Raw genomic sequence first — 144,179 nt, forward strand, 5'->3', positions numbered from 1 at the left:
AAGCTTATTTTGAACTTAAAAAAAGAATGAACAAACAATAAAGCTATTCTATGAATTCCAGAAAAAGGCCATTGGTTGTCCCATAGGATTATGTACAGCTATCACAACATAAACATGAGCAAGCCGCGGAGCACTTTCGATAATTTCCAAATCTTCTCTTACATTTGCTTTTGAAGATTGTATAATGAACGTAATGGGCTTGATTCTTAAACTCCACTTTGTAGTACATTTTTGTAGCACTACAAAATGTACTCGAAAATGTCATTCACAACTTGCGTGTGGAGTTTTATGACTGCACTTCCTACACTTATGTGTGCGGAGTTCTCCACTCTGAAAATAAGTCTATGGATGCAGAGCATAAGTATAGGAAATATGGAGTTATAAAACTGCACATAGAACCAGATTTACTAAGGGCTAGAGCAGCCCTTAATTCAACGCAACACAAGTCCTTATCTGGGATTTGTTGAGCCAAGCAAAGCCATCTTGCATGCATCTGCGTGTTTTAGAAAATCCAATGTAACGTAAGGCAGTACATTTTGCTGCCTTGCGTTACCTTGCTGCAGGGAGGCATTCCATGGGTGGAGTTTAGGCGTTCACATGCATCCACCTATGTATTTTTTGTTACTTTATCACTATCTGGAATTCATTTTGTATCATTCATGTAGTACTCTGGTGTCAATTCTTTGTAAAGCTTATATAACTGACTAACTCAGTCTTTTTATTTTCATTTAGTTGCCTACGATGGATAATCATTCTGAATAATCCTACTGTTTGGAGCTTACCTGGGAGGATATTGGACCTCGCTTGTAAAGTTGTGATGCCTTCCCTGGTATTGCTTCATCTATATTCCGGTAAGACAACTATGGAGTGGAGTGAACTACTAGTTAACCTAATAAGTAAGTAGCTAACTGCTATTATTGGTTATCTAAGTTGTTATAGACAATATAAGTCATGGCAGCATCCCCCCTAATGGTAAAGATAGTTAGAGAGGTATAACTCTATAGCTAAGCAGTACACTCTCCCTTAAAAGCACATAAACAGGCTGCGTAAAAACCGAAGACGGCAGTGCAAGGTATAAGTAAAGCAAACTACTTCAGGCATAAATTTTGATAAAATATAGTTTCCCCTTCATTTTTTACAAAGGAATCCACCCTCTCCACCCACACCACATGCCCACCCCTCTCCCCAAATAAACTGACCCAAGCCCCAATGTCCCAAAATCTGAAATGTCCAAAGTAACCAGGTACCATTGTGGGAAGCTTGCTCTCGGTGGTGTACAACTGCTGCAGAATGTGATGTAGAAATGGCCTGCTAGTGTCAGTGTGACAGGGTGGCAGCAGTTGATGTCAATTGGCGGCGGTGCATGAAATTAATTGGCTGAGGGGAACCAGCTGCATTGGGGCCTAGATGGGAGGCATTTGTTGTCACCACTTCCTCTTCCAGGACGCTCAGCCTCTGGTATTCTTGCTGGATACTCTCCTGCCTCTGACGCCAAAGATGGGCTGCTGGGTCCTACAGGTGAACCAGCAGGAGCAGCTATATTGGGAAAAACAAAAAGAAAACAACTATTTGTAAATAATGTTCTGTGCAAACAATAATTTTAAATTACTGGATGGCACAGTAGCAGTACATTGCTTGTTCCCTAGGGACATTGGAATGTGATGTGATTATGATTAGTAACAAGGCCAATTTTGTTTTACCCACACATGCGGGTCATAAAAAGCACTGACTTTGTGGCAGAATAGTATTAAGGCACACAAATACTGAATTTGAAAAACAGTGATTAGATTTTTTTTCTTCTAAAGGCTTTCTGATATATATATATATATATATATATATATATATATATATATATATATATATATATATATATATATATATATATATATATATATATATATATATATATATATATAACCACCACTTTGAGTGGAAAATTAAATGACCTCTCATTAATTTGTATGGCATTATGCACAATGGAGTATAAGTTGTGTGTTGTGCTAAAATAATGGAGCCATGCTCATTGCCAGCCAGCACGTCGGGAATTGTGCTACTATTTGCAGCTGGGGCAGCTGTAGTTGACAACTATCTATTTTTAATTCCAGTGGCTCTGCTCTCCTCCAAATGCATTTCTCTTTCCACCCTCACACCTCATGTATGAAATGCAGATATTATTCTGTCTGCAATAAAGATACATGGGGGAAATGATGGAGTACACAATAGGGAAAGGAATGGGCTATGTTGATTGTATTTGGAACGTTCTTCACAGTGTATCCCATACGTTAAACTTGACATAAAATCATGCACTTATTTCCACTTTACTCACTGGCCTCACACATCACCACATATTATTTCCAACAAATTAATTTGCTGGGCAGTAAGTAAGGAAAGAAAACATGGCTTACACTACTGAAGGGAAGGGGAGAGGTATAAAGTGGGTAGGATAGAGCTTTTTGCTTTAGAACAGAGGGGCCACATAAGTGATCATCATTTCATCATCTTTGGTTTATTCAGTCACTGCTCTAGTTGATGGAAGTCGAAAGGGAAACATCTGAACAGATGTAAAATAAATCTGTTATGGGAAACCATGAAATATATTCTGGAATCACTTCCCTTCACTTGGTTATAAAATCAAATGAGCCACATGCCAAGAATGGATTTTCCAATTTTTTGGTTGGCTAGCACAGAAGAACTTAGGAAGAAATAAAGGAGCAACGTACTAATAAGTTGTTTAATAGGTGAAGTGTAACAACCCACTTTGTATAAATGAATGAGACAGCAAACAACATGGGGGTGGCCCATCACAATAGCCAGTGTCTCATAAACTCAACTACTAGAGTCTGAGCAGGAAAAAGAAAGCCTTCTCAACAAACATAAATGGAGAATATTATTTATAACATTAGCTTACTTGGGCACCCGTTCCCAGTATGGTAGTTTCTGGTCCAGGGAGGACCTGGCTTGGCAGTTCGGGCTGGGCTGTTCGCATGGGGAGCAGAGTCAAGACTAATTTGCTTATGGCTGGTTCCAACTGGGGTGACATGGTGAGCAAAATAATGATGGATTAAACCCAGATCTGTAACTGGGGTGAGATTTTTAAAAGTTCAACACTCCGTCCATCATTGTTTTTGTGTTGTTGCTACGTGCACCATAATTGGCTAAGGATATGCCCAGACATGGGTCCCTGTTTCGCTGTGCCTCTGGACTCAAGCAAGACTGGTTGATGAGGGGTGATACCCCAAAAATGGTCCAAAGGATGCTTGTTTCTGGTCCAGGGAAGACCTGGCTTGGCAGTCCGAGCTGCACTGGTCCCATAGGGAGTAGGGTCAAGACAGATTTGCACATGGCTGGGTCCAAACTGGGGTGACGTGGGATGCAAAATAAAGATGGGTTAAACCTAAATCTGTGACTAGGTGTGAGTATTTGAAAGGTTTCAACACTTTGTCTATCATTTTATTTTGTGGTGTTGCCTCCGTCCTTGAGCTAGAGATTGTTTCTTGTTGGCTGCAGGATCACAAACAGAAACATGTTTTTATAGTCAGTGTTAATGTGGTTGAAAGTTGGTAGGTGTCATGTGTGTGTGATGTGGATGAGGCATATATGCCTTGCATTTCCTTGCCTGCAGTGGTCTCCTGCATGTAAGTCTGCATCTCCTTAGAGAGATTTCCGCCCCATTGGCAGAGGCACTGCCAAATATATGGATGTAAAATACAGTCTTATAGTTATTACTACAGTTGTAAATAACTTTGTAGCAGACTCTACTTCCTGAACTGTGGGGGTGGATACATGTAAGTCTACACCTAGGATTAATTTCCGCTCAGAAATTGTGAATAACAAAAAATAGTGATGGAGCAAGGTTTGTACATAAAGAAACTTGCTTGAATTAAACCCTCTCGAAATAACATGTAATAATGTAACCAACCTGCTTTGTTTACTAATAATTGCATTACACAACATTTACTTTATCTAGGGGAAGCTATTAAATCTGTTTTACTAACCAGTAACCCAAGTGACTAAAGATGGCTGATGAAAACGCGGGAACTCTTCTGCGCATGCTTCAACTGCATCTACGTAGTATGACGTTCTTTGCTTTTGATATGAATTCTTTGCAGCTGCGCACTAGTATTAAAGATGGCTGCTTTGATCCTCACATGCTAATGCATATGGCTATGCTTAAACAAAACTTTGCATGTCATGCTAATCTGTTAATGCAATAGTAAAAATAAAAATATGGGATTAGAATAGGAATAAGTGGTATACAGCGCATTCATTTATTTCCGTATTCTAACATGTTCTTCTTTGACTTTATTATTAGTTCGTATTTGGGCCTGGAGGGTGACTGAAATCTCCATCTTGAATGAGTGAACACATCTGCCTGGGACACTGTCAAACTTCGAGCGGTGACATTGAAGCACTGCCAAATCCCAGCGCCTGAGAACTTCACCTCTTGACCTGGAGAGGGGAAGAAGGAATGGACAATTTTGAATACATTGTTGATGAATAAATATGAAATAAGGGTGTGAATAAAGCATGGGAAAGTAAAATTAAGGGTGGGAACATAGAACAATTAAACTAAAGAAAATAACTTCACATTAGTATGGTGTGATGACCTCTCCCCATCCCATTGACCAATCGAATGAAGGGAATACACAAATATTGAAACATTGTAGGGAGGTACATACACTGAGAATAGTATAACTAAGGATCACTCAGTCAGTTAGATTGTCCAACTTGTCTCAGACCTGTCAGTGACCCAAAACTGCAAAAGAAGACGACCGATGACACAAAGATCAGAGGGCTGGTCGAGCACTCTGAAAGAAGAATCGGGAGATTGCTGAAGAAGAATCGATCCATCCAGAAGGGGAAATCGATGAGAGTAGTACCAGAAAGGGGTGTTACACTGCTGTTGCACTTAGAGGAGGTTACCTGTCCTATCCTGCACCTGTCCTGATCTGTTAGCTCCTGTATAGCCAGGATCCCTCATTTACCAGCCCTTGGCCAGGGGTTGGTCCTCGCATCATTCTAGGTAAATATAAATCTGTGTGGTATGTCCTTGTAATGTGTCCCTTTTGCACCTTTCCCAGGTACCGTCATGAGATTTTACTAAGTTTACGTCTTCATTTAAATCATAATTTCCTCTACAAAAAGTTTGGTGTTTGACATGAATTGGTATTTGACTCACAAAATGATTGCATAGATAAACGCTTTAAAAACTCTCCCGAGTCTTTGGTCATTCAAAGAATTGAAGGTGTAGGTCATATAAATACCTATTATGCTAACAACCTGATGTATCGGCCAGAGGAAATAAAGTGCTAAAGAATAAAGGTATTGGTAAGAAATGGTGTATAGGTATAAGTCATTATAAGGTAAAAATAATTCCAGATCGGCAAAGGATGTTTATCAGCTTATTTGAATGTGTGTTTATGGGCCCAGGTGAGAATGATGTTTTAGAAATAACCCTAGCTGGTAACCCAGCGCAATCAGTATTAATCTTACTCCTGGGTGGAATAGTCCATTTACACATGAATAAATCTAGGTATGTAAATTACTCTTGTGAGTTTGGCTGATAATGTCAGGTACAAACACTCTTTGTGCATGATTTAGCATTCAACACTGGATCTCAATAAATCCGTATCTGTTTCTGTGAAGAATGTCACCGTAGAACCATTTTGACTAGCATTAAATAAAGCTACATCTGACACAAATTGTGCAAAAGTCTAAATTTTCCTGAAGATGTCCGAGAGCGAATTACTTCCACGAACTCATGTGAAGACTGCAAGAAAAACAGAGACATTTGCAACTTTGTACTCTTCTAATTTCTGCTTCCTGCATAGAGCATGCATGGCCCCCTGGGGGAATGTCACTGTGCGCATCAAAAATGTATTCCCATGACCGACACATACTTTCCTGAGTTGACATGAAATACTTCAGACAAGCTGGTATGAAATGGAATTGACATATTATGGCAGTCAGAAAGGTTAATAACACAATGAAAAAAGCATATCGAGTAATAATGCAATAGTTTGTCAGAGGAATCTGTAGCTCTCCAGCTCTCAGCAAGTGATAGATCAAGAGAGAAATGCTGTACAACATGGAAAAAACAAGCTATGCCCTGCAGTTCAGTTGAAACAGCCGAATCCAGGCTGCAGGAGCTCGGCTGCATTAAGCGTTGCCATAGTGGAAAAAATAATGCCTTTCCAGGCCTCCCACAGAAATCAATCGAATACACAATAAGTGCGTCGAAGTGGAATTATTTTTCCCTCCTCTAGTTTGTCATGATTGAGTTTAAAGGCGTTTCTTTCAAGTGCCGAACGATTTCATCAGCTCTTTGCCTTTTGCAAACATGTTAGATGAATTTTGTTAATTTCATATGGGAGGCATTTTCCAATAGCAAAATATGTTTTAGAATGCTAGCAGCTTTTCTAATGATTTTTATGTGGCAAAACTGTGGATTAGAAATATCAAAAATTATTGAATCCCACTGAGGCCTTCATGGGGCGCGGTCCGTTTTTGGGTGCGATAAATTCGACATCTTCTAACGCCTGCTAGAAGATTTGGGGAATACTATGAAGGTTTTTGCTTACCACAACAAAGTCGGCATGTTCCAATAATTCCCAGGCATTTTTCCACCAGTGCTGAAATTTATGAGTGGGGCTTAAACATGTTGACCTGTCTGATGCAAATAATTATTAGTGACAACGGTCCCTTTCAAAAGCGATACATATACATAACCACAGAACTACAATCAGTATTGGGTCTATTAATATCCAAAATGACGGTATTGCAATTTATTCAGAAGACAAAATAAAACATGAAAATAACACATTAACATAAAGTGAGCAGGAAGTGGCGGGGTTTCTGGAAATCAACAGATTTCCTTACCTCAGGCATGTAACTTAAAAGTGACTTTAGGTGAGATAAAGAATAACAATAGATAAAAATAGAAAGAACATCTTGTATTCCGCAAAAATCATAATTAACGGTTAGAATTAAGATGTGGTTGTCGGCGACGTTTCGAACCCCCAACAACGGTTATGCCTGAGAAGTTGCTTATGGTATAGGTAGTGGCGCAAGTGAGAGGAACAGTGTACCATCCAGGGTTACGAGCATGGTCTGCAATATCCAGGAAGAATGCGGAAGGGTGTCGTAAAGGAGAACGCAATGCCGACTGTTAAGGCTACAGTTCAGGTCGATAGCTTGTTCTCCTTCATGACCCCATTTTGCATGTACAATCAGTAGAACTGAGGCCCTCCCCATCATTGGAGAATTCTTTGGTAAGGGTGTGGTAAAATCGATTACCTATGCATAATTTATAATCAATAATCAATAAGAATAACTCAGAGGAATGAGAGGCAAAATCCGGGATATTGAGGTTAACTCAAAAGGGTTTTATTCCTGTTAAAGGAATTGGGTTATTGGCTCGAGCCAAGGTGGCATACCATTCCGTCACCACACAGGTTCGGGAAGGGGCAGACAGACAACATATTATTTACAGAAGTACATATATATAGTCAATGCATTACATTAAGCGAATAGGCAGTAGGCGTAACAGCTGGAAAAAGGAGATAAAACATGAATACGTCATAAAAAGGCGTTATAATAGGCGTGCATAAAGGCGTGTACTAGAGACGTCATTTATCATGAGGTCACAAATGGGTGGAGACATAGGAGAATCTTGTAATGTCAGCAGAAATTCATGACACAGATGCGCGCGCAGCAGATTGACGTGAGTCTGACGTGTAACTGGAGGGTGAAGGGGACTTGACACTTAGCACTACAAGTGTAGACATAAGTCTGGGATGTCAGATCAACCTAATCCCAAATCGTATCTGATACCGTATGTTTAAAGAACTGTAGTGTCTGGAAGGGAAAAGGTCTCTCGGGCAGAGACTACTCTATACTGTCTGCGTGTATATGCGTCTACGTGTCGGCATGCGGGGTGAGGGGGCATGGGCCTACCATGGCAACGGAGTCTATGAGTTACTTGCACGGAGACAGAAAGACCGGGCCCATGCTCCTGCAGCTGGGAGGATGTTTACTTGAGCTACGAGACAGGAATGTATTTTCGAGGAGTGGAGCAGATAATTCGAAGGTTGAATACAGTCTTGTCAGGCAGAAGGCTGGGCTGGAGCCGCGCAAGGAGTAAGGCAGGGGTGACTGGTACAGAGGCAGCCTGGGTTGAGGCCCTTAGAGTCGGGAAGCAGGAAAAAAGGTTTAATGGCAGAATCAGGGCCTACTTTCGCCAGAGCTGAAAAACGTGTAAAGTGTACCACAAAAAGACGGTGGCACGGCATATATAGGAACTGAATATTCAATCCGTTCATGGCGGATCTGAAAGAGGACATGTTAAAGATGGACGCAAATGTATTTGCGTCTTCATAGCTGACACAGGAGGGAAATCACATGCACTGCAAGCTAGTACATGGAGACGGTGGGGTTCACGCTGGGGAACACTACTCGATCAAAAATTATATTTCCTCATTCCCTCCTTGTTCCCCACGGACCCTTCATGATACATCGATTCTCATCAATTGATCAATCTGTTCACTTAACATCAATTGCTCTTCTTGCTTTTCGCGTTTTGAATGGGAACTTGGATGTGGAATACATGAAGTGGCACACAGGCCGCAAATCGCCGGTCCACATTGGAGACACAGGCAACAACTGAGTACTATGAGTAGGCCAATACCCAGGAGGGATAGGATCTTCCACCCCCAGGCTGATAGCGTTGTCCAGAACCAACCGGACCAAGTCCAGGTACCTGGAGTCTGATGTATTAAACTTGCAATTTTATGGAGACGTGTAATAGCTTTGTACACGGTTGGCGCGTTATTTGGGATGAAAACACAGCAGCTTGACCCGATGACCTTACAGGCTCCACCCCTATCTGCCAAAATGACGTCAATAACGAGACGATTTTGAAGAACAACAACCCGCATAGCGGACTGCTCCTCCGTCAAATTACCTAGGGCTGAAGTGGTCTCAAGCACCACTGCTTCGAGAGTTCTGGTTAATCTACGGATCAGTTTACTATTAGAAACAGTACCTAGGTAGGGGAAGAAACCTTTGTTGAAATCTGTATATTGTTCCCATGTGGTTTCAGTATAATCGACAAGTGGGAGATCTCTTCGGAGTCTATGCTTAATCAGATTGGTGTTTCTATGGTAGTCAGGAGGGGCTAGGAAAACAGGTGGCAGAAGGAATGCAATGTAACAGGTACCATCCCAATCTAGAGGCAAACGAACATATGCGGTATGGCCGCAAACAAAATAGGAATGACGTAAAGCCCTAAATGTGGATCTACCATAATCACTGAAATCGACCACAGTAGTACATTTACTATGACCTAAGTGTATGGAACCATTCTTGCGAACACATAATTCACCAGTAACTGGCAATACTGCCATAGCAGGTAGGACAGGAGCAGCTTCAGATTCGACAGATAAAATCATGAATGTAACTGTGTAATTATCTAATCCATATACTTCATTTTCTAGATCAGTTCCAGTACCAACGGGGAGTCCCTCCTTGTCAGGGTAACATACTTTAAGCAAGGCTAAGTTCAGGTTTCCCCAAACCCAGTTACCTTCGTAAATAGCAGCATCAGAAACTAGGGCATTGAGCATTTTAAACCATGCACCACATGTACCATTGTGAGTGAACGGGTACGGAAAAAGGGGAAGAACTCCCTTGTTTTCTTGGTAGGGAGGGAGTCGACCACATATCCAACAGTTTGTAGCATTGGTAGTCTGATGGGAGTGATGTAACATACTAATGAAAGTGTTGTTGCGCAGCGCAAGTCTATAGGATAACTCGTGAGGAGGTAATTCACTAAAAGAATGTTCGTCAGTAACATTATAAGCAGATTGTGCACGCTTGAATATAGGATAATAAATGTGTAACAAAACACTAGCAGTAATAACCAGCAAACTTAAGAAAAACATGATAAGTAGTGTCACTATACAGCGACTGCGAAGTGATTTACAATATGCATTCTTTTTATGTTGTCTTTGTCTATCTCTCTCTCTGTCTGGATCTAGGGGATACATGTCAGAAACTAATTTAACCGATTCACCTAGGGGAGGACTTAAACAATTAAACTGTCTGACTTGCTAGATCGTAACTTAGTTCTGTATTCTTCAGAAGCGGATTTCTCAACCAAAGGGAGTTTTGAGTCTGAGTCAGTTGGTGTAGGAGGGCAGGGCTTAGAGACTAAGTCCGAAGGAAGTCCGTGGAATTTTTTAATGTGGCTGGAATGCAGCCATCCCTTCCTGCCCTCAATCTTTACAGCTGTCCTCGTCGTAAGCAGAACCAATTTCGGGGCTTGCCAGCGGGGCTCCAATGGACTTCTCCGATCAAAGTTGCGGGTGAACACGTAGTCACCCGGGACCACCTCGTGGGGCTTCACTTCCGTGTTGTCGGGAAAGGCTGCAGCTACCTGTGAACGACAAGATTGTAGTGCAGACATCAAGGAGGCAAGGTAATCTGTCAGCATAAGACAATCAACATCAGTTATTTTCCGTGGTATAGGCGTCCCCCACATATTCGGTGGTCTACCAAAAACCACTTCGTACGGGGATAGCCCAGATCGGGAATGGACCACCATCCTCATATAGAAGAGGGCGACCGGCAAGGCAACTATCCAGTCCACACCCTTCTCTCTACAGATCTTGGAAAGTCGGATTTTTAATGTCTGATTATGACGCTCCACGAGACCTGCTGCCTCGGGATGCCGGACACAATGGAACTTCCACTGATAACCTAACAGAAGTGTAATGTGTTTCACAAGTTCGGATGAGAATGGCTGGCCATTATCTGAGTACACGATACGGGGCAAACCATACAGTGGGAAGTATTCACGTACCAGCTGCTTGGCAGTGGTCGGAGCAGTGTAGTCAGGAACTGGGTATGCTTCAATCCATCGGGAAAGAGCACATACGACTACGAGGACATACTTGAATCCTCGGCAGCGTTCCATCTGGATATAATCCATCTGGAGTATTTCAAAAGGGTGATCGGGAGGCTGAAATCCACCTTGTTCTACGGGAATGCTTTTACCTGGATTGAACTGACCACAAATTATGCAAGTACGCACTTTCTGCTTGGCTGCTGCCCGTAAGTTTTTATTGGACCATATGTGTTGAATACTGTCTAGCATTGCCTTCTCTCCTAGGTGCGCGGGACTATGTATTGTGTTAATGATGACTTGTACCATAGAGTCGGGGAGAAACCATGTAGATTTTCCCTTCGTCATCCAACCCTGGTCTGTTTGGATCCCTCCTAGTTTAGTCCATTCCTTAATTTCATCTGGTGTTGCATGTGACTGTATGTCGATCACATCATGTGCGGGATCCCTGACTGTCATGCAGTGCGATGGTAACACTAATTGTGTCTGATCAGTTACATGTGTCCGGTTCTGAGCAGTTTGCTTTGCTGTACGGTCTGCCAGGTCGTTACCCTGGGAGATGATATCAGTAACCTTTGTATGTGCCTTACACTTCATGATAGAGATTGCAGTGGGTAGATGTATTGCATCTAACAGGGCTTGAATGAGGGGACCGTGTTGGATGTTGGTCCCATGAGAAGTCAAGTAACCTCTCTCTCGCCAGAGGACTCCAAAGTCGTGAACGACTCCGAATGCATAACGCGAATCAGTATATATGTTGACTCTCTTATTTCGGGCTTGAATACATGCTTGTGTCAGAGCAATAAGCTCTGCGGCTTGGGCTGACAAAGTGTCAATACAATTGGTTTCAATAACTTCAGTGTCTGTCGTGACAGCGTAGGCCGCCACTAATTCACCTGTCTTTGTTCTCATACATGAACCATCCACATACAGTGTCAGGTCTGGATCTGGCAACGGAACATCTGTCAAGTCTTGTCTGGGTTTTGTTGTGATAGTAATTACTTCAATACAATCATGTGCCAATGGATCTACTCCATTTACTGGCAATAACGTGGCAGGATTCAATGTGCTGCAGCGTCTGATCTCGATATGTGGTTGGAACAATGTCAATTCGTAACCTGTCAATCTTGCTAGGGTCAGGTGTTGGGTCTGAGTTCGATTTAAAAGGACTTCTACAGAATGCGGAACCTGTACTGTCAATGGATGTCCTAACACAATAGCATCACTCTGTCTAATTGCCAAAGCTGTTGCTGCAACTGATTTCAAACACGCCGGGAGGGCCTGGGCTACTGGGTCTAATGTGCTAGAAAAGTAAGCACAAGGCTTGTGTGAACCTGCTTGTTCCTGAGTGAGGACTGACAAGGCAGTACCCTCACGTTCTGTGACAAAAAGTGTAAAAGGCTTACTGTAACATGGTGTTGCTAAAACAGGAGCTTGACATAAGGCTTTCTTCAAGTCTTCAAAAGCTTGTGTATGTTCCTGAGTCCAAGGGAGGACAGTCGAAGTCGCTGCCTCCTGCGTCGTTAACTGAATGAGTGGTTTCACTAGAAATGCATATTGGGGAATCCATTGTCTGCAGTATGAAGTTAGGCCTATGAAAGCCCGTACTTCCTTTTGTGTTCTGGGTGGTGACATGTTTACAATTAACTGAATGCGATCAGGTGTGAGCTGTCTCCCCACTTTGGACAGCAAGTGACCCAGGTACACAACTTGCTGAACACAGAATTGTAGCTTCGAAGGAGACACCTTGTGTCCCTTGTCGGCCAGGAAGTTCAAAACAGTCAGTGATGCATTTTCACATTCGGGTTCGCTTCGAGCGGTGATCAGCAGATCATCGACATACTGAAGCAGGGCAGTATGAACTGGCATGTGGATACAGTCGAGTTGCTTTTTCAATGCTTGACTATAGATGCTGGGGCTTTCTGTGAATCCTTGAGGTGCACGGGCAAATTTGAAAGATCGTCCATTTAAACTGAATCCGAACAAATATTGGCTCTCCGGATCAATAGGGACACTGAAGAAGGCGTTCTTGAGGTCTATTACAGTGAAGAACGTCGCCTCTGAATCAATAGCAGTCAGTAATGAAGAGATATCTGGGATCACAGGGTACTGTGGTACAATACATTTATTCAATTCGCGCAGATCAATAATTAATCGATAAACAGGTGGAGAATTTGGGTCAGTACGTTTAAGAACAGGAATGATAGGAGAATTACACACATTAGAGTCAGTTTCCACAACCACTCCTTGTGCAATGAGCTCGTCAATGATTCTCGGTAAAGCCACTACAGCATCTGGGGGTAACTTGTATTGTCGAATTCGTGGTAATACCACTCCTGCCTTGAGTGTGACTCGATATGGGGTAATGTGCATGCAACCTACATCAGTGGGGCCCTGTGCCCACAAGTGTGCAGGGACGTTCTGTAATCGGGGATCCATATCTCTCAATACATAATGGCCTTTGAAATCTCGCAGAAACAATCGTACTCCCTCCGGAGAACAGCATATAATAGCTCCTAGAGCCTTCAGTGTCTTTATACCTAACAGGTTTTCTGGACATGATTTCGTGAGCAACAAATCTGTAGTCCGTGTCAGAGGACCTACTGCAAGAGGGAGGGGTTGTGATACTTCATTAATAATGGGTTTTCCTGAAAACCCAAGGGACACATTCTGTGAGCCTGAGAGGGGTGCCCCTGGTACTTCGTTGTGGCTTATCGTGGTTCTGCTTGCCCCTGTGTCAATGAGAAACTTTCTGTCTTTCCCTAATACTTGACTATGTACATAAGGACCATTTTGATCTACAGGAACTTCAATAAGAGGCAAGCGGAATTCCCTCTCCAGGCTGTTTCATGTGTATCGCTGGTAATCAGGGTAATCGTTCTGCGCATACTGGTACATCTGCTGTGTTGTGTTTTGTGTTGCGGTAATGGGCTGTTGTTGGGGTATCGCTACGGTCTGTGTAGATGCTGGTATGGGTGCAATATGTTGTATATTCTGGGGTACTTGTTGTGAGGTCTGATCTTGTCTAGGAGGACGTGGTCTTTCTTTAGTTTTACCCGTGGCGATATTGTGTTTCAGAACTGCACAATCATTTATATAATGACCTGGCTGTTTGCAATAATTACATACACCCTTGACAGGAATTGTTGAATTACTGGGATGGGTAGCACCTTTTTTCTGACCGTCGGCAGGAACCGACTGAGCAACTAACATTTTCATTTTGGTATCTTTCATACGTCTTTGTTCATGTTCTTGTTCTTCTCTAAGTCTATTCTGGTGGTACTGTAACATTTGTAACATTTGTGAAGGAGTATTAGCTTGCCAAGTACTTTCTACTTTCAGTACTCTATTCTTAACCTGGGGCAAAGAATTCTCGACTAATTTCGTTACAAAAAGATGCGGATATGACTCGCTACTTGCTTTCAGACCGCTATTTATACCAAAACATTTCTCAAATCGTGTATAAAAATCACTAGTGTCTTCATCAGGTTTCTGTTTGCATGCTGAAATAGCACCCCAATCTTCCTTTTTCGTACTCAATAAACGTGGCAACACTTGTACTAATAAACCTGGTAACGCTTTAACTTTGTCTCCAAGCCCTAGGCCTGGCACTCGGGTATCTTCTTCATTTTGTAATCCAGCCCAATCAATCTTTGCGTCTCCCACCTCCCACTCTTTTTCCTTGAGTTTCTCGTATATGCCTGGAGGTAGTAATACTTTCAGTATTTTCATAAGGTCGGGATAAGTGTAATCACCCATTAATAACATATCCTTTATTTCGCGGTGAAATCCTGCAGGGTCTTTATCATGACTGGGTACTAGTTTCTTCATTTCCAACAATTCAATTTTAGTTACAGGTGTATACACGAATACACGTCTAAGCGTGTGGTCTGCGTTCTGTACGGGGTGCACTTCTCGCAACGGATTCTGTCTATCCATATAATACATGGTTTTTCGTTCCATAACGGGTGCAGACTTCATCTGTGGACATAAGAAGGTACTATACTTGTGGCGGTGTTCTAGAATTACTTTAATTAGATCAGTACTTAGACCTTTCCATCTGTTCGTGACCAGTTCTATTAATATGTCAGGCAGAGGACCTGGATCAGAACGTTGGCTTTTATACAATAAGAGCAGATGTTGTATCATGTACATACCAGCTAAACGCTGATCACTCGGTGTCAAGTTCAAGAACGTGTGTGCTAACGCATCATCACCATATTTCTCAGAGCTGTCAGCCCATTGCACGGCTGACCTGGCTAATTCTTGTTCATCCATAGAATCGAGTACATGGTACCCCATTCGCTCTTGAAGTATTCTGTCAGTGGCTTGGAATAAGTGTTCGGGTGTTCTAGGATTACACATGGCTTCCTGATATATCCTTTTACTTTCTGGGCGCACTGGGCGCATCGAATTATTAAACGGTCTTCCTTTACCTACGTAAGCTATCATTTCCCTGACCGGCAACTGTTCGTGTTCTGGTGTCTCAGCTTCCTCCTCTGCCTCCTCCTCTCTGGATTCATGTTTGTCGGAATCTACTTCCGGTACGGGCTGTCTTCTCTCGTGCATCTTATTAATTGCAGTTCTTATTCTCCGGTACATATTATCTATACAGGCCTCTTTGTCATGCTGTCCATCTGTTATATTCTGACCCCATCTGTGGAGTGCTTTTACATCTTCCGGGTTCATACCCGGCCTATCCACTTCTCTAATGAAGCAGTTTATGAGAAACCGCAATATCTTGGCTTTAGTATCCACTTTCTGATAGGTCATGGCCTCCTTAATACTGTCAGGCCCTACTCCTGTCTGAACAAACTTATATATTCTATCTAGGTGTTCTGTCATTCCAGGTAATGTCATTAGGAAGTTCGTGACTCGCCGTAAACGTATTGATGCGAGTAACATTCTCTCGTCATTCTTTCTACCGGGTACAGGATCATATCTGCAGTCTGCAAGACGATCTCCAAGAATTGTAATGTCTGTTCTAGGTGTACGCTGTTGCGCTATTTCTCTAAAGCTCATGCGATGGGCGGCTGGCGGGGTCTGGAAACCTATCGCTCCTCCGGACGCACCTCTTGAGGCGCCGGCCCCGAAGGGGTTAGTCGGGTTCGTATCAAGGGAAGTAGGTAGAGTAAGAGGTGGAAGGAGTGCTGGAAGACCAGGAGGAATCGGGGGAGTAGCTTGTCGGGGAGGAAGAGCAAAATTGTCCTGACCATCAGGCGCAGGCACTTGTGGCAATGCGGAATTAACATATGCGGGGGCTACATCGTCTAGATAGGAAGAAAGGAAAACGTCCTTTGCTGTCTTCTGGTGTGTTTTAGTCGGGAGCAATGGGGGTGGTAGGTCCTTCGGTACTTCCGGAGAGGCCTTTGGCAAGCCCTTTGACAGGATGGGGAACATGCCATTCATAAGTGTATTTCGCTGTCTGTCTACTTGTTCTAATTTTACTCTGATACCTTCCTCGACTAATGCGTTTTCCTGGGTCTTGTCAGACTCCTCCTTACTCTTTTCTTCTAGTCTGTGTGCTTTTTCTGTACGCCTATGCGATTCTTTACGCCATAACTCGATGGCATCCTTCTGTGACTGTCTGGCTTTCTTTTTCCACAATGCTTCTTCTACTCTCATGATGCAATCTGCATCCCATGTCCCAGCAGCGGGCCATCTCTGATTCTCCGACAGTTCTTTAGTGTAATCCACCCATAAGTCAAGAAACAAAACGGCATCTAGGCCGTGCTTATGGTACATAAAGTACCCTGGAGTGTCCCTAGGTGGAACGGGAACAGCTTCTTCTAGAAACCCTTTACGGGTTTTTATTTGTCTTAGTTTGGAAAACAACGGCATTTCTGAAATCTGGCTACTTGGTTCTTACTTAGATATGAACATGAACACACTACACATAAAACACGTATAAGCACAATAATGAAGATCGGACATTCACTCATACCACGACATTTGAATGACACATTAAAACATATCAAGAACGAACCACATTAATTAATTACAATGAAAACCTACCAACCACGTGAAACAGGATGTACCGCTAAACAGTACAGATACACCTTACAGATGCAAACTAGATATACTGCTAAACAGTATAGATACACTGCTAAACAGTGCAGACCAGGCTCGTGTACCCGAACCTGTCTTGACCGGCACAAACTAATGCGCACGTCAGGATGCGTCCCTAGCAACGGTACTCACCAGGAAGCACGGAAACAGAAGGCCTCGGAAACCCTGGACTGGACTGGGCTCGGACTGGATTCGGACTCGACTCGCGACGTAGATACTTCGGAACTTCGGAATCTGGTGGGCCTCCGTATACCTCGGATCTTGCTCTCTCAGCTGGGCTCAGGTCGGGATCCTCCGCACTCCTCACCGCCTCGTCTGGGTGTCGATCGCAGCCTCAGTCACCTCCGTTGGCCTGAGGGAGATACAGGAAATCCTGCGGGTACGCGTAGTTGTCCGTCCGGCTGTGGCAGGGGGCTAGGCCTGCAACGCACCTCCGGCGCGTGGGGTGGGGGAGGGGTCCCTATTCGGGCGCCAAAACTGTGGTAAAATCGATTACCTATGCATAATTTATAATCAATAATCAATAAGAATAACTCAGAGGAATGAGAGGCAAAATCCGGGATATTGAGGTTAACTCAAAAGGGTTTTATTCCTGTTAAAGGAATTGGGTTATTGGCTCGAGCCAAGGTGGCATACCATTCTGTCACCACACAGGTTCGGGAAGGGGCAGACAGACAACATATTATTTACAGAAGTACATATATATAGTCAATGCATTACATTAAGCGAATAGGCAGTAGGCGTAACAGCTGGAAAAAGGAGATAAAACATGAATACGTCATAAAAAGGCGTTATAATAGGCGTGCATAAAGGCGTGTACTAGAGACGTCATTTATTATGAGGTCACAAATGGGTGGAGACATAGGAGAATCTTGTAATGTCAGCAGAAATTCATGACACAGATGCGCGCGCAGCAGATTGACGTGAGTCTGACGTGTAACTGGAGGGTGAAGGGGACTTGACACTTAGCACTACAAGTGTAGACATAAGTCTGGGATGTCAGATCAACCTAATCCCAAATCGTATCTGATACCGTATGTTTAAAGAACTGTAGTGTCTGGAAGGGAAAAGGTCTCTCGGGCAGAGACTACTCTATACTGTCTGCGTGTATATGCGTCTACGTGTCGGCATGCGGGGTGAGGGGGCATGGGCCTACCATGGCAACGGAGTCTATGAGTTACTTGCACGGAGACAGAAAGACCGGGCCCATGCTCCTGCAGCTGGGAGGATGTTTACTTGAGCTACGAGACAGGAATGTATTTTCGAGGAGTGGAGCAGATAATTCGAAGGTTGAATACAGTCTTGTCAGGCAGAAGGCTGGGCTGGAGCCGCGCAAGGAGTAAGGCAGGGGTGACTGGTACAGAGGCAGCCTGGGTTGAGGCCCTTAGAGTCGGGAAGCAGGAAAAAAGGTTTAATGGCAGAATCAGGGCCTACTTTCGCCAGAGCTGAAAAACGTGTAAAGTGTACCACAAAAAGACGGTGGCACGGCATATATAGGAACTGAATATTCAATCCGTTCATGGCGGATCTGAAAGAGGACATGTTAAAGATGGACGCAAATGTATTTGCGTCTTCATAGCTGACACAGGAGGGAAATCACATGCACTGCAAGCTAGTACATGGAGACGGTGGGGTTCACGCTGGGGAACACTACTCGATCAAAAATTATATTTCCTCAAGGGTGGGATGACTGATAATGCATCAGGACAGCCAAGGGGGTATGTGAGGTCCTCCGGTACAATTTTACAACATTTCCAGGTTCCTGAGTTTGCCGACACTAGGGACATAATTGTGTCCATGGCGTCAAGGGATTGTCCTTGATTAGGAACACAGAGGCACCATTGCAGTCAATATTTGAAGGCTGATGGACAACAATAGCCAATGACTGATGAAAAGGGCTCTTCTAAAGTCCCTTTCTGCATATATCAAGGTTGTGTGATGATAAGAGGTCCCCCAAGGCAGCTAAAGCTGTCAGTAAGTGATATCTAAGTAGCATGCCTATAAATGCATCCTGAAATCTGAAACAGAACCCAGGATTGTGTTGGTTTGGGTTATTTCAAGATGTTTACATGTTAATTTCTTCTTCAATAGCCTACTAGGGGCCTGATTACAAGTTTCTAGAAATATTTCTACCTATATGTGAACTGCTGTTTGACATAACTGACTAACTCAGTCTTTTTATTTCCATTTAGTTGCCTACGATAGATAATCGTTCTGAATAATCCTACAGTTTGGAGAACACCTAGGAGGATATGGGACCTCGCTTGTGAAGTTGTTCAGAAAGATTAGGTTGAAGGTACTTAACACATACGATAAATATTGGATGCGTTTAATAACTTAACCTTCGTTACATTTCAACAGGTCAAACATGCTGAAATTGAACAGGAGCAAAATACGATATTTACTTATTATGTGGATTTTGGTGCTTTGAACAACAACATCTGCTTTTTATTCCCCAAGAACTCGTATTTATCACAGGAAATTAATAACACATCCTGTGGTATCTGTAGTGTTTACTACATTCAAATAAGATACAGAAACAAGTACGGTAGAAGATGTGGGTTTATTCAACCTCAGCCACTAACTGACACAAATCCGATCCCAGCCTCACAGCAGAATTCTACAAGAGAATGCAATGAAGAGATTCTAACCCCTTAAAGAAACAAGCATGTAAAGAAAAGATGAGGGCACATAATATCACATATCTTCCTTCCTAACAAAAAAACAAAAGTAAATATAATAGAACAGGAAATAAAACATTTTAAACATAACAATGGTAAGTATCATAGAACAGGAAATAAAACAGTTTAAACATAATCCTTCATATAGATAGGAGCTCTACGTGTTCTTTGACTCCTCTTACATGTAGATAACGAGGTTGCACCATCGGAGAAGTTGTTACACGGAATGTACAAATTTCTTCCAGTAATATTAGGATCCTCACCAATATTTTGACAAGAATTTTTAGAATGAATCACCACAATACGACTCTTATTCCATATCCTCCCATCTTGTGTTTTGATTGCATTTCTAAAACCCTTTGTAACAAGTCGGACATTGGTATATTTGGACCAGGGTTTACATCCAACAGGAGTTTTAATTTTTACCAAATCACCCACTTTGACCATCTGATATTTAACACATTTTCTATTATCAAAATATACTTTTCTTGAAATTTGCTTATCTATCTCTCTGTCCCTCCATTCACCTATATCATTATCCACCAAACCCTTATTTATTTTCATCCAACCCGGACACCATAGGGTATTGGGAACCCTCCCTTTAAACAGTTCAAAAGGAGACCTCCCAGTAGATGAATGAGGAGCAAAGCGATAGGCATTAATTCTGTCCTGAAGAGTTATCTTCCAGTTCAACCCAGAGGATCTAGCCAATTGTATTGACTCCTTAAGAGTCTTGTTGACTCTTTCCACAGCACCATTAGTTTCAGGGTGATACAAAGAACACCTTTTATGTGTAATGCCACATTTTTTTAAAAAGAGTAAGCTATTAGGAAAACTCTCCTTTCTAAAAATACTCTCCAAAAACTTGATGACTGAATCAGACGTAATGTCCCTAACCGCACTCACTTCTATCCATCTTGAATATAAGTCAATAAGCACAATCAGGTACGGAGTATCTAAAACACCAGAGAGGGGTCCCACAATGTCGATAGCCAACTCATCCCAAGGGTGACTAGGCAAGGCTCTACTAACCATTGGCAGCTGTTTTGTCTTTAATATTTTGTCACTCACACAGTATTCCACACATTATCTGACCAACATTTCAATCTCCAAATCCATTCCTGGCCACCAAAATTGCGTACGCAGAATCTCCTTGGTTTTTACAATACCCAAGTGACCACAATGGGCATGTGATAATAATTTTCCTCCAATGCCAAGAGGAGGCACCAATTTTGTTCCTCGTGTTAATAGACCATCAGTAATAGAAAGTTCACCAGAGACTAAAGACCACGGCTTATCTAAACAAGCATTATTCTTCAAACAAGACATAAGTATACAAATTTCTTCATCTTTCTCCAATTCTTTCATCCATTCACTTTCGTCCACGGCACCCTCAGTGACTTCACACATATTGATGTACTCATCTATTTCATTCATGTCCTCTGCAACGAAATTGTCAGTGTCAACTAATTTCGATAAACAATCAGCAGACTTATTTGCTACACCAGGAATGTACTGTACCTCAAAATCAAATCCCTGTAAAGATATAATCCACCTCCTGATCCTTGAAAAATGGCCTCTAAACCTTTTTTTAAGAAAAACTCCCTTAAAGGCTTATGATATGAAAGTATACACACTTTAGAACCCCAAATCAAATTTTTACATTTCCTCAAAGCCCAAAAAATAGCAAGAAACTACTTCTCTATCACAGAGTAGTTCAATTCCGATCCTCAAGGACATCTTGATGAACAACAAATGAGAGAATCATTACCATTTTTCCTTTGAACTAGAAGAGCACCAAGACCTTTGTCACTTGCATCAGTAAATAAGTACGTGGGAAGACCAGGAACAAAGGCATGAAGTGAGGGAGCCTTTTTTAACTCATTTTTGATGTTATCAAACTCATTCTTGCACACAGAAGTCCAATCAAAAACTATATTCTTTGCAGTTAACCTCCTCAAATTGTGTGTTTTATCTGCAAAATTAACAATGAACTTCCCATAAAATTCCACCATGCCAAGAAAAGAGAGTAACTCCTCCTTGTTAAGTGGCTCCTTGACTTTGTCAATTGAATCAACCAATTCTCTCTTGGGAAAAACACCTTCGCTAGTAATGCGATGTCCTAGATAATTAACCTCTTCCACACCAAATTTACATTTGTCCTTTTTTAGTGACATTCCAGCCTCATCTAAATGCTTAAGAACAGCGCATACACACCTATTATGTTCCTGAATATTGTTACCATAAATTAACAAGTCATTCTGGTAACATTTAACACCATTTAAACCCTTCAGAATATTAGACATAATACGCTGAAAGACTGAGGCCGCAGAGATGAGGCCGAATGGCATTCTCTTCAACTTGAAAGTGCCAATAGGTGTAATAAAAGCAGTTGAATTTTGAGAAGACTCATCTAATTCCACTTGATGGTACGTGGAAGCTACATCCAGGGTAGTGAAAAATCTAGCCCCTTCTAAAGTCCCAACCATCTCGTCTATATTTGGCAGAGGAAATCTATCCACCACTACTTCCTTGTTTAGAGATCTTAAATCAATGCGTATGCAAATTTCACCTGAGGGTTTCTTAGCAATTACCACAGGAGTCAACCACTCAGTAGCCTCTACTGGCTCAATTGTGTTGTTCTTGACAAGCTTTTCTATTTCCTTTTGTACCTTCACTTGTTCTGCTAGAGGAATCCTCCTCACTTTCGCCACAACAGGAACAGCATCGACTTTTAATCTAATATGATGTTTGTATCCCCGTAAACACCCTAGACTCTCTTTGAATACATTTGGAAATTGTTCTGAGAAAGTATTAGACATCTCATCACCCTTTTTGTTTTGTATAGACTCTTTTACCTTTTGAATCTGTACTTGAGGTGAGGCATTAGGATCAAGTTTTACTCCAAGTTCACGCTGATGCATCCAACCCAGCCATGAATCACCTTTTTTAGTCACATAAACTTTCCCAACAGTTACACGGCTACCCAATTCAATTTCAGCCATGAAGTAGCCGATCATTGTAATAGGTTTATCAGCATATCCTAACGGAGAAACGTTACATTTCAACAAGTTCACTTTCGTATTAAACATTAAATTGAACACATTTTCATCAATCATAGTTATTTGAGAACAAGAGTCGAATTTAAAATTTATCATACAATTCTCTACACGAACTGGGGGAGAAGGATGCTTCAAAGTTTTACAATTAATTTCAAAACTAACAGTTTTTACTTGAGGTTGTGACCATTTTTTTGTTAAAACATCACCTTATATGTTTTTGTTCTACAAAATTTAGCAAAATGTCCTTGTTTCCACATGAATTGCACAAGACTTTTAGTGAAGGACAATTCGGAGAATTAGCTAAATGGCTAAATTGTCCATACCTAAAACAAGAAAATCTGTTACTTTGACCTGCAAAAGAAACATTTGTCATAGGATTTTGTTTCTCTTGTGCACTCCCACTCTGTTTCTTGACTTGATATACAACCTCTTCTACTTTTGCTTCTTCCTTCACGTCAGTAATATTTGATTTGTCTTTCTCTTTTTTTAATTCATCAACACATTTTGTCATATGTTCGACTTGTTTAGCAAAGACTAACACTTCTTTCAGGGGAGGTTCATCCTTCAACCAAAGTTCTTTTCTAATGTTATCATGCGCACATCTCAAAACAAATTGATCTCAAATTCTTTCATCCAAAGTTTGACCAAAATTGCATGAGGACGCTAGTTTCCTGAGAGATGACACATATTCCTCGACAGTTTCATCCTTTTTTTGTTCTCTTAATCCAAAGTGATATCTTTCCATAATAGTACTAAGTCTTGGCAAATAGTGTCGATCAAGTTGAAGAATAGCAATTTCATATTCACTAAGATTCCTTTGTTCTGCTGCAGATAGATCAGGCAAATGTTCTAATACATCTTGTCCCTCTCCACCAAGACAATGTAAGAGTAGAGAATGCTTCCTTTCTGCGCTTAAATTCGTTCCACACACTCTTGCGTAGTTAGCAAATATTTTTTTCCATTTCTTCCATTTCACATTAGGTTCTCCTGGGCTTGTAAGAAAAAATGCTGGTTGTGTAACATTGTGCATTTTTAATAACTTCATAAAAGATTTAACTGTATAATGAGTAAATAGTATTCTCCCTTTTTTAATTCTGTTACCTTTTCTTGTTTAAAAAAAATACATAGAGAATATTCATAGGCTTTATTTTTTAAAGTAAATATACATAGACTTTATTTCTTAAAGTAAATAGCCTCAGTGTTAAAGAAAATAAGGCTTTATTTGATGGCTTTGTTGCTTTCAAGCAATAAGATTCCATGTCACAATGTTGAAGAATCTTGACATGGGCCAGTGAACCTTCACTTTAAGAACAATTGAATACGTAATAATGAGAAGAGCTCTTGAGATCTTATTCGTAAAGACTAATTGACAGAGGACGCATGAAATGCACTTCCTAGATCTTGGCACGCAGACGTACTCGATCTTGACATGCAGAAGCAACTTCCTTGATCTTGACACGCAGACGTACTCCATCCTGACACGCAGCGGCTAAGCGATCTTGACACGCAGACGCTAAGACAAAGACGATGTTCACTTAGACCAGGGGTCTTCAATCTGTGGGGCACGACCCCCAGGGGGGTCGGGGAGTTCTGGGAAGGGGGTCGCAGATTGTCAGTTTGCCTTAGATGGCGTGGGGCTGATTGAGGGTGCTCACGGCTGAGGCCTAATTCACACCGAGGGGTGAAAAACAACAAAGCCTCATTAACAAGTAAAAGGTCTTTTAAAGACGTGTGAAGTACCGGGGAGCGGCTTTGTGTGTGTCCCTGAAGGTGTTTAAGCCCGAGGAGGGGAAGGGATGGGGGGCAGGGGAGGGTGGCTGAGGGAGCCCTTTGAGTTCGATGGACATTGCGCACCTGGAGCTGTGGGTCCTGCCTCTAAAGCTTAAAGCACGAACCCTCATACCTGGCGCCTGTGCAGGAGAAATGTGCCTTAGAGTCTGTTCTTCAGGTGAGATGTTGTTACAGCCTGTCCGCCCCCAGCAGAGAGGCACAGAGATGCCCTCCCATGAGAGAGGAAGAAGACGCAGAGAGATACTGACCCCCCTCCGCTCCCCCCCCCATGAGAGAGGCACAGAAAAGGTGGGTGGATGAATGGATGAAAGGGTGGATGGATGTATGGATGCATAACAGGTTGCATGGATTATGATGGATGGATGTGTGAAAAGGTGGGTGGATGAATGATGGGTGAATGGATGGATGAAAGGATGGATGGATGAAGGATGAATGTATGGATGTAAGGATGAAAGGGTGGTTGGATGAAGGATGGATGGATAGATATGTGAAAAGGTGGGTGGATGAATGATGAGAGGATGAATGGATGGATGGATGAAAGGGTGGATAGATGATGGATGGATGATGGATGGATGGATGGAAGGAAGGATGAAAAGATAGATGGGTGAAGGATGGATGTATGGAAGGATAAAAGGTTGCATGGATGGATGGATGTGTGGAAAAAGTGGGTGGATGAATGATGGGTGAATGGATGGATGAAAGGGTGGATAGATGAAGGATGTATGTATGGATGGAAGGAAGGATGAAACGGTAGATGGATGAAGGATGGATGTATGGATGGATAAAAGGTTGCATGGATGAATGATGGATTGATGGATGTGTGAAAAGGGGGTGGATGAATGATGGGTGAATGGATGGATGAAAGTGTGGATAGATGAAGGATGCATGTATGGATGGAAGGAAGGATGAAATGGTAGATGGATGAAGGATGGATGTATGGATGGAAGGGTGGATGGGTAAACGATGGATGTAAGGATGAAAGGGGGGCTGGATGAAGGATGGATGCAGTTATGGATGGAAGGATGAAAGGGTGGATGGATGGATGGAAGGATGAAAGGGTGGATGAATGAAGGATGGATGGATGTGTGAAAGTGTGGGTGGATGAATGATGGATGAATGTGATGAGATCTAACAGGCGCATTTATGGTTGTCGATAGTTGTTGATGATGAGGAGTACCAGTTTCTAGAAACTTTTGTTGCAAGGGGGTCCTTAAGCCTAAAAAGGTTTTACAAGGGGGTCTCGGCATCAAAAAGTTTGAAGACCTCTGACTTAGACTGTGACATGCAGCGTTCATCAAATCAAGAGCGGGCATACGTATTAATACGTCATCAGAGTAGTACGTCTCGAGCGCATTTCAAATAGAGTTATTTTAAAATTAATGCTTTACTTAGGAAATCACACAATCCTTGTAATTTTAACTAAACCTCCCACCGTTGTCCTCACCAAGTACAATCAGTAAATGAAGAAAGGATCACATTTAATCCGCCGCTGGGAAGTCATCGCTTCTCTTCTTGAATTAAACAGCCTCAGGAGGAGAGGTGCAGGTTAGTTATTTCTGTGTTGAGGTTGTCGTTTCTTCAATCGTTGCCAAAGAAATGTAGTGCTTACTACATTCAAATAAGATACAGAAACAAGTACGGTAGAAGATGTGGGTTTATTCAACCTCAGCCACTAACTGACACAAATCCGGTCCCAGCCTCACAGCAGAATTCTACAAGAGAATACAATGAAGAGATTCTAACCCCTTAAAGAAACAAGCATGTAAAGAAAAGATGAGGGCACATATTATCACAGTATCTTTATTTATTGGGGGCTATAAACAATGCCTTAACTCATAATCAGGACCTAAGCAAAGTTCTTGTGTAATACTGTATGGTCCCAATTCACAACCATAAACCCAGATATTTGCAACACATGTGTGAGAGGCAGATTTTTGCATTCAATAATGACAAAGGCAAATCTCCAATTCACATCCAGAGTAAATAATTGTGCTACACTGCATTGACTAGCTAGCCCAACATTTGTCTATTAAATATGCTAAAACTAGGTGATCCTCACCACCTGCATGTAAACGGTTTGCCGCAGCACTCTGTAAAGTAAAGACGTTTTGTACAATGACAATATACAAGCACATTCCAGAACACCAATTGACAGAAGTGAACAAAGTTCCACAAGATGATTAAATCTTGGAGTCTTTAATGAAGATTACAGCCAGCCGACACGTGTTTCATCGCCTTCGCGATTCCTCAGGGCTAGACGGCCGTGTCAACATCCGAAGGTCGCTTAGCTGGTGATAATTCCGACCCAGCCGGGACTTCCCCTAGTAGCACTGGTGTGAGTGCATCCAGAAGCGGTGAAAGTCCTTATATATATATTTAAAAGGGATATGCGTTTAGGTCGGGCTCGGAAATCACTCGGTGTCTTTCACCAAACTATCGAAACTTCTGTGGTCAGAGAGCGTGCAGTATCAATTCTTTTGTCAGAAAACCTGGTGCGGTTCCAAATATATTTCGTATCAAGCCGTGTGCGGCGTTTCCACGAAGCGACAAGCGAGTGCAGCTCTTCCGGGCCCGGTTCCATACACGGAACCGGGCCCGGAAGAGCTGCACTCGCTTGTCGCTTCGTGGAAACGCCGCACACGGCTTGATACGAAATATATTTGGAACCGCACCAGGTTTTCTGACAAAAGAATTGATACTGCACGCTCTCTGACCACAGAAGTTTCGATAGTTTGGTGAAAGACACCGAGTGATTTCCGAGCCCGACCTAAACGCATATCCCTTTTAAATATATATATAAGGACTTTCACCGCTTCTGGACGCACTCACACCAGTGCTACTAGGGGAAGTCCCGGCTGGGTCGGAATTATCACCAGCTAAGCGACCTTCGGATGTTGACACGGCCGTCTAGCCCTGAGGAATCGCGAAGGCGATGAAACACGTGTCGGCTGGCTGTAATCTTCATTAAAGACTCCAAGATTTAATCATCTTGTGGAACTTTGTTCACTTCTGTCAATTGGTGTTCTGGAATGTGCTTGTATATTGTCATTGTACAAAACGTCTTTACTTTACAGAGTGCTGCGGCAAACCGTTTATCTGACAGGAGTAGTTTCTTTACTCATAGGAGTGGTTTGGGTTTGTCCACTCGCCGTATAGCACCTAAGAAATTCTTGTTTTCTGAAACCTTATGCGTATGAACAGGCAGTGCACCCTCTTACTGATTCAAAAACCTTCGTCCTTCTAATCTCACCACCTGCATGGTCATTGTCCTGTCTTATTGCATTCATATTAATTAGGAGTAACAAATATTAAAGGTTTCATTGTAAAGAGTGTCTGAAATGTCTTTTTGTGGCCATCATGTTATTCTGTGAGATGTGAGGTCCTTTTGTGTTGACTGTGAAAGACATGTGTTGGTTAAGTGGTTTGATCTGCTTTGCATGTGCTGTAAGATGTGATTCTCAGTGCATAATGTTCTGCCTATGTGCCTTGAGGGATTATCTAAGGCATAATTTCTGCTTTTATTAAGCAGTCAGGTATATGAACAGTAGTTCTGCCACCTTAAACAATTTTTTATTTTCTTTTTGGGCCCCCCTATGGGTGGGACTCTCAACCAAATGATATATCAGCACAACACTGAAACAGGAAGACAATACATTTAAAAAAATATATAAATGTATTGAAAAATTCACGTAGTTAAGGAAGAAACTTGAGAAGACACAAATCTAACATACACAACAAACATAGGTGATTATCTACAATAGTGACATACAAAAGCGATAGATTGTGACTGTACATATCACAACACTACACAATTTGCCCAGAAAACAGGAACACACCAATTTTTCTTTACAATAGCGTTGTATTCCTAGCAACAGAACTTCTCCTTTATTATATGGGTCACGTTAGGCAACAATGCTAGCTCATTAACATCGACGTTTTGACCCCTAGTTACGTGCGTGTATCAGTGACATCACTGTGGGGTCTTCTTCAGGACAAAGAAACAGTTGTGTATGCTCTGTTCAAAAAAAGGGGAAATATGTATAATTTAGAAATCAATGTGTGCGTGAAAAATATTAAAAAGTTAAACCATGTGGATGAGCTCACCTTCTAAAGTGACTCAGGAAGCTCAAATGAATGGACAGCTTATTTTGTCAATGAGCCCGCCCGGGCTAACCAGGAATTACAATTGTACTGGAGGTGAATGGATCTTCCTCCTATTATAAATCATGTGGACCTATTAGTGATGGAGTACATGAATAGGTCCAGAAAGATGAAGATATTTGAGACCAGGATCCTTCCTGTAGCGCCAATTGTCATATAGATTCAATAAAGTTTTCAATATTCAAGAAGTACCAGGGGCTCACCTGCTCCCCGTAAATTTGTATCCAAGACATATTTCAATATAAAAACTGATATGTTAAAACCGCTATGTGACCAACCCACCACAGTGTGATTGATGTGGTAGTGAAGGATTAAAATCACTCACCTCTGGCGTAACACGCTCGGAGAGCGATAAAGGCTATTTGTGCCCTCAATGTAGAATTAATCTTTAATCCCCTACACATGGTCATTGCCTATGTCTGATTATACCCAACAGCTTCAAGGTTATTTCTGCATGAACATGAAAAGATAATAAAATGAATTTTTTTAAGTTAAACAGTCTAAATACGCAGAGTATTGCACCCAACCCGCTCCAGTATCTGTAAGCTAAAAAAACAAGATTTGGTAATAAAGACTTACCTTCGGCATATGCACTCGGAATCGATAGTGACAACACACTGCCTGCTGCTTCTTCACACAGAAATAGATTACTTGGCATTACAGGCATCCGCGTGCATGCAGGCATGTACAGAATGCGGAGCCGGTACTCGTTGCCAAGGAAACGGATCAAGGTTCTGTGCATTATTGGGTTAGCCCATTGAGATTATCAATTTATTAAGCAGTCAGAATCCATAATTGTAGCTGTTTTCCATTTCCATCCACTGCTTAGGCATCCTGTCCATTGTTCAATGATGTTGATCGGCTCTAAATATAAAGGATGAGTAGCCTCAGTACTAGACAGCATATGGAAATGGCAGACAGCCTGTCTACCGGCTGAAGACAGCTAAACCACTGAGAGTCGTTGCACTGTCTTAGTAGATGGTGGACTGTTCTCTTTGTACCCACAATATGATGCAGCTGGGCTGAAGAAAACTTAAGTGTGTGAGTGTATTTTGGTCAGTCTGAGACAGCTGGCCAAAACATATATGTACTTAGGGAGTTGAGTGCACATAGCACTCCTCCTCCCCCTCCTTAGCCTCAGACCCACCCCTCCCAACATCACCGCCTCCAGCCACCTCCAGCGGCGTGGCACTGATTCTCCTCCTCTTCCTGGGTGAAGTCCCAGCAGTCCATGGGGATGGACTACCATCCAATTCTTGTGCTGCAGAGCATCACAGGGATTGGTCTGAGCAGGCAGGAAAGACACCCTGCTCAGACCAGGGAGTCTGTGGGGTTTCTCCAGTACAGCTGCTCAATGCAGTTGGGCTGGAGAAAACCTAAGTGCGTATGTGTGTTTTGGTCGGCCTTAGATGGCCGGCCAAAACACATATGTGCACTTAGGCAGTGGAGTGCACATAGCACTCCTCCTCCCCCCTTAGCCCCGGCCGGCCCATCCAAACACTGCTGGTAGGAGCCAGCAAATATAAATTAAAATGATGCAATAACAATGTTTTAATTTACATTTACTGGCTCTGAGAGAGGCAGTCTGATGATGCTCCTCCGCCATTGAGGAGGAGCAGAAAATGAAGTAGGGTGAGGTTTGCAAATCTTGCTTGTACTTTGTGATTTTTCTCATACTTGTAGAACCCAGGGCACTCATCTCCCATGTGTTGAGAGTAAAGTTCAGTAATTTTGGCCAGGATGTCGTGTATAGTGTCCCAGTAAAGGATGAGGGAGAAGCAGGACCATAGAATGTTTTGGAGATTAGCTTCCACAGATTGAAATTTGGGGAAAGTGAGGAGTGCTTCAAGGAAGACTCAGTTCAGTCTGGGTGGTGTGAGATTGACCCTATGGAGAATTATGCGTTTGAAGGTTTTTGCATTGTGCGCTGCATTATATATTTTGTGGATACTCCAGGGCCAGACATCGCCACATTAATAGGCACCCACATTACTCTGTGGGAGCGGAACAGCGACCCTTTGAAAACAAATGACCTGATCAGGTTCTAAATGAAAGCACTTAAAAAGTTCAAAATATGAAAGGCTGATTCGTTTATGAGTCGCAACAAAGACCTGAATTTAGTACCAGTAAAAACGTGCCTTAATGTTCCTTATGATTGTGGTTCCTGGAGAGAGTGAGTTTAACGAAGTTTCAAAGTTCAAACTGGGGATGTTTACAAGTCAAGAAATGTCACCCAACATATACCTTTTATTTTATGACATCCAAGCAAGACCCTTACCCAGATTTGGCCAAAAGCTGAGGAATCTATTGCCACAATCAGACCAATAATATAATGTAGACTCCGGCAATGCATTTCCACTGCAATTCGGTGTGGTCTGGAGAACTCTGAATGCCCTTAAGCTTTCTTTGAACTGCGGACAAAGTTTTGAATAACAGAATGCATAGGCCAGAAGCATTCACTTGTAGCAAATATGAGTGAGGTCAAATCTAGTGCTGGTGGTTATAGAGTGAAGTTATCGGAGGACAGCATGTTACCAGTTCTTCAGTTTACTCAATGCGGAATGTAAGGAAGATTGCTTATGTGCAAGGCGCTAGACTTGGCAAGCCTAATAAATATTTAGTCAATGGTCTGTAACGGTGTAACTGTTTACAGCTCTGTATCAAAGAAAAGCAACATACATGGCACCTACTCACTCACTTCCCTTTCCCCTCATCCTACTTGACTACTACTCATATAGATATTCTCTTCTCAGTAACCTAAAAAAATGATGAGCAAATGCCCCTGAAAGTCCTACCCTATTCTCAGGTGCCTAAATATCTAAAAACCCTGAAACTACTAACAATAACTCACTCACTATCTCATTTTCAACTTTCGAAATTCACTGATATCTGACTTTCACCATTTTACACTCGACTTAAAACCCTTCTCCCTCACATCTACAATGTTGTCACACACCCACTAGATTCACCTTTCTAGCATTCCTATTCCCCGTGATGTAACTGGGGCACTTCATACAGCTGGCTACCACCATTCCCCGGACTATCCTCTTTACATATTCCAGGAGAGGCACAAGACTGTCTCCTATCACTTCTTTAAGGCCCAGCTATGGGATCTCTGCTATTCACCCTCTTCACCACTTTCCTCAGTGATGTTATCTTCTCTTTTGCTTTCACAGCTTATCTTTACTCAAATGGCAGTCAAATAATTTTCTTATTTTTCAGCTTACCACTTTCATCTAGTCAAAAGCCTCTGAATTTTTAACACCCATGATACCATGGATGACTCTCAGATCATTAGTGCTGACTTTCCCCCAAGCCGGAAAGCCTCAACTACACTCTCTTAGAAAACCGCAAGGGTCTTCTGTTTTCCATCTCAACTCAATTAAATGTCATTTTTATTATGATTTGGAGCTCCAAAGAGTTCCACATAAAAGTGTACACGAACGTCTCCAACGTACCTAACCATCTAGAGTTTAAATACCAAGATAAAATACTATCAAAGACCTAACAGATACGGATTTCTTTGGGCAGTACAACATTAATAGTAGCATACAAAATAACAAAAGAGCAGGTGTGCAAATATAAAACCAATTTCACAGATCCTTTAAAATGCAAAGCTAACTAGGTCATTGCATATCAAATTGTACCATTAAATACTCCAACAGCTTCAACTGTATAATGCAACAACCCAAGATTCTATTTATAATATGAAATACATTTTACCCAATGGAGACTATATGCAGAGTACATGCAGAGACCTAACAGTTACAGATTTCATTGTACAGTACAGAATACATAGCAAAATAGAAGAAGTCAAAAGTGCGTGAGTAAAATACCAATTTCACAAATCCCTTAAAAGATTTTACTTATAATATGAAATGGATTTTGCCCAAAAGGGGCTCTGTGCAAAATACATGGGGAAGCCTAACTGATACAGCGCGCAAGTATAATACCAATTTCAGATATCCTTTAAATACCACCTGTTGGACTTGGCCATTTTTGCAGGGTCATCCCTGAACTTTTTGCCTTCCTCCTGTATTTTGTCTGACCTGTTTTTGTTGGTTTCATGACTCTGGGCACTTTACCACTGCTGATCAGTGCTAAAGTGCATATGCTCTCTCTATGGTAAATTGATGAATGGATTAGTGACTCCATGATTGGCTAATTTGGTTCACTTGTCAGACCCTAGTACAGTGCACTGCGTGTGCCCAGGGCTTGTAAATCAAATGCTGCTGGTGGGTTTGTGGCACTGGTTGTGCCACCAGCAGAAACAGCCTGTAAAATGTGTCTCAGGTCTGCCATTGCAGAGTCTGTGTGCAGTCTGGTACTGCCATACTGACTGGGCAAGTGCACCTACATGCCAGTCCCTGAACCTTCCCTTTTCTGCATATTAGTCACCCCTATGGTAGGCCCAAGGGCAGTGTGCATTGTAGGTAAAATGTAGGACATGCCCTGATGTGTGCGTAATGTCCTGATAGTGAATTACAGCCATTTCCGTTTTTCATTATTGCAAGGCTACCTGTTCCTCAATGACCCGAATAGGCAGTTTGATTATAACATCTCATAATCCTAACTGACTCAGAGAACTAGGTAGAAATTCGAGTTTAGTATGCCTGAACTCAGAATGATAAAATACATATTTAGTGAAGTTGGTTTTAACATTCTATGTTTGAAAATATTACTTTTAGAAAGTAGGTATTTTCTTGCCTAACTATCCAAGCCTGCCTCTGCTAGGTTGTGAATTCCTTGTCTGGAGTTTCAGTGACAGGAGCTGGGGGATTCCAGGGGACAGGGTGAGTCAACACAGGGTTAAATAGAGCTGTCTGCATGTAGATGGGTGGAAGGAGTTGCACCAGGGACCTGAATAGGGCTGTGCCTGCCTTCCACAATGCTGGCCCCACCTCCTGTGGTGAATCTGATGTCCCTGGCCACATTGTCAAAGGAAAGAAGGATCCTTGTCAACAAAGTGCTCCAGGACTGCACAGAACTGGTTTGGACTGGGTACAGGACCCTCTGCCTTCAGAGGACAAAGGATTTGCTAGTATAAATATGGGGACCCAGAACTGTAGATAACTTTTAGGAAACAAGAAGAACCTTTGCTGAGGAGAGGAACCAGATAAACTGAGGAGAAGACTATCCCTAAGCAGAGTGTTGTTTGGGGGATTGGCCTGCAGTAGTTGCCTGATTGCGAAAGAAAGGAGAAAGGACTTTGTGCTACTTTCAAATCAACTTTTAAAAGATCTCCAAGGGCTTGAGATAGAGCTTGCCTCCTGCTGAAGTCTCAGAACTGCAGACTTCAACCAATCAGATCCCCTGCCTTCCCTTTCTGGGAATTGAAGGGCCTGCAGTTGAGCTGGGCCTTCTGCGAGACTGCGTGTCGCTGGGAGCTGGAAGCGCGCCTCAAGACAAAGAAGTGTGTCACCGCCGCAGCCGTTGTTGTCACATCACCAGAGAAGAGTGTCACCATTGCAGCAGACACCATCGCATCGTCGGAGAAGCGTGCCACCGCTGCCGCCATCGCATCATCCGAAGCACCTCGCATCACTGGAGAAGAGTGTTGCTGTCACAGCAGACGCCATTGCATCACCGGAGAAGCGTGTTGCAGGGCCTGTCGCAGCTCAGAAGAATCATTGAGTCGCCGCACGGCCGCCGGGTGTGCACGCATCATTGTCGCATCATGAAGAAGACGTCATTTTGTTTCATTGCACAGGATTTTCATCGCATCACGGCTCTGCTGGTCGCATCGCCACGGAAGCGCAGTAATAAACCGACGCATCACTTCCCCATGCGGAGAAGAACCGACATATCCCCTACGCAGCAGTAGGGACGCATCACCGTTCTTGCGTGTAAGGAACCGACTCATCACCTTCCCTGTAACACTTTGGTTGTAAAGCGTTACACATGTAAAGGTACATTGAACTCAAAGTGTCGCATTTTACATCTAAAGAGAACTTAGCTATTTCTACCATTTTTAAAGTACAGTATTGTGGATTTTTGCCTTTTGTGGTCTTGTGTTAAGTCTATATAAAAATACTTATTTTTATACTACAACTTGTGTGGTGTCCTTCTGTAGTGTTGTCACTGGGTTACTGTATGTGTTCATCAATGCTTTACACACTGCCTCTGAGTTAAACTTGTATGCTCGTGCCAAGCCACCAAGTGGGTGAGCAGGGGTTATTTATGATTGTAGCCCCTTACCCTGACTAGACGCCAGGATCCCTATTTGGTAAAAGGCACCTACCTCTGCCTCCCCAAATCTAACACCATCCTAACTAGGTCAGTGCAAATTGGATTATATTATTAGATACTCTAACAACTTCTCTAAAATATATTTAAGAATTGTTAAAAAAATATATATTTTTAAACACACTGGTTTGGAGGGGAGGGCCCAAGAGACAGTTTTGAGTCTCCTCAGCTGTAGTGATGTTATATTTTAGATACAGTGGTCTCAAAGAACGACGTTGTAGTGGTTGTAATAGGGGACTGACAAATAAAAAATGATTTAAATCCTGCACCCAGTTTCCACAGAGGTGACAAAGTCTGTCCTTCTTGGCTAATCCCTCCCACGCCCATGTCATAATTGGTATGGGAAACAAACTCAAACGTAGGCCCCCATTAGGTTGACGGGTCATCCCATCGGTAAAAGGGACCGCCATCCTTAAGGGCGGGGGTCCCGATGTATGCATTAGGATGCGCCCATCACAGTGGCGGGCGCATTCCTCATTTTTAACATTGTGGCGGGCGGTGCTCACTGCACCGCCCGCCACAATGTTAAAAATGTATGCATGCATTTGCATACACGAAGCGGCAGGCACCGCGCGGTGCCTGCTGCTTTATGTATGCAAACGCTGGGGGATACCACAGGTACCCCCCGTGTGCACCCCCCACCCCTCCTTCACTCTGGGGGCCCGCTGGGGGCCCCCAAAGTGAAGACCGCATGGCCGCCACGGAAAGGCATCTCTTTTGGCCCATACTAATATGGCTGGCGGTGTCTATTAGACACCGCCACCATATTAATCCTTGTCCGTCCAGGCCCCAAGGCGACCGGGGATGAAAAGCGGCGGTCGGTCTTTCCATCCTCCACGGTCCCCCTGCCAAACTAATATGTCGGGGAGAATTCAGTAGCGGATGTCGGGCAGATTGCCCCCACCAGGCTGGCGGTGGCTACCGCCAGCCTGGTGGGAGCATTCCGTAGCCAACAAGGTAGACTACTGCGAGAGTTTGACTCTAGGTAAGGATGGGACATCGGGATCACGCCACATATACTTGGGAGTTACAAGTATGTCCTATGGTCTGCATCACTAGCATATTTTGAGGAAACCTACGAAACAAATAAATAAAGTGGAAAGTTTGCCCTATGTGGGGATTTTTATTGTCAAAGTTAAATTATAATTGTAATTTGTAATTGTAATTGTTATAATTGTAACTTCCTTAAGCTCAACAGCGATAAGACGGAGGTGCTCGTCTTTGGCAATAAACCTGACCTATGGAGTTTGAGACATTGGCCATCAACTATGGGTGATTTACCCATTCCATCTGAACGTGCGAGAAATCTTGGGGTCATTATCGATAGGGAGCTATCGATGAAAGATCAGGCAAACAAGGTTGCAGCCACCTGTTTTACTATTCTTAGGTGGTTGCGTAAAATCTTTTGGATCCTGCCTTCTGACACCCAGAGATCCGTTGTAACGGCTCTGGTGACCTCCAGATTGGATTACAGTAATGTGCTCTATCTGGGGGCAACCAAGGAGGTTATGCGCCGTCTCCAATTAGTCCAGAATGCCGCTGCTCGGCTTCTGTGTGGATGTCGGAAATATGATCCAATTTCCGAACGTATAAAACAACTCCACTGGCTCAACCTTGATAAACGAGTGAAGTTCAAGACACTATGCTTTATGCATAAGATAAAGATTGAAGCTGCCCCCACCTATCTCCAGTCTCTTGTTAAACCCTATGTTCCTGCACGCTCTCTTCGTTCCTCCTCCCAACATCTTTCCTGTGTGCCAAAATTCAGGCTTACTAGAATGGGCGGTCGTTCTTTTTATGTATTAGGACCCAGACTTTGGAATTCTCTTCCTTTAGACCTTCGCATGGAGCACTGCCATCTTCGCTTCCGTAAAGCCGTTAAGACCTGGCTTTTTGCCCAATAATTTCTTCAGAAAGTTGTTAACCTTAGATTTGGTCTGTTATGCTTTAGTTCCCTCTGGATTTTATGCTATAATGTCAATTAGCGCCGGGAAACCCTCACGGGTAGCTGTTCGCGCTCTACAAGACTAATAAATAAATAAATAAATAAATAAATAAATAATATATGGGGTGCTACCTGAATCCGTAAAAAACTCAGCTTCTCATCAGCTTGGCTGTGCTTCTAATCTTAGACATCATGGCCATCTTCTCCACTCATTGGGGATCTTTATTTTCTTACTTTTCTAACAGTTTTTCAAACTTTGAATATGACTATAAAATACCGATTGGACTAACTTAAGGTCACCCCCTGTGGGTCCCATCTCCACAAGTCTTAAGGTACAATTATATATGCAGTATGTTATACAAACTAGGATAGAAAATGGGATCCATGTAACATCTTTTTCATTTCTTCATTATACTGTATTATGCTGGTGCATGCACTTATAAACCCCCCAGTCACTGTTGTGTGTAACAGACCCTTCAACACTTACCCTACTGGACATTGATCATTATCGGTGCCGGCACATCTCTCCTTATTGTGTGAGGTGATCCTCTTGTTATATATTTTCTTTTACTTCAAAAGTTTGAATCACATTTGTGTTCTACTTTAGGTTATGATATTCTGATCCACTAATTTGTCGCCGCCACTGATCCTTACCTATTTGACCACTTTGATGCCAGCTCAAACTGTACTAACTCGGTAAGCTTATATTACTTACTGAATATGTGATTTGCTGAGGTACTTACGCCCCAACTATGCCATCCATTCCTAGGGTTCTGTGTTTAAAGCCACTATATTGTGGATTTGCAATTTGTAAGTTATACTTACACGTTTAGACTAACCTCAGAACAAATAATCCTGGTAATGAAGTCTGCTTTTCTCCCCAAAAACTCATCCCCCTTCCCTAAAGTTTCTGATAATTCTTTCTTTATGAATGTGCACTTTATTGCAATTGGAACAACCCACTTTAGTCCTCTCTAGTTGTAAATCTTTGTAAATAAATTTGTATAAAGTTTTTCACAAATGCGCTACAACACTTTTTAATAATCCTATGCAGTTAGTGTAGCTGCTGTATTTTAAAATGTGTCACTTGTCTTTTGTAGATAGTAAGTCCTGTTAGTCTTTGTGTGTTTGGGCCAGTCGTATTTAGTCCATTGGATTATTTTGTCAGCATGTGTTATTTCAAATGTATATTTATGTATATATATGTTTGTAACTTTTACAGCCCTGACGAAGCTCCTAAAAGGCAAAAGGAACGAAACGCGTTGGCTGTGCCTATGTCCCATGAATACTGTTGAATAAAGAAGAAGATACCTCAATGCACTATTTCCACTGACTTTAATTGTGTGCACCTTCCATTTTTTGTTTTTTGTATCTTACTGCGAGAGTTTACTTGTGAGTAAATTCCTTTCAAAATGTTTACTTTATAGTAAAAAGCCTAGCTTTGCCATCTGAACGCTATTCAGTCTGCACAGAAATGTAGCCATACAATTGTATGGTAGACAAACATTGGCTGCCCAACAAAAGTGGCGTGAAGTAGAAAAATGCTCACAATAGCATTAAAGACCTTTCTCTTTTGTACTCCTCCAAACCTGTCTTCACTAGCCAAAAGCAACATCTCATTAAGCCCTTTTCTTTTCATCCTCCATTGCCTTGCTGTGCCCAGACCTTCAAATGCCCCTTCCTCACCGCCTTGACATTAAATGACACCTGAAACATCACCTACTTTAAGTTCATACTTGTGAACTCCACAACTGCCACTGATAACATGGATATGTATCACTGGGGGGCATATTTATGAGAGTTTTGCATCATGCTTGCACCATGCAATGTTGTACATGCATGACGCAAACCTCTAAGTCAGATTTAGGAAGTAACGTAGAGTCACTTTTTGTAGCTTTAAATGGCTTCATAAATCTAGAGTAATGGAAAGCAGCAAAAATCACTCTGTTGCATTGCTCTGCATAAGGGAGGGGTTCCATGAGGATTTACTTGCGGTGTTCTCATACAACTCCCATGGTTTTTAATGCATTTCCAGATTTACCTAACCTGATAACCCTGAGAATGTGCCAAAAAGATACATCTCTTCAGGAGAGACGTAAAAAGGAGAAACATTATTATTTCTCCTCATTAATTCCTACTTTTATATGTGCTGCATTCTGCAGCACACATAGATAGAGAAATATGCTTTGTACAGGAAGGCAACCCAGCCAAAAGTGAGCAGCTCAGGCAAAAGACAGGAATGTGCCATATGCCCTAAATATGACGCATTCCTGCCCTTTTCCTGTGACGCAGGGCAACGCAGCAAGGTGACTTGCTTTTTCCCTACCCTGCACCACAATGTTCATAAATACAACCAATAGTATATTGTACATGCTCAAATATACTTTTTTATATTGTACTACAGAATATTGACCCTCTTGATTATTAAGGTAAAAGAATATGGAGGACAGAATATTGAGGGACAAAATATTGAAAGGTAAATTCATATAGGGATGTATAGATTTTCTATTTGTAACTCCACATCTGCTCTCCTTGACAATATATGTACTGCGGAGGTATATATATGTGGAATTTGATTTATAAAATCTAGACTTACTTACCTATCCAATACGTTGTCCTTGATATTGCATCTCATCGATTTTCTGGGGTCACTATTTAGGCTCCCTGCCAATTCTTGCAATGGTTATATGTGTATGTTTTACTTAACATGTCACCCTCTTACTAATCAGATTCATCATACATTATTTGTGTTCCACTATTTCTCTTTACAGCAGTTATGTTTAAAGGGCTGCAAATTTAAATACATAAATGAAAATACATATAAGTACAACTAACCTTGATCAAGGTCTTTGCTTTCAGTTGTAGCTGCTATCGGGGTTAAAGTTCTTTAGAGGGTCAAAGGAAACAAGCAATTAAGAGTGTTATATTAGTGCCCACTAATCTGATGCCTTCCACATCTGAAATCAAAACTTATCAGTATACAATACCCCTTTATACTTCTAAATCAACACATCTAAAGGCAATGTTTGTGAACGCATGGTCAATTAGGAACGCTTTGTCAATTCCATTGAATACAATCATAACGGATACACAGCCTCTTCATTTTTTTCAAACAGTTTTCAGTGAGGTTCTTCCTGGTTTGTTACGTTAGTGTTTATTTCATTATCATTGCTGATGATATGAGTAATATAGAAATTATATAAAGACAAGTAGCAAAAGCATAAGCAGACAAGCAAGCTACTTTGGACAGAGCACTTTATTGGGGGCATTTTAAAATATACTTTTAGCTATTTAGTTTTTTATTTTACTGTACCTTATAGGCTACTGACTCACGCTCCCTCCCCGGTTTGCCACGGAAATTCTGGTGGTGTGGAGGGAGCTGGCAGGAGGAGGTGGGGGGATTTCCAGGGCATAGGTCAAACAGGCAGACACTTGGAGACTACTTGAGTCTCATGGCAGTCCGGACCAGGGGCAAGAACCCTTACCCGTTCCCTCAAAGATATCTTGAGATATTGCTCCTGCCAACTCCATCAACAGCGGATTCCTTGTAAAGATATATGCCCGCATTCCATTCGTTTAACAAACGGTTCCGCACCATGTAATTATTGTTCTTTTGGCTCCCGCAATGTTCCACGGGCACAGCTTAAAACGAAGACCCCTAGGGTTTACAAAATATTTCCCTACCTAAACACTCTTCTGAAATTAATATAATATATTTTAATTAATATATTTATTGATGGAGAACAACCCGATGTGCTATTTTTAACAGAAGCATGGCTCCACAAGGAATCTGATCCCAATCTGGTGCAAGCACTTCCTCCCAGTTGCCATATTCTGAGGAAAGATAGGGAACTGAGGAAAGGGGGAGGCATTGCCATCATTCTCAAGAACCACTTGAAGGGGCATTTTGAACATGACCTAATTCAAGATTGCGAAAGTAAGTTCTTCGCAATCTCTTTCTCTACTACACTTTCCCTATCAGGAATCCTCATCAATCACCCCCCAGGCCCCTTTGGGTAATTTCTTAAATCTCTTACAGATACAGCTGCTACGTTAGCAAGTACCTCGCCCAACATCAACCTATTAGGCGATTTTAACCTGCACTTAGAGGACCCGCTTAAATCTGAAGTCTTGGATCTTACCCAAGACTTATTGGCTATCCAACTGATTCAAAAAGTCACTAGTCTGATACATTGTAAAGGACATATTTTGGGCCCAATCTTCTCAAACAATGAAAAGCTCTCAGTAGGGAATCCCACCCCGGTGCCCTGGTCGGACTATTTTTTAATCCTGTTCCAATGGAACATCCCGCCACAGCCCACTAACGTCCAATCATCTAGTTGCTGGGAACGCTCTTGGGTGAAACCCTCATAAGAGTCGTGGACCACAGCCTTGATGAATACTAGACCTCTTTTGGATCCCAATCCTAACATAGCCACTGACAAATTCAACCATTGGATTGAATCATCTTTGAATGCCACTATACCGCTAAAATTAAACCAGAAAAGGCCTAAAGAGAAAAGGACACCTTGGTACTCACTCAAACTTCGGGAACTTAAACAAAATTGCAAAAGATTAGAAAGAGCTTGGAGGAAACAGTACAACACCTTACAAAAACTGAAATATAGAGAGGCCATCAAAATTTACCAAACAGAAATAAAGAGAGCACAAGCTCTGCTGCCAACGCTCCCAGGGAAATCTTTTGGATAGCTAAAAACCTTACGAAGTGCCCTTTGCCTGAGAAACCACTTGACTCTTCTCAATCTCGCTGTAATGAACTTGCAGAATTTTTTAACAAGAAAATTCTAGATATATACAATACCTTCCCCCTGGTCTTTTGTCCTGATAACACGGTCTCGGAAGCTGATATTCCACCTGGCAGCATACCACGACTGGAGGAACTCCCATCTAGGAATCAGGCCACCCTTTCTCAACTTTATGCCCAGGTCAAATCTGGCTCCCCTCTTGACCTTGTTCTTCTCCATATGTTATGTTATGTTAACATTGCTTATGTAGCACATGGCTGCCCCAGCAACAGAGCGTCCCAGAGCTTGCAGACAGACCAGCTGGTGGGGCACAACTGGGAAGACAGCGGAGTGAGATCATTTTATGGAAACCTGTGCAGGGCCTCCCTAAATGGAGGCGAACAGCCAGGTTTTAATCTATTTCCGAAAGAGCCAGTGGTCTTGTGTAGCGCGTGCCTCAAGGGGGATGAAATTCCATAGAGCTGGGGCCAGGGACCTGAAAGACCGGCCACCTGCTCTGCTCTTGCGCGCCCTAATGGTGCGGGCAAGGTGGAGGTCTGCAGAGCGTAAGGCACGTGTGGCAACATAGAAAGTACAGAGTCCTTGCAGTATTTGGGGGCCCTGGCATTGTAAGATATTGTGGGTTAGACAGAGGGTCTTAAATTGGATTCTTTGTTTCATGGGCAGCCAATGCAGACGGCGCAGAAGCTGTGAGGTGTGACAGTTTTTAGGTAGGGCAAAGAGAGTGCAGGCAGCTGCGTTTTGAGCCCTTTGAAGTCTTTTAGTGACCGTCTTATTGGTTCCCAGCAATAGTCCATTACAATAGTCCAGATGGGATAGAACCAAGGACTGGACTATTACTTGGCGGCTGGGTGGCTCAAGAAAGCCCAAGATGGGTTTGAGGCTGCGCAGGCGGCCAAAACAGGTACCAGCAACCTTTTTCGCATGTGACTCAAATGATAGGGAGTTGTCCATTAGGACCCCCAGATTCTTGACAACCTCCTTTGGTATAGGGGGGACCCATTGTCGGAGGCCACCACTGGAGGCTTCATAAGGTAGAGGAAACCATTCTCCCTGTCTCACTAGAAGTGTTGAATCTATATATTTCCACTTGTCAATTTCCTTTGTCATGGAAACATATCATGATAAGAGCTCTGCTAATAAAAACTAATCTTAACCCTGAGGTATGGGGTAACTATCACCCGGTCTTGCTTCTCCCCGGGATAAGCAAAATATTGGGGAAATATATTATTAAAATTCTCTTTGAGTTCTTAGAAACTCATGCCCTACGGCATACCTCTCAGACAGGATTCCGACCACATCATGGTATGGAAACCGCTCTCCTAGCAGTAGTTGAGGAATCAAGGAAAATACTCAACCAGAGAGGAGCAGTGGCCATCATCCTCCTTGACCTGAGCTCCGCATTTGACACTGTCAACTATACCATTCTTCTTGATAGACTTAGATTAGTTGGAGTCTCAGGTGACATCATGGCTTGGATTAAGTCCTTTTTACTTGATAGATCCTTTCAGGTATTTGAAGGTAATAACACTTATAAATGTGTGCCCCTTACTTGTGGAATTCCCCAGGGTTCTTCATTAAGCCCCACTCTGTTTAATGTCTATATGAAACCTGCTGAGTTAGTCTTGCCATATGGGATCCATATCATCACATATGCTGACGATGCACATCTAGTGGTAGCATTAAAACACCCAAAGAACCTTCCAGATAGCCTAGAAATCTTTCTGGAAACTGGCCAAATGGTTGGACCATTCGTGCCTCAAGCTCGATGGAGACAAGACCGAGCTATTGATCTTGGGCAATCACTCTATCTCCACATCTGGACTGGGCAGGCCCAATAGTGTTGGCCCTCCGCCAGCCCCTAAACCCAAGATCAAAAGCTTGGGAGTGTGGTTGGATAGATCTTTCAAATTCAACCACCAAGCAGTGAAGCTAGCAGCTACCTGCTTTAGTTTCATCAGACTGATTCGGAAAATTCTACCACTTCTTCTGCAGCCCGCTCTGAAATTTATGGTTCAGGTGCTGGTTCTCTCCCTCTTGGTCTATAGGAACTCCCTCTACCTGGGTGCCCTAAATCCACCACAAGGAAACTGCAAGTCGTGCAGAACTGTGCAGACAGGTTGCTACACAAAACTCCCAAAACTCACTCTGCCAAGCCTGCTCTTAAAAAACTGAACTGGCTGCCAATAAATGAACGCATATTATTTAAATCACTATATATAGCTCATAAGACCCTCTGGGGAAAGGTCCCAAAATCAATCACTCCCTCATCACCTTCTATTGCCCTTTAAGATGTCTCCATTCAACCAATCCGTATCTGGCATCTGTTCCCAAAATCAAGAGAGCCCGCTCTGGGGGCTGTTCTTTCTCTTACAACGCAGCCAGATTATGGAACCCCACTTCCCAGTCATCTCCAATCAACGGCCCACCATCTTTCCTTTTGAAAGCAACTGAAGACCTCGCTATTCCAGAATATGTCTTAGAGCCCCTAACTCTGTCTGCTTGCTGTCACTAGCGCTGGGATGCCTGTGGGTAGGTATGCGCTTAACAAATGTTAATTAATAATAATAATAAACTTAGTGCAGGAGGCTTAAACATCAACTATTCCCTGAAGTAGCTAGGTTCTGAAAAGGAGCATACAAGTAAATGTAATACCTTCATTAATTATGCAGAAGCATGTAGTTAAACATCTTTTTTTCCTTTTCTCCCCCAAATTATACAAAATGCCAGGGATCCTGAAAATACATGCAAAAAATGGAATGCAAGGAGTCTTGAGATTTCTTATTTTCAATTTTTCTTTATTTGTAGTCAAAATCTTAATTTATTGACAGATGTTGTGTCAATGCGCTGGTGATCACCATTGCGTGCGTTCAATAAAATCCTAAAAGGCTAATTGCCTTAGATCATTGCTAGCATGTTATCCACTCGGGTGTGTGAGGCCATCTGACTATCCATACGGATCATTGAATGGACACAACAGTGATCACCAGCGCATTGACACTACGTCTGGCAAGAAATTAAGCTTCTGGCTGATCATCAATACAATAATCTAAAAATGAATCGAAGGCATTAAATCCTTCAAAGTCTTTATCTAACAGACGCTACAGTGGTTATAATAGAGAACCATCTTGGTGAGCTTCAAAAAGATAATTCTGATCCTAATGAAATCCATGTTGGACGAAACGCGTTGGCTGGGCCGAAGCATTTGACTACAAATAAAAAATTATTGAAAAAAGAAATCTCAAGTCTCTGTGCACTCCATTTTTGCATGTATTTTACGGATCCCATTACATTTTGTATAATTTTTGGGAAAGAAAGGAAAAAAAAAGATGTTTAATTTCATGCCCGCTGCTCTTCCCTGCATGGGCCACACCTTCTCTGGTCCCCAGCCCTGTCCTAACTCTATACCAAGGTGGTAGCGAGCCGGTAAAACTTTCCACTACTGGACAGCATCCTCCTCTTCCTTCAACCACATGCAGCTCCTTCGTACTGCCGTCTTGTACCGGCACCCTCACAAACATTTCCTACCTGTTCTGAGCAGGTTCAAATACCAGTGAAAACCCCATGGAATTGGCAATTCCATGTACAATTAATCCCAATAAATATGGGTGTGTAACTTTATTCTCATTTCTGTTGGGTTTCTTTCATAATTGACACATATATATGTGTACAGAGACCAGGCGATAATGGAAATTTCAGCCGCTTTGAATCTGCACACATATTCCCCTAACTTGCAATTGGGACTTGATTGAGTATTTTCAAAGATTGTCAAAGTATCTAACACTTGTGCTAATACGAGCTAAGCAACAGACTTCTGACAAAAAAGACCTTACAGTCTCTGGGCACCATGAGAGATGTTCCCTTGCAGCAGCTTGGACCTCAAGCTGCTACAAAGGACCAATGGGAAAGATCTGAAAAGTTTTATAGTTAGGCTTATCAAAATGGGGTTACAGCTGGAGGCAGGAAATTGATAAGGACATTCAGAGAGTTCATCGGAACACCTATATGCTCAACTCCAACAGAAGCTAACCTAGGAGGATCTTGGTGAATTTTCTCCCTTACTCCTTGAAAGAGAGGGCTTTATTTAGAGCTCTAAAACTAAAAACAGTGAAGATGGAGGGACTCTCCTGTGAAATTAGGTTGGATGTTTCATACCTCACTTCCAGCAGGCATTGGAGCTGGCGAAGAGAATGGACCAATTGAAGGAATTAGGGGTCTCGGTGTAAATGAGATTTCCGGCTGTATTAAAAGTCATGAAGAACAACAAGATGCTTAATTTCAGAGGAGTGAGTAAAGTAGATGACTTTATAGCATCTTGTAAATAAGAGGAGAAATATATTTTTTTAAATGATGGTTGTTTCAAGAGTTAGGGCTATAGTTGGAGTTAAAGCACACTTGGTGGTTAACCCATAGGGTAACACCATTATTATTGGGGATAGGTTCTCCAGGGGGGAGGGAGGGGGGAATGGTCCCTGGGTGAAGGGGTAGTAGAGTGAAAAGAAATCAAAATTCCTCAGAGGCATCAAATGTACTTTTAGGGAAAGGCAGCAAGATAGGGGTATGGGAATGGGACGGAAGTTAGAATTGAAGATTCTGTCTTGGAATGTCAACAGGAGAGAACGAATTATACAATATATTAAGGATTGTACTGCTCAGGTCTGTATACTACAGGAGACGCATCTGACGGAGAAAGAGTGTAAAGAGGTTTTTGAGTCTAGAAGGTGGGTACAACAGTTGGTGTGTACTAAACAAACTTTTGTTACCAAAGGAGTGGCAATACTAGTAATAAAAGATCGAAAAGTTGCAATTATGAAAAGTATTTCAGATAGTAGAGGAAGATGGATTAGTGCAAAATTGAAATTCGGGTACCATATTTATACTTAGGTGGGATACTATGGGCCTAATCAGGATTATATAGTTCATACATACATCAGACAGCAACTAGTAGATCTTGATAATCGTGCGTGCAAGCCTTTTAATACCTGTCCCTTAGAAAAGGCTGGCTGTACTAGCTGCGCACATATGCTTAATCAGGGGATTGGTGATACAGTTAATGGACCTGCTAAAGCTCATAACCTGGGGAACTTAAGGACGGCATTACCGCCCGATGTTCATATGAGGGAAGACATAGGAGACACATCATGTTACATCCGGACCTCCAAGTTACATGGGAAACACAGGTCGACGCAAGCTGTAGCTCAGCAAGTGCGGTGCATGTTGATAAACATGCGATAATTGGGAAAGCACAAATATGAAATAGAGGACCTGATTCAAAATATGTTGCCAGATATTCTTTTCTTTACAGAAACCTGGACGCACCTTGCTTCAGGGCCAGATTGGAACATGGCATTACCTCAGGGGGTATTCACCTGTTACAACGCATTTTTTACTCCGCACTACCACTACAACGCGGGCATTACAACGCATACCGTTACAACGCATTGCGCTGGGGGGCGCTCTAGGATAAGAGGTAAGTTTAATTTACTATCCAACACCTTCCCTAGGGTCCACGGGGACTGGAGTTAGAATAGTAAATTATACTTACCACTATCCAGCACCCCAAAGCGCTATGCGTTGTAGCGGTATGCGTTGTAAATACCGCGTTGTAATGGTACGCGGAGTAAAAGTATGCGTTGTAACGACATACATCCCCTCAGGGATATGCGGTGAAGTTTCAGGACAGAGGGGTAAATAAAGGAGGGGGGTTAGCAATTGTATATTGAGACCTTTTTAAAGTATACATCAAGGCTGTAACTGATTCAACAGCAGAAGCAGTCAGTTTTTCTATAAAGGCGCACAACTTTTGGAAGCTCCAGGAAATTCTCATCTACCGTCCACCAGGACCTAGAGCTGCTTTTTCCCAAGCCATGATGACACATATGGAATCCTGTACAGATTCTGATTCTATGCTAATACTGGGTGATTTTAATTAGATAATAACACCGATACTGGTAGATTATTGGACAAAATGGCAGCCTTTGGTTTTGATCAACGGGTTATGGAGTCTACCCACTAGGCGGGCCATACACTGGATGGCATTTTCTCTAATAATGAGAACCTGACTGTGACTAAGGTGACTGACGTTCCCTGGACAGATCACAGAGCAGTGCAGTTTGAGCTTAAAGCTTGTCTGCACAGGCGTAATGTACAGAATGCCGTGGTGAAAACAAAATTCAGAGGTTGGAATAAGGTCCAATTAAATGATCTAGAATCAGCATTAGGGCAACCTCCGAGTGGGGTGGGTCAGACCAGTGATAGTGCAGTAGCAGATTTTAATCCATGGCAGCAGGTAGCTGCAGATACTGTTGCCCCCGAGAAAGTGGTAACAAGTAGGAGACTTAAGCCCTCGGCACCATGGTATAACTCCGAGCTGAAAGTCTTGAAAGCCAGTTGCAGAGGAGACCAACGACTCTGGAGGCAAAACTACAAAGAGGATAGCAAACGGGTATACAATCAGGCCCTTAAACAGTACAAAGAGGCTATCGCTAGAGTAAAACAACAGTTCTTTACGCAGAAGATTGAGAGTGCCAGCAATTCGGCTAAAGAGCTGTTTAAGGTGATCACTTCTCTATCGAAACCCCAGCATGAGGAAAGATTTCAGCCAAATCAAGAGATGTGTAATAATCTGGCCACTCATTTTCAAAGTAAAGTCTATTCTATCTAAAATGACCTCCAGAAGTCTTGTACAGGCCTGGATGAGGAATTACATACTGAGGTAGAACCAATCCAGTCCAGTCTAGTTAATTTCCCGGCTGTCACGAATGAGGAGATTCTGAATACACTGGATTCAATAAAATCAGGTGCACCTAGTGATCCAGTTCCCCCTAGAATTATGCATCTAGGGGCAAATAAAATTGCTAGCCAATTAACTCCTCTTATTAATAAGGTGATTGAGTCAGGGAAATATCCTACGACCTGGAAGAAAGCAACAATCAGTCCCATCTTGAAGAAACCCTCTCTGGATCCGTTGGAATATAAGAATTGTCGCCCCATAGTAGGCCTCCTAATGGCAGCCAAAGTGCTTGTAAAAACAATGAATAATACTCTTACAAAATACTTAGAAGTCAATGATCTGTTGGACCTGTCCCAACATGGTTTTAAGACATACCACTCCACATAAACTGCACTTACCGTAGCAGCGGATGAGATTCGGAAGACTGTCGACAGAGGGGGCAAGGCGATCCTTGTCCTGCTAGATCTGTCGGCAGCTTTCAACACGGTAAATCATTCAGTACTGGTCCAACGGTTACAAAACATTGGTATTGATGGCCTAGCTCTGTCCCTTCTGACATCATTCTTAGAAGATAGAGAACAGACCCTGGTTTAGGAGGGAATGCCATCAGATGGTTTCACTCTCCCCTGTGGTGTTCCGCAAGGCTCAGCACTCTCGCCAACACTTTTTAATATATATATCACACCGCTTGCAAGACTTGTTAGGAATCATGGATTTGCGATGGTGTCCTACGCGGATGATTCACAGTTAATCATCTTGGCGGCTAAACAACCCGAGGACAGAGCAGCCAGATTTAATGGATGCCTTTTGGATATCCTGTCCTGGATGAACCAAGCCTATCTAAAGATTAACACCGATAAGACGGAGGTCATGGAATTTGGGCCAGGAGAATCTTTGTGGAACTCCATGTGGTGGCCGATTAGTGCAGGAGAATGTCCTAATCCGGTTTCTAAGGTGAGAAATTTGGGGATCATTTTTGATACCCAGCTCAATTTTTCAGCGCAGGTAAATAGTCTCACATCGTCCTGTTTTTACCTTATAAAAAAATTGAGAAAAATCTTCCCTTTCATCGGCCAAGCTCTGCAAAAGATGGTGGTACTGAGTCTTTTGCTGTCTAAATTAGACTATTGCAACACAATGTTTCTGGGAATTGATAAAGCCCAGAGTAATAAACTACAGTCTCTGCAGAATGCAGCTGCAAGGCTGCTGGTCAATATTCCTAAAGGTAGCTCCACGTCAAAGGGAATCAGAGCTCTTCACTGGCTCCCTGTACAACAAAGAGCAGAATTCAAGGCTTTGTGCATTGTGCATAAAGCACTCTACGGTAGAGGAGCTAAGGACATGCAGAGACTTTTTAGGCCTTACACGCCAGTTAGGATGCTAAGATCTATCAATGCCTGTTTTTTGCAAGTAAATAAAATCCCGAGAGTAAGATGGGGTGGAAAAGCATTCTCTCACCAGGCAGCTCATTTATGGAATAAACTGCCATCTAATCTCCGATTGCAGTCTAATCATCAAACTTTCAGGAAGGCCGTAAAGACGCTGTTGTTTTCGCAGCTATAGTTCGACATTTGGACAGCATCCCCTCACTTACATTAGCGCCAAGACGCTGTTTGCATTTGTGTGCTTTATAAATATGAATCCTATCCTGTCCTATCCGATCCCCTACAAGACTTGTTGGTGGAGTTGATTTGCTTACCCGACCCAATAATTTGGGATGGGGACTTTAACGTAGAAATTGACAGAACTCTGGATAGGCCGATTAGTAGCAGAGCGATTGTTAATCATAAAATGAGAACACAAGTAAAATTAAAAATGGATCATTTGGGGTTTTGCGATATATGGAGATGGAGAATGGGAGGTAAGAGAGGTTATACATATTCAAACAGAAAGTTTCATCATCAGTCTAGGATAGACTATTTTTTGTTGGTTTCTGGTTTAAGGGAACAAGTAAAAAATATCGAGCATATAGGGATACATTTGTCAGACCATTCAGCGGTAGTGTTAGAAATGTTCCTTACTGAGGACAATCCCCCTACTAGGTGGACTTTGGATCATACATTATTGTTATATCAGGAGGCAGAGAGACGATTGAAAGAGGAGACAGTAGTTTTTTTCAAGGTTAATTGGGGTTCCGCCCCTACGGGTGTGTTATGGGACTCTTATAAAGCCTATTTAAGGGGGATTTTGATAAATTCTACGGCAGCTAAGAGAAAGGTCTTTTGAGAAGAAATTAGAGAGGTGGAGGAGAAGATAAGAGCAGCGGAAGAAGTCCTGGTTGGCAGTAATCAGAAAGAATCTTGGCAACTCGAATAGTTGGACCTGAGACTCAAACTAGCATCTATCCTCAAAAATAGGCTAAGGGAGAGATGGGAAATAAGTAAAGTAAGACATTTTGAGTAAGGGGAAAATTGTGGCAAGTTATTAGCCTGGCAAACCAAGATGGATCAGGTAAAGAACTCAATATAGGAAAGAAAGTGCCAGAGTACGGGGAGTATTCTAACGAATAGAGTAGAGGGGGGCTTTTATAGCTACATTGAAAAATTATACGTAGAAAGCCAAGTGACATCAGAAGAGCAAAGGGAAAGATGGTTGAGTCAGGGCTTGGTGGATGTTTTGGAGGAGGCAAAAATCTTGATTGTGAATTTGGAAATTCAGGAAGAGTAAGTGCAACGAGTTATGAAAAAGGGTAGACGGGGAAAGCACCTGGCCCAGAATTTATACCATTGGAAATATTTAGCGCATTGGCAGACATGCTGTCCCCGTTCTTAACCAAGTTATTCAATGAGATATTTATGGAAGGGGCACCCCAACCACAATCATGGGCAGAAGCCACAATTTCTTTATTCCTGCAACCTGGCAAGATTAGGAACAGCTGTGACTCATACAGGCCAGTGTCAGTTCTGAAAAGTGACTATAACATGTTTGCACATTTCTTTGCAGAGAGGCTAAATGGAGTTATGGAGGTTTTGGTGCATGAAGACCAGCAGGGGTTTATGCAGGGCAGGTCATTACACAAGCTTACTTTTTCCCTCATAGGGGAAATAGATTTATCTACATTAAATAAAGTTCATTTACCGGTGATTGCAATAAAAGCTACTAAGGCGTTTGATCAGGTAAACTGGGATTCAGTTTTGAAAGCTGCTAAGTTGGGGGACAGATTTTGTAGAGCAATAGCTGGATTTTATATGCCCCCAAAGGCAAAGATACCACTGAACGGGATATTAACTCCAGCTTTTATCATCATTAGAGGGACGAGACAGGGATGCCCTTTGTCCCCACAATTGTTTAATCTGTATATGGAGCCTTTTGCAAGGAAGCTGAGGGCAGATCAGAGGATTGTTCCATTTTAATGTGATGGTTGGGAAAAGAAACTGGCACTGTATGACAACAACCTGATGATATATATGGCAGACTTCCAAATACGATGGTGCAGGTGGTAAGAATGGCGGAGGTTTTATGGAAATGTTTCTGGGTACAAGATAAGTAGGGGAAGGATGAAGATCATGATTTGGAACTTGGATAGTGAGGGTGAGAGACCCACAACTGAGATGAGATATTTGGGAATAAGAGTTACTCAGGATATAAATAAAATGGTGAAAACACATTTTAATAGAATCAAAAAAGAAGTATGTGATTTGATGGCTGGTTTGGCACACCTACTCCTTACAATATTCGGGAGAGTGAACTTAGTAAAAAATTATTATTCTAGTGACGCTCACTTTTCTATTTAATGTTTTACCTCTGCCATTTAAGGAATTATGGCTAATGAAATTGCAGGGAAAGATTGGTTTATTTATATGGGCAGCAAAAGGCTCATGTATCTCGTGGAAGAAATTGCGGAGGCAGAGAGAAAAGGGGCTCTGGCTCTCCCTGATCTTCAATTTTATGCATGGGCCTTCCAACTTAAAAATGGCAGGATGCTCTTGGGCAAACCTTGGGGATCAGAATTTGGAAGACTAGTCTCCGAATTGCTCAAAGGAATAAAGGGAGGTGATGAAGGCTTTATGATGAAGTTTTCTGACCCAGAATACTTCAAAAAGGTTAAGTGAAAAATTCTTTAGGGCTTGGCGGAGACATGGGATAAGATAAGAAGGAAACTAAAGATGCTCTATTATAGTAATATGGCCTTAGTTTTGGATTCACCAGGGTCACCTGACTGGACGAAGGATAAACTGGCGGGAGCTCTAAGGAATTCGGGTATAGAAAAATAGCAAGATCTTTTAGAGGGAGAGCAATTGAGTTTCCTGGGAAAGTTTTCAATGTACAACAAGCTATAAAGTTTCACGATTAAAATGTATACAAATTCAGAGCTAGTTCCAGTCTTTGGGTAGTAGGGAAGGAGGTTCAAGTGACTTTGAAGAAGTTCGGATTTCTGATTAGCCAAAAAAGAAGGAGATATCACAATGGTATTGGCGAATGATTGAAGAAGCCGAGAGGGAGTTCACTTTGGCTCAAGAACTGTAGGGGAGATGCTTGCCTGAACCATCCCTGGAGAAATTATGGCAAGTATCTTTTTCTGTGCTATATCAAGTGATTAAACCTGCCTATTTAAGGAGGAACCATCTTTTCTCTATCTACAGGGTTCATTGGACGGCATTTAAGCTGTCAGAAATCAGACACAGAGGGGAAATGGCATGTCCAAAATGTGGACAGAGGATGGCAGATGATGTGCACATGTACTTGAGATGACCAAATATTCAGGTATTCTGGGGCGAGGTGAATAAGGCATTGACAGATATTTTGAAGATAAAACTCTAGGTAAGCCCTATACTTGCGTATAAGATAAAGATAAGCGTAAGTTAATACTTTATGAAGTGTTGCTGGCACGTATAGAAATATGCAAGAATTGGCCTAACCCAAATCCTCAGGTATATATTGAATGGAGAATATCTTTAGAATACTTTTTTAGGATGGATGCAGTCTCTTTAGAAAATAAAAGGTACGCCTTTTGGCTCCAAATGGTGGCATGGATGGAACAGAATAGATAGGGATTAGGAAGTGGATAGGAAGGGATAGTCCAATGATTAAGCCTAAACTAAACCTCAGTAATGCACATATTATTCCCATTTCTTTATCGTCCTGCCAGCTTTGGCTACCATTTTCTCAGTGGATTATTCAGTGGGAGTGTCGAATATAAGGGAAAATGCAGTGGCATGCAACTGCAAGGGTTACGGATAAAGGCATATCAGACCTTCCTGTCCCAGCACAAGGGAATGATTTTTATTTCGGATAGAAGTGCTGTGGATAGTGAATCTGAGGGTAATGAGGACAAAAAAAAATCAAAGGACCATCTTCAGTGATGCATCGTATAGTGCTGTAGCTAGATGGGACATAAGCATGCCAGCTTTTTTCTCTTCTGTTTGGAGACTTAAAAAAACTTCCCAGGGTTATTCGACCTCACGATCGCTACATAATGCAGAAAGAGTTAGTGATTGCAGTCTCTCGGTCAGTTTCCTTTAGGCCTGGCCAGAAAATTCGGTTCGGCTCGCGGAATTTGGGTAATTTTTCGTTCCGCAGAGACCCTAAAATTGGCCAAAATTCGCCGTTCTGCGACTTCTTGAAATTTTTTGCTTGTTTGCGTTCTCAAATGAGTGTTCTTGAGATATTTCCCCCTGAGCATGCAAACAGCGATTGCGAACAGTAAAAAAGCATTGTGAACAAGCAATTCTGCGTGTTTGGGGAATGTCTGCGAGTTCGTGGAGATTTTTACAGTTTCGCACAGATTTGAGTAGCACTTTTACGCAAATTTCTCCCCCACCCCTAGTTTCCTTTCACAGAAGGAAAAGTGACGAGCTATAAGTTTGGCAAAATTCTTACAATACGTTTCTAGCAGTGATATAGTTAGTAATGCTAAATTCATCCGAAATGTTATGTTATTTTATTACTGTATCAATGAATTGGAACTGGTAAGGTTTTGTGACAGCACCGAGACAACTTGCCCATTATTTTTTGACAGCATATTTGAATAACATTTACTTTCCGCTTCTAAAAGTGTAGCTGTTCTGTCAGAATCAATGTTAGCGAGTTAAATCATGCTCAAGAACAAAACGCTTGCACTACATTCACTCAGTACTGTACAAAGAAGTATAAGGACAATTCAGGAACATTATGTGAGATACAATATAAAAAGTCATAAATTGCACCAGAAGGGTTGCGGTGTGCTACACCCACTGAAAGAGAAGATACATTGTTCGCTGTAGCTCTTACAAACCAGAAGGTTTATTATTTCAGGAATATAATGGCTGGATTTCAAATCTTTTTTTCTGACCTAAACTCTGTGCAAAATGGTCAAGTATCACTTGATAATAAAATGTTCTGCTTATTTTTAATATGCTTTAGTATAAATATTTTTAATGCGGTCAGCTACATGCACTCTTTCCGTCTCAGTCTTTTAACATTAGGTTCAGACATGCTTTAACAAAAACGGCCTTTTTTTTCTTGGATTCAAGGGAGAACTGTTTCAGTGTCGAGTGGTGGTCAGAATGAGAACTGTTCTGTGGATTTAAGTTGTACAGACATTTTTGGAACTTTCCTTTAGAGTGTCAGGTTAGCTATAGTAGCTTTAGAATCCCGTGGACCACCCATGGCATCCCGTCTGGTCTGAGCTGTTCATTTCATCTGGGATCCACCAACAATTTTGTGGGCATAGCTTGCCTGGAATTGTTTTTCTCATAAATCGAAATAAGTGTTTATAGACATTTTTCTTCAATTGACAATATAGTTAAGACTTTGAGATTCATGACTGATGCAGCTCGTGTGTAGCCCAAAGTCAAATCAATATCTTAAGACAAAACAGAGCCAACCTGCTTTCTGGAATCTATTATCTTTCCTTTTTTCCTGAAAGCAAGGAGTGACGAAGTCTGGAAGGTTTAATCGGACACAACTGTGTGGGTTTGAGAAGAGATGAGAAAGAGGGTCTGAAAAATTAAGCATCTGAGTGCCATATATAAATAGAAGCAATGGGACACCACTTTATGTATAAAAATGTCATATAGTCATCCAGATGTTTTTACACTCATAGCAGCTAGAGCCGGATACTATTATTATTGAAAAATACCACCACAAAAGAGGAAAGGAGGATGAGCATGTGACGTCTGGCAATATATTGAGTATGATTTTTGTAAAGCCTATTCAAAACAGTGTTCCTGTTTGTAGGAAGCCACTTCTGTATCTAACATCATAGCATGACATTAGGCATCACAAGCATAAACACATTATGCAATAAATCTAACAGCATAAATACATTATACAATATCTGTAGGCATGAACACTTTAGGCATAATCAACCTAACTTTAACACATTATGCCTACCTCAACACATGACATGAAATAGTTTATGCCTAACCATAGGCATACACACATTGGGCATCCCATTAGCGCAGTGTGCCCTACCAATACTGACCCCCTGGCCCTCTGTCCAAAATGTCAGGGCTTGAATTGGGGCCTCTCAAATGGCCCTCATGCTGCCAACGCAGTGAAGACAATGTGCACAAGGCACTGGGGTGGGGGGTGAACCTCACCCCCTTCCTCCTTATCTCAAAAGAATTGGCCCCACGTTGCAGCTGCCCGCGCTTTCGCGGTGCAGCTGGGAAATATGCACAAGGACTGGCACTAACAGTGTCTTCAAAATCCCCACTCTGGGAATTAACAACAGTATTACCCCCTTGGTGCAGCTGCCCATGCTCTCATGGTGCGGCTGGAAGCAGCAGAAGGCAAACACTGGCAACACTGTGCCTAGGGAACCCCCGTTCACTGGGCTCCTCCCAGTGCCCTCAATCAGCACCTACAATGATCCTGACAGCCCCCACTCACCGGGGCTGCTGCACAAGGACTTGGAGTAGCGGGCGGTCACCCGCGAGGCTCCGGTCCTTCTTCTCCCTTCCCGACTCCGCTCTCTCGGAACTCCGGCAGACTTCTTGGCAAAACACGCAGGGCTCCCACCGGCTCACGCGAGACCTCCTCGGGCAGGCTTCAACTTCCTCTCGGCTCTTCTGTGGACACAGGGCTTCCCTTACTGATACATCACGTCAGGCACCATGTTGCCTGACTTCCTATTCTTGCGCCTTCTTCATCTAAATAGGCTGCAGCTCCATGCTGCGAAGCCCCCAGCACTCTCCCCGTCCTGGGAGAGATATTTTAGGGCACACAGGGTGCTCAGGTCCAAATGTTCCAGGGGGGCAAATGCTGGGCCCAGGCAGGCCAGCACACAGGGCTCTCCAGTAGGGAGGCAGTCCCTCGTGGTGGTTCCTCCTGGGGCCTAGCAGCAGCAAGTCGCCTGGAAGCACGAAAGCACAACATTTTCATGGGGACACAGCCCCAATATTTATACCAATATTCTCTTTGTCTGCCTTGGCACAGGGCTTGGGGGTACCAGCCTAAACTGGTTCTGGGGGGTTTTGGAGCACCTTGTTGACAAGGCTCCCCTTCCCCTTTGCCAGGTGGGGGCTCATCATCAGACACACCAGAGGAGGGCGGAGCCAGCATTCACATAGGCAGGCACATACCAATTCAGGGTCAGGGGAATACTCCTCCCACTACTCCAAATGCAAATGCCCTATTCAGCCTAGCGCTGACTCACCCTATCCCTCCTGGAGCCACACACATCTCAAAATCCCCTGTCACTCCAAAGCCAGACATGCAATCCACATAAGGAAGGCGGACACATAGCACACAGAAATGCCAACTTCTAAAAGTGGCATTTCTAAAATAGTTATAATGAATCTGAGCACACTATTGCGTAGCATTTATTATCACTATTCCAAATATACCAAACTTGACCACCTGCTCCTCTCATATCAGGAATTACCACTGAAACACTTATCAGGGAATCCCCAATGCAGTTCTATGGGAGGACAGCCTCACAGTAGTGAGAACCCAAAATGGCTGTTTGTCTTAAGGTACATGTCCCACTTTTTACTTACAATGCGCCCTGCCCTTAGGGCTAGCTAGGGCCTACCTTACTGGTGACTGACATGTAGTAAAGGGAGGGTCACAGACATGGCACACACTTTATGTGCCACGTCACAGTGGCAGTAACACTGCGCGCACAGGCACTGCAATGGCAGAGGCCTGGGATAGGTTTGAATGGCCACTTTGGTGGGTGGTGCAATCAGCGCTGCAAGCCCTCCAGTAGCATTTAATGTACCAGCCCTGGGTATATGAGATACCACTTTACAAGGGACTGACAGGTAAATTAAATATGCCAAAACAGGTGTAGACCAATCTTACAATGTTTTACCACAGAGAGCAAATGCACTTTACACTGGACAGAAAGTGCCCAGAGTCCTGAATCCACCAACACCGTGTCAGAAAAAAGGCTAGGAGACCAGCAAAAAGGTTAGGAATGACCCTGCAAAAGGGGCCAAGTCCAACATGCCCTTAAAGACTACATTTACGGGGGTTACTGAGATCAGGAGCAGTTGTCAAGGGCTACTATTCACTAAGGTGACTACACCCTTTGGGTTCCTCCTCTCTTTGGAGAGAGGGGCACACTCCTGTTCCTATTGAGCCTATTTCTCCAATTCAAGATGGAGAATTTAGAAAGAGAGGGTTTTACCTAGGGGTGACAGGCAGAGGTGGACACTCCTACTCTGCTTACTATTTTTCCCACCTGCCTTGCTGCCAAAAGTAGGGCCCAACAGGAGGGTGGTCATCTCCACTAGTTGGAGCTGCCTAAATTAGCACACCACATGGTGAAAGCTTTTGGGACTCTCTGCAAAGTGTTGCTGTTCCTGCCATAGGAAGGTGTGAAGCACCGCCACCCAGAGCAGGCTTTGCTCCTGACGCCTGAGAGCACAAAGGCTCTCACCCCATTAGATCAGAACCCTGTCAAGTGGAGCTGGCTGGTGGGGACCAGTCAGCCAATACACTGGATGTTTGTAGTTTTTCAGGGGGCAGATCTAAGATGCCATCTGAGTGCATTTTATAATAAATCCAACACTGGCATCAGAGGTTGGTTTATTATGCTGAGTAGTTTAGCACTAAACCTCACAGTTTTTTGTAAGCCATCATAGAGCTGTGGAGTTTGTAATGACAACTTCCCGCCCATGTACTCAAAATGGCTTCTCTACACTTACAATGCCTGTGAATGGCACAGACACTGTAGGCGTATATTACTCATTCAGCTATGCCTTAACCAGTGGTATGGTGCACCAAGCCTTAGGGCTGTAATGCCTGCTAGAGGGGTGACTTACCCACTCCACAGGCAGGGCTGGTGGGCATTGCATACAGAGATTTGTGTCATGATGACTTTTCAGTTTGGTCTGCACCAAAACATGCAGCCTGCAGTGGCAGTGTGTGGGTGTTAAGGTGAGAGGTCTCTGAGGCTGGCATAATACATGCTGCAGCCCTCAGAGACCTCCTCTGGTCACAAGGCCCTTGGTACTAGGGGTACTCTTTACACAGGAGTTACATGCTGCCCAGCGTTTTGCCAATTGAGGGAAAAAATGTACAGTTGTATGAATGAACACAGGAGCTGGGGTATGGTTAGCAGGGCCCAATCACAATCTTAGTCAAGTTGGCATCAGGTATCTGGCAAAAATTTAAAGGGTAACTACGCAAAAAGGGGCACTTTCCTACACAATTAGATCATCCCTCTTTGTCATTGGTTAAGGATTACTTAGCGACATACAGCACTAAGAATATGCAGGACAAATGCGCAAAACTGTTTTATTGTATTTATTCTACTTTTTGCTATTTGTTATCAATATAGTATAGTAGGATGAGGGCACTGAAATGAGTAGGATACCAAAAAGTCTCTACTTGATAATAGTATTGCCCTCTCATAAAACGAGTTGAATTTTAAAGTACTATTCTTTTATAAATTGATCTGTTTACCAATCATTGTAGTAGGTAATTGTTAATCGAACATTAAAGTCCAATTTATTAAGTTTTTAAGTATTTGGTACATGACCCCAGTTTTATGATGTACTTGTTCTGTTAGATGCTAGATATATATGAAGGAATGGGGTCCCCCTACCAAAATCGGCTTGGAAAAAGGGGTCATGGGCCAAACCCATGTGAGCATGGCCATCGGCAATTGGATTAAAGAAGGGGAATTGAATTTTCAATTTAAATCAATTTCTTTAATCGGATAAAAAACATATCCGTAAAAGCAAAAATCACATAGCAACAAATTAGAATATACAAGTTCATAACAGATTAGATGATAATATAAAAAAAATAAATTCAATAAAAACATTGTTCACAAGTGCGAGATATGTTAAAAGCGCATACAACTATTTTAAAAAAAGGAGCCAGCTAAAATCATTAGCGTCATAATGATGATATAAAAACCCAGTACAACAAAACATACTTTATAAGTGCACATCGTGTTGCAGGTGTGTACAGCAATTTTCAGGAAAGAACCCACTCAAAAAACGTATTTGTCACCTCCAGATTGAGCATGTTCCTATATGCAGCTTCTAAGTGGACAGGCAAAGTTTTTTTTAAACAATATTAAAAGCCATTTTGCATATTTAGGTAAAACTTACAAAAGAATAAAACATGTGAAAACGTTTGACCGCTCCGGCTATCACACGGGCATGGCAAGGAGTCTAGGTGGACATTGTACCCAAGGTGGAAACAGAGCAGAAAATGTACTGTGCCAGCCCTTAAACAGAAGAGGAGTCCCCTCTCCCAGCAGCATATAGGTTTTGTACGATAACTAGGCGGCAAATATGAGGTGTGCTCAATGGTCATGAAATTTGCAAAAGAGGGTTTCCTCGACTCTCTGTCAAGTCTTGCCTCTCAAATGGAATATTTATGTTCAAAAATCCTAGAAGGTCACAGGGACGTCATAGTTAATAAACAGCATTAAAAAATATAGAATTTCACTGCAAAAACCAAAGGTTGCAGGGACGTTACAGTCAGTAATTGGAATTTTAAAAAACCTTAGAAATTCACTAAAAAACAAAAGGTTACAGGGACGTTATAGTTGGGTTCAGATTTACGCACATAACACCACATAAATTCAGTAGTTATAGCTATACTTATTTAAGAAACTATAACTTTTGGCCTAAGATAACTATAACTTGTGCACTCATCATGCACTGCTAATTACCCCACATATTACATCAGTCAAGACATCTTCTATGGCATCATTGATAATATCACTGAAACGTTTGTTTAGGACCCCCCCTTTATCTCTGCCCCCGCTTGACATGTCACCCCAAAACTGTCCAGGAAGGGACTGAAGCGGATTAACTATTTTTTTAAATTTTCAGTGAGTCCTCAAACAGCACCAAGTTAGTAACAAACCTAGAAAATGCATTTCCTATGTTCAGGTGTCTCTAACTATATGTGTCTATCAGGGCCAAAAATCGCTAAAGAAAAGAAAAATTCATGGGCCCCTGCCCTCTTTGGAATATGAGCCTCAGAGGTGATCCTGAGGCTGGGGACGTGTGGCCCCATCCCAGAACCATTGTCCGGTTTTGGGAGCCCATCCTAGGGGCCACATTATCTTTATATGGGTATGATGGCATGAAGCCCCACTCTCTGAATCACTACTCGGTCCCAAAGAGCCCATCCCTCAGGGACCCCCTCCTTTAAAAAATATAATTCGGCCCCATGAGATGTGGTCCCTGGGGCCCTTTAGAGGGTCAGGGAGTGGGGTTCCCACGCACCCCAATAAATTAAAAATCAGCTTCTAGAATGCAATGTCCAGTGACTTTAAGTGGTCATAGAAGTTAGCCCCCGGGTCCCAGAGAATGTTGTCCCTGGGGAAAGAAAGGAAATTTACTGTAAAGAGTAAAAAACGCAAAAGTGGGTCTGGTTTGAATATTGTTGCCAGGGCTGCATTTGGTGACCATGCGCATACAGATGCTGGGAACACTGCACACTTGTAATTTTCAGTGACCTTTGAAACCCAGAAAGGTTTTGCGTTAGACTACATTCAGTTTGTAAACAATATAGGTTGGAATAAGTGCTACACAGCAAACTCTCTTTATCCTTGAGTTGCACTCTGAACTGATGGTTACCTCTAACCTGTAGCACATTAAATGGTTACTGGGATTTCATGATATCAGAACACAAATATTTAATCTTTTGTTTAGCAAACTGGTGCACGCTGGCAGTTTCAATCGCTGTTTGCTTCAATTGAAAAAATTGCACCAAAGGGCCTGGGAACTATAAAGCAACTAGGACCTTATTTACAATGATTTGGCGTAGAACAGCGCCACAAGTGTTTTTGCTGCACTGCCCTATACCAAATTGCCAAATTGAAAGGGCAGGAATGCACCGTATTTACGAGATACAGTGCATTTCTGTCCTTTCAGCCGCCCGGCACACAAAATGGTGCATAGCACTAATGCAGGTACGCTTGCAGCAAGGTGCAAGGGCGTCTGCATTGTTGGTAAGATTGTTTTTGTGCAGAATGCAGCACACATAGAAAGAGGAAAAAATGGGGATAATTAAACATAGTTTCCTCGTTACCCGTGCCCTGGGGAGGCACACAGTTTTGACGCATTCCCAGGTTCACAGATGCCTTGGGTGTTGGGTGGGAACACCTGCCTCAACATCGATGGAACGCCTTCCTGATGCAGTGTAAGGCAACGCAGCAACTTGCGCTGCATTATCTTACACCATTTGTACAAGGTCATGAAAAGTCACGCCAAGTGACTTTGGGTGGCCTCATAGATATGGGTCAGCACTCTGCACCTCTAGAGCTCATAGAAATCATGCATCGGCAGTGCAACAGGCTTGTGAATAAGCCCCCATACGTGTTGTGTACATATGTGAAGAGATCTCCCAACAGGCATATGTTGGCTGACACGTCTGGGGTTTTGCCTTTGCTGCATATGCTACTTTGGATAGGCACACCTGTACATTGTTGAGAGTGGGTAGAGCAGAAACATTCTCTGTAGATACACACTATATGTGCATAGCTGTATTTTTAAAGCAATGCCACGGAAATGTATTGATAGTAGAATTGCCACTGTGCTGCTATGATGTGGGCCCAGCAAAAGATCAGAAAACCTGTTGAAATTCACTGTTAATTTTATAGCTAATTATCACATAATTAACACGAGCACAAACACACCACAATTTTGATAAACTTGAATGAGCACGGTGTGACTTAAGTGTGAATATCAACAGATCCCAACTTAGTCTTTCCACTCACCTGGCTCCAATCCTCATGTCTGTCTTTAGGCTGAACACTGTTCTTTCTACCTCGTCCAAATTACATCATAAAATATGCTCATCTCATCTCAATGCAGAGCTGATAAAATGTGGGCATCATTTTAAATGCCCCCCAAATTCCAGTTCACGAACAACCGAACAATAGCAATCAACTCTCTTATTCTGAACCACACTGGTGTTTTGCTTTTTAATTTTTTTTATTCTTTATAGTGGTATTTAAGATATTGAAACAACACGAAGCAGCAGCCTCGTAACAATTAACAAATGGCAGGCGAGTGGAAGGGGAGAAAAGGAGAATGGAGGGGAGAAGGCAGGCACAGCCAGCATGTAATGATATCACAATAGCCTTCGTTACAGGTTACATAATGGAAATTTCGTGTTAATAACTATTCTTCAATAAGAAGTCATAATATAGGCAGATACAGACTTCAGGTGGTCATGATAAAGTAGGACACTCTGTGCAGAACATGCAAACGTGTGGAGGGAATAATTGACTACCCTCTGAACAGTGATACCCATATGGGGCCTTTCACAGGAATATCCACAGCGTGGGCAAGCATTAGCGGATGCCAGTCTGCGTGACTTGGGGGTAAGGGGAGTATTGTGAGCTCAGGTAAGTTAAAAGTGGCTCCCAGATGTCTTTAATGCTGGAGGTTAGAGGCATCTATTTACAATAGGTGGCTAGTTGTACCTGGCAGAACACTACGGGGCATATTATCAAGGGGATTTATCTCCGCTTTTTTGGCTTTAAAAGCCAAGAAAGTGGAGATAAAATGATCTCCCTATTACCTAGCTGTCGCTAACACCATCGCTAGCGACCATCTTGGGCCCCACTTTGCATGTCAGTGATATTTATCACTAATGACATGCAAAGCGCGAATATCTCCAAAAGCTAACACCTGCCCTGAGCAGTTCTTAGCCATGTTATCCAATGGCAGGTGGATAACATGGCTAAGAGCATTTGCTCGGTAATGCATGAATATCGCTGACTTTTCAGCGATATTCATGCATTTTGGCCGATTTGTATCGCTTAGGAGATAAACCTTGATAATATCAAGGCTCCTAAGCGATAAAAATCGCCGCAGCTCGGCGATAAAAATATTGCCGCTAAGCCAACCTAGCGATAATTATCGCTAGTTGTTGGTAATATGCCCCTACATCCTGCAGCCAGTATATGACCTTAGGCACAGATTTCCACCCCTAGGGGTCCGATTTACAAAGGTAAACTGAGACCTAAGTCTACCGTTATGACTTTCAGTATTCACAAAGGGCATTCACAAGTAGTAAAGTTAGGCTTTGTTTCAGTTTAACATAAGTTTTGTCTCAGTTAGACTTAAGATCAAAACTTTAGTTAAACTGAGACAAAAGTCTAACTCTACCACTCGTAAATGCCCTTTCTGAATACCGAAAGTCGTTAAGTTATACTTCGTCTCAGTTGAGCTTTGAGAATCATGCCCCTAGTGTCCGGGAATTTGGCACTTAGCCAAAAGCAGGAGCATGGCAGTTAGACATCTATGTGCAAGTGTTATGTCTTTAACATAGCCCAGTAGACTAACTGTCAGCGTTTGTGGTATAGGATTACGGGTGATCTGTTGGAGAGAATAATGAACTGTATGCCAATAGTCTGTTATTCTAGGGCAGTTCCAAGCCAGATGCGTAAACAACGCTGGGGTGCTGAACACCTCTCACAGCGTGCCTTCCCTTTAGGCCCATGTGCTGCAGTTGTGTCGGTGTGCGATAAAGCTGATGAAGAGACATTAAACGAATGCGTCTCAATCTATAATCAGGGGAAAGAGCTGCCATCTGCTCCCAGAAACATATCCCTTGCTCAGCAGTGTTTGGAGGATTTGTGTCCAGCGGACATTTAGCGTGGGCTGCAAGTGTGCTAATTGGCATGCTGTCCTGCATGATAGCGTAGAGGAGTGTGCCCTGCTTGCAGTGTGAGGCATTTGTCAGCATGTGTTCAAGAGTGTGTAGCATGGGCGGGGATATAGGAAAAAATGATATGTTGCGCACAGCATGCATCTGATGGTAGAGTAGGATGTCCAATGCAGTGGGGCAAGGAGAGTCATCTGGTGCAATCAGGAGAAGGTACTGGCCATCAGAACATAAGCCAGAGTAGCTAACGAAGGGGCATATCATCAAGAGGGGGCGATAATTATCGCTAAACGCACTTAGCGCTAGGATAATTATCACCACCGAACTCTGAATTTTATCGTGGAGATAGCGTGCTATCAGCAACGCTTATCTCCACAGCGATAAAATTCAGAGTGCAGGCTGCCTAACTGTTGGAAATCCAGCGATAATCACACACTTTTGGCGATAGATTGCTGATAGGGCCTCACATACTTAGCCATGATATCCACCTTCCATAGGATATCATGGCTAAGTCAATTTCAAAGAAGGCATAAGGAAAGTAGTAATAATAGAGGTTATCGCTACTTTTCTTGTCGCTATGCTGCTTTGCGTGAGGCTTGATAATAAAAGAAATGTCGCTTAGCGACATTTCTCCCATTATCCTGGGGAGGAACGGCCACTTTGCATCTCATTAGAGATGCAAAGCTGGGTGTTAAGGGACAGGGCAAAGAAGCATGGATTCACGCGTTAGCATGTCCTTGCTAATAGAGCGTTAGAATTATCACCGCTTTTCGGCCAAAAACTGCCGGAAAAGCGGCGATAATTTTTTAACACCCCCTTGTTGATATGCCCCCAGGTTCCTCCTGTGTGCTAGCACCCTTGTGGCTTCATCTTTCAGTGCCAGCAGCATTGGGTTAGGTGTTATGGGGATAGATGGGGCATATAGACACTGCAAGTTGGCCCAACGTTGCAGTCCATCCCATGCTCATCGGAGGCATTCCACGATATCAGGCGCAGGCCATGTGGGCTTGATTGGTTAATATAATGCAGAATATAACAAGACTGGGAAGGCTTGGTTAGTCTCCACTACTACGTGTGGCTGGAATTTAGTGGGGTACAACAAAAAAGGTAGGTATTGAACCTGAGCACACAATGCATATATTGCCATGCCCGGTGCATTGAGACCGCCCTGGCGTAGATAAGTGTATGGATTTCCCATGCAATCCAGAGCTGCTTACTGGCCCATGCCAGCAAAATCGGGTTTGATCTCAGATGTTAAAGTAATTGCGGGGTAAGTTGCAAGGGGAGGTTAAGGAAAAGGTACAAAAGCGAGGTAAGTATCACGGTTATAGTTAATGCCAGACATCCTGACAATGATAGGGGAAGTCGATTCCCCAAAGGGATCCTGTCTTCTCGGCAAGAAAATGTTCACCACAGTTTGTCCATGTTGCGACTAAGCCATATGCCGAGATAGCACACCCGTTCCATTGCCCATTCCTCTGGAAATTCTGAGTTGAATCTTAATGTGTTGTTGGTTAGGGGAAATATAACAGATTTGGCCCTGTTGATGGTTATACTCTACAGGCCGCCAGAGCGAATGACGTTCCCAAATAATAGATCTACGATTTATTGGGCTTTTTGATTGCATAGTGGAATATCATCTGCGTACATGGAAATTAAAATATTTCTTAATTTAAATTTAAGTCCCCTGTGCGCATGATGTTGTTGCAGCTGAGCTGCAAAGGGCTCCATATCCATAACAATTTGGGAAGGCGGGACAAACCTGTCTGGTACCTCGTGAAATATATTAGTTGAACAAGGTGCCCAAATCCCGGGCTAAGGCCATACGATGGAGAAAAACAAAAAGGGACATTCTAAAAAGTTGAATGCCTTAGTGGCGTTGAGAAGGGCAGCAATCGCGGTAAGAATGGGGCACCATCTTATGTAAATGTCAAACAATGTACGAAAATTGTGTGCTGTGGATCGTCCGGACACAAAGACTGACAGATCAGGTCATCCTATGTTTTGCAGGAGAGGAAGCAGTCAGTTGGCATTAATTTTGGCCAATATTTTGCCATCTACGTTTTTTCATAGATAGTGGCCGGAAGGAATCGCACTGTTTTTCATGTTTATCAGGTTTAAGTAACGTGACAGTAACCGCTTTACAAAGTGATGGTGGTAGTTCAGATGATTCCAGGGCGGTCTCGAACATAGAAAAGAGATGGCAGACCAGAAAGGTGGCATATTCTGTAAACATCTTGACCAGGTGGTTTGTCATTGGGGAGGCTTTGTATTACTTGCAAAAACCTCTTCTCCAGTGAAGGGTGAGTCAAGGTAGGAGCGATGCGCTTGATCACGCCGTAGCAGTTGTACTGAAAGTGTTGATTTGATTTGATAGAGTCGAGAGTGAAAGGATGGCATCTGGTGAGTATGGAAGTGGTGGTAGACTGTTGTTCTAGACTATCATTGCAAGAGGGGTGGGGGATGTACAGACGAAGGGGCGGCTGTTTATTCTCAATGATGGTTTATTAGAGGTACGATTTGTAAAGGATATAATGATGAGACTGTTTTCACAGATCTAAATTCATAAACAGGGAAGGTGTAGTCTTTCTTCTTACTTTTAGGAAACCTCTGTGAGGTGGTACGGGGCTTGAGAAAGAGAAACAGTAGAGGTAAGCACAGTGTTTTCTTTCTTGTCAATCTAGGTTACCCTTCACCCCTTTTCTGATTAATACATAATTAAGAAGCCTAAGAGTTGGTCTTTACTCTGTGGGCGGCGGGGGGGGGGGCAGTACCCATATACAGGGATACTTTTTTTTAAGAAAGGCTCAACTCCTTCCTTTGGATTTTACAGGCAAGAAAGCCAATTTGTGAAAAGAATGTGGTAAAAAAAAAAAACTCATAAAATGAAAGGAGATAGCATATACCAGTATGGGTTATTTTCTGAAGTTGTTTCTATTTTGTTGGTAACATTTAGGGGTTAAACTGCTCATCAATCAGAAGTGAAGCTTGGGTGTGAACTGTGGGGTTTTAATGTGAAAAGGGGGGAAGTGTAATAGGTGAGACCTAGTGTTGACTGGAGCTCCTTGCTACATGCAAGCTCAAAAGTGAAATATTCTCCTGTTATGCCCCTAGTTCCCTTACCATGAGATATGCATGCCCTCCTCCCATTAAAAAACCTCGAACCCTGGTTAACCAGACTCACCTGCAATGCCACAACTTTCCTGAGTTGCTACAGGCTTGCCAGTGTCCTCCATGGGCAACCACCACTCTTTGCTTGATTCCTCCTCCTCGTCTTCCAGTTCTGTGGCATTGACTTGGTTCACAGTGTCCTCGTCGTCCATGATGTCTATCTCAGCTCATGCGATCTAGAGGTGTTCCTCTGGGTCGAATAGGTGTCTTCCTTCCATTGGTCTCCTGCTTACGGACATGCATGTGTGCTTCCTACAGATGAGGCCTTTTTCTCCTTCTTCCTACAGCAGTGATTGATTCTTCTGTGTGGACATCTCACTCTCTTGTTTAAAGAAACAGAACTGCTTATTACTGGAGGTTTGGTCTCTGCAGGGGTGTTTTAGTTTTGGTATACGATTTTGGTGTTTATGTATGGGGTGTAGGGGGTGTACCGGGATCGGCCCCGGTCCCCCTCACAATTATCCAGGAGCTCCACTACATAATTGGGGGCTCTGGGTTTACAAAGCATATTGGCAATCATCTTCCCAAGACGATCTTCCTCGCCATACGGCACACCATCGCCTTCCAGGACAAGTAGTTCAATTCAGGTACTGCCTACTCATTAAACTCTAAGTTTTTCATGTGTAAGTGCTGTAGTGGCAGGGGCTGTGGAGGTGTAATATTCGAGTACTAACAACCTGAGTGCCTTTTAAATTTGGATTAGGCACGCTCTTATCACCTTTGGGACACCTGCTTGTTTTGCAATACTTGCCCCCAATTACAACCTTAAACGCCTCCCAGAGGAAAAGTGAAGAGGTGACTAAGCCCTTGTTTACTGTCAAATATGCTATGATAGTGGTGCAGATGTTAGCACAGAATACCTGATCTCGGTGTGCACCAGGGGGCAGTCGCTAGGTAAATTCATGCAAGGTGGCCAATGGCAGAAAGATTTCTAAAAGTATAGGAGCATGGTCTGATAATTTACGGGGGAGTTGGGACACCTCGGTATTCCATTTAAGGACATCACAGGACGTCAACCAGTAATCTATGCATGACCAAGTGTCATGAGCTGGTGCAATGCATGTTCCCTCCCTCCGGTTTCCAAGCAGGAACCTCCAAATATCAACTAGGCAGTGGTCATTTATCAAAGTGTGGATTTGTGTGGCTGCTTTGGGGGGGCCTACGAGGGGCACCTGACCTGTCCAGGCTGGAGTCAAAGACTACATTAAAGTCCCCTCTCCATATCACAGCACCCGGTCTCAAAGTTGCAATTTGTCACAATACATCTGGAAAAAAAGTCTGGGCAATCTGTGTTAGGCCCATACAGGGAGGAGAGTAGAATAGGTTGTTGGTATAAGTTGCCAACTTAAATGACATATCATCTCTCCATGTCACTTAAGGCGTGCATGAGTTGCCACGGAGGCCCTTGTGTATAAGTATGGCTCTACTGTATGCGTAAATAGAGTAAAATGAAGTTTGGATTTCATCGCACCAGCACACTCAAAGGCTAGTAGAGGTAGAAGGAGCTAGGTGGAGTTTGTGCAAAAAGCAAATATCAATATGATGTCTAGTGAGATAAGTGTGTATGAATGTAGCCTTGCACAGATCAGTTAACCCGCGTACATTCCAAGTCAGACATCTAACAGCCATCGTCATAACTTCTGTTCTATAAAATGTGAGCTCTGAGATCAGTGTCAGAGTGTCAAGGTATAAGGTGGGCTATATGCTGAAGATATGCTCTGCCAAATCGAATTGTGAAGGGAAGAAGATAAAGGCTACTGGATCTAGTGTTCTGGCTGTGCGAAAAGGTGAGATAGGACAAAGTGTCAGGGTGTGTATATTGCAATATACAGAAAAAAACGAACAGAGCTAAACATCGTCGACCTACCCGACCCACATCAATCCCTGAACAGGGTTGAGTACCCCAGACCCTCCCCATCCCAAACCTTTCCACAAACAAATACAGCATATATGGGACTCAACCCTGGAGGTGAAGGAAAGCAGAGTGAACTTCCCAGTCAAGGGTGGACTGGGTGGCTGAAATGGTGGGGTCTCCCCATATTGGTGTCCAGCTGCATAATTCCATAATTGTGTCATCAACTGGTACAGCAATATAGTTGGACTCTGGACCTCAGTCTGGTCTCATTCACGTCTTCCATAGGACAAGAAAGGAACCATTTCGGCAAAAATGTGGTCAGGGTAGCCATTTTCGTCAAGGTGTGCCTCACCCGGGCCATGCGGAGACCCTCTGGGTGATTTTGTTTTAATATTTTTGGCAAATATGAAGGCAGCATTTGCGGCAGAAAAGCGGTGGGCTTTCCCTTTATATGATACACGCAGCTTGGCTAGCTAGTTGAGGGCATATTTGATCTCTGCTTTTTTAAAGAGTTTTTTTGCTGCTAGAAATTCCCTTAACCTCTTGGCTGCTAGGCGTTTTCCCCCTCCTGTGCTGGGAATTACCATTTTGCTGTTTCCATGACGAGCTCAGCTCGTCATCAGCACACGACACCCGTGGGTGATGACGAGCTGAGCTTGTCATCAGCATCGAAAGGGTTAAAGCAGCCTGGACTGCCATTGGAAACTCGCAGTAGAATGAGAGTGCATCATCTTGATAGTGTATTTCCTACATTCTTGAGACAGGAGTGAAATTACACCTCAGTCTTTGTAATTTAAGAGGCATGCAATTATGGGGCAAGCTGTTGTACCTGATGGCAGCCGTGGCGCAAGAGATCGAAGAGTGCACTCCACAGTGAAGTCCAGGGATGGGTCATCCCCGAACAGGTCCTGTATCATTGTTTCCACATAGTCTCACATTTTGTCGTTGGCCATGGATTCCGGAACTCCAATAACACGTTGGTTATTATACCTCAAGTGCGCTTCCAGGTCTTCATTCTTATCCTTAAAAAGTTTGAGGACCTTGTCCATTCGTAGCAGGTGTTCACCAGCCATGGCGTGAGAATCATCTATTTCAGAGGCTCTAGCAATCAGGATGGTCTATGCGATCTTCATGATTCTCAATTCGTTCTTTCATTCAATCCAAGTGGCTGGCCATGAGATTGTGTTTGGCATCAATTGTCCACAGGCTGGGCTTTACATCAACCATTGATTTCAATCGGCTATAAATGTTGCAGAGGGCTCAAATACAGCAGCTGGACATTCGAGAGACCAGAGGGTGACTGTGTATCAGGGCCCAGTCACGCCAGCAGGCACACCAAGTGCCAAGGGTGCTGGCCGATATAGCCTTTGAGCTGGTGCAACAGAGTGTAGGGGTCAGCTAGTCAGTCGTAGATGGTGGCTAAGGTCCAATTTGGCGTCATGAGGGGACCTGATGGCATAGAGCAAAGCAGGCAGCGTGATTACAGGCCCCACTACACCCTGGGTAGGATAGCAGTGGACCAGGGGGCACAAGTAGGCCCAAACAGTCCACAAGGGCAGTAGTGGATGACAAAGCCTATGCTGTCACAGCTGCCAATGAGGTATGTCTTACGAGAGCAGCTGGTGCAGGGAGAAAGATCCACAAGGCACCATGTCCAGTTCCGAGCTGCACACCGGCAGTGTTTCATCCGAGGATCCCCGGGGTGAAGACAGGCAGTAGGAGCCGGTGCCACAACACAGGCCCACAATTATCGCAGCCTAGGAAATTTTGACTTACCACCAAGAGGACCGGACACCACAATTGGCCAGACCAGCACCTCAAGCCCGGACAAGCCTCCAGTAATCAAAGCTTGCCATAGCAAAGGCACGGCCCCATGTCCAGGCCAGCAGCAACAGTCCACACATCAGCCAGTCCAGATGCGGCAGAGGCCAACAAGCGCATCCCGTCACAGAGGCGGCACTCACTCAGGCTCCACAGCAGCCGGGCCACTGGCTCAGTCAATCAGCTCCCCACTGGGCAGCAGTCACATCGCCGCTCCACCACACAAGTCTGGCGCCGCTATCCTACAAATTAACAATGTGCACTGAGAATCAGCTTGATGAAAATACATAGTGACACCATATCTCATTGGATGTAAGCTGTTCCTACAGGCTTGCTTATACTGCGACATGCAGCTCCTGTTTACCTGGAAAAAAGCTAAGTGCTCCACTTCATCTGATAAAAACTGTTTGTCAGCTGTCTTCCATTGGCTCTCCTAGCACAACTCAAATGTAATAATGGAAGATCAGAAATCCTCCTCTACTGCAGCTTCCTACCTCAGTTTAGGGAAGCGCTTTGGCCGGTTGGCTATCCTTTGCAGGCCTCAACAGGGCAACCTGCCAAGAATCTTGGTGTCTGGTTTGAACAGAATTTGTCTTTCTCTACCCAGATTAAGAGACTTGCTGGGTGTTGTTTTGGGATCCTTAATTCCCTCAGGAAGTTTCCTCTGCTTCGACCTAAGGACGCCAAGGAAAAGGTCACTCGAGCTTTGATACTTTCACGTATTGATTATGCCAATGCCTTGTATGTTGGCCTACCAGGCTACTTGCTTAACAGACTACAGGTAGTCCAGAATGTGGTGGCCAGGCTTCTTCTCAACATCCCCATTAGGAGCAGTGTAAGGCAGCATCTGCGCACTCTTCACTGGCTCCCTGTGTCCGAAGAGTTAAGTTCAAAGCCCCAGTCTTGGTGCACTGTGCTCTGCTGGATTTTGGCCCAATCTATTTAAGGAAGCACTTTATGTTCTACACGCGATATAGACCGCTTTGGTTAGCCTCCTAGCTTCTTATACACATTCCTAAATTTTGTTTGCAAAGGATGGGTGGCAGCTCTCTTGCTTTTAGGGCTGTGTCTGCATGGAATCTGCTCCCATTTGCTCTGTGCAGCATCCAGGACCCCAGTCTTTTTTTAAAAAAGATTAAAAACAATCCTTTTCACTTAATTTTTCTCTCTTTCACTCCTCAAAGTTCGCGCCGGGACACTCATTTGAGTATCCATGCGTATTATAAGCTTGAATAACAATATAACATAACATAGTTGGATAGAAAAAGAATTTTTAATTTCTTCAGCGAACATAAAAAAGTGATGTACAGATAGTTGAAGGAAATTCAAGCACAATACTATCAAATAACTTGCATCGCTAAGACTGAAAAGCACTAATTGATGTGGTATTTTGGGAAATGTGTATAAGCATGGGTATACACATTACCCAAAATACACAAAAAGGCCACTTTCCCACCAGATTGTGCAAGGCATTGGTGGCCCCACTGAATGACTATCCCAAGTTGTAGACAGTTTCTTCAACCGTTAGTCCTGAATCTGCCTTCCCACATCAAAGTCACCAAACATGTCCTGAATCTGATGAGTGATGTCACATGGGAGAAGACGATAATTATGGTCACATTGGATGTGGTGTCGCTATATATAAATATACTGACAGAGTTTGGGATGATAGCAATAACACATTTATTGAACAAGAGACCAGCACACCACCTTCCACAGACGGAGATGCTACTCCAGATGACACAACTAATACTGGATAACAACACCTTCCTCTTTGAAGGGAAGTGGTTCCATCAGGTCAGCAAGACAGTGATGGGCTGCAGATTCACTCCCTCTTATGCCAATCTCTTTATGGGGTGGTTTGAGGAGGAGCAGATATGGGGCCGAGCAGGTTCCCGCTGGACTGAACACATACATTACTGGGGAAGATTTATAGACCATATACAGTTGATTTGGACTGGTTCTGTAAAACTTGAGGGTTACCTGAACGACAATCCCTATAACATGTCCTTTACCATGAACTTTGACGTCCGCAAGATTCAATTTCTTGACATCAAACTTTATATCCAGGAATCTAAAATATTGAGTACTGACAATGAATTTGCTTGTCAGAGATTAAGACAGAAAAGCAATTAAGGAGGCTATCAGCAGGACTGCTAAACTGGAGACAGCTAAGACATTGGCTTACAAGAAACCTGAGATAAATATCAATACAGAGATGACAAGACCAATAGTCCCATATGGTGATAACACCAGCAGCATTAGCAACATACTGAATAGACACTAGCACCTATTGAGGGAAGAAAAGATTATTGCACACTACAAAAAACGGGAATGCTAACATTACATTCCGGAGAGGAAAAATGCTCAAATGGTTTAACAGTCCAAGCAATCTGGTTACTACTACTAAACACAACTGGATGACACAGAATTGAAAACTTTTCTACAAATATCGTCAATGCTCATTATGTAGATTTGCCAAAGAAATCTCATGCTTCAAATACAACAATAGTCTCACATACCACATCACCCAGAACATCAATTGTAATACTCGCTTTGTTGTATACATGCTAATATGAGAATGTGGAAAGGTGTATGTGGGAAGCATAATTAGAATGATGAAGGACAGGATAATGGAATACCTGAGAGCCGTAAAACAGGGAGATTCTAAGTATCCCTTTGCTCTTCATACACTCATGTGACAAACAGACACACTATAGGACATTTCAATTTCATGGTCTTGAAATGGTTCAAGGCAATGAAAGAGGTGGCAACTGAGAAGAACTACAACTGAGATGACAAGAAGCTATGTGGATATTGCATCTCAAAGCTGTAGACCTAGGATTGAATATCGACCAAGAACTACACTATTTCATAGGTGATTAGGGTATTCCTGCCCTGAAGAAAGCAATAGGAAGGGCAGCAATCACCTCTTACTTACACAAGGTACCAGATAACATTGAGACTTTGAAGAAAATGCTGGTATAAACTGACTTTGTGGGACAGCAAGAATGCCCTTAATGAGGTCAAGTAGGTCTTTATAATAGACAGTGGATGTGTTGCTGCTGAAATATACGCTGAAGTTGAGTTTGGAATATATGCAATGAGTATTGCTTTAATGTAAGAAATTTTAAAATGAATATGCGTTCTCACTGTGATGAAATGGTTCATGTAAAAAATATTAATGTAATGTTGACATTTAACTTTCTGGTGAAAATTGATTCTTTTATGTACTTCATCAAGTATTTTTTTAATGTATGAATTTGAAAATGAATATGCCTGCTAATTGTGATGAAACTGTTCTTGGAAATCATACGAATGCAATTTTGATATTTAACTTTCTGGTAACCTTCAGTTCTCTTATGTACTTACTCATGTTCCCCATTCAGCCCTTCCATGAAAAATAGGAGATGGGATGGAATGCATGACTCCACAACTCACTCAATTGCTAACACAACACTATAATTTCACCGATCCATCTCTCACACTGCTTAATGGGCAGTGGACTTCCTTCTTCACCCTAATTTTATTTGGCAATTATTAGACACTGATCTTAGTTGAGAATACACTTCCTTTAAATTACAATGGCCACATGCATTACGTAACTATCCTGACAACCTACATTGCAAGATGAATTTTACTGATACCCGGATGTAGATATAGTCCCTTTAGGATCGTTACTGACACTACTGACATTAGGACATACACCAATGTCTGCCGTCGATCGTACAAAAGAGTTAGACTTTGCCAGTGCAGTTTGTCCTCTTCCAGACATTGGGAGTCACTAGGTCATATAGCAATAATCTTAGATTTCAGGTTGACCTCACTGATTTATAGTACAATTACACGCATTGGGAAGATGATTAAACATTCCCATAAGCAGTCCACGTAGAGTTTCTATAATGTACTGAGGGTCACCAAATTGCCTTTGATCGACTCTGGCAATATAACATAGATTTGATTTCCAGATCATAACATAGCCCACCGTGATGATGAGAAACACTCACACCAGGCTGCTACACTCGAAGTTGTAAGAGATTCCAATATGGCTGCCAAATATTCATATCAGAAGAAGGGGGACATAACAACTGTGTAGGGCGCTGTCTATCTTCAAAGTACTTATAAGAAAAGAAAGATGGTGGCCAACTACCACGCCGGTCGCATGTACTCTGTGGACCTGATACGAAGGTATAATGCAACAGACAAAACTCTAATAAGTAAGTTTACATCACGCGTTTGGTATTAACTTTGCAACTTACTGTGAGGACGGTTTTGATTAGTGTGCCGCCATGCTACTTAACTTGGCACCTTGACAACCACCGATAGATTGTTTGGTCGAGTCATTAGGCTATATAGCACCATTTCTGTTTACCTGATGTGACTTCTACTGTATGGCATAATATAGGACTTAGCCCATGATGGTTGTCACAATAGTGGGTGACCACTGAGCAACTTACACACTTTACATAGTGGCTCAACAGCCAATCGATATGCTCGATATGATGTATACCCGTTGCATAGAGTCTGCATTGTCCATGGGCTCAACCCTTATGTCAAGGTCCGAGTGATACATTTTGTCACAACCCAGATATACAGAACCTGATATAAAATTGTTAGTAATCGATTGATATTTACTGACTAGATAGATACAATACGTGTCATAATATGCCACTTCCAAATATTGGAGACCTGATTATACATATGTGTAATTTTTTGTAGATCACCATCATTATCTGACTAGCGATGAGGAACAAGGAACATAAGGTGAAATGAAATGAAATGAAAAAGAATTTCTAAAGCTCATGGCTGCCCTTGAGCGTCCCAGCGCTACGTGTACACACAGACAGACCTCCTCTGAACCGCATCCAGAGATGTTAGTCATTCTGGGGGAAAAGGAACGTTTTCAGAGATTTTCGGAATCTGGTCAAGTTAGGTTCTTTCCTCATTGATGTTGGGAGGGAGTTCCATAGCTGACCCGCATTTATTGAGAAGCGGCGTCCTCCGGCCCTTGCTCTTTTTGCTCTCGGGATAGCTACCAGGTTTTCCTCGCCAGAGCGGAGCGTTCGTGATGATTTGTAAGGGCGGATCGGATCTCTGAGGATCGGAGGGCCTGTGCCTTGGAGGACTCTGAACACTGTGCAGAGCGCTTTGAATTTCACTCTCGCTCTTATGGGCAGCCAATGGAGTGCTTTCAAGGCCGGTTTCGCTGACGTTCTTCTGGGAGTATTCGTCAGCAGTCTTGCGGCTGCATTCTGTGCCCTCTGGAGCACGTTCAGGGTGTATTCCGGTGCAGCCAGGAAAAGGGCGTTGTTATAATCCAGTCTTGACAGAATAAGGCCCTGTACCAGCAAGGTAAGACCACTGCCATATCTCTTTGTTTTATGTGCAGTCAAAGAGAGCAGAGATCTCTTGCTTAACCAAATAAAACATTGTTCTTTACAGAATTGGCACAAATACTCTAAGAAATTCTGATCTTGACGTATATATAGCTTGGTCATTTTTAGACCGAGTGAGTATGAGACCTATTTCTCCCTCCCCCACTTGCTAATCACTAACCTACACTTGGTGTTAAAATGACAAAAGAGATGCACGATACTAACATTGTGTAAGAGTACACACTTTCTTGCATGACTCAAAAAGATCTCCTCCTCTACATAAACGAGACACCCCATTAACAATAGCTTCTTACCAATAGATGAGGCACTTAATGCAGCATCCTTTTATCATGCATTATCCAACTTAATGGAATCCACACTTTCGGGTGAAACTCTGGGGTCAATGGACCCCGGTGAGGGTTAAAAGAAACTACATTGATGCTCCTCCTGAATAGAATATACCTCTGTTTTAGATACATTGCCCTGAGGAAGTCTGCTGTGATTGGAACAGCAGAAGACGAAACACGTGTTGGCGAAGGGGCTTGTCTTATGATTGAATAAAAGATTACTGAAACCATGACCTCAGCTTGGTATTTCTGTGTACTTGGAGACATTGTGATTTGCATGTTGGCCAAAATTTAACTTGCACATACAGTGCAAACAAACACTAGTGAGGATGCTGAGGCTAGCCGAGCAGCAAATGGGTGCTCGCTAGAGGGGCTCTGCCGGCAGAAACATATTTCTCTTTATTAGCAGTGTGACTCCAGTATGGGCAAAGTGTAACTCCTGGAAGTGCTAGTCAAGCCCGCCGTTAGGGGAGATGCCTGTAGCCTGGGCCCGCCAAAGTGGCGGTGGACTTGCGTGGCTCAGCGGCCTCCAATAGCTGGCTGAAAATCCAAAACAGTCATATCAAATCTAAGATTTAAGAAACATGTTGGCATTAAGTAAATGAATATGGTATGCAAGTTAACCATTTTTAATTGGAAGTGTTTGCAGCATTGGAATAAAGTTGGATAGCCAGCAAACCTCACCTGATTTTTATATTATTTTGTGAACCGATTACTTGGTTCTTTTTTTGGGGGTTCATGGCGCTTATATATATGGTGCACACATTGGTCGCTGTTCACTATTATTGCACCTAACCAATTGTTTTATTTATGCACATGGTTTTATTTTTTTCTTCCTTCACACAGCACACTGAGAGAGAGTGACCGATGATGAGACGTGGGTAAACTGGTAATTGTTAACAAGGAATCCCTTCGGGTGTTGCGACCGTGAGGCACTCTCTCTCTCTTTTCACAAATTTTTCCTTAGTTGGATATGGCCTGCTGAGACTAGTGTTTTATTTGAAATATACACCTCGACCTAAGGGATTAGTGTTAAGTTACGCACCCGTGGGATTTTAAATATTATGACATATTGAATCCCTCCGAGAGGTCTTATATACAGGTGTTGTAAAGGGGTAAGGCTTCATATTGTTGTTCCTGGTGGGATGCAGCCTTCTTACCAACAATCTCCTCACCAGTCGACAAGGACCACATGCCTGAAAGCAATATTATGTCAAAAAACAGGATTTATCAATCTTGATTTGCTGTGTCGCTTATCGTCGACTAGCCTGATGTTGGCTTTAACTAGCTTAATGTTTCACGTTGTTTTCTTTAGATGTGTGTACCAAAATCAAAAGTTCATTTAAGACATATGACAGCATAGCACGCCTACAGAACTCTGCAGTGTCCATTGGATTGCAGCATGGCATATCGAGTAGGGAATATCAGTGTACCTTCATAGCCAAAATATGGAGGACAAAATGTTGAAAGTTAAGTGCATATTAGGAAGCATATATTTACTCTTCCTACCTTCACATCTACATACTTTGAAGATACAGGTATCATCAAGGTACATATATGTGGAGATAGGTAAGGAAAATCTATACATACTTACCTGTTGGTATTGTTTCCCTCAATATTTTGGCTATGATATTATAGTATTATAATCTAATGATATTACATGCTCTGTAGGCCCACATCAATCCTCTGCACTACGTTGAACTACCTTGCCCAAGATCTTCAGAAAAGTAATCGCTTCCATGGTACTGCAGACAACCCCTTCTTGAGTCAGCTCATTGAATTTGAATTTGAATATGAATTTAAAAGTATTTATTGAGCGCTCGTACACCAGACGGTTTCATAGCGCTATTAAGGAGAGTGAGTCCTGAGAGGAAGGGTGTAGTTTTAGATTTAGAGAGCCTTTGCGAACAAATACGTTTTCAGTGTGCTGCGGAACTCCAGGTAGGATGCTGTTGATCTCAATTGGAAAGATAGAGAATTCCAAAATTGTGGAGCAAGGACGGAGAACGTCGTGCTCTTCTTGAACCTGGGCACCACCAGGAGGGATTGAAAGGAAGACCTCAGTTGTCTGCTGGGGGTATAGGGTCTGATTTTGGAGGTTATGAAAGATGGGGCTGTTCACGCAAGGGCCTGTAACGTAATGCAACCCATCTTAAAGAGGGCCCTTTCCCTGATGGGGAGTCAATGGAGGAATCTAAGAAGGGGAGAGCAGTGGTGAGATTTGGGTAGACCATAGACCAGGAGGGCAGCTTGGTTCTGCACCAATTGGAGCCTCCGAATGGCGTATGCTGGGGCCCCAGTGTACAGGACATTCCCGTAATCTAGCCTGGAGTGGACCATGGCCATCAGGATCAGTTTGAGGGCTGAGAAGGAAAAAAAACATGATTTTTTTCGAATGGTACGTAAGGTGAAGAAACAAGAGGAAACCACCGTGCTGATTTGGGAGTGTAGGGTGAGTTGTTGATTGAGGGTGATCCCCAATGTCTTAACAGAGTAAGAGGGAGAGGGAGGGGAGCCAAAGGAGGGGGGCCAGAAACTGGGGGACCAAGGGTTAAGTTTACTGCCAGTGAGGAGGAGCTCGGTCTTGTCAGGGTTGAGTTTAAGATGGTTAAAGCTCATCCAATCCCTGACAAAGACCATTACCGACTGGAAGTTGTGAATAGAGTCAGGGGAGTCGGAGAAGTTGAAAATGAGCTCGAGGTCATCGGCGTAGTTAAACACCGTGACCTCCATCCTTTGTAGGGCAAAGATAAGCGGAAAAATATATAAATTGAAAAGAAGGGGGAAAGAGAAGATCCCTGAGGGACGCCCCATCGCACTTTGTGGGCCTCGGAGGAAACGTTCGCCAGATGGACTGCCTGTGACCGATCGCTCAAAAATGAGCTGATCCAGGCAAGGGCAGGACCTCCAATGCCAGCCGCCTCGACATGGGAAAGAAGGATGGTGTGGTCCACCGTGTCGAAGGCGGCCGATAGGTCAAGAAGAACCAGTGCCTGTGGGTGGTTGACATCTTGTCCCTCTCTGAGTGTGTCTAAGACAGAGACCACCACTTTCTCGGTGGAGTGGAATGAGCGAAACCCTGCTTGGCGTGGAGAGAGATAGCCGCTGTCCTCGATGAAAGAACTTAGGATTTTGGTAACATGTTGTTCGAGGAGTTTGGCCAGGTAGGGGAGGAGAGAAATCGGCCGATAGTTTACCAGCGCTGTTGGATCTGCGCATGGTGTTTTCAGGATTGGAATGATGGTGGCCGATTTGTGGCTGAGAGGAACGGTACCAGACTTGAGGGTCTCATTGAGAAAGGTGAGGGGGGGTAGGGGGCAGGTGTGGAAGATGTCTTGTAAGATGTAGGCCGGACAGGTGTCGGAAGGGGATCAGATTTGGCGCAGGGGAGTAAGGAAAGGAAGATGTCTTTAGACAGCGGGGTTATAAGGTCAAGGTGGGAGGTGTTTGAAGGAGGATCAGGGTTTAGGAAGGCTGGGGAGGGAGGAGAATGTTGCCCTTGATGTCTACGATTTTGTTAATGAAAAAGTTGTTCAGAGAGTCGCACAGAGGTTGGGAGGGTACTGGCTTGGGTGTGGTTCGGTCTGGAGAGGCCAGTTCAAAAACTGTGGCAAAGATTTCTCTGGGTTTGTTCTCTGCCCGGAGGATTTTATTCGAGAAATAACAGGTTTTGGCATCAAGAATGGCTTTCTTGTACTCAGCCTGGATAGAAGAGTACAGTGATTTGGTAGCAGTGCAGTACGTGCGTCTCCATGCCCGTTCTGCGCGTCGGGTGGCCAGTTTTTTCTCCTTGAGTTCCGGGGTGAACCATTTGTTGACGTCGTGAGCGCGTCTTACTCTAATGCGTCTTAGGGGTGCCACCTGGTCACAGGCATTAGAAAGCCATTTATTAAGGGTTTCTGCCTGAAGCGGTATGGCCTGGTTCTCTATGGATGGGCTAGAGGCTAATAGGGAGGAGCAGAGTAGTGGGATATCGACTTTGCCCCAGTTGCGGGCCCAGGTGTTCTTGGGCGGGGGGGTTTGATGGTCAGACTAGAGTCCAAAAAAAAGGTGATTAAGTGATGGTCAGACCACAGGCAAGGGGTAACAGTGGGGGTATGAATGGGGGTGTTGAGGGACCAAACTTGGTCTAATATATGGCCCTGGGTGTGGGTAGGGGTGTGGATATGGGATATAAAATTCAAACTTAGAAGTGATTCTGTGAAGTCTTTGGAAGGGGCGTCTTCTGCCGGATCAGATGGCCAGAAATTAAAATCGCAAAGTACCAGGACTGCTGAGTTGTTGACAGCCAATGTGGCTAGTAGGTCCAGGAAGGCTGAGAGGAAGTGCGGCATGTTTTTGGGAGGTCGATACATCAGGACACATGTGATAGGTGTCTGGAAGGAGTTAGAGCGAGCGACTAAATAGTCCACTTCTGGGATAGGGGAATGGGGTAATAATTGGAACTGTAGGTCTGAGCGAATGATCAACACCACTCCCCCTCCTTCTTTACCGGGGGGTCGATCGGCCCGGAGGGCATAGTAAGAAGAGGGCAGGGCAGTGAGCAGGTTGGGCAGGGAGTCCTGGCAGAACCAGGTTTCCATGAGGAACAGTAGGTCAGGTTTCTGCGTGTCCAGGAGAGTGAACAGGTCGAGGTGGTGTTTTACTGCCGACCGGGTGTTAAGTAGGTAAGCCGAGATTGTCGGTGAAGTACTTACTTGAAAAGTGGAAGAGCTAGTGCGAGTGGAAGGTCGTGTTGACAAAGGCAGGTAGGCTGGGAGAGAGGGCATGGGATGAGAGCTTAAGATCCCGACCTCTGTGATGTGGGCCAGCGCGGCTTGGTTCAGATCCCAAGGGCCTTGGAGGGCCCTTGGGATCTGATCATTCTAAATCAGCAATCTAAATCATTGATTTAGATTGCTTCACAAATGTACCACACCAGAATTTCAAGGGTATCATTCTAAGAGGACACAATTACAGCACCATCCAATAACTGGGTGTCATTACCTTACGCCTACTTAAACAACTGCACCCCCACCAAAAATGTCAGCCTGCATTGAACGCTGTGTGAGGAAAGCGGTTGTGCAGTCTTTAAGCATATAAGATACAGCTATTGAAAGTGATCAGGACTGAAGCTCAGTTTCATGCAATTACGTTTTAGAACATGTCTTTTCGTACTGATCGCTGCCCAAACTAGGAAGATCCAACCAATGTCATTACTAGGAGTGAGAGGTGGCAAGAGAGAGGCTGCAAGCTTTTGCAGGGCCTTGAAATTCTGCTTTGAAATCTACCTATAGGTTTGAAAAACACGTATTAATATTGCTGAGGTTGGTGTCATGGAAATACCATTAGATGGCACCAGAAGCAGAATATAAAAAAAAAAAAAGAAACCACTACTGTCTTTCTGCAGAGGACTGTTTCCTGGCACATAAAAACCTCTGATAAGTCAGTAAACAGCCGAGCTTCATCTTAACTTTTCTTGGTGCAGCCTAGCCATAGTTGAAGCCGATCACTTAACAGTCAAGAACCAACACTTGTTCTTGAAAAAATGATTTTTTTCTTTGTAATTTACGTAATAATTTTCTCTTGACTCTCAAAGTGTACTGTTAGAAAGCATGCATATCCCCATCCGCTTTTTTAGTGGGGTCAGATTTATCTAATTCAGTGGTGTCCAAAGTAATTTCAGGCAGGCTGAATCAATGATAATCTGTAGGGTTACAGTTGACTGTACAAAAAAGTTCAGTTTAAATCAAATGTATTTTATGTTGATATCCTGCAAATCTGACATAGGTCCAGTCTGTTAAGCAGGGCTGACTTTAGGCTTGGGAGAGCAGGGTCACGGCCCAGAGCACCTTGGTTCAGAGCGTGCAAAGAACTTGCCTAAAAATTACTTTCAATATTCTTTTTATTTTTTATTTTATTGCAGGCCTCCAGCGCCGGTTCATTATTCCCTTGGTCTCCCTCTGTTTTCCATTGCCACTCTGCCTTCCTCCTTCACAACTTTCCCGCCTCCACCCTCCTCCAACGCCTCCTGTGGCCTCCATTTTGTGGCCTCCATTTTGACACAAGGAATCATAAAGCGTGCAAAATTAGCTTTCGCCTGGGGTGCTATGTGAGCAAAGTTCAGCCCTGCTGTTAAGAAAAGCCCGCCCTAATCATAAGTACTAGGGTAGAAGGAGTGCGTCAAGTGACAGGATTGAAGGTGGACCCTTCATTTATGAGGTACAAGGACGTTTATTGTTCTCATAAATGCTAATGTGAAACCGATCATTATGATGCTTAAACTGCCTGTTTGGCGATAGATTAACTGCACATCTTTGTAAAATATCTGTGCCAATGTGCTATGGTTGAAGGTGTGTTTCTGTTCTGAAAAAAGTGTAAATTCTCAAAATATTATTCACTGCTTGCATTTTCAGCTCTTTATTTGCTTCGTTTATACAACTTCCAGAGATAAGCAATTCTCTTCCCGAATGTATAAACCATGAACATATATTGTAAATGAGCACAAAACAGACAATTACAGAAACTTGTTTCTTCTGCATGGCTGTTTTTCCGAGAAGGCAATTACTGCCCGAAGCAGGTTTTAAAGTAAGACACAGAGAACAGCAATGAGTATGGCGGTAAAAGAAGGAGTCTCAAATAGTTTAATGAACAAGTGAAACAAGGCATTTCCAAAGTAAGCTTACATCATAAGGAAAAGAGAAGAGAAAGAAAAGAAAAAGGCAGAGAGAAGTTTTTATTCCGTGCTAGGTTTTGTGACCGAAAGCAATACACACGGTTGGAATCCTATTATTTTTCCAAAGAAATTTTTCATTCATCCGACAAAAAATGCAGTTTAATTTCAGAACTTGGGGCCAGATGTAGGTATCCAAATACAGGTCGGTAACGGCCGAAAATACCAATTTTCGGCCGTTACCGACCGGTATTAGGATACTGAGATGTAGGGCATCTTAAAATACAGATTCAGTAATTTTACCGAATCGGTAAATTTACTGATTCGGTTAAATTACCGAATCTGTATTTTGAGATGTAGGTGGCACTGTAAACAGTGCCACAGGGCTTTAAGGATCCGTTATTTACCACCAACTATTAGTTGGTGGTAAATAACGAATACCTGTGTATATGCAAATTTGTGCATGTACACCTGTGCCATGTGGCACACAAGCCCTAATCAGGGGTGCAACAGGGTGTCAAAGTGCCACCCTGCCACCCTTGAATTATTCGGTAATTGCCGAATCGGTAATTACCGATTCGATAATTGACATTCATTCCAATGGGCCTCCGGGCCATAGGAATGAATGTCAATTACCGAATCGGTAAATACCGATTCAGTCATTACCGAATCTTACCGATTCGGTAAAAAATACCGAATATTTACCTACATCAGAATTACCGATTCTAAAATACCGAATCTGTAAAATTTGGTATTTTAGAATCGGTAAAAATGGTTTACCTATATCTAACCCTATATGTTCCAAATACAAAATGGTTGCCTTTTTTAACAGATTGGCTGAATTATGAATGTATTTCTCATCAGCATTGGTGCTTTGTTGGGCATGTTGTGTTCACTGGGATTGTTAATCTCTGGTTGAAAAGATAGTGTCTCATTTATGTCTAAATTCATCCAAGAAGGCAAAGTACATGTCAAACGGAATCCTGTTTAGACATCAACCTTATTTCGGAATACTACATATTTTAACTTAATGGGGGGGAAAAAACACGATCGGTTTCTTCTTTTATGTGGACATAAAACTGTTTTTTTGGCTTTCTTGCATTTTATTTTCTTTGTTTCGTTTGCAAACGCAGGCTTTTGTTGCACCGTTTCTTGCTTTTTTTAATATTAGCAAAACTATAGCAACAAGATTACATAATACATTAAATAAGGATAGATCTGACAGTTATAAAATAAAAAGAATTAATCAGATAGTAGGTGTTGCAAAGTAATACATTACGAACATTAAACAAAACAATTTGGCCAGAATTACCAGATATATGCATGGCCTCTACAATTCAGCAGACATTTTCTACTTATATTGGGATACCCAGTTCGAGAAAATAATCCACATACTCTTCCCTTTAGTTTTTGCCCTCTTCCCCTTTCGTTCAAGAAGGGTTTTTTCTAGATTAGAAACATATAAAAAGCGCCCCTTCCAGTGCTGAAATGTCGGGGGTGAAGTATCCAGCCAAGCAGAAGCAACACAATGCCTAAAAACCGCCATTGCTATAAAAATTAACTCGACCCCATCATCAATATTTAATTAATCATTCGACACCTAAAAAACTAAGCTGCAGTAACAGGGGAACATTTACCTCCAGGACCCCGCCTAAAAAGCCTGCGATTTCTGAACTAACAGGCTTTAGGCAAGGGCATGAAGAGAACATGTGATCCAGATTGCACTGAGATCACAACAGCTAGGATAGAGGGTACCAGCCAGCCCACCCATTTGAGCAATTTTGGCAGGTGTTATATATAACTGGAAGTTCGTTTTATAGTGTTGTGTTTTCAGGTTTGATCAACATAAAATTGATCCACCCAGCTCCAATGATTTAGAAAACACCAATTCTTCCAAGCCTAACCTACCCCGTCATTTTCATCATGTTTTCCCAAATCATCTGGCACCCCTTCCAACAGATACCCATATATTTGTGAGATTAAATAACTAGTGCCCTTTGTTAAAATCCCCAACAGGGGGCTCCATGAAAAGTCTGATAGTCTCCCAACCTTTCTCAATAGGAAATCCCCCAATTGTAGAAATGTAAAATTAATCCAGGGTCCCAATATTAAATCTCCCACTAACCTCTTCAAATGATTCCCCATGAGCAGATCTCCGATCTTACCACAGCCCCCTGGCTAATCAATTATCATGGAATATTCCAGGCAGTTGACATTTAAAAATGCAAAATAATAAAATATTTAAAAATAAATTCTTTAAATTATTAATGTAAATTGCATATGTGTATTTTACAAAATGCAAACTATATTTAAACATTAAAAACATATATATAATTAAAACTTTAAAAAATAACTTATCAAACACACACATATATCAACCATAATTATGAAATAATATTATTACAAAACCAAACAAAATAAAATACAAAATTGCAAATACTTTTTTCATAATGAAAACATTCAATGAAAAATAAGCAACACAATAACAATCCAAAATGAACAACAGAAGGGAGAGAGCTAGACATTGAAGCATCACATTTGCTATTTCCACTCCATCATAAGCAAAAGAAGACAAAGTGTTAGACTTTGGACGGGAATCTTTACTATTTCCAATCCAATCTAAGCAACAGTAGAGAAAGTGTTCTAATTTGTAGGGCTTACATTTAGTGCCTAACTATGAGTCTGGGGGTCCTTGGGCTAATGGGGCGGCCGTGGCAGTCTTCTGACCGCCACATTATGACCTTTGCAGGCATGCAACCCTGGGCCTGCCACCAGGAAACTGTTGTTCCCTGGCAGTGGGAACGCAGTCTTGAGGCAGTAATATGCTAGGCAGGACCGCCAAGCATATTACGACTTTCCTCACTGCCACTGATTTCATGGAGATCTTCCCTCCATGAAAACAGTGGCAGTGAGGAAAGAAAGGGGGCCCTATAGGGTCCCCTTGTGCTTAACCCCATGTGGATACACACAGGGGATCACAATTCCTGTACAGCATGGACTTCACAGTCCATACCATGCTGGAACTTCCTTTGATGTTCCCTAGTGCTGTGCCTATTTTATAGGCAACTCTGTGGGAACGTAAAAAGAACCCCGCCAGTGAGTAAAAAGTCCATAATATGGTGAGAAGTTTTAACGCAGGTTTGGTGGTGCAGCAGTTGGGCCATCCTAGTGCTGCACCGCCAAACTTCTAGTCAGCCCCTTACTGTTTTTACTCCAATCTGAACAACAGTAGGGAAAGTATTGGACTTTGGAGAGGGTTCATGTATTATTCCCACTCCACCGTACAAATCAGTGAAAGAGTTGGACTTTGGAGAAGTTAGATTTGCCATTCTCACTCCCTTCTAAGAAACAAAAGGGAATGTATTGGCTCAAATGGTCTATTTTGAGCCCCCCAAAGTCCAATACTTTCTCTACTGTTGGTAAGATTTGAGTTGGAACAGTAAATCTAACCCCTCCAGACTTCAACCGACAAAATGAGTATGCACTGTGAATGCGATAGATGATGTGCACAAGTGAGCATGCCCCCACCATTGTCAGCACCCATGCACTATTGTGCAAGAATGTGTATGTGCAGTAAGGTCCCCCTTCATGCACACAGTCAGTCAGAAAATCAAGTCAAACACCCTGGCACAAAGATGCATGTGTGCTGACATTGGTGGAGGCATGCTCACTTGTGCACATCATCTGTCGCATTCACAGTGCATCCTCATTTTGTCATCAAAGAGATGCAGCTCTGTGCAGACAAGTGCATGTGTGTGGTGTTGAGGGCAAGGGGGGCATTTTGCCAGCCTGCCGCATCTCCAGGCAATGTTCCCCTTTCCTTGTTCATTAGATGCAGCCCTGTGTACACCAAGTGAGAAAGCATGGAGTGAGTCTGCATACCATGAACACATGCACTGTGACAACACAGTGATCATGCAGCCTACTGTCTAAAAGGTCCATATCCCACAATGCACACATTCAGCACAGTTAAGTCAAAATGTAATGTCATACCATAAGCATGGGAGACATGATTTTAGCAGTACAGTGCATGGACTACGCATATCAGGAATGTTTTACCTTAATGTTTTACTATATGTCTTGTCTGTGTATCATACTCAGAGAAGTAAAAGAGTCCCTGTAATGAAGTTTGATAGGTCAAGTATGACACTGAGTAAGAATAACAATTTAGGAACCAAAAATCTCCAATAGATAAATGGCATCATCACCTCTTAGGTCAAAAAGCTCTTCTATACTTTCAAGTGCACACATGTGCCATACATAAAAATGTACCATACATTAGTCCTGGTGTGACTTGCCCATCACACATTGATGTGCATGTAAACAAGTATCTTGGGAAAGTCAACAGTGTCAGTAAACAAATATACAAAGGGCTGTCATCATCTGCACACAAACACTGGCAGCAAAAATTCTGAAATAGTACAGCATGTATCATCCATGTCAGCATCTGCGTGCAATTTTCACAAACACACATCACCCTGCCAAACGTACATGATGCTCAAAATGCTATTTCAGCTGCCTCCTAAACAGCTACCTCTTGTAAACAGTGCCCAGTCCCCGGCCCGCCGCGGCTTGTGCCGTTTGTGCAGAGGGACCTCAGGGCTTTCTTTTCTGCATTTCCAGTTGGGGCTCTGTCTTCTAAACTTCTGGTTTGGTCGGCAACCAAGTGCTTTTCGTCCTCCCCTTCTGCCTATTTAAAAGCAGGAAGGGGGTGGACGCGTAGCAGACCACGGCTGAACGGTCGACACCCAAACCTTGCTCTCTAGTATTGCCAATTAATCAAATTGTGACCGCTGTTTTAAAATATTCGTATCCATTTTAACTTGTCTTTCTACTTGCATTTTATTGCCCTATTTGCACTCTGTACTTATTGGTGCTCAAAACGCTATTTCAGCTGCCTGCTAAACAGCTACCTCTTGTGAGCAGTGCCCAGTCATCGGTCCGCCGCGGCGTGTGCCGTTTGTGCAAGGGGACCTCTGGGCTTTGTTTTCTGCATTTCCGGTTGGGGCTCTGTCTTCTAAACTTCCAGTTTGGTCGACAGTCTAGTGCTTTGCATCCTCCCCTTCTGCCTATTTAAAAGCAGGAAGAGACACGGACGTGCCTGTGACGCTCAGAAGGTCCACCAAAGGCAAGCCCGTCTGCGCCTGTCCGTGCCAGACCGCCACCACCCGCGAGAACCCCAGCCCATTTTTTGTGTCTAACTCACACAGGTAGGAACATAGCAGGATACGCATCACAGCCACACTGCTCTATTCCAGCTCAGAGTTGAAATCTTTAAATATGCCTCCTATTACTCTGAAACCAAAAGCTCTATCAGACACTGAGGTGTTTTTCTTCTCCCCGACAGCCTGTACTCACACCAACATAAATGAACTCACAATTGAAACCATTTCCTATGATGAGAAAAACAAAAGTGATTCCTGTGACATCCCTAAACAATTAAGCGGGCTCTATTTTAATGCCCGGTCGATCCCTTGGCATACACTGGAATTTTGGAGCCTTCTAGACTTTGAAAAACCGGATATCTGTTTCATCTCAGAAACATGGCTTCATGACCAGGCAACTTCTGATGTATCCACCGCATTCCCACCTCAATATCATCTAACCAGACTTGACAGAGCAGTTGGCCGAGGGGGGGGGGGGTATAGCGGTGGCTTCTAATGAAAAATTGGAAATCATTATACAGGACTCTTGCAGTATGGGAAAAGCGGAACAACTTATTTTTAAAACAACAACCCAATCACCCACAACATGGAGAGGGGTGTTAGTTTATCCACCCCCAGGGCAAAAAAACTATTTCGTAAATCATCTATTGGAGTTGATTGGAGTTTTAGCAGCAAATAATTTCATTCTTATAGGAGATTTTATTTATCATGCAGAGATATCATTGGATCTGGATGTGAACCAACTGGTAACTTCACTGCAGACATTGGGACTTTTCCAGATGGTAATGGCCCCACCCACCAGGCTAGCCACACCCTGGACCTGGTATTTACTAACTCAACCACACTTGTAGTAGATCAACACTAACCGCTACTTTGGTCAGACCACAACCCGCTAAAATTGTGTATCCCCATGGATATCTCCAGAAGTCCCCAGAACAACGATTTTACTATGATCAGGCCCTGGCGTAAAGTCACCTTAGCATCTTTTCAGCTCATCATATTCTTAATTTTGAAGCAGTGTCTCATGCAGGGAATGTGGACCAGGCGGCTACATCTATTGAAGATGCTATTACACTTTGAACACAGTGGCACCTCTGTCAAAGGTCAGAGTAAAAAACATATCATCACCTTGGTTTACGTCAGCATTAAAAACAGACAAACTTTCCAGTAGAACTGTGGAGCACCAATGAGGGAAAACTAAAACCATTGAAGACCGAACAAGATATAAACAGATCCACCGCACCTATCTAAACAATATTAAACCGCCCAAAAAGCAGATTTTAACCAATATGATCAATAATGCTGCCAACTCCAATAAATAGCTCTACAAAATTTTAAAGGAGTTTATCACCCCCCACACCAACCAGCACACTCTCCCCCCACGCAAGAATGGGTCGACACAGTGTCCTACTTCTTTGACGAAAAAGTCAAAGCCATTTACAGGTCCTTCCCTCAAGACAATACCATTAACTTTGACCCTCACGCGACCGTTAACAGCCATCTGACAATCCTCTGCTGACGGAGTTCAAAGCCGTGACATGTGAACAAGTATCAAAAGCCATAGCAAAGATTAAATCAGGCTCACCAGCAGATCCTCTTCCACTCCGTTTTTTTACTAAACTAGCAACCTTGTTAACTAAAAATCTCACAGAGATTTACAATATGTCACTAGATCAAGCCCTGGTCCCAACCAGATGGAAAACAGCTTAAGATAAGCCTATTTTGAAAAAAAGACAACCTCTGATCCTAGGGTACTAAGTACCTATCGTCCCATCTCGCTGCTGCCCTATTTCGGGAAGGCACTTGAATCCCTGGTAAAGAACCAACTCACCGCCCACTTGGAAAATCATGGACTTCTAGATTCATCGCAATCCGGGTTTCGGTCAGAACATAGTACCGAAACGGCGGTAGTCGAGATGGTCAACAATATCAGACTGGCCTTGGATAAGAGACAATCAGCTATGCTGGTTCTTTTGGACCTATCGGCTGCTTTCAACACCATCTCCTAAAGCATTTTAGAATAGCGGCTATGGGAGGTGGGAGTCAGAGGGAAAGCCCTTGACTGGTTCATAAACTATCTAAGGAACTGGTCTACCACCGTACATAAAGACACCCTGGCCTCAGATGGCAGATTGGTAAGCATAGGAGTTCCTCAGGGATCCATCCAAAGCCCAATGCTTTTTAACCTCTAACACCTTTGGCCAGGGTAATCAGGTCATATGGCTTTGAGGCTCTGTCATATGCTGATGACTCTCAGCTGCTGATTACGTTTGGTCCCAACCCCACAGACACCATGATCCGGTTAAAAAGCTGTATGATCCACATTAACAACTGGATTGAAAATAACAAATTACAGTTCAACAGCCGCAAGACTGAAATCATCTTGTTTGATAGGGCTGTAGAGCATTGGTCAAACAATTGGTGGCCCCAGGCATTGGGCCCCTGCTGTGTGTAATCTTGGAATAACCATTGACAACAAACTATCTATTAATCCTGGGTGGGCAACTTCGTGGGCGTAGTGTTGCCTACTTCGCCCTTTGCAAAGTAGGCGAAGCAGGCAACACTACGCCCACTCCTTGGGCGTAGCGAAGTTGCCCGCCACCCGCCTCCCTCCCGCCCTCCCGAACATACCTAATTTAATTAAATGGGCCCAAATAAATGAATAAAATGCACTTACCTTGTCGGCGGCGTCCCGGGGCTCCCTCTGCTCGTTCATGGCGCCGTCTGCTAACCAATGCGCATGCGCGGGCGGCTGCGCATGCACATTTCTCGCGAGAAATGCGCATGCGTGGCTGCCCACGCATGCGCATTGGTTAGTAGACGGCGGCGTGAACGAGCAGAGGGAACCCCGGGACACTGCGGACAAGGTAAGTGCATTTTATTTTTTTTTCTTTGCCCATTTAATTAAAATAGGTATGTAGGGGAGGGGGGCATGCGGCGTGCAGTGGGGCTTCGCGAAGTGCGCAGGTGGGCGTAGTTTCTTGCCCACTTTGCATAGCATCGCGTATCCCCACTATGCACACTACGCCCAGGGTTACTATCTATGAGAAATCATGTCAATCTTGCATTGGGAACTTGCTATGGGATCATGCGGAAATTACATAAAATCTTTAAATGGCTACCAACTGAATCTAGAAAACCGCTGGTGCAGGGTCTAATTGTACGCCGTTTGGATTATGGGAATGCTTTATTAACCTCCCTAAATAAAGATCTATTGTCCAAACTACAGATCCTGTAGAACACTGCTGCCTGACTTATCTCAGATCTCCCTCTGCCCCCAGTCTGAGAGCCCTCCACTGGCTTCCAGTAAGAAAGAGAGGCCATTTCAAAATCTTATGCCTCACTCATGGGGTCCTAAGAGAAACGGGCCCTCATTATTTAGGGAAAAAGCTCAACAGTTACCAGCCAGGTAGCATGCTAAGATCTGGTTTAAATTCTCTTTTTACCCCACTACGAGTTTGCACTGTATAGAGTGGAGGATGATCCTACTCTTTTCCTGCCCCCAATCTCTGGAATAAGCTTCCAGCCCATCTGCTTTCCATTGTTGACATAAGCGATTATGGAGGTAATTAAAAACGTGGCTATTCAATCAGAAATAAAGCTGTCCAGATCTGGCCCCCAGTCTATGGGAGTCCTGCAAGCGCCATGAGACCTTTTTCTGTGATTTGAGCTCTTTACAAGTTCTTTTGACTTTGATTTTATGTGGGTGCAGGGTGATAGGACCTGAGCGGCACAAATTAGTACATTTTGCATGCACATCCCTGAAATCCAGGCCCACTTACACACTACACTTGTTGTCAACGTTGAGGGTAATGGGTGTTGTAACTGTCTGTTCAGCTGGCAACAACAATAGAAATTCACAGCACCACCAGTCTCACAATGGTTATGCCAACAGGAGGGCAGCAAGCTATGCATGCATGGAAAAACTTGCACAACTCATTGTATACAAGAGAAATCACAAGACCCAAAGATATTTGGATGTACATGTGCATTGCATTGAGCAGCATACATGGAAAAAGCAAAATTGAGGCAAAATAATTAATTTCTCCTTGGTTTGCCATCCTAAGAACAGTTTATACCTGGTCATAATTTTTGCACGGCCTCCTATGTACTCCACCGTTGTACATAGGGGACAGCGTTAAAGGAATTGGTGTTGCGGTAGAACGGCCATCGCAACACCCACTGCCCATCCCTTTCATGCTAAGTATAAAGTGAAAGGGGGCCTTATGTACCTGACAAAGTTAAGTCACATTCAGTGGCTTAACGCTACCTTGTACATGAGATGCAGCCCCAATTGCCACCACAACGGCATAAGGGGGTTGTATATATGCACCTATGAATGTACATTGTCATGCTATCTGCTTCTACACTAATCCAATGCATGATCACAGTATAAACACTCTTACAAATGCATCTCCCCTTTAGGTTGCAGAGGGAGAAACATCACCTCCTGAACATCAGCCTGTCCCACTCTTCAATGATGAAGAGGAAGACCTAGCAACCATCGACAAGGACACTCTCCAACATCTGCTTGACTCAATTAGCACCCCATCTCCGGGAGCATGGCCATCTAGCAGTGTTGTGGAAACTACAGCCCCTGCACAAACAGCCCAGCAGCAAGCATCGACCACTACAGCTGTCTCCCAGGGCCTTGAGGTCCCACTTCTGGCATCTCAACATTGTGAGGTAGAGGGCCTTCAGGAGATGGCTGGTTATGTGTGGGTGAGGTTTGACAGCCTGGCTGCCAAATTAGATGGGTTACGTGGGTGTCTCAGTGCCATTCTGGACCACCTACAGACCATCACAGACACCCATGGCCCGCTCCATGCTCTCCAGCAGTCCATGGCTGACATTGCTGGAGTACTGACTCAGAGACAAGAACAACTGTCCAGTCTGACCAGCTCCAGCGATGTCAGCAAGGCTTTGCCTCACATGCGAATGAGCATTGAGAACATGAAGCAGATACAAGCCTCACTAATGGTAGCCACGGTTGAACACTACAGACATATTGCTGGAATCTTTCGTGCCCTGCAGCTGCTCATCCCAGTAGTGCCGCATCAAGGTTTGGCACAGATAAATGCTGCTGCTGCTTCAAAATCCACATTTCTGCCCCCTGATATGTCAGTGCCTCGCAGTGTCACTGATAATCTACCACCACGCACACAGGAGGCACATGACACATCAGAGGAGGAAGATGTTGATGAATCTGCATCATTGCTAAGATGAAAGTGGTAGAATTCATTAATGCCAAATGATCAGTTTTGCCTTGGACCTGTGCTTAGGATCATGCCCCGGGAACATCTTCTTCCAATGTCCTCTGCTACACACTGTGACACTCACCTTGGACCTTAATATGGACTGCCATATTTGTGCTGTACCCAAAGACACTGCAATCAGCCTGCTGACTGAACTCTGTCTCTTCCTCTGGACATGTTCCACACAAAGGACTCTGTCAGGCCCTCCACTGGGTACCTATGAAATGTGGCGGTTGTTTGACCTAGAACTGTGGCAGTCTTCACCAAAGGCAATGCACATGCTAATCAAAACTTAAAATGTACACAGATGTGTGTTTATCATGTCCATTCAGGTATAGAAATCTCCAATAATGTTTAAGCAGTGAATCCATCCAAATGCACACAGAGTGACATATGATATGTTCATGTTCAACTTTGGCACAGATAGGTAGTGAGATGGCATGTGAGATGTAGCCGCGCCCTCATTGATCAAATATGACCTACTAGCAATATCCCAACATTGCCCTTCGTACATGATGGCAATAGGCATGTGTGGAAATATGTCCAAGTCTGTTGCATGCCCAAAGTCGTGTCTCCATTTAGAATTGAAAACAAGTCTCACTTCGCATATCTTCTCACACTCTACGAGGTGGACAAAGATTCTTGTGATTGTGGTCATTACATGCCACATTCCAAGACAGAGCACACCATATGCACATAGATGATTCATTATGGCACATATTGCCCACCCTCTATTGGAATCACAATATCTATTCAGTGAAGCTGTGTTGCCAATAGGGACTTAGCCTCAAGTGCAAGTCCATAGTCAGAGACTTTCTATGGCTTAACACTGCAAAACAAAATGAACCTGCAGCTGACTCTACGCTGAGCACATCAATCATGAAGTCCCTTGTTAAGTAAAGTCATATGCATTGCCAGCCCACCACGGGACCTGCTGCAGCTTGGTCCCATTGGAAATCCAGAAACGAAATTCAATGCAAGAGCGGAGGCAGCACCAGGGATGAAGTCACAAACTGGTCACTTTATTTCAAAAAGTTTTTTATTTTTCTTCATAAAAATACTCAACAGCCAACACGTTTCATTCCTGTGAAAAAAACTTCCTCAGGGCTGCAACATAAAACAATATATAAATAACCACATATATACATATATATATTTACATTTGACAAGAACAAGAATATATACAAATACGACATATAAAAATACACTTACACATACTTAATCCTAATAGACATAGAACAACACATGGCACTAAAACATGACATATTTACATTCAACCTGAGTTCATAAAGGCATCCCCATTTAGACAAAGACTAGGGTTGACCAAGAAATAGACCCCGCTCATCTTATGGTTAATTCTGAATAGTATGACCATATACTCTTAGTGCCTCATGGCTCATAACGTCACATTTAAACTAATCAGAGGAAGGAAAGGAATTAAGAGAAATATATACAAAGAGCAAATTTCCAAAGAGACGCAGGGGAAAGAACAGGACTCTTTAAACATAGAGCAAAAAGGAGGAAATATATATATATATATAATATTAAAAATATATAACGCCCTCACCAAAATAGTGTATAAATAGATTCGTAGAGTGGACCCAGAATACTGGCCTCAGACGTGATAGTCGCAATCCTTTTATTTCTCATTCCTTCTTATTTTTCAAGAACCAATACCACGATCTCTCTGCGGTGAATAAAACAAGGAGAGATGTAAAGGACAACATATACGTCCAGGTTTCCAAACGTTATTGTGCACAAGGTGGACTGATATATGGCCAGATTGAGGGATACACATGTAATATGCATCGCTCTACAGACTATGTTCACACCCCGTTCATCTATGAACACAACGAAATTCAAGTCATTGCTAACCTATTAAAAATTGCCCATGTCCTCACCTTTCTCAAAACTGTACACAGGAGTAGATAGACAAGAAGGGTATATCTTGTATGGGCTGAAACCTCAAATTCTAAAAGACCACCGCCTCTGTCACACCATTGTGACGTCGAGAAGCAACAAGTCCACGGAAATATTATAGAGAATAAAGCATGTCAAAATAAAAAAATTAAAAAAAATTGCAAAAGGTAAATAAATATATAAGCAATAAGTGTGCAGAACCTAAGTCCAAATACCTATAGAACGATCAATCCTATACCTACTAAAGAATATATATAACGATTCAGAAAAGGGGGTGGTGATGAACAGAGTGTCTGAATTAGGCAGACCACTCTTACCCAGTCCAAAGATCAGGGCTTGATCCATCACTGTTATTTATCTCACTGCCCCATCCCAGCTCAGAACCTGGCTATATGCAAATCAGTCTGTCCCTGGCCCAGAGCATCATGGGAACAGGGCAGACTAAACTACCAAGCCAATTCTTCACCAGAAAGGAGACAAGCTACCGGGGACCGGTTTCTGGCATTTCAGCCGTCTTCGGCCCGGCTTGCTTGAATCCTGATGGAGCAGTGAGAAAGGGACTCATGTCTGAGTATACCCTGCCACACCTATAGTGGCCAAAAACGATTCAGAAAAGGGGGTGGTGATGAACAGAGTGTCTGAATTAGGCAGACCACTCTTACCCAGTCCAAAGATCAGGGCTTGATCCATCACCGTTATTTATCTCACTGCCCCATCCCAGCTCAGAACCTGGCTATATGCAAATCAGTCTGTCCCTGGCCCAGAGCATCATGGGAACAGGGCAGAATAAACTACAAAGCCAATTCTTCACCAGAAAGGAGACAAGCTACCGGGGACCGGTTTCTGGCATTTCAGCCGTCTTCGGCCCGGCTTGCTTGAATCCTGATGGAGCAGTGAGAAAGGGACTCATGTCTGAGTATACCCTGCCACACCTATAGTGGCCAAAAACGATTCAGAAAAGGGGGTGGTGATGAACAGAGTGTCTGAATTAGGCAAACCACTCTTACCCAGTCCAAAGATCAGGGCTTGATCCATCACCGTTATTTATCTCACTGCCCCATCCCAGCTCAGAACCTGGCTATATGCAAATCAGTCTGTCCCTGGCCCAGAGCATCATGGGAACAGGGCAGACTAAACTACCAAGCCAATTCTTCACCAGAAAGGAGACAAGCTACCGGGGACCGGTTTCTGGCATTTCAGCCGTCTTCGGCCCGGCTTGCTTGAATCCTGATGGAGCAGTGAGAAAGGGACTCATGTCTGAGTATACCCTGCCACACCTATAGTGGCCAAAAACGATTCAGAAAAGGGGGTGGTGATGAACAGAGTGTCTGAATTAGGCAGACCACTCTTACCCAGTCCAAAGATCAGGGCTTGATCCATCACCGTTATTTATCTCACTGCCCCATCCCAGCTCAGAACCTGGCTATATGCAAATCAGTCTGTCCCTGGCCCAGAGCATCATGGGAACAGGGCAGACTAAACTACCAAGCCAATTCTTCACCAGAAAGGAGACAAGCTACCGGGGACCGGTTTCTGGCATTTCAGCCGTCTTCGGCCCGGCTTGCTTGAATCCTGATGGAGCAGTGAGAAAGGGACTCATGAACTGGGATGGTGCAGTGAGCTAAAAAACGGTGTTGGATCTAGCCCTGATCTCTTGACTGGGTGAGAGCTTTCTGCTTAATTCAGAGACTCTGTCCCTCACCACCCCTTGTTGTAAATATTTTTGTCCACCCTAAGCGTGGAAGGGTATTCTCAGATGTGAGACCCTTGCTCATTGCACCATCAGGATTCAAGCAAACCGGGCCGAAGACGGCTGTAACGCCAGAAACCGGTCTGAAGGACTGGGTTCTTTAAGACCCAGCGGTGCCAGGGCACAACACCTGAAACCTTCGTGGGTAACCTGCTCCGGCGTACGAGTGACAGAGACACGGGACACTTCCTTCGGCGTCAAAGATTCAAGGTTTATTTACTGCAGGGAACACAGAAGTCACGACAAGTACAACACGTGCAACTTGGGGAGACTGCTTCAAATTGGTTCTGTGGATCGCTCCTTTTATACAGAACTTACCCATAGGACAACATGTTACACAAAAGTTTACAACCCGGTTCCCATAATTATACCCCAGAGGGGTCGCTTTGGTCACTTTGATACACATAAGGTCCGGAACATAAGTGCGGAAACATTTGGCGGTTCCCAACTGCAAAAACCCATCTTCCCAACATTAGTGCATTCCAATCAGCAATAAAACAGATCGAAATAGGAACTAAGACAGGTGCAGAGGAAGACGGAGACAGTGGGGAGATCGGAAAGGGTGTAAAAGGGGAGGTATCAGGAAACACGAGATACAGGCATCAAAGGGACGTGCCTAATGAGATGCACGGCTGAGACAATAAACCGGCACGGCGAGATGAGCCTCGAGCGGGGCCATCTGCCTTACAGTATCATCCCCCTCATCATAAAGACACTTACAACATGTGTCTTCCGCAAATATCTTGGGAGTCCCAGGGTCGCGAAGCGGACAGCGTCCGTTCGCTGGCTACTTGAGGGCAAGAGACAAAATGCATGCCGTATCTAAGATGGAACCCGTGGGTACAGATGAAAAACCCACATAACAAACGAACGGTTTAAGTTAGCACAGCGAAACTGCGCACACTTACTAAACTCGTCATTTGCGGTTCATAGATACCAGACTCGACCATATTCGTGTGAGTTAAAAACACCACTTACAATTGTCACGGAACCTCAGACGCTCCTTTTGCCCTCATGTAGGCAAGCACTAGTCGGAATCATACTCGATATTCATCAGACCATCCAGATGTTGTTGTAGCATAGCTCTGTCCAACCGAGTCCCCTTGGTAACGGGTGGCTGTCTCATACACGTTGTAGCACAGAGGCCACATAAGGCAGGACCGCACTGCATACAAAGGCAACACGTGAACAGGAACACCACAACGACTCCGATGATCATCAGAATCTTCCAACCCCAAGTCGACATCAGGCCCCAAAACCATCCAAGTAGCGTCCAATCCCCTACATCCACGTGTATGGATTTGGAGATCTTATGCAACCTCGAGATGGCTTGATAGACAGTCGGAGCATTATCAGGAATGAAAATACAGCAGCTCGAATGGATCACCTTACATACCCCACCTCGATCTGCTAAGATCACGTCTAAAACCATACGGTTTTGTAACGTCATAAGTCTATCCGCCTGAAGTTCAGTGGTGATATTACAAAGGGCACTGGCAGTAATATTAGCTGTCGATTCTACCACTCGAGTCAACTGTCTCAGGTTCCTACTATTTACCATAGGTCCCCAAAACGGGAGGAAACCCTTGAAAAAGTCTCCTGCCTCTTGACCGGCAGTATCCTCTTCGCTAATTACGCCTCTCACAACTCTAGTCTTGTGATAATCTGCATCTACAGTGAACGTCGGAGGCAACAAGTTTGCGATGAAACATGAGCCCATGAAGTCAGAGGGCAACCATGCATATGCACGATCATGACAGATAAAGTATGTACCCTTGGCGGCCAGGAACACAGGGGACGAGACCATTGGCAGAATGTAATTTTCAGTGCAAGCACTCTCTCCAAGTCGGGCTTTCGATCTTCGGCCACGACCTATAAGACAAAAATTACCAATGTGGGGTACGACCCATATCGGAGGCGAGCTTTTAAGCTGTTTTTCACTAGTGAACACACTATATTCGCCTCTACTTAGGACCCTATAGGCTTGTACCTCTTCCTCGGGAATAAGCGAGGGATCATAGATATCGCTATCTAAATCCTCTATTGCTATAGACAAAGGTTTTTGATACGAGGTAGGACCAGAGTAGGGGGAACGTGGTTCTCGAATGGGGTGGAAACCCAGTGCGCTTCGAAACATTGTTTGAAATGCTCGAGCAGACCCTTGGGAACTATACGGTAACACCAGATATGGAATTCCCTTATCCGTAGTATGTGGCATCAACCCACACACCCAACAATTAGTAGTGTTGACCACTAACTGATGCTGATGGAGGAGCTGAATAAAGGAATTGTTGCGGAATTCTGCACGTCTAGCCTGCTCGTGTTCAGGTAAGATATGAAAAGAATGAGGAGAAACAGTGGAGGTAAGTTTAGGGTCAGGGGTAGGAGTAGGTGTAGCAGATGGTAAGAAGTAAGACATCGTGTAATACACCCCACCCGCCAATAATGCAGAAACAGTCAAAAACAACACGAATATTTGGAACAAAAAACATTTGGTACGACTGAGTTGCTGCAGCTTGAATCTATGAGCCTGAGCTTCTTCCAAGTTCATCAGCTTCGAGAATGCCATTCCCTATGACCGTCCGCAACGTTTCTTGACGCACTTCGTTCTGTGTAGCAGCAGTCAATCCCTAGGAGTTCCCAGGAACCGACGGTCTTTAACCTAACGTCAAGACCTACTAACCAGAAGGAAGTACGCGCGCGGCCCTACGGCCTTTAATTCACAAGTGTATATATGCGAAAACAATGTTTCTCAGCTGTGGAAGCAAAAAAAAAGTGTAAGGAATGAAACTCAATGAATATATACAAAATAATTACAATGATACGAATGTTCAAACTGATCGTGGAAAACGGGATAATGCAATTGTCAAGGGACAGAACAGGATCTTTTATTAGTCTCTGGTGCTAGATCGCAAAAAGTATCGGGTTTTCCCAGGACGTGTCTGTTCGTCAAACAAAGGATCCGTTGAAGGGACAACGTCCTGTTGATCAGCTGAATGTTCTGGTCTTGAGTCTTTTGCTGACAAATGTTCAACAGTGCCTTTCTGCTGCACTGAGGATTCTCCGACAGGTTGTGCGTCACTGAAAGGTACAAACGCCGGCAATCCTTCGGTTTCAGTTGATGCAATGCCTCTCCTCACCCACGAGTCTGCTGGCAACGGGATAGGGACTTTCTTAGTATGGGTGGCATGCACCCAATTTTTCCGGCCCTCTAGACGAACTGCAGTTCTCGTGGCAAGGAGGACCTGGTAGGGTCCAGTGAACCTGGGATCCAAATTGTTCTTGCGCGAGAAGTTGCGCATCACCACCCAATCTCCGGGCTGGAGCTGGTGACCTGGACCCTCCGTCTGCGTCGGCAATGCTTCGTGAACCTGTTGGTGAATTAACCTCAGTTTAGCAGTCAAGTCATGAAGATAATCGATCAACATTGGATATTCAAGATCACAGAAAATACCTGGCCTAGGAACCCCCCAAACATTCGCAGGACGACCGAACACTATTTCGTAGGGACTAAGCCCTACTCGGGAGTGTACAGTCTCCCTAGTTGACAGTAATGCTAAGGGTAAAGCGTCAGGCCACGAGAGACCAGTCGTAGCCTGAATCTTAGCTAGCTTTAGTTTAAGGGTGCCATTATACCCTTCAACCAAACCAGCTGACTGGGGATGGTTGGCGCTATGGAATTTCTGATTAATTCCAAGGCCCTTGCATACACTCTTCATCACACTCCCCACAAACTCACTTCCGTTATCTGACCACACGACTCTAGGCATTCCGTACCGAGGAAAGTATTCCTTCAGTAGGATTTTCGCAGTAGACAAAGCAGTATTGTCTTTAAGAGGATAAGCCTCGATCCATCGGGAGAATGCGCAAACCACAACTAAAACGTATTTCAGGTTATTGCATCGCTCCATATGGATGAAGTCCAACTGGATCACCTCAAAGGGGCATGAAGGGGGAGCAAAACTGCCAGGAGGAGTTGGCGTTCCCTTGCCAGGATTGTACATCATACACACCATACAATTCTTAACCAAGCGTTCAGCAAATTTCGTAATACCATCATTCTTCCACACAGGAGACAGCAACTTGCAAATACCTTTCGCGCTAATATGTGCTAACCCATGCGCCATAGTCACAACAGCCAGCACATACGCATCAGGCAACATCCATCTTTTCTGATCCGGTCTGTCGATCCAACAACCATTCGCATCCAACTTTCCCGTACTTTCTTCCCACTTCGTCTTTTCAGTCTCTGTGGCCTCATTCTGAATTGCTTTCACACTCTCGATAGTGTCCTCACACATACTCGATTCTGTAGGCCACCTGACCGAACTCGTCACATACATTCGAGTGCTAAGGTTCCGGGCAGTCTCCTTAGCAGTCTCATCCGCAAAAGCATTTCCACGACCAACATCATCCGTCACCTTACGATGCGCACTACATTTAACAATCGCCACTTGCTTAGGCAACGTAAGTGCATCCAAAAGATCATTCACAAGCTGGCCATGCTGAATCTTCGTACCATGCGATGTTAGAAAACCTCCCTCTCTCCACAATCGTCCAAAACTATGTGCAACGCCAAAGGCATATTGGCTATCGGTAAACACATTCACACGTTTCCCTTTTGCTAACACACACGCTCTAGTGAGAGCGATCAGCTCTGCAGCTTGGGCAGAATTCTGATTTAACCTCGCCGTCTCAACAACAGTATTCAACGTCACAACAGCATAAGCAGTAGTCACATCGCCATTCGGCAGCTTGAAACATGAACCATCCACATACAGTGTTCCATCTGGGTCTTCCAATGGGGTGTTTTTAAGGTCCACTCGACCTTTTGTTTCCTCCTCTGTCCTCAAATAGCAATCGTGTTCTGTTATTTCATCTGACTCTGAGCTAATTGGTAACAAAGTTGCCGGGTTCAGAACATTACAACGTTTTATTTGAATGTGGCTTGCCAACAGCGTCAACTCATACCCAGACAACCTCGCACTCGTCAAGTGCTGAGTTTTCGTACGATTCAAAAGAGTGTCAACTGCATGCGGAACCATCACCGCAAGCATATTATCCATGACCAATCCTGCTGATTGTCGGATAGAGACCGCAGCTGCCGCTGTTGCTCTCAAGCAACTCGGCAATGCTCTAGCTACTGGGTCCAAGGTCGAGGAAAAATATGCACATGGACGTTGCTTACCACCAAAAGGTTGCGTTAAGACACTCAACGCACAACCTTCCCTCTCGTGAACATATAATGTAAACGGCTTGCTATAGTCAGGAGTACCTAACACAGGAGCCGAACACAATGAATCACGCAGTTCAGAAAAACTTTTCTGACATTCTTCCGTCCATGGTAAAGGAGTCGAAACATCCTTGCACGTAAGAGCCACCAATGGTTTCGCTAGCAATGAAAAATTTGGAATCCATTGCCTGCAGTACGACGTGATACCTAAAAAGGCACGCACATCTCTTTGGGTTGTTGGCACAGCCATTCGCGCAATTGCTGCAATTCTCTCTGGGGTCAACCGCCTTCCCTCCTTTGACAATAAGTGACCTAGATAGGTTACTTCTTGACAACAATATTGGAGTTTAGAAGGTGACACCTTGTGATTTAACTCGCAGAGATGTTGCAGCAACGACACCGTAGCAATTTTGCAAATGTCCTGAGTATCTGCAGCTACCAATAGGTCATCGACGTATTGGATTAAAGCCGCACCAGCCGGCAACCTAAACGCATCCAGTTGACCCTTCAAGGCTTGGCTGTAAATCGATGGACTTTCACAGTAGCCCTGAGGAGCGCGTTTGAACCGGAAGCTGCGTCCACCAAGAGAGAAACCGAAAAGGTCTCTGCTCTCTTCTGCAATCGGGATGCTGAAGAACGCATTCTTCAAATCAATCACCGAAAACCACGCTGCAGAAGCTGGAATCAGAGTCAGTAGCGCCGTGATGTCAGGCACAACGGGGAACTGAGGAATCACAATTTTATTCACCTCCCGTAAATCGATAACAAAACGATAAACAGGTGGTTTCGAAGGATCAGTACGTTTTAGAATGGGTAGTACAGGGCTGTTGCACACGTTTCCCCGTGTTTCCTCAATAACATCTTTCTCGATCAAATCATAGATGATCGCTAACAACGCTCGTTCACCATCAAGGGAGATACGATACTGGGGAATACGTGGCAATCGCACATTAGATTTCAACTGAACAACATAAGGTGAGATATCAAGTAGGCCCACATCATTGGGACCTGTTGCCCACAAAGACGCAGGAAGAGAACTCAATTCCGGCGGAAGCTTATCGAGAGACAAGTACATGGGAGAGACAACCCTCTCTCCCAACGTAAGCTTTACACCCGCAGGGGAACAATACAAAGTCGCATACAAACGTTTAAGCAAATCCAGGCCCAAAAGATTTTCACCACAACCCGTAGTCAAAATCAACGGAGCTTCTAGCTCACGAGGCCCAATTGTAAGGGGCAAAGGGCGCGAAACTGGATTGCTAACGGGGGCGCCAGAAAATCCAACGGAAACATTTGTTAAGCCAGACAAAGGTGCGCCAGGGAGTTTCGAATGCTTAATGGAACTTTTCGCTGCACCAGTGTCCAACAGAAAAGGCTCAACGACGCCCAATGTAGCAACTGCGACGTAAGGCCCTCTCTGATCAACCGGAACTGATACCACTCCCTCTCCTTGTCTATGGCTGTCCTAGTAATTACTGTCGTCAGTTCCCTGATCGACGTAATAATCGTCTACATTGTACTGCGCAGATCGTCCTTGCGACGATCCACGTTGATCAAAACAATTATCGGAATTTGATGAGTTATCTGAACGATCATTCTGAGCTCCACGACCTCTACCACGTGGTGCCTGCTGTGAACCACCACGACCTCCTCTAGATGAGTTACCACTATTACGTTCGTTTAGAACAGGACAATTGAATTTAATGTGACCCTCTTGTCTACAATAAGCACATTGATTGTACCCTAACGAGGATCTTTGGGAAGAGGAGTCATTACGAGTTTGGGATCTGTTCGATTGCGGCTGCGATCTATTTTGTTGCGAAGCGTTCTGATTCGAACGTGGAGGATACGCTTGCTGAAGCAGCACTTTAGTTTTAAGCTCTTTCGTCTTTTTATCAGCACGGTCGTTCTCTTCTTTCTCTCTATTCTCATAATATTGTGCTGTGGCCAATATCTGAGCTGAAGTAGAAACGGCCCACGCACTTTCTGAATTCTTTAATTTATTGCTCAAATCGGGCAATAAGTTCGAAACAAATTTATCCACGAACAACCTTTGACCACCCTCAGTGCTCATATCCTGGCCACTATGATCAATGAATGCCTCCTCGAACCTCGTAAAGAAGTCGGAGACACTCTCGTCCTTTTTCTGTTTACAAGCTGACAATTTGTCCCAATTTACTCTCATAGCTGGCATAAGAGTTTTCATTAACGTTATTATTCTTTGAGGGAGAGCAGTAATGAGTTGTTCAGGCTTAGCCCCACCAACTTGTCGCGTATCGGCCGCAATAAGGGCAGCCCAATCGCCACCTAATTCATTTGGATGATTCTCCTGACGAATCTTAGCCCATACCGGTTGCGGTACGACGTTGCCAAACAGTATATCAATATCGGCAAGATTCATTATCGTAGCGTCTACAAGCTGTGATAATTCTTTATAGTACCCTGCAGGATTTTTGCGAGGGTCAGGCAAGGATTGCTTTACCTGTAACACTTCCGAGCGTTTCCATGGGAGATGTATCCATACTCTCTGGAAATGTGGCAGAATAATAGGAATAGCAGTAGCATCACCTGGCATCCATACTGGTGGAACTTCCCGCATGGGAAATTGACCAGACTCATCTGGCTGTCTTTCAATATCCTCAACAAACAAGGCTTGAGGTATAGGAGCGGGACGAAAAGATAGCAACCGTTCAACAGCACGTCGAACATTGGTATCCACTATCAGTCCAGCCGAAAACTGAAGCTGTAGATCAGACAAAGCGGTCAGCACCTCGTCAGGTGCGTCGGCCGATATCTGATCACGAAGGACCTTACACATTTCCTCGAACACGAATCTTTGGGTTGGTATATTAAATTGACAAAACGTATCGAGTACGACACGTGGTGGATTTCTAAGGGGATGCATCATCCAACCCATCGCCATATTATATAGCGAAGCACGTTCTCTATTACCAGGAAGCTGACTACGTCTCTGAGGACCATCTGAACCAGCGGACCCAAGAACAGGTCCGAGCGAATGAAAGAAACTAGCCGCAAGAGGGGAATTACGACTACGAGTAGAGGGAGAAGTATAGGACACAGGACTAACAAGTGAAGGAGTAGAGACAGAAACGACAGCAGGGGTTAACAGAGCAGGAGCAGTAGCGTGAGCAGGAGTATGTGGAAGCGGAGGAGCAGTAGGAATAGCAACAGCCAAAGGAGCAGGAACAGTCGGAAGAACGGGTGCAGGTTGAGGAACAGGCAAAGGAAGAATAGGTGCAGGAACAGGTACAGGGGGAATCACAGGGGCTGTGGTACCCTGTACATACGGAGGTGGCGACTTCATTAGATAGGACATTAAAGGATCCTCAACTGACTCATCCTTCTTTTCCGACTCCGTAGGCAAAGCAGGATAGCACTTATCTATAGTCATACGCTGTAATCTGTCAAACACTTCCTTTTCCTTAACCTCCTTATCATGCTGGAACTGCTCTGCTTTCTTTACGATAGTAGCAACATTATCTCTCTGATTTCGTTTAGTCTGTCTGATTTCTTTCTGTCGGGCTTCTTTACGCCACAACCGAAAGGCATCAAACATGGCCGGCCTTGACTTTTTCTCGAACAATTTAGCCTCTAGGTTATCTAAGATCGGGGTCTCAAAGCTACCATGAGGTGGCCAACTAAGGACACCGTCCTTCTTTGTGTAGCGAATCCAATAATCATTAAAGGTAATCGGGCCTAGCCCATGTTTACTGTACAGTTCATAAGTCGGAGTTCCAACCGGAGGTATCGGACACGAGTCCTCCAGTCGGGAATCCACACCACAAGGTCTGAAACAACTGAACAAAGTACTACGACCAGGCATCTTGCACACTAGCCGAGTTTCACAAACTTCAAGGGTTACGGGATTTACCAAGTCCCAGCAAAGAGCTAATACCCTCGGTTTTTGGCGTCTGCAGTCGTCAAATAACACAACAAAGTACGCTAGCAAAGTGTCACCGACAAAAACACTCACACAGCGTCAACAACAAAAACACTCGCTAAAGTGTCAACAACTAAGGACTCTGGGAGCGACCCACAAATACTTAACTCAAAGATCGATGGCGTCACCAGGAAGGCCCGTCAATCGTCTCGCTATACCAAGGTCTACGCCAGGCGCCAAAACAGGTCTACAGTCAGGGCAGCAGTCCGTCGCAGCCGTCGGGAGGCGGGAATCTTCGCGGGAAAAGTCTTCGGGCCACTTGTTTCGACAACAGGATCGATGAAGCGGAGTGCACCTTCCCTCGGAGATTTCACACGAAGTTCCTCACGATCGTCGGGCTTGGACCGGTACCACTGATGCAGCCCTACGTTGGGCGCCAACTGAAGGACTGGGTTCTTTAAGACCCAGCGGTGCCAGGGCACAACACCTGAAACCTTCGTGGGTAACCTGCTCCGGCGTACGAGTGACAGAGACACGGGACACTTCCTTCGGCGTCAAAGATTCAAGGTTTATTTACTGCAGGGAACACAGAAGTCACGACAAGTACAACACGTGCAACTTGGGGAGACTGCTTCAAATTGGTTCTGTGGATCGCTCCTTTTATACAGAATTTACCCATAGGACAACATGGTAAACAAAAGTTTACAACCCGGTTCCCATAATTATCCCCCAGAGGGGTCGCTTTGGTCACTTTGATACACATAAGGTCCGGAACATAAGTGCGGAAACATTTGGCGGTTCCCAACTGCAAAAACCCATCTTCCCAACATTAGTGCATTCCAATCAGCAATAAAACAGATCGAAATAGGAACTAAGACAGGTGCAGAGGAAGACGGAGACAGTGGGGAGATCGGAAAGGGTGTAAAAGGGGAGGTATCAGGAAACACGAGATACAGGCATCAAAGGGACGTGCCTAATGAGATGCACGGCTGAGACAATAAACCGGCACAGCAAGATGAGCCTCGAGCGGGGCCATCTGCCTTACAGTATCATCCCCCTCATCATAAAGACACTTACAACATGTGTCTTCCGCAAATATCTTGGGAGTCCCAGGGTCGCGAAGCGGACAGCGTCCGTTCGCTGGCTACTTGAGGGCAAGAGACAAAATGGATGCCGTATCTAAGATGGAACCCGTGGGTACAGATGAAAAACCCACATAACAAACGAACGGTTTAAGTTAGCACAGCGAAACTGCGCACACTTACTAAACTCGTCATTTGCGGTTCATAGATACCAGACTCGACCATATTCGTGCGAGTTAAAAACACCACTTACAATTGTCAAGGAACCTCAGGTCCCCGGGAGCTTGTTTCCTTCCCAGTGTAAGAATTGGCTTTTGTAGTTTGGTTTGCCCTGTTCCCATCATGCACTGGGACAGGAACAGACTAATTTGCATACAGCCAGGTTCTGAAACTGGGATGGTGCAGTGAGCTAAAAAACGGTGTTGGATCTAGCCCTGATCTCTTGACTGGGTGAGAGCTTTCTGCTTAATTCAGAGACTCTGTCCCTCACCACCCCTTGTTGTAAAGAATATATATAGACAAACAATACCTAAAGTTTGTCAGTCCAGCATTAAGTAGTACAACTCCAACTCGGGGCTTGGGGTCAATTGCGATGAGTTAGATAGAGTATTGTTCCACATAAAAAGATGGTTGAGCTACAGCAGTCCACACCACCTAAGAACGAAATATACCAAATCTAAAAACCCAAAATGTATCTGGTCTCTATTACATAGTTTACGAAAATAAGTATATACCAACAACTGTAGATCGTTAATTTAAGGGAAGAAAAACGTGGCACATTTACTCATTATTTTGAGAAAAATAGACAAAAAAATCAAGGCAGCAAAGTTCCCTTTTGGTAGAAACTATCGCACAGTTGACAATTGGAAGAAGTAAGTTGTTGACAAAGAATCACACCCAGCAAGGTATTACTATAATCCAAACCCACATACTTACACAAAAGTCTGTACTGTGCGTCCTTATGCTAAGAACAACGGGAGATCATGATACATTTCAGAGACATGGAATCTATAAAGAAAAAAATCCAATGGAGTGTCATGTTTGTAAAGTGAGCAGTAAGAACCTAATAAGCCTCTCTGAAAAGAACCATTGGTTCTATCCATAAGAGAAAAACTATATTTGCTACTACCTGCCCAGGGGATAATAACCCTATAATTCTTGGCAGATAATACAAAGAAGAGTGCTGCACAAATATGGATGTTGAACTAAAGAAACATTCCCAGTTCTGCTAAGCATACAGCATGCCTCGTCTGTAATCCAAAACTAGACAATATGTATTGTCTGGTTTGGAAACAGGAAACAAAGGATTGTTCATTGATGAGGTGCATGATATCTATCTGACAGTTGATGACCTGAACATGGCACTTAAACATGGTGAACACCATTATAGTGGGCTTCGCCTCTGAAGGTTATAAATTCAATTTAAAAAAATCAAGAATTGCCCATCTCAACGTCCTTTTTCTAAGATATGAATTATCAAGTGAAGGAAAAAGCCTGGCAGCCAACTTTTTAGAATAGTGTGCGCTGCTCCAACCTCCAAAAACGCGGAAAAACTGACAGTTGATTCTAGGTTTCCTGAATTTTGGCAAAACTTACCTTCTAAACTATGCAGAAAGGTTTAAACCTCTCTACGAATTAATCAAACCTGATTTTAAAACAATAAATTGGGCAAAAGAACACACCAAAATTTTGTGTTCACTACAAAAAGACATGTTAGCAACAACACATTTACAAACACGCGTAAACGTACGCAACTTAGTGATCCGAATCATTCCGGGTCAATGCGGATTCACCCACTTAACTTTTAACAAAGGTGAAAAAGTACCAAATGCATACAAATCACATTTGTACACGCAAGCAGAAATGAAATTTACCTCGACAGAAAAAATTCTGACAGCAATTCAAACCGCTGTAGTAAAAGAAAGAGCTCTAACACAGGTGAAACGTATTATGGTGGTTACTCATGTGCCAACTTTAAAAGGCAGTACAAAAGTTAGCATTCGGAATGTCCTCTGCCTACTGCAATTCTACCTCTAGACCAGTATGAATGTATAATTTATACTGACAGATCTGCACAACCCGCTACGGGGGTTAGCAAGCTTATAGTGCAGAGTGTGCAATTGTTAAAGGTTGTCTGCGCAATGGCAAATTCAGACTTATGGTCACAAAAACACAATCTGTAGGAGTTTGTACAGCTCAACGAGCTGAACTACAAGCATTCATAATGGCACTTAAAAATACGGATCGCAAATTCCCCACACTCATAGTGTGCGATTCCTTTTACTGTGTTCAATCTTACAATGAATATTTACAGAATTGGCTTCAAAATGGTTTCAAAGATGCAAAAGTGGCACAATCAAGCACAAACCGCTTTGGGAACAAGTAGTTCAGTTGCAAAACGGACTACAAAACACTCACGTGATACACACGCTGAGTCATCAACGTAATGGCGTTCATGTTGAAGGGAATTCATTGGCAGATGAAGTTGCGAAAGGGGCTGTGCCAACGGCTTCCATACGTGCAATCACTCGTTCAAAAACGAAAATAGAAAGTGAAATAATGCTGGCTGTCAATGCTTCAAGCAAAGGCAGCAGTACAGCGTTACCTAAAACTGTTGTGGAAAGAACAAAATTGGACATAAAGCAGTCTATAACAGCTAGGGTATTAGGTTCGGGTGTTGGGTGGGTCAAATATCTTTATGGGGTCCAACGTGCATTAAACAATTTGCAAAGAAGTTTTCTAGGGCGTGTCACTCCATACGAGGTCTTATTTGGGATGAGAATGTTAGTTCAGGACCTTGATTGTCATGGAACAGTTGTGGAAAATAAGAAATTTGATATTAAAGATCGCTTGACTGTTTTACAGGAATTATATGAACTACGATCGAAACAAAGGAAAGTGTTTGTGAAGCCAACCACCACTGGGGAAAAACCAACAGTCCCAGCAAGGCATGTCTGGATCCCAAAGCTTGGTGATCTAGTCAGAGAAAAGATTGCGGACAAGAAGGAATTTGGGCCTTCTTACAGACAACCAGTACCTGTCCTAGCAATCCTCGGATTAAGAACAGTACTACTGCCACCCCTTGCTGGCAAAAAGGAGTAAAGATTTGTGTCCATCGACCTGATCAAATCATACTATGTGGCCGATACTACCATTCAGTGGGACAAGTGGACTCCAACAATGTAGCAGATGCATTCCGCTAGCTACAATCCAAGAGGTTCAAACTGAGAGACTCATCACCTGTGAAGATTCTACAGTGAGAAATGATGGACTAAGCAACAAAGCTATGAAACTCGTTCCTCTTGAGACCCAAATACCAGTTCATCCTGATACACCTGTCTACAACGAAGTAACAAGTGATCAACTGGTACCAGCGATTTCAGTGAATCCTGATGCAATTCTAACCATTGACAGAACTGCCTCTGGCTATTTCATTAACTTTGATACGTTTTCTGAGGATCTCAGTGAACCTGAAAAGACGCCAGCACAAAGGACTTTCAAAGAACAAGCAACAGACTTCTTTTATTACCTGAAGAAGACTTATCTGGTTTCATCATGGATTAAACTATGGATTGTTTCGGGAATATTATTCTTTCTACTTTGGTTAGCTCTAGTAATAACTCTGGGGATGCTGATGAATGGAAGATATATTCAAATGGACACGGCGGGTAAAAAAGTGAACTTCGAGACTTGTCAGCAGTGAACATCACAGCCATTCCTATACCAGATGGTATAGTTTGGGACAGAACTGCATATGACATTTTAAGCCCGTCAGAGCTCTTGAAGATTCCACACTTATTCAAGATTTCATTACCTCTAGTACCTTTTCTGATGATTGGGACTTCGAGACCGTTATTAACATGATGTCTGATCTAGAAATGTCTGCAGTATTCACAAATCATGAATATTTAGAGCGAGCATCAGACTATGAACAAATGTATTGTTATAACCATTATGGTCATTATTTCTTGTACAGATCGGAAATGCGTACAAATGTATACATGTATAACCAATGGGAACATTGTCCTACACCTCCAAAGGGTAGCTCAAAAACTTTTGCAATGAAATTTCAATATTTTTCAGGGTTCAACTTATCATTCAGAATGCTAGCTTTTGTAACTGCCTCTAAGTCTGGTACAGGAGTTACGACCATAATGCCTTTCACCTGTGCTATAGCTCTTTCTTTTGCTACAGCGGTTTGTACTGCAGTCTTTCATTTCTGCTTGTGTGTACAAATGTGATTTGTATGCAATTGATAATTTTTCATCTTTGTTAAAAGTTAAGTAGGTGAATACGCATTGACCCGGAATGATTCGGATTACTAAATTGCGTACGTTTACCCGTGTTTTTAAATGTTTTGTTGCTACCATGTCTTTTTGTAGTGAATGCAAAATTTCTGTGTATTCTTTATGTCCAATTTATTGTTTTAAAATCAGGTTTGATTAATTTGTAGAGAGGTGTATCCCTTTCTTCGTAGTTTAGAATGTAAGTTCTTCTAAAATTCAGGAAACCTAGAATTGACTGTAAGTTTTTTAGCGTTTTTAGAGGTTGGAGCAGCGCACACTTTTCTAAAAAGTTGGCTGCCAGGCTTTTTCCTTCACTTGATAGTTCATATCCTAGAAAAAGGACATTGAGATGCCAATTCTTGATTTTTTTAAATTGAATTTATAATCTTCAGAGGGTGTACAACTGTTACCACGCATTTTTTACCACGCACTACACTTACAACGCAGGCATTACCACGCATACCATTACAACGCATTGCGCTGGGGGGCGCTCTAGGATAGGGAATAAGTTTAATTTTATATCCAACACCTTCCCTAGTATCCACAGGGACTGGAGTTGGAATATGAAATTATACTTACCACTATCCAGCACCTCAAAGCGCTATGCGTTGTAACGGTATGCGTTGTAAATACCGCGTTGTAATGGTATGTGTGGTAATGGTATGCGTGGTAACGTCATACATCCCTTCAGAGGCAAAGCCCAGTATAATGGTGTTCACCCTGTTCAATTGCCTGTTCAGGTCATCGTCTGCCAGATAGATATCATCGACATATGACAATGCCTCGTCATCATAAGTTTGTAGTAACTCTGTTACCCTCGCAGAGAATAACCCCGGACTATTCTTGAATCCTTGAGGGAGATGACAGAATTGACGCTGGGTCCCCATTTTTAAGAAAGCGTGCAATGTTTTGACAAACTAAACCGTTAGAAATATCTAATGTGGGTTTATATTTTTTAAGCACAATGTTATCCATTAATGCTGTACTGTGTGCCTTTTGCACTGCAAATGTTTTACGACGTGGGGCGGGGCAGGTTGTGGTGGAGGCAGATTAGATCCATGCAAAGTAAGAAAGCATACTAATTTACACAGACACTCATTAGCTTGTCTATCAAAATAAGTGTGTCAAAGCAGGTTTCATCATTTTAGAATATTAGGTGTACACCACTCAAAAATGAGAACTTAGTTATAAGGCCTTACCATGTAAAAACTTCTGCTGTATGTTTAGGAGAACTGAATAGAGGTCATATTCATGGTAGTGTAATCGAAGTTGAAACGGTCTGCCATGAAGTTCAATTTCAATTTTGTTTCTTTGGACCGGAACAGAAGTGTAGGGAAATGAAGAGTTGGCAACAACAGGAGTTGTGGAACAGAACAGAGGTTCTAGTGTTGGTAATTTTGAAAAAGAGCTTAGAAATGGTACCACAATTTCTTCAGAGAAACCAAACTATGTTTGTATATGTTGTTAATGCACTCACTACAAAAATCAAACTTGTAATGTTCATTTGCACATTAAAACTTAACAGAGAATAATGATAAGTGGTGTGAATTTGCTGTTTACCTATTTGCAGAGGGACAATTTGACTTGTCCACTTAACAAGTTATGTTTAAGTACTGCTATAATAGGTGAGACAAAAACAAAATGCCTCCTAGAGCAGTATACAACAACTTTACCATGGTGTCTAACCAAATGTTAGCTTTTATACATTTAAGAATGCAGAAAATATTAAAAACTGACTACTGAGTGCTTTTTGGAGGAAAACACTTAATAGTCTTTGGAGACCTGCTGCAATTAACTCCAGTCGAAGGACAACCTGTATGCAAAACACTTCTACATAATGGAACTGGGAATTCACTGGAAGTATTGGAAATGTAAACATTTGAGAAAACTCTGAATACAAAGAGTTTATCAGAAATATGCACCAAGCATTAGATATGCAATACAGAGATACACTAAAAGACATAAGAGTGGGAGTCATCACAAAAGAAGGAAAGAGAGCATTACAAACTGATCTCATCAAAAAGCAGTTCCCAACTAATGTTTCAGCTGCTGAAGTAATGTATGATTTTCTTAAGGAAGAGAAGTTTATGTTTGTTTGATGCCAACCCTGGAGGAATGTAGTGAATTAAATGAACAATCACTGCAGCTGGAAAAAGAAGAATTCATCAAAACTGGAGCAAATGATAAAATAGAACATCAAGGAGTTACAGTGCTACTAACAGAAAAACTGCAATCAAAACTAGATAGTTTAGAAAAGTCTGCGTCGAAAACTGCAGGATTAGAATACAGTTATGTATCTGTAAAAATTGTCATGTAATCTTTCATTGCAAATTAAATGTTGAAGAAGATCTAGTAAATGGCGAAATCGGTGAAGTTATGAAATTGATTAATTATCCAAACAAAAATGACGTAGAATACTTAGCCATAAAAGTTGATGATGTTGGTGAAGTTAGGCCGATTGGTAGGTGAATTGTACGTTTCCTACTCTTGAAAGATTTGTGTGTCCAGCGAAAGCAGTTCGCATAGTCCCCCGCTTATGCAGTAACTATCCACAAATCACAAGGTTTAAGTGTAGATACAGTGCTTGTTAATATTGGTAGTAGTGTATTCAAAGAAGGAATGTCATATCTAGCTTTGTTGCAAATTAAAACATTGTCGGATTGATTGCTGATTAATTTTGATGAGAAGAAAGTAAGTGCTTACGTGATCCACATAAAGGAGTAGATTTGGTTAAGAGGTGACTATGCTCCTCATTTCGGCCAGTATCATGTATTATAATTATTATTATTATATATAAACGATATTGTGTCCAAAGTGTAAAATATCAAAGCAGTCTAGCAGAGCTGAACAGAAAGATGAAGAAAAAGAAAAATGATAAGGTCCTAAGGAATGAAAACTAGAACACAATGATGAAATGGAAGGCTATCACTTTTATAATAAATCTGGAGTGAACTGTTATGCAAATGTAGAATGAAATGGACTGGACCATTAACCTAATTTTACAAATTCTATTAAGAAACAATAGATAAAATGTCTTGACAACTATGTAGTTTACTTAAAGAATTAAGAAGTGATAGAACTATTATACATTCTGCTTCTGGAGTAAGAAAACTTACAGATGAGTAAGCTGAATTAGTAGACTTTTCTCAAAATCTCCATCAGGATGCTCAAGACTTTTTAATAGTAATGCTAGGACTATTAGAGAAAGACAATGTGAATGTCAATGAATTATTTGGTTTAACTCAGAAATGGAACCATAACTGCGTAGATTGTGAATTTACATTTAGCACTGGAATCAATTCAGAATGTCTCCTCTACTTGACATTACCAGATTGTAAAACTGTGCCCTTTAAAAATGTAACCAAAAGTTCCCATCAAGATTTGATCTGTCCAAGCTGCAGATCAAAATGTAGGTCTATGTTGTTACTACAGGGGTATGGAAAATATGTCATAATCATGCTACAACGTTACAGAGTGTATGGTACTGTTATGACCGGATTCTCAGACCAGATAGGACCAGCTCACCAGAGCACCACCAACCCGGCCAAAACGTAACCACCTCCCTCCTCAGGACCCATCTATCCAGGCACCTGGGTACCTACCTGAGGATGGGGAATTAGCAATATACAAGCTCATATCATCAGAAACACCACTAAATCTATAGGGATTACTAGGAATACTCACTGATTACTAAGGAAGTCCATGCCCTACACCACACTCATACCTCATAGTCTCGCGACCACATGGGCCCAGACTAATCTACCCTGGGGCAGTTCTGATTATATACCATTACACACTGGCCACAACCAGTGCTCCCTCAAGATAGGCACTGTATCCCCCCAGTGCTCTCATTATTTCATACAAACACAAGCCACAATCCTGTGGGTATACACACTAACCTCAGTCAGTGCTCTCATTAACGTCTCTTTCTATAGAGACGATCTCATTACACACCAGTGTCCTCCCTGGTGCTCTCATTAACGCCACTTTCCCTAGAGGCGATCTCATTACACACCAGTGTCCCCCCTGGTGCTCTCATTAACGCCACTTTCCCTAGAGGCGATCTCATTACACACCAGTATCCACCCTGGTGCTCTCATTAACGCCGCCTTACAAGGACAATCACTTTCCTATGAATACCTTCGGCTCTCTCGCTCTATGTTGGGAAGTTTCTCTCTCTATTCACTAGAGGTACAATAATATTATGGAATGGCCGAATTACACGGTGTACAACTTATCCTTCAGTTCAAGGGCTCCTCTCTCCCTAATTATTCAGTCATTACTTACCTGATCAGGGGTAGCGTCTGTTCAAACAGTAATACCTGACTAGAAGACCTTTCCTATACAAGAACAAGAGGTACACACTGTATGCAAAAGTTATTCCCTGATTTAAGCGCTCCTACTTCCTTTTGATCCATCAGTTACTATACAGCATCTGGTTAGAAGAAAGGTTATCTCTATCATAAGAACAACACATGCAAACTGGTTCACTAAGAACTGGGGTATCTTTATTACAATAACATCAATAGCAATATACTATAACACATAGCCTGAAAAGTAAAAGGGGAATAGACACATACACAGATCTGCGGGGTCTCTGTAAAGCTTTATTACTATACCACATCCACATGTAACTAACAGGGACTGTAAATAGACTGCACACCCACATATAACTAACAGGGACTGTGAATAGACTGCACACCGCTGAAAGGAAAAGGATTAGCAATACAATAGGGGGCTCTAGCCTAGGAAATAAAAGACAAGATTAAAGTGTAAGTGTAAAGCAAACTAGTTTAGAATACCTCACCCTATTAGAAGGAATGTTTCTCTCTCTCTCCGGTCGAATCAGGGCTCTCTCTCTCCCTCCGTCACCACAGCTTCACTCCTCTGGCTCAACTGCTCCAGCTGGCAGCTTCAACTCCTCCATCTGACTGGTAACTGCTTTAATGCATCCTGATAAACTGGCAGCTCCAGCTGACAGTTCCAACTTCGTTCATCTGACTGCTCTCTCCAGCTTCAGCAATTATCTGCCTTCTCTCTCCATTCCAGAAAACCAATTGAACTGAACTGTTCTCTTCACCTCCAAAAACCATCTTACTTCTCTCTCTCCAAGAACCAACTGACACACCTCCTCTCCTGTACTTCGCTAATATGGAATCCTCTCCCCTCATGGAAATTTCCAACAGAGGGCTGCCTCCCACCGAATTCCTGTGCCAGCTCCAGGGCTCCCCGCGCAACCGCAGTGCGCATCTGCATGTTACGTCTGGGCCCAAGAGACAAACACATTCTTCCAATAAGAACCAGTCTCGGCTGGTGTTCCCCTAGCGAACAACACCTTATAACTAAAACATTACCTTTACCCTGCAAGCATCTCAGTCTGCAGGGACAGAATCAAAATGGAGTCTCTCTAGTTCTGGGCCTTGTAGGCCTGAGAAGGATGAAATAACACTTAGCTCTGTCAGAGTACATACACAAACATACCAATATGTAATATAAAGTCAGGACTACAGCATCCACCCTCTACTATAGGTAGGATGATGAAAGGACACATAATTATGTCAAAGCCAATAGACAATAGATGGATTAGAGTCAAGAATAAGCGATCTATCATCATATTAAGCATCTATCCTCTAGTTTATGCTTCTAGGTCTGAAAAAAGGCCTGAAAAGGACCAACACAAGGCACGAATAGAGATTCAAGATGGTAGCAAGCTTAAAGTCACCATCACTCAAAAATAGAGCCAAAAACCATGTCAGTACAGGTACTAAATTAGAAACTGAAATTACAAACTTTATAGCTGGACATATTTCCATTTAAAAAAGAGCATTCGCGACTATAGCAATCATAGTTCACGAAGGAGGTAATATAACCTCTGGACACTTCACAATATATTTACGATGTGAAAGAATATGGACAGAGTGCAAGGACATTCAAATGACATTCAAATCAAGACTACCTAAAAAAGTACCAAACTCATATCTGCTATTTGTAGAAGTGAAGTTCTAAAGACAATTTAGGATAACAAAATGTTGTATTGTGCTAACATGTATATGGATTACGTGCTTCTGAGACATTTATTCAGCCTATTAGGGGTATTGTCTACAGCAGCTCTTAGAAATGAAAAACTATTTATAACCTCAGGAAAGGAATTTATAAAACATTAGAGGACTACATTCTGTTACTACAGATAAATACTAAATGGAAGTATTGTAATACCAGCAGCCTCAAGTTATTTGTAAAAAGTTTCTTTACCAGTGAAAGAATGACCCCTTTTGCTTCTGCTACAACAACTTCTATGTACTACAATGTGTTATGTTTTTCGCACATTTTAGACATCATTTGCCTAGCAGGGATGATGTTTAGAAAAGGATATCCAAGAAATGAACACTGCTTCATAATTGAAACTGTTGTACCCGATATAACATTTTCAGGAATAATTTTAACATATAGTTGCTTTTATTAAGGTAGTAACCAATCAGCATGCTGCTATTACCAAAATTGTAGTGAGTCGAATCCAGAGCATCACATATTTGTAATGATGTACTGTGCACATTTTTTTTTTTTTTTTAAGTATTAGAAAAATCCATCAACCAACAACGCTCCTCACTTCTTACTCAACTCCTCCAAATCTAAATTCTGCATCAACTACAGTACCAAGAGAGCTGTCATTACGGCTACCAGTGACATCCGAGCCCTACTTGACTGAAGGGAGACTCCTCATAGACCTGTCAGCAGCCTTTGATACGGTCTCCCACCACACACTCATCACAAGGCTTTACAACATAGGGATCCAAGGTGCCTGATCAGGAGGATCGCCCCTTTCCTTACGGGACAAGCACAAAAGTCTGCCTTTCCCTCTTCACCTCTGAAGACAAGGAATCATCTGTGGAGTACCCCAAGGATCCTCACTCAGCCAAACGTTTTCAACACTTGTATGACATTTCTGACCTCTGGCCAGTATTTGAAATGTACTCAACATCATATCCTATGCAGATGACATGCAACTCATCCTCTCCCTCACCAAAGGAACCACCAACACCAAGACCAATTGCCACAACTTTATGACAGATGTCACCAACTGGATGAAGGAGAACTGACAGAACCTCAACAGGGACAAGACAGAGGTACTGATTTTCAGAAACAAAAGCTTCCCCTGTGATACATCCCAGTGGCCCTCAGAACTCGAACCTACTCCTACCTTACTGATCAAGCTAGGAACCTAGGCATCGTTCTGGACAACAAGCTAACCATGATGACTCAGGAAACTCCGTCTCCTCTTCCTCCTCCTTCATCCCCTGCATGCTTCATAAGATCTTCAAATGGCTACCTCAAAGCTCAAGATGCACCATCACCCAGACTCTCATCTCCAGCTGACTTGACTATGGAAACGCCCTCTAAGCAGGGATTGCAGCTCACCTCCTCTGACGACTGCATATCATACGGAACACCACTGCCAGACTCCTCCTGAATCTTCCTAGTTGAACCTACATCACCCTTTCCTTAGGGAACTCCACATACTCCCTGTACAGAAAAGATGCCAGTACAAGCTCCTGCCCTTTGTTCCCTGTAAGCTGCACTTGTGTGTGTGTGCAGCCTTTCTACTTCAAGCACCCAGACTCTCTCAGGGAGCACTCTCATTGTTCCAAAGCTTAATAGAGAGAAAAGAGCAGTTTGAAAACTCCCATTTTCTCTTTTCATGGAAGGTGCACCAGGAGGCCAGTAAATTCATCAATGACCAAAGGGGTTGTTTTTTTATTTTAAGTTCGTAGTGTTTTATGAGACAGGCATCAGGCAGTGTCACATACATTTGTGTGGTTGTGTTTCACATGACAATGAAAGGGTGAGTATGTGGAATTACTGCCAGAGCTAGTGACTTTTTACGTGGGAAAACAGGTTCCAGTTTCAATGCTCAGGTAAAGTGCTACAATACTTTCCAGAGTGATTGCTACAAAAAAACGTAAAAGGAATGTTTATGTTCAGAAAGTCTATCAGTTTAAATTATAACCTCACTTAAAATAATCCTTTGAGCACAATAGAATAAACTAAGGTAAGGATCACTAGAATTATGCTGCAAGGGAGCACTAAATTATGTGACAAGGTTGAATAAATTATGTGGTAACAAGAGGCAAATTGGCGCAGCATAATGTGGTAACATTTTTTATTGTATTCTTTTTTTTTTCATTTTCACACATGATAAAACTGTCTTTTTTTTACAAAAAAAAAATTATTTTATTTTCACCTGGTATAAGATTGCAAAACATTCAACATAGTTTCAATTCATCAAGCAAATACAAAATAAAACATAATTTAATCAGTTGTCTCACTTTGTCAATTAAAGTAACTAAACATAGGATCATAAGAACACAGGTAGACATATAATGGTCTTGGGTATATCAGTTCATTTCTAGGTTCCCCCAAATTTTCTCAAATTTCTTTAGCGATCGGACACCCCTAAATTCTGCCAACGTACACTCCATAATTTTGATTTCATTAACCAGGTACCACCATTCCAAAGCGTTGGGTGGGTTGGGGTTGATCCAGGCCCTGGCTAAAGTTAATTTGGCACAGGAAAATAAGATTGATAGCAGTATATAATGTGGTTGACTAGTCAAGTGTGGGCCTAGTATTACCATAGGTGCTGTTATTGGTGAGCTAAAAATATTTTTTGTGGTTAAGATTTTTCCCACTTCTTCCTAGAATGTACCTAATTTCGGGCAAGAGAACAACATATGAACAAGATCTGCCGCATACTCGTCACATTTCGGGCATTTAGTTTTTTCTCTCATGATGTTGTTCGAGGACCATTTAGAAAATTTTTCTGGGGTATAATATAGCATGTATATAGTTCTATATTGTTGTAATCGTAAGCTAGATGATCTTACATGATCATGAATATTAGTATAGGATTTACTTATTTGTTTTCCTGTTAAATTAGTTCCGAGTTTTAGATTCCATTTATTAGCTAGTGTATCATTGTCATCAGATCTTAAACCTATAAAGAATTTATAAGCCGAGCTGATTATTGATTTCTCTTTTTTAGAGTTTAAGAGGTCCCATATACCCCCGCTCGACAGAGTGTTAATTCCATTCTTCCGCACTAAAAAGTCGTATATTTGCATATATTTAAATCTGTGTATATCGGACAGTCCGTATAATTGCTTTATGTATTAAATATTTTATTGAGCATAAGCAAAAAATGCACCCCATCCAATTCTGCAAAGGCCGTAACCAGTCTAGGGAGGCCGAAATCCGCGGCCTCGCGGACACCCCGCCTAGGGCCAGCGGAGAAGTCATCTCATTAACACAGCAAGCCGCCTACAACCCAAAAAGGGCTGGCCGCGTCTTAAGAGGTGCTACAACGGTGCAAGCTGAGCAGTGCTAGTGCATTGCAAGGAAACGAGAATCAAAGAACTGTAAACAACCCCACCGCCCACCCCCCCCCCCCCGCCCCACCCCTCTCCTTGTCCATTTCCGGGCTCTAGCTATAGGTCGGGAACCCCTCTCAACAGTCAGTGGATGCCACGCGCGCAGGGCCTGTGCGTTTGCGAGCGTGTGGTTTGGGGTCCGGGAGGGGCGTTTCCGCCAAGCGGAGCAGTCGCAGGTAGCGTGGACAGCTCACCTCCCGGAACTCACCAGTAAGCAAGGCGAGGAATGGCTGCCAAAGTTCCGCAAAGTCCGCCCCCCTCCCCGCTGCCGCCAGCGACAGTTTCTCCATTCCCAGGATTGCCCACAGACGGTGAAGCCACCCCAGCTGCTGCGGAGCCTGGGTCGCCCTCCAGTGCGCCACAATATTCTGGACTGCAGCCCCAAGCGCAAGCGCGATCAGGCGCCCGCGCCAGGATTTCAGAGGATACATGAGTGCGTTTGGGAGGCCCAGCAGGATGTACGCAGGGAAGCGCGGCAGCTGTGTGTCTAGATGTGCATCTATAAGATCCAGGATAGGGTCCCAATACGGGCGCAGCGCCTTACAGCTCCAAAGCAGATGTTCCAGTGTCCCTAGTTCCCCACATCCCCTCCAGCATCTGTCACTGATTCGGGCATCCCATTGGTGAAGTCTCTCAGGGGTGTGGTACCAGTATGTTGCCACCTTCGTCAAGGTCTCGGTAAGACCAGTGTGGTGTGCCGAGTGCCTGGCTCTATGGTATATCGCTTCCCATTCCTTCCTAGTGAGCTGCCTCCCCAAGTCCCTCTCCCATCGGACCTGGCCTGCATTGTATGTGTGTGCCTGCGTGAGCAGCAGCTGCTGGTAGAGATCCGATATCAGCTTCTTGTCGGAGGTGCGCGTCAGCAGCCATCGCTCATAGGGCGTGAGGTGCCGTTGGGCTCCGGGCTGGACCGAGGGGTGGAGTACCCAGTGGCGTACCTGCAGGTACTGCAAACGTTCTGATTCGGCCACGCCGTAATCCGCCTTGACCTGCTGGAACGACAGTACGCCCTTGAGGTCGAACATGTGTCCCGCCGCGCGACAGGGTGTCGTCCGCCACGTCGTGAAGGTGCCGGCGTCCAGGCCCGGGGTGAAGTCGGGGTTCTCAAAGATAGGAGTCATGGGTGAGGGGAAGGTGGTCAGCCCCTTGGCCACGGCCACTCTATCCCACACTCGCAGGGCTGTGCTGGTGATTGCAGAGGCATACAGGTTGTGAGGGCGGTGTCGGCGCGGGAGGAAGGGCACGCCCTGGAGGGTACGGCCGGCTACTGCCTGGTCGAGGAAGAGCCAGTGCTTACCGGACTCTAGCTGGAACCATTCCACAAAGGTGCGCAACTGAGCTGCCTGGAAATACAGTGTGAGGTCTGGCACCCCGACTCCTCCGTTCGCGGGGGGTAGAGTGGCGAGGGTGTGCTTGAACCTGGGCCGTCGGCCGTTCCAGATGAACCGCGACAGTTCCGATTGCGTTTGCTGGAGCCAACCCGTCGGGGGGTCCAGGGGGAGCGTCTGGAACAGGTACAGAATCTGCGGGAGTAGTGTCATTTTGACTGCGGCAATTCTTCCCAACCACGACAGCGCGAGTGGCTTCCAGCGCCGGAGCTGCTCCCGGAGCTTGCGAGTGAGGGCCTCGTAGTTGGTCCGCGTAGTGTCTCGGACCGTAGGAGCCAGGCGAACGCCCAAGTATGGGACGGTTGTGCCCGACCATTGGATCTGGAATTCCGATTTAATCTCGGCCACTACATCCGGGCTCAGCGAAACATTCAAAGCCTCAGATTTGGCTTCGTTGATCTTGAAGCCCGAGGCCAGGGCGAAGGTGTGCAGCTCCACGAAGAGAGCGCGCAGGGATCGCATCGGGTCGGTGAGGGACAGCAAGACGTCGTCAGCGTACAGGCTGATCTTATGCGTGTCGGCCCCGAATTTGATACCTGAGATGTGAGCATGCTGTCGCACCCTCTGGGCCATCGGCTCCATGTATAGTGCGAATAGGAGCGGCGACAGCGGGCATCCCTGGCGTGTACCCCTGCCGATGTCGAATCTCGGGGAGGTGTGCCCGTTCACCCGTACCGCGGCGTTGGGCCGGCGGTAGCAATTGAAGATGCGATGGCGGAGTTTCTCTCCGAATCCGAAGTGACGGAGGGCCTGGTTGAGGTATGGCCAGTGCACTCTGTCGAAGGCCTTCTCCGCATCAATGGTGAGCAGCATGCAGCCGGGTTTGGTGCGCGATCCGGCTTCAATGAGGTGCAGCACCCGCTTGGTGTTGTCGCTGGTCTGCCGTTGGGGGATAAAGCCCGCTTGGTCGGGATCTATCAGTTGCTGCATATATGGGGCGATGCGGCTCGCTAGTATGCCAGTGTAGAGCTTCAGGTCTACATTCAGTAGCGATATGGGTCTGTAGGAGCCGCAGGCTGCCGGGTCCCGGCCGGGCTTGGGAATAACAGAAATCGACGCCTCCAGCAAGTCCGTGTGTATGGCGCCAGGCGAGTCAAACGTGTTGAACAAGTCACGCAAGAGAGGGGCAAGCTGTTGGCAAAAGGTCTTGTAAAACGCCGCGGTATAGCCGTCGGGTCCCGGGGATTTCCCGACCTTGAGGCGGGCAATGGCCGAGATGACCTCTTCCAGGGCTATGGGCCTCTCCAGGAAGTCCGCCTGGGCCTGGGTGAGGGTGGGAAGGTCCGCACCCCGCACGTAGGCCAGGCCGGCATCCGGGTCTAAGTGATCCGCGTCATAGAGCGCCGCATAGAAATTGCCAAAGGCCGTCGCGATCGCTGCGTTTTCCGTGACCAGGTCACCACTGGGCAACCGGAGCGAGCGCACCTGTTGCCTCTGGGGTTGCGCCCGAAGCCTACTCGCCAGCAGTCTTCCACAGCGGTCGCCGCCGGTGTAGTAGACGTGTTTAAGGCGCATCGCGGCGTATTCCGCTACGTCTTGGTCCAAGGCAGCTAGCATTTTCCGCTCGGCGCATAGTTGGCGCCACGCTCTGGCTGCCCCGGTGCGTTGGTGCATCTGTTCCAATTCCGCCACGCGCTGGGAGAGTTCGGCGCGTTTCAGCTCCCTCTCTTTGTTGTTGGCCGTGGCGACGGAGATGATTTCCCCGCGTAAGACCGCCTTGAGGGCTGCCCACTGGGTCGCTTTGGTAGTGTCATCATTGGCGTTGTGCTCCAGAAAATGGGTAATCGCCGACGAGAGCCGAGCTTGGGTGTCAGCCGAGTGCAGGAGACCGTCCCGCAGCCTCCAGTGCCGCTGTGGAGTCGGCATCGCTCCTACCCGAAGCGTCGCTACCACCGGGGAATGGTCCGAGAGCGAGGCTGGCAGAATCTCCACGCTCTCCACTTGTAGCGCCAGCTGCGAGGAGCCCAGAAAATAGTCCAGCCTCGCGTATGTCTTATGCGCCGCCGAATAGTACGTGTAGGCGGTAGTTTGGGGGTATGCGTGCCGCCAGAGGTCGATGAGACCCAGGTCCGACAGATGCGCGTGACCCGCCGCTGTGAGCGCCCCCACCTGACCGGATCTCTGACCCGAGCGATCTGCTGTGTTATGAAAGACTATGTTGAGGTCCCCCCCCAGTAGCAAGTGAGTGTGTGTGGTGGCTGTAGCGGTCTCTAGAGCTGTGTGCAGGAACTTCTCCTGGCCCTCGTTCGGGCCATAAACAGAACCCACTAGCAAGGTGTGACCCGCTATTAGGAAGCTATAGAGTAGGAGCCGCCCTCTGACTTCGGCCTCTTTCTGGAGGACTTTCCCCTCAAAGGATTTAGCTACAAGGATCGCCACCCCTGCGGTCTTCTTCGGGGAAGAGGAAAAGAACTGCCATGGGAACGCGCGGGATTTGAGTCTATGCTGGTCGCTGCGCACAAGGTGTGTTTCCTGAAGCAGGCAGATATCCGCCTTGGAGCGCTCGAGGTAGGACAATATCGCCCTGCGTTTGTTCGGGCTGTTGAGACCCCGCACATTAAGCGTAAGCACTATAAGGTGTCGTGGCATAGCAGGGGTCGTGTCAGGGAAGCCAAGCTTACCCCGCGGCCGGGATCGTAGGCCCGCGGGTCGCCACACAACACTGCGCTAGGGGTCGCGGCAGAACGCCATTTGACTGCGAAAGGCCCTGGACAAGGAGAACCCCCCCGCCCCTCCCCCCTCTCACCCCGAGAACCCCCAACTTCAACCTGCCCCCCCAATCGGGACAAGTGTCTCGCCTGAACCCCCCCCCTCTGCAGTGCAAACTCCCCCCGCTCAACTCCCCCCACCCGTAACCCCCCCAACCCCTCTCCCCAACAAGCAAAGAAACATGGTCTATCATTGTCCCAGGTCCAGCCCCATGGCCGCTGGACCCGTGGTGAAGTAAGTCCGTAGAATGGGAGCAGTGGCGACGTCGCAAGCAAGTCTGTTCACTCTGAGCGCACCAATGCCGGTAGAACGTCAGTGTCATCAGTAGGAAAGGACAGGGGGTGCGTTGCACGAGCCCCCGCCGCCGGGCTAGTGGAGCCCGGCATGACCAACTCCAGAACCGCCAGTGCGTTGCCCTCTCCTCGGTCAGCCATTGTTCGCAGGCGCCAGGCCCTGTGCCACAGTTTCCACCGCAGACCTCCGCCCCTCCTCTATCTCCGTGTCCGCCGGGCGACGCGGCCTGCGTCTGCGTCGCTGCTGCTGCCAGCGGCCCGGTCCCGCTTCGTTAGATGATTTGGCTCCGGGTGACTCGTCCTCAGCTCTCGGTTCGTCCAGCCCCAGCGCCTGACAGGCCTCTCGAAGAGTGCGTGGCTGGTGTAGGACATTGCCCAGCCGAAACATCAATCGGAAGGGGTGCCCCCAGCTGTAGGAAATGTTGCGCTGTCTCAACTCCGCCGTTACCGGGCGGAAGGTGCGTCTCTTCTCCAATGTCAGTGCAGCCAGGTCTTGGTAAAGCACCGGGGAGTGCCCGCCGAAGGAAATCTTCTCCATGTGGCGAGCCTTGTGCAGGATTTCCTCCTTCGTCTTGTAGTCCTGCACGCACACTAGGATGTCTGGCGGGTTTGTTGCATTGGCCCTCGGCGGCCCGTCCGGTGGGCTCTGTCCAGGTGGAGGGGGGCATCCCCCTGACGGCCCAAGATGTGATTGAAAAGGCCCTGGGTGAACTGGAAGAGGTCCTCTGTGTCTGGGGACAGTTTCACACCTCTGATCCGGATATTATGCCGCCGGGAGCGGTTTTCTAAGTCCTCAGCGTGTGTCTGGAGGTCCACTTGCTGGTCGTGGATGCGGGCCAGTTCCTGTCGCAGGGCCTCTATTTCGGCGTCACGCGTATCACTCTTGGTCTCCAGGTCTGCCACTCTCTCCCCTATGGCGTCGGTGTCGCGGCGGACCTCCCTGATCTCATCTTGTAGCTCCTTCTTCAGGGCATGGATGTCCTCCCGCAGGCTAGAGAACAGGGACTCCAAGAAGGACCGCGTGACTGGAGCTTCGGGGTCGGCCTCCTCGTGGGGCGATGAGGCCCCCCCCTTCTTGTCCGTGTCTGCTCGGGGGGTAGCGCCTGCGGGGCCGCTCCGCTTCCCCGTGGTAGGGGGGGTGAAGAGGTCCTTGATGGAGCGGTCTTTCCTGGGCCTTCCGCCGGACATCGTGCCGCAGGGCCTTCAAGGTCGCCCCTCCGTCGGCTGCGAGGCAAGTCCCAGGCCCTCTGGACGCAAACTCGGGTCTGCGAGGCTAAAGTTGCGGAGGCGGTATCCCGCGGTCCCCAAAATCCAGGCGGGCAGTGCAGCGCCACAGGGCGCGGTAGGGGCACAGGAAAGGTTCCAACGGTCGGGGCGGGAAAAGTCAGCTAGGGAGCCGCCAAGATGGCGTCTGCCGCGGTTCGCCCTGCCTCCTCCAGGCCAAGAGCGTAGCCAAGTAGCTGGGCCTCCTCACGTCCCGTAGGCTCCTACACCTCCGCAAGGACTGCCGTGGGAGAGCGTGGCTGCCGGTGTAGGTGCCCTGGGGTACACTCCGCCACGACAGGCCGGGCGCCCCGCCTGGGGGACGAGGCACGTGGGTGCAGTCCAGTTGGGTGTAGTCCTGCAGGGGCAGGCCTGCTGGGGGGGGGGGGGGGGGAAACGCCTGACTTCCCCACTCCGCACACCCCCGCTCTGTGTTTTTCGTCCCCTTGGGGTCCCCTGGGCTCTCCGGGCCGACTCCGGGCCAGGTTCCGTGGCCTCCTGGCGCCCCACGGATCTTCCGCGGCGCGGCGCGTGGCACTCGGCCTCAGCGGCTGCAGTGCGCCGAGGATCACCCCAACTGGGCAGGCGGGAAGCGGGAGCTCTGCAGGGAGAAGGGGGGGGCCCGCTGCCACTGTCCTACCCCCCCCCCGGTACCTCCACTCCGCTGCTGCGAGTCCTCCTCGCGCTGGGGACACGTGCCTGCCCCGGGGCCTCACCTCTGCATGTCAGGCGCCGCTGCCGGGTCCTCAGGCGCGGGCCGGTGGCGAGCCGGTCGGGGGTCGCTCCGCCGTCCCGGGTGTGCTGCAGGTCCGCAGAAGCCCCCACAGGACGCTGTGGGAGGCCTCGCGCAGCTCCGCGCGGGCCGGACCTGCCACTGCCGATCTCAGGGGACTCCGGGCGGCTCCGAGGCTCCACCCACCTCGGCCTCGCTCTCACCTCCAACCAGGGCTCGGGAGCGCACTAGGCCGCCGGCGGCGCCGCACTCGCGGCGGGAATCAGGCTGTCTCTGGACACTCGGCCGGCCCAAAGGTCGTCGCCGCCACTTCACTGGCGCTGGATGGTCCTCGAGGGTCAGTTGCAGCCGAACAAGCGCTGAAAATGTGCTAAAATCAGCGGCCGGCGGCGGGAGCTCGGCGAGGCACGTCTGCTCACGCCGCCATCTTGGCCACGCCCCCGTATAATTGCTTTAAAGTAAGAAAATCCAGTATGCCTTGAGAGTTATATAAGTCGCCCAGAACCATAATTCCTTTCAGTTGCCACCTACGAAATTCCCCGTCACTAAATATACTAGGCAGCCCGGGGATTGTCCCACAGAATTAATTGTGAGTGAAATATAGTGGTTTTACAGTGAATAAGTATATCCTTCCATATTCTTACTATGTCTCGTGGGGTCTTGAATTTAACCATTTTGTAGAAGTTAGGATCTGTAACACAAAGAAAAAATTGTTTAGCATCCCCCTTTAGTGATAAATTATGATAGAAAAGTAGGTCCTTTACATTTAGTAGTGATCGAATACGTCTTATAAAAGAAGCCCAGAAGTATAATTTCATGTCGGGAAAGTTAAGACCACCAGATCCTATTTGGTTTTTCAGCATCTTTAGCGATCTCCTAGCCTTCTTATACCCCCAAATAAAGTTGCAGAAGATCCTATCTAATTGTTTGAAAAAAAGCCTATTCTGTGCCAAAGGAATTGATCTAAATAAATAAAAGTATTTAGGTATGATTTTCATTTTTATCAGATTTATTCTACCGATTAGATTTAGTGGAAGTCGGTGCCATTTTTTTAAATTCGTAGTGGTAGTTTTCATTAAATTTTTATAATTGATGGTATTGAGTTCTTTGATATTTGAGGTAATTTTAATTCCGAGATATGTCGCGATCTTACATATTTCAGGCACGGGTTGAGGGGGAACAAAGTTAGCTACTATTTGGGTTTTGTGAGCATTTAATTTATAACCAGATACATTGCCAAATTTGGATGCTTCAAAGTTGATAGCTCTTAAGGAATCAGTTGTTTCGATCGAAAATATAGCAATGTCATCCGCATACGCAGTAATTTTTAGGCTTTGACTGCTAGTCTTAAAGGGTATTATTCTGTCTGAGTATCCAAAGCTTTTAAAAACGGTTCTAGTGAGAGAGCAAATAATAAAGGTGGTAGGGGACACCCTTGACATGTGCCCCTCTTGATTGGAAAACAATGTGACGTGAGACCGCCATAGCTAGTATATGCTATTGGGTTGTCATAAAGTGCCCGAATCCCATTTAGAAATTTTCCACCAAACCCCATTGATCCCATTACGTGCCATAAATAGTCCCACCCCACCCGATCAAACGCCTTTTCGGCGTCAAGCATTATCATAGCAAGGGGGGTAGCCTCTACTTCTGCTATATCGAACGCAGTTATTGCCTTATTGACATGGGCTGATGTATCCCTCCCTGTTATGAACCCGTGTTGCTGCGTATTTACAATTTTAGGCATTAATGGTGCTAATCTTCTAGCCAAACACTTTGCGAAAATCTTTGCATCAACGTTGATCAGGGAGATTGGTCTATATGAGCCCATCTCCTCTTTAGGTTTACCCTTTTTATGGAAAAAAATTATTTCACTTTATTCCAAGAGCGGGGAGCTGACCCGGTTCTGCCAATATAGGTGATTACTTCTAAAAGAAAGGGTGTTAGCTCGTCCAAGCATGATTTGTAAATTTCCAGAGGGATGGTGTCCTCGCCAGCAGATTTTCCTAATGGTAGTGATTTTATAGCCTCCTTTAGTTCTACACTAGTTATTTCTAGGGTTAGTTCCTCTGTTTCATTTCTTGTTATCTTAGTCGTTAAATTTTCTTTTAAATAGTTCTCAATTGTATAGTCATTTGGCATATTCTCTGGTGTATACAAAATTTCATAATATTTAGAAAATTGTTGAATTATATCGTCTGCCTGATTGTATCTCTTGTTATCAACCCACATAATTTGGGAAATCATAGACTCCGCTCTATCCTCTGCTACTTTAAATGCTAAAATTTTTCCAATTTTGTCCCCGCCCTCATATTGTGAAAATTTATATTTATGGATCTGTGCACTCCTTTTCTTTAAAAGAGTTTCTTTGGTTTTACATTTTAGCTGGCTAAGGTTTGCGCTAATATCCAAAGTTGAAAGATTATCTCTTAGAGCTTTTACAAGCTTTATCTCCTCAGCTACAATGTCAGAAGTCAAGGTTAAATTATGTTTACGTCTTTCATGATTCTGTTTAAAAACATAGGTTTGTGTAAACCCTTGGATACTAGCTTTACAGGTATCCCACACTGTTAAGCATGAGGCAGTGTTTCTGTTAAAAGTCAAAAATTCTGTTATATGTTGTTTTAATTGTGAAATGAAAGTTATATCCGATATTAGATTCCTGGGGAATGTGAAAGCTCTTGGAGGTTTATGTTTCAGGGACGTAGTAAATTCAATCATAATGGGATTGTGATCAGATGTAATACATGGGTATATTACCATATTTGTGGATCTCATCAGAGTGCCTGATATAAAAGCCATATCTAGACGTGAACATAGCCTGTGGGGAGCTGAGTAAAATGTATAGCCTGGAGAGTTTGGGTATAGCGAGCTCCATACATCTCTGACATTATGTAGTTTACATATATCTAAAATGGTGTGTTACTGCTACAACGCATCTTTTACAACGTAATGCTGTTACAACGCAGCTATTACATCGCAAATACCATTACAATGCATGCCATTACAACGCATGGCATTACATAGCAGATGCTATTACAACGCATACCATTACATCGTAAGTATTGGTAAGTATTTAATTTTTTTTTTTTTTATTTAATATTTCATAATTGATTTAATTATTATTAATTATAAAAAAATATTTATTTCGTTTTTAAATATTATAAATTAAATATATTAATTTAAGTATGTTTTAAAATAAGTATGAGTATAGGAGTATATGTTTTGGGGTACTGATGTATATGTTTTGGGGTGTTTGGTTTTTTTTTGGTTTTAGGGCAGTGTTTGGGTTTTGGGGTACAGGGGTGTTTTTAGGTTTTAGGGCAGGGTTTGGGTTTTGGGGTACAGGGGTGTTTTTAGGTTTTAGGGCAGTGTTTGGGTTTTGGGGTACAGGGGTGTTTTTAGGTTTTAGGGCAGGGTTTGGGTTTTGGGGTACAGGGGTGTTTTTAGGTTTTAGGGCAGGGTTTGGGTTTTGGGGTACAGGGGTGTTTTTAGGTTTTAGGGCAGGGTTTGGGTTTTGGGGTACAGGGGTGTTTTTAGGTTTTAGGGCAGGGTTTGGGTTTTGGGGTACAGGGGTGTTTTTAGGTTTTAGGGCAGGGTTTGGGTTTTGGGGTACAGGGGTGTTTTTAGGTTTTAGGGCAGGGTTTGGGTTTTGGGGTACAGGGGTGTTTTTAGGTTTTAGGGCTGGGTTTGTTTTTGGGGGTACAGGGGTATTACGACTTTATATAAATTAAATTAATTAAATTAATTTTATTTAATTTAATTACATTTATAACTATATTTACAATTATTAATTTAATTGTATTAATAAACGATTATAATTAAATTATATTATTTAAAAATGTTTAATTGATTAAATTCTTTTAATTATATTAAATATAATTATATTATGTATTATTTATAATTTAATTAAATTATAATTATCTTTATTGTAATTAATGACATTATATTATTTACTATTTACAAATTTTTTATATTTCATTAATTATATTATTTTAAATATATTAAATTAATATCAATTTAAATATTAATTAAATTACTATAATTAAATTAATTACTGTTTTAAAAATGTTATATTATTTTTATTATTTTAAATTAATTTATTTAACTTTATTCCTTTTTTTTAAAAAAAGATATACTTACCTATACTTATGATGTAATGCCATGCGTTGTAAAAGTATCTGCTATGTAATGCCATGCGTTGTAATGGCATGCATTGTAATGGTATTTGCGATGTAAAAATCGCGTTGTAACGGAACGCGTTGTAATACATCGCGTTGTACTGACACCAATCCCTCTAAAATAGATGTTCTAGTTTTGGGCATTCGTTTGTAATTACCCGGACGTGTTGTATCCGTCTGACAGTTCAGAATACAGTTAAAATCACCCATATTTATTACTTCTCCCTCCCAATCTAATAACGCTATGTTTAGTTGTTCAAATATTCTAGGATCTTCTTTGTTAGGTCCATATACAACACATGCTACAAGCTTCACATTATTAAAACAAAGTTGGGCGATTGCCCACCTCCCCCATTTATCACCCTGTGTTTTAGTTATTTCTGCCTTGAACCTTTTGTCTTTTAGTATAGCGACCCCTCTTATAGGGGACGTAACTGCAGAATTAATTATCATCTCAAAGCCCAGTTGACTTAACAACGTCTTATCTTTATCTATAATGTGGGTTTCTGACAAAAATACTAAATGAGGATTATATAATCTTAGTTCTTCAGCAACTAAATGCCTCTTGCGTTTGTTGTTCAGCCCTGAAACATTCCATGCCAAACATCTAATATTATGCATCTCTAATGTAAAAAGTGATGTCAATATTCAGCATTATTATATGTAGTTCCAAAAAAAGAATACATTTTACTAACATAAAACATTCATCAAGCTTTTCTACCACGTTGAAAATATTTTTTTCCCTTTCTTCCCCAACCCGCCCTCCACCTTCCCCCATCTCCCACACCCACCCCAAACTGCGAAGACCAACCCCCCCTCCTCCCCCTTACCTACTGCTGCCGCTAACAAGGCAGCGCCTGCGGTAGGAACCGAGGGCCCCTCCCCCCTCCCCCTGATATGTCAGCTAATGTTATTGCTTCATCAAGACTGGTGACTAAATATGTTAACATAAAAGAAAGAACAAAAATTAAATGTTTAGATGTTAGAAATGTCCGGGCCCCAGCCTATAACTTAAATTCAATTTCTATCCATCTAAAGTTTCTAAATCAGTTCAGTTCAATTCTTTTATTCGATTAACGTTTTGATAATCATAAAAAGTACATCATACAAGGTAAATACATTTCCATAAAAACACATTATTACATTACAGAGTAAAAATATAAAAAAGATTATACTATAAATCTATGTACAGAAATTAATTAATTCAGATGTTCGAAAAATCAATTAGGCATTATCTCCATAGTATTATGGGTCGTTAAGCATGATTTTAGGAAAAGCGCTACGTTCTTTGCCACGTATTGTGAATCTAGGTACTGAAGTGCTAAAAATGCCGGGCGACAAGTCCTCAACCCCATTTGGAGCAGCAGTGGAATAATCCAACGTTTACGTGCTTGGTTATAGTAACGACAAAACAAAACAGCATGAATAGTCGTTTGGGGAGAGACTTGATCACACGGACATTTGACTAAGTCATGTGACCAATTTGACACAGTGGGAAATGTAACAAGGCGAAAAAACAAATTAAAACGAAACCTAGTTAATAGGTATTTTTCATAATTTGATAAATAGAAAGTGAGATAGGGCTGAATACCTGGAGTTTCTAAATCTTATGCAAAGACAGTTGAAGAGCTCCTCGCTTTCTTTTCAATCTTTACTTTTGTTGACTCTTTTTGAGGTTGGCTAAGAATTCCTGTGCCTCCCAAACTTCGCTAAAGAAGTTTGTACGCCCTTTCATGATTACTTTAAGTCGAGCAGGTTCTTGTAAATATGCTAAGCCTCCCAATTTATTGATTGGATCGATCAGTTTGCGCATTTCCCATCTTTTGTCCATCGTGGTTTTGCTAAGATCTGACCGAGCAAAGATGGTAAGATTGTCAATAATTATTGGGGTATTAGGCTTAGCTTTTTGCCACACAGCTTGTCGAAGCAGGAAGTTGCCGAAATGCATCAAGATTGGGCGTGGAAATTTACTATTCTGACGTTTCTGGACAAGTTGAAGTCTGTGTGCTCTTTGCACTTAGGAGTCCAAGTCCCAGTCCGAGAGATCCGGAAATGCTCGAGGCAGCAGTTTCACCAGGAAGGCCCTCGGGTCGGATCCCTCCAGCCCTTCCGGGATTCCATAAAGTTTGAGGTTGGATCTTCTTTGACGATTTTCCAGGTCCTCAATTTTCCCCTGAAGTTGAGTCAGTTCTGCATCGTGGCGCCCCACAGTGGCATCTAGCCGTTGTGTTCCTTCTTCTACCAAGACTGTAGGTTGTTGGAGCTCTGTTATCTCCTGTGTAATACCCTTTAGTATAGAGGCTATATCCGTTATGGAGGTTTGCAGTCTTATATTGTCACTTTTCAGCTGTTGATAATGTAACTCCGATTCTGCCCTTTGACTTATCAGAAGCTTTAATATAGTGTCTAATTGGGGGTGATCAATGTTTCCCAACCTGATTTCTTCCGTTGAATTTGTATTCATACTTTCAGCAGACAATTTGTTTAGATCAGTGTCCATATCCACAGATATCGGTAAATCAGATGACGTTGCCACTAATAGAAGATCTTTTTCTTCTTCTGTAGTCTGCTCGATAAGAGCTTGATTGGGGGTCTGCAGTGCCTCGTTATCTGTAGTGCTCCCCCCAGACAACCTTAAAGTCATAGTCTTGACTAGCCCTTTAGCCTCGATCCACTTCCTTAGCGGACTTTTTTCAATGACCATTTTTTTTTAAATCAAAGGGGCTGTTCCTGTAGCCAGGCTAGACAAAGCTTTACCTCTCTTCTTGTAAGTTGTCTTAGCTTTACCTCTGCGTCTCTGTGGGGCTAGCCTACTCAGAGTCTTATCTACAGACTTATCCAGTTCCTCTTCTGTATCATAATCACAATCTTCAGAGGAAAAATGTTCATCAGCCAGTTCGAAAGTTTGTCCCGAACCATAATTACTCACTGGACATGTAGCACAATTATCACATTCTTCTAGAGTACCCTTGTCTTTGTCAATTGGGTCTTCCATCCTCGAAAATATAGCCGCTGTCTCCTTTATTCCTGCTGTCGTCTCAGGGCACATTAGTACCTCCCGGATCTCGCAGTCTTCAGTGGGAGTAAGAGATGTAGCCAGTTGGATAGATAAAGCTGAGTCATCCTCATGATTTATATTAACCAAAGTTGTGGTATTCTGAGGGCTTGCTGCTGTTCCATCCTCAACCAAAAGAGCCTCTGCTTTAACATTTTCACTAATATCTTCACCTTTTTGTGTTATTTTTTTAGGAATTGTTCCACAGTTAAATTGAGGAGGGCGCAGAATTGTCTTACCTGCCGCCTTCCTGTCGCTCCCTTTAAAGTAACTGCCGGGACCGGTGCTGCCAAAGTTGCTGTCTCGACGCTCGCTATCGTTTTTTCAGCCCCCCCCCGTCACTGTGGCTTCTGTAGCTGCTACAACCAAGGCAGATGATGTATCAAGGGTTGGAGCGGGGGTTGGGTCTGGGGATGCAGCTTCCGAAATATGCTTGTGTACAGCAGCCGCTGCAGCAGCCGCAGTTGCAGACGTTTTAGTATTCTGCGTAGTACGCGGAGGATGTTTAGGCGACATGTTTTCTGGCGGATAGATGCAAACCTCATCTTAGCCAGACTCAGCAAATCGCTCCCAGATCGAGCGAGCTGTTCTCCAGCCAGTCCCGCACCGCTCGCCAGATACTCGAAGAAAGCCACAACATCGGTAGTAGTATCCGTCAGGAGCAGCGTATAGCGTGAAACGCTGCGAGCGATGAAAAAAAAACGTTGTATAGCTGGTCCAGGTGAGCAAACCAGGAAAGTACGCTACTTCTGTGCTTCAAGCTGCCCAGTTCGTTCCATTGGCCCCAGTCGTCTTCCTTCCTCACCGGTTCGCTCCCTGCCGTATCAACAGTTGACAGAATCACGGCTTATCCCCCATTCTTTACAGTCCTCAGAGGGCGCCAGTAATCCGCTGCTGACATCAGAGTGGAGGGAGAGAGCTCTCGGTCCGCCGCCAGCAGAGTCCTCACTCCGCCATCTTGGACTCCGCCCCCCACACATGATAAAACTGTCTATGCACATATTTCACCTCACTACTACCAGTTCAACAACCGAATGCAGAAACAGGCAACTGAAAAAAAACGGTTTACATTTGCGAAGGGCCTTCTATTGGGTGCAAACACATGTGGATACAGTGTTAGTACTTTCTGATCCTGTTGACCTAGAATTTTTTTGGGGTGAAAATCTGCAGATTATGCTGCAGATGATGAATTATGTTGCAGTACGGCAAATCCATTATGTTGAGAAAAAAGCTACGGCCACCAAATCAAATAATTATAGTGTCCATGAATAAGGTGAAATGAATCCATTTTTTAATTTTGGATGTTTAAAACACCTTACCATATCCTTACATGATCTGTGCTGCATGATTGACATACTACATATTTTCAAGGCTTGGCTTGTTCATGAGCTGTTAATAGCTAGGGCCAATCCTTGACTCAGCTATCCCTGTTAATATGTTGACTCACCCACTTGTACATTGCACCATAGTCAGGGCCACTGGAATTATGTGGCAGGAGAGGACCAAATTATGCGTCAGGGTTGAATTATGCAGCAAGAAAAGAAAAATTATGTGGTATAATGTGGCATATTTTGTGATAGTTATTACTATATTATTTTGGCATTGTCATACATGCTAACACCTTCTGGGCAAAGGTTGTACCTCATTAGTACCAATTTAAGACACAAAATCAACAAGTAGCAACAGGAAGGTGACCAATTAGCCTTTTCAAATTGTCTCCCACTTCACAGCAATACAGTTAGTCATGGGTTTTGTAACTTTGGATTCTTTCCTATTAGAAACAATTATTTGGGTTTAAAATCTGCAGATTATACAGTACATGATGGATTATGTGGCACATGTGGCAAATCCATAATTATGCTGGAAAGACCACAGCCTTGCATAATTCCAGTGGCCATTACCTGAGTATAAGTGTGTGAGAGTTAAGTCAAGCATAGGGTTTGTACTGAAAGGGGATCGTTCCTGAACCAAAAATATCCTTTAAGATTTGTCCCACTGTACGTGTGTAACAAGGTGCAACACACATACAAAGTTTGATAAATATGACATTTTTATAAATTGCTCCACTGTTATGCCTGCCGTGAGGAAACGTCACTTTTTTGGTTCACATGCCTGTCCAACCATTGGCAATCCCTCGGGGTAGCATTCCAGACATCATTCCTTTGCCCACCGTGCAAACTCAATTTGGACCCAGCCATATGTAAATCAGTCTTGACTCTGCGCCAATAGGAACAGTCCATCCAAACTGCTTGGCCAAGTTCTCCCTGAAACTGAAAACAATCAACCAAAGACCAGTTCTGCCCTGATTTTACTAAGATTTTTGTGAAGTGTCTCCCTGGGTTTAGCTCTGTGTGGTCTCTTCCTCTGGGATTGGTTGGGGGAAAGTCTTTCAAACAGAGAATGAAACCAGTGCCAGGCAGGCACTGGTAATACTCAAACCAGATTATACAAAGGAGCAAAGCCCACACATGTATTCAATGGGTAGTGCAGGAGCTAGTGATAATCATATGATAGAAAAGAAGACAAGGAGACAGGGTAGAAGCTGATGGATGAGGCAAAAAAGCAGCAGAAATGAAGAAAAATAGACAGGTGATATTACATAGAGGTTGATACAATGAGGTTTTAAGGAGGACGTCAACTGAACATGCAGGATATATAGGAGAGAAAGAATGGAGGGTGAGATTGTGATGTGAAGTAGGGAGAACAAAGGAAGAGGAGAGACAGCATTAGAAAATGAATAAGGGGATAGTGAATACAGAATGGAAAGAAAGATGTGAGAGTAGAGAAAAGAAGAAAAGATATGTATGGGGATTGGAAAGAAAGAAAATGTGCTAGATAGGAAAGGAGAACAATAACAGAAAGGTGGAAAGGAAAGAAGATTTGGGAGGGAAAGGGGAGATGTGAGTGTAGAGAGAAAATGAGGCATGTATGGAAAGGATAAGCTATGGAAGTGAGATAGAAAAAGGAACAAGTGAATAAGCAAGACATAGAGGCCAAAGAAAAAACGGGAATATCAATTTGAAAGGACAGGAAAAAGGGAGGGAAAGAAATGAGGAAGAAAAGGATGATACAACAACCTAAAGGGGATATTTAGACCAAGAGGTGACAATCAAGGAGGCCAGGGACAAGAAGAGGAATGAGATGGGTGAGAGAGGAGCACATTTAAGATATAGATTTCATAGAATAAGGTTGGAAATAGAGTGAACTGCGACTTTAGAGGGAGCCTGTGGCAGAGAGAAGAGGAAGACATGCAGCCTGATTCATGTACGGGCCGTTTTGCGTGGCCCTAATAGCGAATCATAGCGACTCGCTATTGAGGACACGCAAAACGGTATTCATGTAGGAATTGCTAAATCAATAGCGATTCCTACATGTTCTCTATTTGCGAGTAGCAATTTGCTACTCGCAAAAAAAGGAATTTCTCCCCATTCATTCCTATGGGCCAAAAGGCCCATAGGAATGAATGGGGAGTATCCCTTATTTGCGAGTAGCAATTTGCTACTCGCAAATCAGATAGCGATTTTAAGGGTGCCAGGGGTGTCCAAAGGACACCCTGTAGCACCCCTAAAATGCACATTTGAACAGGTGTTGCGCACACACATGTCCAAAGGACATGTGTGTGTGCAACATGCAACTTAGAAAAATGCTTTTAAAAGCATTTTTCTATGTTTTTGCTATTTACCGAGAGGTCTGACCTCTCGGTAAATAGCGGCCCAATTTTGCTAAATCGCAATTTTTGCAAGTGTCATGAATAGCATTTAACCGCATCGCTGCGGCGGCTTTTCCCGCTGTGCGGCAAATTCGAAATTACCGCGTTACGTGACGAGCTGGCCTTGTCATCCGCGCAGGACAGGTAAGCGCGATGACGAGCCCAGCTCGTCAATAGCCTCGAAGGGGTTAAGGAATCTCTAATAGAGATTCCTTAAATGCTAATCCTCGCATATTTGCTAATTCCTCATTAGCGATTTTAGCATTTGGGATTGTGAATCCCAAATGCCAAAATTGCACTCGCAAAAGGCAAGATTCTGAGAATCCTGCCCTTTGCGAGTGCAATTTTGCTTCATGAATCAGGCGGATAGATTGAAGAGAGAAGGATGAGGGAGAAATTTGGCACAGCAGACACAGAGAAAGAAAGTGGGGAGGGTAAGGAGAAGCAAGGAGAGAAGAAAAAATAAAAAAGGGATGAAGGAGATAAGGACAAGCGAGAACAATTGAGTGGTTGTGGGTAGAGATAAGAAAAGGTGCAAGGAGGAGATATGAGCAGCATGGAGATATCAAATAGAGAGAAATTGTAGAAAGAACAATTAGGGCATAAGATTCTGTGGCACCCATGGCTAGGGATGCAAGGAGCCCATTGCACCACTGTAATGGGTGTCCACACCACATGTGCATGCATATTAAGTTGTTTATTGTCTTTAGCACATGCAGCCTTAGCTGCAGTGTATTGAAACACCTTTATTGCCGCACATAGAAGAAAACAATTACACGGACAATGGGTAAGAGGGCATTTTTTCTTGTTTGCATTGGGGTCATGGCACCCTGACTAAACCACTTATTTTGGTAGCTTGCACACTGCTCACGCTTGCAGATTAAGATGTTGCTTGCCTTCAGCACATGTAGCCTTAGCTGCAGTGCATGGAACACCATTATTGCTGCTCAAAGAGGGAAACATTAAAGGGAACATTGCTCCTGACCCATGCATAGAAGGCCCTACCCAACTGATGACCTCCCTACTTAAACCACAGTCTGAATTTCAATCAAGCAGCCAGAAACCTCAGTACCACGTCCCTTTTTCTAACTCTCAACCACTGCAACTAATGTAGCGGATGGGGAGGTCGCTCCTTCGCCTACTTAGCAGAGTTCTGAAAGTCCCTGAAGACCGGGCTATTTGGCTAATCAATTAGGTCCTGCTAGTACCTGGATACGCTTACTGGTGACAAGTAGCACCCTACAAATCTACTCATTGATTGACTGATTGGTATATAGTACATTTTATAACAAATATGTATTGTAGATATATTATTTTTCCATATGTTACATTTATTAAAGTGAATACATATATTATTTTTCCATATGTTACATTTATTAAAGTGAATACATATACATATTTGTAGTAATAGATATAAAATATTCATAACATTAATACACTATAAAATAAATATTTCCATTTTTATATATACATATTATTATATGATATTTATATATATATATATAAATATAAATATAAATATAAATATATATTTGTATATATATTTGTATATATATATATATCACTGGCTCACATCAGTCCAAAGATCGCTTCCATTGTGTGAACAAGCACTCACGGAGTGCGAAACGCATCACGTAGGGCTTATGGCGTGAATAAACCCTACCTTTGCTGACAGACCTACAGTGTGTGCGTGGATTATTTGCAACTGAGAGCACGCTTGGAACGCCGCTTTGTATGGTATATATATATATATATATATATATATATATATATATATATATATATATATATATATTCACTGAAAAAAACATAGGATTAAGGTACATTTTTTCAGTGAATTTCTAAGATTTTTTACACCTATGTTTTTTTCAGTGCATTTCTAAGGTTTTTTTCAATGTTCATTTCTAACTATAACGTCCCTGAAAGCTATGTTTTTTTGGGAATTTCAAAGGTTTTTTAAATTCTATTTTCTAATTATAATGTTCATTAAACCTATGGTTTTTTCAGTAATTTAGAATTGTCTTTAGTGATATTCTATAACTTTAATATCCAAAAAATAGTTTTTGTAATTTGTTGTGTTCGTTATTAAAAGTATATAATGTCTTCTTTTTTATTAAATACTCAAATATATTTTTTGGGGAGGAAAAAAGTGGAGTTGCGCACCCATCGTGTACCTATCTCGGTGGGTGCGCGGATTCATACTGCCGCATTGATGAAGTCATGAAGGATGCGCCTTCCAGCCAGCTCACTTGGCTTATGCTTACACGGAAGGAACAACCACGCTAAATGTCCCAGGTCTTCCCTGTAGTGATCTGCTGATGACAGGTCTTGTTGTCAGCATGCCACAGCCAATCCCTCATGGCTGGTTTACACCCACACCACACCCATGCAGCACAGGCGTCTCAGGACATGTCACCCTGCCAATAAAAAGGGCCGGGCGCACATGCTCGACGCCATTTCCATTCTATCCCATGACTTGAAGTACACAGATGGTGCCAACCGAGGTACTTTGCCCGACATGGGCCTGCCGCCATGTGGCGATGACTTCCACTGAGTTAGTGACACCAGAGCTGAGTGGGTGTGCAGACTGCAATGATACGTAGGCCTCACCATCCTGGCAATCAAAACCCGATTTAAATTGTGAGCTTGGCTGGACCGCGTGTACGCCACACAGAGATGACTCCTGGGCGCAGTGCAGCAGAATACGCTGGGGGCCTGACCACCCCCCTACTACTACTGAGGCAGCGCAGAACAGGACAGCGGACCTTCCCAAAATGGCCTGGCCCCACAGCCACACAATAGCTGAATAATGGGAGAGGTGGGAACCAAGAATGTGTGAAGGAGGCAAGTCACCCATCAATAACAATGCACACAATGCCAATTGTAGTGGTGATGTGCTGGACAGACCTCACTACGCACAGCACAGACCTCGCCATGTGTACATATGCTGCTGGTTCTTGTAGTGTTGTGGACAGTGGACGCAAACAATGTTACCTCAGGCAGTGGTGAAGATCTCAGTCATGTAGTTGTGTTGTCCCCCCCTGTAAGCGTAACCGCAAGTGGAGTAGGTTAGTCCAAAGTACGCTACTCCAGTGTAGGAGTGTGTTAGAAATGGGTAGCATGGTGCAGAGCAGGCAGGCCAAACTCCTGAGGACAAGTGTGAAGCATCCACGCAGTACACACAGACGACATACAAGGCACCCCACAAAAAGAGACACAACACCAGTTTTGGTGAAAAGGAATAACTTTTGTATTGTCCCAAACCTACACAGGTAATCACAATTATCACTATACTGCGCCAACTGGCGCCAGGGCAATATTTACAATGGGGATTATGTACAGGGCAAAGGAAAAGGAAGAAAAAGGTAAGTCCATTAGTTAAAGGGCTGTAAGAAAGACATAAGGCATTATCATTTGGTATAGAACTTCAAGCAAAAACATCTGCCATAAAACCTCTCAGCAGGATGTTCACCCTAGGCCTAGAACATCAGGGTGAGTAATCAAGTGGCCATTGGCATCCACATTAGGCACACTAGTATAGGCAGAACACACAATTTAGCAATTGCATCAACATTTGGGAAACAGTGCTGGCCTCAGAACCTTATTAGGCGTAAGCATAACATTCGGGCATAGTCACATAAGTACCTTAACATACATCCTGGGCATGAAACATTGGGCAGGAACACAGTGCACTGAAAAGTGGCCTAAACACCTTGGGCATAACCTTATGCAGGTAAGTACATCATACCTTATACCCACACCAGTACCTTGGGCCGCTCCTCACTGGGACCATTAGGCCTTCACATATGCACACAGCTTCAAAATAGGCATGAAACATATAACCATAAGGCATAACCCCATTACCCCGGTGCACATGCCGTCCCACCTGAGATAATGGCCCCAAACTTGCAGGGTAACCTCTGGCGCTACTGGGAGCCCCCGACTCTGGGACTCCAACCATCAAAGTGGCCCCCTTTGTGGCCACAACACTGGGTTACTGGTACACCCCGGCTCTCCCTCCTCTCAGGCGCAGAAATCCAGAAGGCCCTCAAATTGTTGCAGCTGCACGCTGTCCTGCGGGGCAGCTCTGGAAAGTCACACAACCACTCCGGTCCTCTTAGAATAATCACTGGGGGCGGGCACTGATCATGTGCCCAGTTGCCCTCCTCCACCAGGTCCCCAATGAGCCCCTCACTCACCAGTCTCTCAGGGCGGCTGCCAAACGTCTTCCAGCAGGGGACAGGCACCGGTATGTGCCTCAACTGTCCCTATGCTCCTGCAGGACCTCTCCTGCCGGCTCCCTCTCTCCTCGGCAGCAGGCGTCTCTTCACCCTGGTCCCACTCCTGGGGCCCGGGACTTTAACAGGGAAACCAGCGAGCTACGGAGGCACTTGGGGTTCTCCTCCACCACGGAGTGCCCCCACCACGGAGCGGAGTCTCAGTCGACGTGGGTGCTGGGTCAGCGCGGGGTAGGCTCCCGCCTGACTTCTTCGACCAGTCTTCCTCTCAGCATCGCAGGGCTCTCCCAGCTCACGGGACCCCCATTCGGGTGTGACGCCACTTCCTACCTAGGCCCCGCCCACGCCAGGCAGGCAACACACCTTCCAGGTCACTGCGGGCAGTGCGGCGGCTCTTCTTTTTCTGTTGGCCCTGGGCTACGGTGGTGATTCCGGCTCTGAAGTGCGGGGTAGCTCCAGCCACATTACCATAAAAACCGCAGGGTAGGCTCCCGCCGGCTTTAAATTGGCAGAAGGGCGGCCATTACGCAGGGTGGGCACCCGCTGTGAGAACCCCGCATCAAGGCGGCAGAAACACAGGGTAGGCACCCGCTTATCAATTATTCATGAAGCGGCGTAGACACCCGCGACAGGGGCGCTACAATGCGGGGTAAGCTCCTGCCCGTATAAATTAGTCCAAGAGCGTCAAAACACGGAGTAGGCACCCGCGGTGCTTTGAAGCCACCAGTTCTACCAGGCCCCACAGCAACACAGATTTGTCCAGGGCATGCATCGCTTTCAGAGGCGATTATAGCGCTAAGGGCTTCACAGCGCTTTCCAGGTAGCACATCGCAGGGGGGTGGCCCAGTTCCCTCAATACAGTGCTTGCGATTGGTTCAGTCCCACCAGGGCTTTGGGGACGACATGTAGCACTCCTCAACTCCTTCTGGGCACAGGCAAAGGTGCTCCTTGGCAATCAGAGAAGGCACTCTTCAACTCCATGCGCTTGCCAGCAG

This window comes from Lissotriton vulgaris, chromosome 6 (assembly GCF_964263255.1).
Source record: "Lissotriton vulgaris chromosome 6, aLisVul1.2, whole genome shotgun sequence".
Lineage (NCBI taxonomy): Eukaryota > Metazoa > Chordata > Amphibia > Caudata > Salamandridae > Lissotriton > Lissotriton vulgaris.